Source organism: Elephas maximus, chromosome 2 (assembly GCF_024166365.1).
Source record: "Elephas maximus indicus isolate mEleMax1 chromosome 2, mEleMax1 primary haplotype, whole genome shotgun sequence".
Taxonomy (NCBI): domain Eukaryota; kingdom Metazoa; phylum Chordata; class Mammalia; order Proboscidea; family Elephantidae; genus Elephas; species Elephas maximus.
Genome location: NC_064820.1, coordinates 5,640,340 through 5,784,518, shown reverse-complemented (window position 1 = coordinate 5,784,518; position 144,179 = coordinate 5,640,340). Strand labels below are relative to the sequence as shown.

General features: G+C 47.8%; 2 protein-coding genes and 1 pseudogene across 2 annotated transcripts; 1 reads left to right on the top strand and 2 right to left on the bottom strand.

Moving 5' to 3' along the window:
* Positions 1-11,805: 11,805 nt before the first annotated feature.
* MED10 (mediator complex subunit 10) lies at positions 11,806-19,323 on the bottom strand. Its single transcript, XM_049860898.1, has 4 exons — positions 19,119-19,323; positions 18,006-18,089; positions 17,014-17,116; positions 11,806-12,435 (listed from the first exon to the last, which is right to left on the bottom strand). The coding sequence occupies exons 1-4, from the start codon at positions 19,238-19,240 to the stop codon at positions 12,337-12,339; spliced, it is 408 nt and encodes a 135-aa protein (XP_049716855.1). The 5' UTR covers positions 19,241-19,323; the 3' UTR covers positions 11,806-12,336.
* A 60,488-nt stretch (positions 19,324-79,811) lies between these two features.
* Positions 79,812-80,407, bottom strand: LOC126061880 (60S ribosomal protein L9-like; annotated as a pseudogene).
* A 10,845-nt stretch (positions 80,408-91,252) lies between these two features.
* On the top strand, positions 91,253-142,508 carry UBE2QL1 (ubiquitin conjugating enzyme E2 Q family like 1). Its single transcript, XM_049860885.1, has 2 exons — positions 91,253-92,170; positions 142,193-142,508. Exons 1-2 carry the CDS (start codon positions 91,409-91,411, stop codon positions 142,322-142,324), a joined length of 894 nt encoding a protein of 297 aa, XP_049716842.1. The 5' UTR covers positions 91,253-91,408; the 3' UTR covers positions 142,325-142,508.
* The last annotated feature ends 1,671 nt before the right edge of the window (positions 142,509-144,179 follow it).

Here is a 144,179-nt window from a genome sequence, read left to right as displayed (position 1 = left end):
GGGAAGTCAGCACAACTGGACCAAAGAAAAAGCACATAAGTTTCCTAGACACATCCACTTTGAGGGACCAAGTAGCTGGGTCTGGAGCCTTGGGACCATAGTCTCCGGGTAACATTTACATCAACTGGCATAACATGGGAAACACTGGTGGCATAGTGGTTGAGCTACGGCTGCTAACCAAAAGGTCGGCAGTTCAAATCCACTAGGTGCTCCTTGGAAACCATATGGAGCAGTTCTACTCTGTCCTATAGGGTCACTATGAGTTGGAATCAACTCGACAGCAATGGGTTTGTTTTTGTTTTTGTTGTTGTTTGGCATAACATGGTTCATAAAGAAAATGTTCTACATCCCACTTTGGTGAGTAGCGTCTGGGGTCTTAAAAGCTTGTGAGTGGCCATCAAAGATACACCTATTGGTCCCATCCCATCGGGAGCAAAGGAAAATGAAGAAAACCAAAGACACAAAGAAAATATTAGCCCAGAAGACTAAAGCACCACATGAACCAGACACTCCACCAGCCCGAGACCTGGAAAACTAGATGATGCCCAGCTACCACCAACGACACTCTGACAGGGATCCCAAGAGAGTCCCAGACAGATTGGGAGAAAGATGTAGAACAGAATTCAAATTCACGAAAAAAGACCAGACTTACTGGTCTCACAGAGACTGGAGGAACCTCTGAAACTATGGCGCCCAAATGCTGTGCTACCCGAGAACTGAAACCACTCCCGAAGCCCACTTTTCAGACAAAGATTAATTAGACAGGCCTATAAAACAAAAAAATAACACACATGAGGAATGTGCTTCTCAGTTCAATCAAATACAGATGACCAAGTGGGCAGCTCCTGTCCAAAAGCAGGAGGAGAAGGCAGAAAGCGACAGGAACTGGACAAATGAACACAGGGAGCCCGTAGTGGAAAGGGGGAGCATGCTGTCACATTGTGGGGATTGCAACCAATGTCACAAAACAATACGTGTATAAACTTTTGAATGAGAAATTAACTTGAGCTATAAACTTTCACCTAATGCACAATAAAAAAAAATAAAGAAATCAAATGACCATATTACCTTGGGCAAATCTACTGCAAAAGACCTCTTTAAAGTGTTAAAAAGCAAAAATGTCACTTCGGGACTAAGGTGCAGATGACCCAAGCTATGGTATTTTCAATCACCTTATATGCACTCAAAAGTTGGACAATGAACAAGGAAGATAGAAGAAGAATTGCTACTTTTGAATTATGGCATCAGTGAAAAATACCACATACTGCCAGAAGAATGAACAAATCTATCTCGGAAGAAGTACGACCAGAATGCTCCTTAGAAGGGAGGATGGTGAGACTTTATCTCACATACTTTGGATGTGTTATCAGGGGGAACCGGTGTCTGGAGAAAGATACCATGCTTGGTAAAGCAGAGGGTCAGAGAAAAAGAAGAAGACACTCAAGGAGATGGATTGACACAGTGGCTGCAACGATGGGCTGAAGCGTAGCAACAATTGTGAGGATGGCGCAGGACTGGGCAGCGTTTCGTTCTGTTGTACACAGGGTCACTATCAGTCAGAACTGACAACGCCTAACAACGACACTAAGAGATTGAGACGGTCTTCTAATGCTAAAGGCTCCACATGCTCACAAAATAAACTTGAAAAACTCACAATACGGCATTTGGGATTCAAATTAATTTACATGAAATTTAAAGTTCTAGCCTTAAGTCAGCCCTACGAAGTAAATTTCTACAGGAGGGATCAACACCAGTGCCCAGCATGTAGGAGTCCAGGTGGCCCTTCGCTCTAAGCGCCCAGAGCAGACCCTGTAGGTAGCCTGACCAATTCCCATGTCCAAATCCCCTCACTCTTGCCTGCCTCTGGTCTAAAGGCTGTCAAAGGTTCAGCCTAGATTGCCCGGCCCCCCACGCAATTGGATGTGGCTCTGAGACACTGTTCTTGCCAAGAGGTGTGGGCAGAAGTCCCTGAGGGAGACAGAATAAAACGGCAAAGTCTCAAAGGAAGAAACTGTTTTGCCCATCACCCTTGCGTTTCCCTTTTTAACGTCCTTCCTGCCTGGAATGCAGACGTGACGCGTGAAGGTGCAGCAGCCGTCTCGTGTCAGGAAGACAAAGCCACTTGCTAAGAATGGCACAGCAGAGAGGCGGATGAGCTTGGCTCCTGCTTGATGCCTTTGAGGAACTATACCCACTCTGGATGGACAACCTTTAACGGCTCGTTCCAGGAGAAAGACTAACTCCTGTCTTTTTAAGTAATTGTTAGCTGGACCTTCCCTAATTTGCAGCCAGCCTGACTGAATCGGAACTCACCAACAGTAGACAAATGAGAATAATTACTGAAATAAAATTATATGCAGATACATATACTTACATACACACGAAATTATTTTCAATGGATACTTAAATTATCAAGTAAGATAAGTTACATAAAATCACCTTTAAATTTTAAAGTACTTTTTTTTTTAGTGATAATAATATCCTACATAATATTGTTGTTGTTAGTTGCTACTGAGTTGCCTCCCACTCATGGGACCTTGTGTGAAACAGAACGAAAGGTTGCCCAGTCCTACGCCATCTTCACGGTCATTGGTGTGTTTGAGTTCATTGCTTCGGCTATATATACAAAGTGAAAGCCTTCAAAACCCCAAGGACTATGGAAATAAATTAATAAACACTCTGAATCCATCGTGAAATCCTAGCACAAGCCCAGTCAGGACTACAATCCCCCCAACAAAAATGAAAATACAGAAAAGCCCTCTTAAAAGAGAGATTCTATCAACCTGCCTGTCATAAACAGGATTCCCTTGATTTCTGGGCAGTAACACCCAGTGTAGGACGTGACTTGGTCACCAAACCCCAAGGAGCCCATTGCAGGGGCAGAGGGCTCACTGATAAAGTCCAGGGCAGGAGGAGGAGCGGACGTGGAGAGAGAACAGGGCTACTTGGCCAAAGCCAGAACACCCAGCACTGTGCACACAGGGGCCACAAGTCTCTCTTATCAGCACCCTATCTGTGCCACCCTCTGATTTCTGAGTCTGAGCCCAGCGATGCTATAAATAAAGTGGGAATAAATATTCCATCAGCGCACCCTTGGTTTTGCATGTCTGCTCAGAATTCCTCTGCATATTCGTCTGCAGAGAGGCTGCTCCCCCCCTGCGCCCACTATCACAGCAGCCCCGCTGTAAAAATGGCAAACACAACACTGTGACCCAAGTGGTCTGTGCCTGTGGCATGGCAATAGCCAATCTGTCTCCCTTCTGTCCTGGATTGTGTATTTGGACAGGAGAATTTGGAAGGAAAAATGGCTAAATGACCTGAACACTCACTGACCCAAGCATCTTGTTCCATTACACAGGGACTGATCAATATCACCATCCTCATCCTCACCCTCTCAGAGCCAGCGGGATGTGAGGAAGGCAAACAGTTGCTCTGGGAACCATGGCTAGCCATCAGGCTCCGTGAAAATGAGAGAGAAATAATAATAGAAGTGTGTGATTCTTTCTTGATTACTATTGATTGGTTGGTTGAGTGAGTGCCTGCCACATGCCAGACACCACAGAGAGTAAACACAGCTCTTTCCATCCTCCCCAGTCTAGAAGTGCCCAAGCTGAGGGCAGCCCAGGCTCTCAACTTCCAACCGAGGATGTGTGGGATCTGAGCTGACACCTACTGGTTCCTCACGCCCCCAGGGCCCCTGCTTCCTCTCTCTAGGTGGCCCGAGGTCTGTCTCTCCAGGAGTCACTTGAGCTGAAGTCTTGTCCAGCCTCAGGCACCAAGTAGAGCCAAGCCTGAGAGGTCTATGTGGGCAGCCCCCACATTAGAGCAGAGGTGTGGGAGAAGTGCAAGAATTCAGCAAGAAGACACAGGTGAGTCATACTCTACACACCCAGGGACTGGGCCTGGGTTCCTAGAGCTCTGGGGGCTCTCTCCAGGGCACTCACCCAGGCGGGAAGAGCAGTCATGTCTCAACCCAACGCTTTAGAGCACCTGCTGAAAACAATCAAGCCCAGGCTTCTCGGGGTGTAGCTCCCTGTGGTTTGACCCTTGTGTACAGGGCTCCCATCAACAAACCTACTTCCTCAACCAACCAAAACCAGTTGCCACCAACTGGACTCATGGCGACCCCATCTGTGTCAGAGTAGAACTGTGCTACATAGGGTTTTCAATGACTGATTTTTCAGAAGTAGATTACCAGGCCTTTCTTCTGAGGTGCCTCTGGGTGGATGAAACCTCCAACCTTTCAGTTAGCAGGCCAGTAGGTTAACTGTTTGTACAACCCAGGGTCTCCATTTCCTCAATACCAAAAACAAAACCCATTGCCGTAGAGTTGATTCCGACTCATGTTTTGTTGTTAGGTGCTATCAAGTCAGTTCCGACGCATAGCGACCCCTATGTACAAAAAAACAAAACACTGCCTAGTCCTGCACCATCCTCATGATCCTTGTTACGCTTGAGTCCATTGTTGCAGCCACTGTGTCAACCCATCTTCTCGAGGGTCTTCCTCTTTTTTGCTGACCCTCTACTTTACCAAGCATGATGTCTTTCTCCAGGGACTATTCCTTCCTGATAATACGTCCAAAGCACGTGAGATGAAGTCTTGCCATCCTTTGCTTCTAAGGAGCATTCTGGCTGTACTTCTTCCAAGACAGATTTGTTCGTTCTTCTGGTAGTCCATGGTACATTCAATATTCTTTGGAACACCACTCTTCAAAGGCGTCAATTCTTCTTCAGTCTTCCTTATTCATCATCCAGCTTTCACGGACCCTCCTTTACTCCTAACTCCAGGAGCCCCAGTGGCACAGTGGTGAGGCAAGCAACTGCTAAGTGAAAGACTGTCAGATTTGAATCCACCCAGAGGCTCTGCATGAGAAAGACCTGACGACCTGCTCCCATAAAGATTACAGCCCAGGAAACCCTAGGGGCAGCTCTAGTTGGTCATATAAGGTCACTGTGAGTCAGATTCAACTTGAAGGTGTGCAACAACACTCCTAACTTGTCCAAAAGATTGTACAAATTCCCTATCTATCAAGTGTCCATCTATCCATCCAATTATCTAATGTATATAACATTTCAATCTAACCATATGACTTAGGCTGGGTTCTCTAGAGAAGCAAAACCAGTAAAGCATATAGAGATTTATACCAAAGAAATGCCTCACACGATGTAGAGGCTGGAACACCCCAAGTCCATCGATTATGACAGAGGCTTCTCTCAATTCAAGTAGCCACAAACTCAAAATCTGCAGGTCGGAAAGCAGGGCTCTTGCTCACAGGCTGTGAATATCAACGAATCCCGTGATTGGCAGGCAAGACCACAAGGCTTCTCCTGATTCACATAGCTGAACAGGTTGGCAAACCCAAGATCAGCAAGTCGGAGAGCAGGGCTCCATTCATAGGCTGTGAAGATCTACGAATCCCAAAATCGGCAGATAAGCTGATAGCTCAAGTCCCAAGAACTGGAGGTCAGACAAACAGGAGGTAGACGTAGGACCCACAGTGAGCAAAAAGCCAGAACATCTACTTATATTCAGATGCAGGCCACACCCCCAAGGAAACTCTCTTTCAACTGATTGGTTACCCACAGCAGATCCCCTCATGGGAGTGATCACATATAAACACTGCAAATCATGACCCAGCCAAGCTGACACACAATCTTAACCATCACACCACATAAATACACATACGGATTTTTACAGTTATGTTGAAATGAATTTACAGTAATGTTACCTGGCTAGCTCTATTACTTAGAAATCCCACAAGCCCTGGAGCAGAGAACAGAAATGCAGTTCCTATCTATCTTCCAAGAGGGACACCTCTAGCCCTGCCTGGCTGCTCACACTCCTCCCAAGCCCCTCTCCTGATACATCCCACCTCCTCCCCACAGTCCCCTCCAAACCAGACTGAGAGCAGCACCTGCTCACCAGGGTGGCTTCAGTGTGTGAAGGGCTTGGAGCTCCTACAAACTGAAGGTGCTTAAGCACCTGAGACAGGAAGGTCCTCCCCTTGAATTCCTCAGCCTGGTGAGCTATCCTAACTCTCTGCTCCCACTCCAGCACGCTGGACTCAGAGGGGCTGAGCTGACTGCTCACCTAGGCACTGCGGATCTGTGGTGTCCCTCCTGGCGCATGGCCCTGGAGGTGTCCCTTCGCTCTTCTGAGCTCAGCTCCCCACCTGTGTGTGGAGAAAATAGGCACCTCAGAAAGTTGGCAGGATTCCACCAGGCCACACATGTAATCTGCTAGCCCAGCACCTGACACATACGTGGCCATCAACAGAGTAGACATCGTGGCTCTCACCCACACCTGGACGAGCTGGTTAAAAACGTCAGAGTTCCTTGTCTAGTCGGCAAGGCTCCCCTCTCAGGCTCCTGGACTCCCAGCAGCCAGGAACACCTCCTGCAGTGGTGACATCGAGGCTGCCATCTTCCAAAAGCCAAGCCGGGTGATGAGGCCAAACCGTAGACACAGTGGGGTCACTGGGACTCTGGGGGCAGGGTCCTGAGGCAGCAGGGGGGAGGGTCATCAGGGCAGGGGTGGGAGGGTCCTGGGGCAGCAGGGGGAGGGTCCTCATGGCTGGAGTGGGAGGGTCACTGGGGCAGCAGCAGGAATGTGCCGCAGACCTAGGCTTCCAGTGTCCCCGAGTGTGAAGGGGGTCTCAAGCTCCCCCATGTAGGCCGATGCCCCCAAATCTTTCATTTGTGACCCCAGCCTTCATTACCATTTTTTGACCTCTTGTTTTTTGACAGATCAGCATATTTTACAAGGACAATTCAGTGATACTGATTGGTTCACATGCTGTGCTCCCATCACCATTAGCAGATACTCACCGCTTCCTGAGCAAAGGCGCCTCCCCCTCCCTCCCTGTGTGGTAACCACTATGACCTTGGGTCTCCGTGCATTTTAGTCATCTTTAAGGAGTTCAAATCTCAGCTCAGGCACACAGTAGGGTTAGGCTCACTGCTGGTGGGGTGCACAGGAAGGAGATGGCCCCGCCCCACACAAGACAGAGCCCCGGGGCCCACTCTGCCAGCTGGCTGGGGTGGACCAGTCCCCTCTGAGGTGCACGGTGTCTGTGCTGGCGAGGGGGAAGGCTGCCATCATGGTCACTCACAAGAACGACGGCATCTCCCAAGAACACCCAGGCTGGAGGTCAGCCTCGTGGCGGGATCGCCTGCCGTTCAGTCTGCTGCAACCTGGGGTGTCCATTCCACAGAGACATCTTCCATGGCTACAACCGGTCAGGAACACCACAATCGGTGTTTGCGTATGGTGGTGACTTTGTCTCCTGGTGTACCATAACCAAGTGCCACGAGTGGGTGGCTTAGAGTGACAGGAACTTATGGTCTCAGCTCTGGAGACTGAAGTCTGAGTTCAAAGCCTCTGCAGGGCTAGGCTCTGTCTGCTGGAGGGGAAGATCCTGACTTGTCTCTCCAGATTCTGGTCACCCCAGGCATTCCTTGGCTTGCAAAGCCAAAACCTGTTGCCATCAGGTGGATTCCGGCTCACAGCAGCTGCAGCATAACTGTATCCTCACGTGGCTGTCTTTCTCCCTGTGTGGGTCTGTGTGTGTCTCTTCTCTTTTGTAAGACATCACCAGATGGAATTCAGACCCACCCTAAATGTAGAATGGAGCCCTGGAGGCACAGTGGTTAAGAGGTGGGCTGCTAACCATAAGGTTGGCAGTTCAAATACACCAGCCGTTCCTTGGAAGCCCTGTGGGTTCTACTCTGTTCTACAGGGTTGCTGTGAGTCAGAATTGACTCTATGACAGTGGGTTTGGGTTTTTTTTTTTTTAACGTAGAACAAAATTTAAACTCATAAAAAAAACCAGACTTATTGGTCTGACTGAAACTGGAGAAACCTGGAAGAGTATGGTCCCTGGGCACACTTTTAACTCAGTGCTGAAGTCACTCCTAAAGTTCACCTTTCAGCCGAGATTAGACAGGCCTGTAAGACAAACAATAACACATGTAGTTCAACCAAGTATACAAGACTAAATGGGCACACCAGCCCAAAAGCAAACGGGAGAAGGCAGGACGGAAGAGGATGAAAGGAAATGGGGAACCCAACGATAAGAAGGGGAGAGTGCTGACACTCGTGGGGTTGGCAACCAATGTCATAAAACGATTTGTGTACTGTCTAATGAGAACCTAATTTGCTCTGTAAACTTTCACCTAAAGCCCCCCCCAAAAAAAAAAACCCACCCTACTCCAATATGACCTCATGTGAACTTAACTGATAGTACCTTCCCAGACCTTTCCAAACAAGGTCACGTTCACAGGTACAGAGATTAGTACTTCCACATACCTTTTAGGGACACAATTCAATCCATAACAAGTAGCAAAGGATAAGGTCTGTGTAAAATAAATGTTGTTCGCTGCAGTCAAGTCAGCCCCCTACTCATGGTGACCCCATGCACACTGGAGCACCATCCCTATGATGGGTTGTGCATCAGACCATTGTGATCCACAGGGTTGTCACTGGCTGGATTTTGGAAATAGATCGCCAGGCCTTTCTTCCTAGTCCATCTTAGTCTGGAAGCTCTCCTGAAACCTGTTCAGCATCAGAGCAACAGGCGAACCTCTACTTGACGGACAGGTACTGGCTGCAGGTAAGGTGCATTGGCCAGGAATTGAGCTTAGGTATTCCTGCATGGAAGGCAACAATCCTACCACTGAGCCATCACCGCCCCCCTCCTCAATGACTACATTCCCCTTAGTTTCACTGAGCGAGCCCCATTCAGCAGCCTATAGAATTCAGCAGCCTACAGAACGGACACATTCACAGCTGTGGAGACTCCTCCCTCCTCGCCCAGGAACAAAATGAGGATCCGTGAGGCACCGTACATGTTAGCTCTGAGGACTGTCATGTCACACAACCAGGTACCCATTGCCGTCGACAGCACCTAGTCAGTGTGGCAGCATCATCAAATGCAATTTAAAGTTGTGTGTACATCCGAAGCCAGTCGTCTATACACTCAGACTCCTGCAAAGATCAGAGAACATTCCAGGATGATGTTACAGCCACACTGGTCCTCGGCCGGGGTCAGGAGCCCACCAGGGTCAGGAGCCCGCCAGGTCGAGGTGCGTCCAGCCTTTGTGTTATCACTGATTGCCAGAGAAGCCCCTCCAGTAACGGATGGTGTACCCCTCTTCTCAAGGCTCAGGAATCTACATGAAAATGGCCCAAGGCCCCCTAGGTGACAGCCAGCCCAGAACATGCCAAACAGCTCCCCTCTGCTAGCTTCATTCTTCATGTTTCAGAACCCAGAAGACAGCAGTTATGGATCCCTTTGGACCTGCCATCCCTGAGGGAATCAAATGGTTAATCTGCTCGGCCACTAACCGGAAGGTTGGAGGTTCATGTTGCCTGGAAATACAGTTCAAAAAAATTAGCCAGTGAAAACCCTACGGAGTACAGCTCTACTCTGACACGTATGGGGTCACCAGGAATCGGAATCAACTGACAGCAACTGGTTTGGTGTTTTGGCTGTTGGACCTGCCAAGCACCAAGGTACAAAAAAGACCCAGTGCGGTACAGCGATATGAAAATCGGCCTTCTGAGAGTTGGGGAGCGCAGAACCAACTCTGGGAGCCATGCCACCTATTTTAAGATCCACTGTAGATCCCTGCAGCAACTGGGCTACGTTGCGATTTTAAAATACTACTCTGCTTCTAGAGAGGCATACCACTTAGTGGTTCAGACATGCGCTCCAGAGGAAGTGGGCCTGAGTCAAATCCTAGCTCCACTGTATTAGTTGGACCCTGGGCCAGTTATTTAACCCTCCTGGGCCGCTGCCGGGGCCCTCGTGGCTCGGAGGTTAAGAGCTCAGCTGCTAACCAAAAGACTGGGGATTCAAATCCACCAACCGTTCCTTGGAAACCCCATGGGGCAGTTCTACCCTGCCTTACGGGGTCACTATGAGTCAGAGTCGACTCCACAGTAACGGGGTGTGTTTTTTCTCGGTGGGGGGGCTTTCCTGGATCTGTAAAATAAAGGCAGTTTCTGCGCTCAAAAGACTGCTGCGAAGATGGGCTAGGTTGAGGAATGGGAGCAGTGTTTGCACTCAGGAGAAAGCTCACCCTCCCCAAGGCCCTGTGCACCACCAGCCCCCAGGGCATTAAAGGCAGAAATCCAATGCAGCTGCGCAGGGACCAGGGCCCACAGGGAAGGGGCATGCCAAATCCAGAAGGAACCATGTCCCTGGATGGGACCGCTGTCCTGATAGAGTTCTGGAGAGAATGGGTCTGCTAATGAGGCAGCAGCTTCCTAAGGGGCTCGGCCCCCAACTGTGAGTAAGCAAGGCCACAAAGCCCCTGACTCAGGACCAAGTGGGGTCGATGGAGAAGTCAGAGCTGGAGGCATCCCTCACTTCACTAAGTCACTCAGTCCCGTGTGACACAGACCACTCCAGGCTGCCACACTCACACTGCTCTAAGCAAAATGCCACTGAGAAGGAAGACCTCAGAGGCAAGGGTCGAGCGGGCACAGCTCATGGGAAAGCAAACCCACAAGCCAGGGTTCCGGTCCACACCCCGCAGGTCTCAACTGCACCCCGCCTGTCTAATAAGCCCCTCTGTCACATCCCCACGCGGGGTATGCAGGCCTGAACTGCACCCCGCCTGCCTAATAAGCTCCCCTGTCATCGCCACGCGGGGTCTGCAGGCCCGAACTGCAGCCCACCCCTCTGATAAGCCCCTCTGTCATCCCCACGCGGGGTCTGCAGGTATGAACTGCACCCCGCCTGTCTAATAAGCTCCTCTGTCATCCCCACGCAGGGTCTGCAGGCCCGAACTGCAGCCCACCCCTCTGATAAGCTCCTCTGTCATCCCCACGCGGGGTCTGCAGGCCCGAACTGCAGCCCACCCCTCTGATAAGCCCCTCTGTCATCCCCACGCGGGGTCTGCAGGCCTGAACTGCACCCCGCCTGCCTAATAAGCCCCCCTGTCATCCCCACGCGGGGTCTGCAGGCCCGAACTGCAGCCCACCCCTCTGATAAGCCCCTCTGTCATCCCCGCGCGGGGTCTGCAGGTCTGAACTGCACCCCGCCTGTCTAATAAGCTCCTCTGTCATCCCCACGCGGGGTCTGCAGGTCTGAACTGCAGCCCACCCCTCTGATAAGCCCCTCCGTCACACCACATGGGGTCTGCTGGTCACCTCGGGAACAGAGCACCAGAGCCTGCTGCACAGTGGGTCCAAAGGCGGGCAGCGGCCTTGCCAGGGTTCACGAGGAACACAGGAATTCAAGCACCCCCAGACCGGCTGCATCAGGACCCGCAGTTTAACAGAACACCCATGTGGTTCCTGAGCAGATGCCAGCGTGGAAGACGGGACAGACGCTGCCCTAGAGGGCATTTTCAGTGTGGGTGAGCCTGCCTCCCACAGCATGCCAGACGTTCTCCACGAGCGAGGGTGCAGGCCAAACAGAACACTGTGACCTGCTGCGGCTTCTCCTGCCTAAGGGCCTGGAGAAGAATCTTTCTTATGAGCATTGCTAACACTTTGGGGGAGCAATGACGAACTGTTTAGGAGACACACAGTACTATGCTGTAAAAATGCTGCAATGAATGATTACATGAAATAACCCATATGGATATTTAAAGGCTTTACCACACGCACATGTCTAGTTAAAATCCACGTCAACAGTCATATTGAGCACATTACTGATGCACCACACTGGAAAATGTAAATACAATTTATTTAAGTACTTCCCACATTAAACTAATTCTCTTTTTCTTTTTAGCCTTCTTTGAAATGACAATAAAATGGGACAAGAAGAGTAATAAGAGCAAAAATACAAAACATAATTTTTAAAAAAACTTTAATTTATAAATCATATTTCCATAAGTATTTTCTGGGCCCTATTTCCCACAGAGCCCTGGTGGCGCAGTGGTTGAGCACTTGGCTGCTAACAGAAATGTTGGCAGTTTGAACCCACCAGCCGCTCCGCGGAAGATGTGGCAGTCTGCTTTCTTAAAGATTATAGCCTTGAAAACCCTATAGGGCAGTTCTACCCTGCCCTATAGGGTCTCCATGAGACAGAATCGACTCGATGACAATGGGAAATGGGTATTCCCCACGGACAGGAAGCCAAAACCGCACTCAGAGCTGTGTGGCCCCGGGCGTCTGAGGCTTGAAGAGGAGACAAACGCACTCAGGGTCAGACAGCACCGCCTTTACCTCTTCCAGCTGCCTCACTCGAGGTGGCTGAGGCTGAGGGCCGCCCCATCAGCATGAAGGCGATGTCGGCATGAGCTCACAGTCAGACCTGTGTCACAGTCATGGCCATCAATAAAGGCCCAGGTCAGCATCTTCAGACAGGAACAACAGGACAGTTAGGAAGGGGGGTGGTCCTCCCCTCGGATGCTCCGATACTTGGCCATGTCTTCTGGGAATACTTTAGAAAGTTCTTGAATCAACAGGTTTTTAAATTTCTATAAAGAAAAATGCACACTGTCACACATCTTTTAGACCCACTGCCCCAGTTAAAGACTACACACCCCACAGGCACCCTACACATACACACATATATAGTCCACACACTCTGCACACATATACATACACACACACCTCCCCACACACACATACACCACACACACTGCACACATATACACACACACCCCCCACACACACATATGCCACATATACTACACACATCACACATACACACCTCCCCACACACACATATCACACATACACACACACCTCCCACACATGTATCACGCATACACACACACCTCCCCACACACATATCACGCATACACACACACCTCCCCACACACATATACCACACACTGCACACATATACACACACACCTCCCCCACACATATGCCACATATACCACACATCACACATACACACACACCTCCCCACACACGTATCACACATACACACACACCTCCCCACACATGTATCACACATACACACACCTCCCCACACACACCACACACATATCACACACACACACACACACCACACACACATCACATACACTGCACACGTACACACACACATATCACACATATATGACACACACACAGCAGAGCCCCCCACCTGAGTAGGTTCATCCAGAGGAGCAGCCCCTGCAGTGTGGCTCACCCTGGGTGCAGGTTCCTGCCTGCTCACCCAGTGCCCACGAACAACACCGGGCGGGCCCATCACAAGCGAGGTTTTGCAGCCACAACGAGAGGTGCACAGACACCCATCCGGAAGAGGAGCACACATTCAAACACGACTTCTCCCCTCCTGCTTCAAATTTCAGACAAGCACCTCTTGTAGGCCGCCAGCCACGCAGGCGGAGGTAACTCTGCAGACGGCACGCGTCCGGCAGTCTGACGTGACACAGGATGAAGGCACGATTCACTCAGCCACGTGAGCCCGTCTGCAGACACGGGAAGCTCTCGGAGCACCTGACACCTGTCAGACGTCACCACGTCCTGACTGACTCACCCGAGCAACATCTGCTTCAGCCCCACCTTCAAAGCAGGTAAGTGCCTGCCAATCCCAAAACCTTTTCCTTCGCAGCTATACTAAAAAGAAAGGAGTCCTGGTGAGGTAGTGGTTAAGCACCCAGGTGCTAATGGACAGGTCGGCAGTCGGGACCCTCTAGCCACTCCTCGGGAAAAAGACATGGCAGTCTGCTTCCGTCAAAATTTCCAACCACGGAAACCCTGTGGGGCAGCTCTACTCTGTCCTACAGGGCAGCTAGGAGTTGGAATCAACTCAAAAATAACGGGGTTTAGCTTTTGGTTTTTTTTTTACTTTTATATAAAACGCAGAACAATGGACAGACACAAAATACACCTGAACCGTTTAAAATCAATTTCCACAGGAGACCTTGAGCTCACAACAATCATTAAAACCTGACTTTTGATGTCTAAGTGCAGGGCGCACCAGGAAAACAGAGCCCTCAAAGCTGTGACTTGCGACTTTGGCAGAACTCAGCTGGAAGAAAACGGCACCAAATGGCAACCAAACCAGAGGCAAGACTAACTGAGCGGCCACGCGGCCCTGCTGCCCTCGGTGGGCTTTCTGACGTGCCACAGGTGTGGGGTTTTTACCAGAAGCCCAGTGGAAACGGAGAGCACATCACACGTGTATCAGCAGCCACAATACAGAGAGGTAACTGCTCGACAACACTACCCAGTCCTCTTTTTCAAGCAGAACAAAACTGTCCCAACTGGCTACTGATAAGATGCCACCTGATACCAGAGCTGCAGGGGGGCTGCCTCAGGCCTGAAGGGGATGCTGAGCCCACGGCCGCTCACAACGATACACCAAGCCCACAACTGCTCAGACCCCCACCTCAACAAGACGCTGAGTCCACGGCCACTCAGACTCCTGCCTGAACGATACGCCGAGCCCACAACTGCTCAGACCCCCGCCTGAATGAGACGCTGAGCCCACGGCCGCTCAGACCCCCACCTGAATGAGACACTGAGCTCACGGCTGCTCAGACCCCCACCTGAACAAGACGCTGAATCCACGGCCACTCAGACCCCTGCCTGAATGAGACGCCGAGCCCACAACTGCTCAGACCCCCGCCTGAATGATACGCTGAGCCCACGGCCGCTCAGACCCCCACCTGAATGAGACACTGAGCCCACGGCTGCTCAGACCCCCACCTGAACAAGACGCTGAGTCCACGGCCACTCAGACCCCTGCCTGAATGAGACGCCGAGCCCACAACTGCTCAGACCCCCGCCTGAATGAGCCACTGAGTCCATGGCTGCTCAGACCCCCACCTGAACAAGACGCTGAGCCCACAGCTGCTCAGACCCCTGCCAGAACGATACACCAAGCCCTCAAATGCTCAGACCCCTGCCTGAACGAGAAGCCGAGCCCACAACTGCTCAGACCCACACCTGAACAAGATGCCGAGCCCACGACTGCTCAGACCCCTCAGACCCACACCTGAACGAGACACTGAGCCCATGACTGCTCAGACCCACACCTGAACGAGACGCCGAGCCCATGGCAGCTCAGACCCACACCTGAACGAGACACTGAGCCCATGACTGCTCAGACCCACACCTGAATGAGACGCCGAGCCCACAACTGCTCAGACCCCCGCCTGAATGAGACACTGAGTCCATGGCTGCTCAGACCCCCACCTGAACAAGACGCTGAGCCCACAGCTGCTCAGACCCCTGCCAGAACGATACACCAAGCCCTCAAATGCTCAGACCCCTGCCTGAACAAGAAGCCGAGCCCACAACTGCTCAGACCTACACCTGAACAAGATGCCGAGCCCACGACTGCTCAGACCCCTCAGACCCACACCTGAACGAGACACTGAGCCCATGACTGCTCAGACCCACACCTGAACGAGACGCCGAGCCCATGGCAGCTCAGACCCACACCTGAACGAGACACTGAGCCCATGACTGCTCAGACCCACACCTGAACGAGACGCTGAGCCCACGACTGCTCAGACCCACACCTGAACGAGACACTGAGCCCATGACTTCTCAGACCCACACCTGAACGAGACGTTGAGCCCATGGCCGCTCAGACCCACACCTGAACGAGACACTGAGCCCATGACTGCTCAGACCCACACCTGAACAAGACACTGAGCTCACAACCACTCAGACCCACACCTGAACGAGACACTGAGCTCACAACCCCTCAGACCCACACCTGAACCAGACACTGAGCCCACGACCGCTCAGACCCCTGCCTGAACCAGACGCTGGACCCACGACTGCTCAGACCCCCGCCTGAACAAGACACTGAGCCCACGACCGCTCAGGCCCGCACCTGATCAAGACGCTGAGCCCACAACTGCTCAGATCCCCACGTGAATGAGACGCTGAGCTCACAACTGCTCAGAACCCCGCCCTGAACAGACACTGAGCCCACGGCCGCTCAGACCCACGAGGCACTGGCAACACGGTGATGACCGTCTGGGCTCCGTCCTCTCAGCTAAGACATGGCAACACCTCTGGGGGCATTTCTCAGCAGGCACAAAATCTGCTGGGTGGGACGTTAGGACACGCTGCAGCTCCCACAGCAGTGTGGCCGTCAGGTGAAACCCATTCCACACCGCCTCTGCCCTGTGCCTCCCCTCGGCCAGGTGCCCTCTGAGCACCCAGAGGCTCACAGACACTGCCCAGCCACCAGGTGTCCGCCTGGCCCTGGGTGGACAATGGGCCTTCACAGGAACAGACATCCAGGTCCCCTGTGACCCTGTGGCCTAACCAGCTGGTGGAGGGGAGAGAACTGAGAAAAAGAGAGGAGGAGATCAGAGCAGAGGAGGCATCAAGAGAAAGAACCCGCAGAAACAGAGTCTGGAGTATTCCAGGAAAGAAAGGAGGCCTTGCGGAATGCAGGCCGGCGGGTGGGGTGGGTGGGGTGGGTGGGGAGGGCAGGGGCTCCACAGCTGCAGGCAAGGTGAGAAGGATTCCAGCAGAAATGGGGAGCTACCAAAGCGAGCTGGGCTGCCCAGCTAAAAAACACCTACCAACCTGAACCACATTTAAGTCGATTTAAGTAGGAAAAAAAATCACGTAGTTCGTGTTCAAAATGCACAGCGTTTTCTGAATCTCATCAAAGTAAAGAACACCAGAGAATAAGTTCTCTGTGGGAAACACGCTCAGGGGGACAGGGTACCAAAGAGTATGGCGGTCAGAAGCCAGAGACGATCATGGTGAGTGAAAATGTTCACAAATTCTCTATACCAGAGAACCCTGATCTCTAGAAAAATCCTCAACACAGGAGTCAGAAAGCATCAATAAAAGTGTGAACTGGAAAATGAACCTAAAATCTTTTTAAAAAATGGGAGCAGTTAACTGGAGACAACAAACAATCACAAAAATTAACCTGGACTTCTTCAAAGAAGACTACCACACAACTCACAGATATTCAGCATCACCACCTATCACAACTCATTACGAAAGAATCAATGTTCTGCAATTTTGGGGAAGAACGACAGGCTCTGTCAGGCAACCTGTGGCCTGCGAGGATCTTCTCACACGTGTCCCGACACCAATTTCTCCTCCTGCCTTACCTTCATCGTGTCAATCTTGCCTTTCACCTGCTCGTTTTTCGCGAGAGCCCTCTCCAGGCACTCTTTAGTGTAGAGCTGGGGGTTTCGACCTTGATCTATGTACCTGGAAATACAAAACACCTCAAATAACGTTCTCGTGGGCGATACCTATTTTTGGTTTTCAGAGAACCTGGAGGCGTAGTGGTTAACACCTACGGCTGCTAACCAAAAGGCTGGCAGTTGGAATCCACTAGGCGCTCCTTGGAAACCCTATAGGGCAATTCTCCTCTGTCCTACAGGGTCCCTATGAGTCAGAATTGACTCGACAGCAATGGGTGGGTTTTTACAGTAAAAAAAGTGAGTTATATAAAGTGGGACTACTTTATGGATGAAAGGATCTCCAGGAGCCAGCTGAACGAGGAACCCCTCACTTGTATCACCTCCCAGATACAGACAACTTGATCTCATATCACGTCTAGTAACAAAAATAACTCAGGAAACCCAGCAATACTCAATCAGGGATTCAGGGGAGTTCCACAGGCCCCGACACATCATGTTTGCCTGGCATTTGTATTTTTCAAAATGCTTTCATTATCTTCTTGATCCTCACAACACCCTGTAATACAGTAAGGTAGATTTTACACACTCTCAACAAAGGCAAAGCAGAACGGCCCAGAGTCTGGCCTCAGAGATGAGGACGAGAAGCAGGACATGGCCTGCACTCCAGGCCCAGTCCCATCCGGGGAAACCCTTTGTGGAGGGGCTTCAGGGACTGCCAGAGGGGAAACAAACAAGGGCAGAGCCACAACCAGAATCCCTCAGCCCCCTACTTCCACGAAATTATTTTATAGCTTCAAGAAGGCAGGATTTCTGTCTGTTTTGCTCACTGACCTGTTCCCAGCCCCTGGGCTGTGCTGACCACCCAGCAAGTACTTAGCCACCTGTGATCGAAGGCACCTGACACCACAAGCAAACAAGAATCTTACCCAATGAATACAGGAAAGGATACTTACTCAAAAACTTCTAGGGGTACCATAATATCATGAAGCTGCTGTCTGCACTTATCAATATCCTGCAAGCCAGTAACGATAAAATTCCTGGGCAAAGACAAAAAAAGGGACACCGGTGACTTCAGAGAGATGGCATAAACGCCACCCACAGAGCTGCCTGATGAGGCTGCCCAGAGCGCTCCTCCAACCTACATGGGTTTCCCTCAGCTTACACTCTGGTTATCTACAGAATCCCTGGGACAGCTGTGGGGTCCCAGAACACCCTCAAATAGGTGTTGATTTCCCTTCTAAACTAGAAATTGCCAGTGTGGGCAGGAGGGGAGACCAGCCACTTTGAGAATCTGATGAAAACTATAACCCCTCTCTCAAAAACAACCACGTTGATGTACGCAAGGTTTCTCCTGGGATTTCAGTGAACTACGGGGCGGTACTCTCCAGCTTAAGCATGCACAGTAAAAGTCTGGCCAGAGAAAGCTGTCCATGTCTCTGGCTCCTTTCTGAATCGCCTGGGTGCACCAAGCTCCGCTATCCCTACAGCAGTGGGTGGCACCCAGTCACTGGGCTGAGGCCGGGTGTCTGTATCCTCCCAAGGCCTAGCACTGTAGCCTGCATGATTAAATGTTCCCTCCCACCGCCACCCACCCCCAGCTCCCCACATTCAGGCCTGTGCAGCGGGAGGCTGCGGAGCCCCAGCCCTCCCGAGGCCCGCTCTGGGCGCTCGCTGTGAAGCCTGTCTCCCCTCTGGGGACAGGGACTGAACTCCCCAAAGGTCTCCGAAGAGCAGCTGGGAGGGAGCGACACCGGGGTTGGAAGAGGCTCGGATGCGAAGCACTGTTCCGTGTGACGGGCCCAGAAACGCAGACTGCACGTCCGGCCACGGCCACGTCTCCAGGCGGGCACGAGGGAAAGTCCAGCAAAGCAGGGAGGCGGGGCGGCAACGCGGACGCCCCCGAACGCAACACCGACTCGGCAGCAGATCCGGCGCGGCGGGCGTCGGCCCGGCCCCGGCGAACGCCCCGGCCCCGCAGCACCCCGCCCGGCCCGCGAGCGCCCCGGCCCCGCAGCACCCCGCCCGGCCCCGCAGCACCCCGTCCGGGGAGCCGGGCCGCCACTCACAGCTTCTGGTTGAGCCCGGCCTGGCTGCTGGGCTGGAAGTCGCTGACGATGATGCCGAGCTGCCGGATGTTCTCCACGAACTTCTCCAGGTGCTCCTCCAGGTGGTCGAACTTCTCCGCCATGGCCGCGCACTCGAACGCACCAGCGGCCCCAACAACCGCGGCCCGGCCCGCTGCGCGCTTCCGGCTTCCGCCCGGCCCGCCGCCACTTCCGCTTCCTCCGGGGGCGGGAGGAAGGGGGCGGGGCCTGGATGTCGACCGTCGGGCTGTCGGGGCGGGGCCTAGGCTCTGGGGCGGTGCATGGGGCGGGGCCTCGGGCGGGCTCAGGGTTGGCGAGTCGGAGGAGGGACCAGGGCGCTGGGGCGGGGCATGGGGCGGGGCCTAGGACGGGCGCGGGGTCGGAGAGTTGGCGGAGGGGCCTGAACGCTGGGGAGAGGAGCCTGGGTGCTGGGGTGGGCGTGACGTTAGGGGCCAGGGTGCTGGGACTAGTGGAATGTTGGGGTCAGAACCTGGGCGCTGGGGCGGGGCCTGGGTGCTGGGGGAGGTGTTCAGCACTGGGGGCGGGGTTTGGGCCGTGGGGCGGGGCCTGGGCGCTGGGGGCGGGGCGGCGGACTTCTGGGTCTCCTGCCTGGGCCAGATGCTCCGAAGGGACCCGCCGGGTCTTGATCCTTAGCACCCATCTGCTTGTTCCAGAGGGCTGCAAACGGCGTGGACCTGTGAGGCCCCACTCTGCCTCCACGGGCTCTGGACCTTGGACAAGTTCCCCAACCGCTGAGCCTCAGTTCTCCTCCATAAGAGGAGATTAGACCACCTGAGAGCGCCCTAAGGCTGGAGGACATGATGCTGGAGCAAGAGCAGTCCCCGGTAGAGCTTTCCCCCACGGGAAAATAACCAGGATGAAAATTAGTATGTTGTTGTTATGTGCTTTGGGGTGGCTTCCGACTCATAGCGACCCTGTGTATAACAGAACAAAACACTGCCCGGTCCTGTGCCATCCTCACAATCTTTGCTATGCTTGAGCCCATTGGTGCAGCCACTTGACAATCCATCTCTCTGCTTGAGGGTCTTCCTCTTTTTCATTGACCCTCTACTTTACCAAGCATGATGTCCTTCTCCAGGGGCCTCCTGATAACATGTCCAAAGTATGTGAGAGGAAGTCTCCCATTCTGGCTTCCAAGAAGCACTCAGGCTATACTTCTTCCAATAACATATATAATTCTGAATATGCGAATTACATATACACACTGTAAATGATTTAAAGGATACAGAAAACATATACAGTTGTCCCCCGGTAGCCACAAGAGACTGGTTCCAGAACCCCTGTGAATAACAAAATCAGTGGACGCTCAAGTCCTTTACATGAAATGGGGCAGTATTTGCATGTAACCCACACACATCCTCCGCTATACTGTAAATCATCTCTAGATTACTCACAAAACCTGATACAATGTAAATGCTATGTAAATAGCTGTTAATGTTTACACTTCACCCTTAGTGCTTTCTCAGCCTTTGCAAGCACTTTATCAGGAACCAGAGAGGCTTTTTTTTTTTTTTGCCATTGTAATGGCAGCAGTAACACTTGCACAAATTTCAGCTTCTTTCTGCTTTATTGTGCCAATGCTCGATTCTTTCTTACCAGCCCTACGGCCCACTTCAGCAAGCTACATGCCGCTTTTCAAAAAGCCTACCATTTTTATCTTTTCGTTGAGAAATAGCACTTTATGTTCCCTCCTATCCTCTGCGGGATTGCTTTGCCCATGTCATAGCTTTTTGGAGCCACCTTTTCACAGAAACAAAGGGTGCACAACACAAGTAGCGACGAATACAGGAGCGAACAGCGATCAGACACCGCTCGCGGGATGCTGAGGACCGTGAGATGGCGGGAGGCTACAGCAAGGGGTGCCCACACATCCTTTCGTTCACGTGGATCCTGCAGTGTGCTCATAATGCGGCAAAGTCAAGTTTTGCTTTTTGGAACTTCCTTTTTTTTCTGAATATTTTCGATCTGCAGTTGGTTGAATCCAGGCATGTGGAACCCGCGGATATGGAGGGGAGACTGTAATGAAGAAAAGGAAGATCACTGAAATCTCTCACCCTGACTTAAGCCATCTCTAAGATTGTGGAGGCACCCCTGCCTGCCCTCCTGTGTGTGTCGATAAAGGCGCTCCGGGGGTGAAGACCTGCTCGGATTCTCATCCCTGCTGCAGCACCTGTGCGGACCCAGCCTGGCCCATACCTCCTGGCAGGCTGTTCTCCCCTCAGCCAGGTCCTTCCTGGAGCCACAGCCCTGCCTGACCTGAAAGGTAGCCCAGGCCGGCTGCACACCTGCCTCTTCCTCAGCACCAACCTGACATCTCCAAATGAATAAAGTAGTGGCCAGGGCACCTCGTGGCGACTTGAGTGTCTAGTGTCACCATGGAAGCCAGCTGCACCAGACGGGGAAGAGCTTCTTCAAACAAGACCCAAAGCAAAGCAAACCCGTTTCTGTCGAGTCTATTCTGACTCACAGCAACCCTACAGAGCAGAGAAGAATTGCCCCATAGGATCTCCAAGGAGCAGCTGGTGGATTTGAACTGCTGACCTTTTGATTAGCAGCAGAGCTCCTAACCACTGCCTGAAACAACACCCACGTAGGTGAAAATCCTAAGTTTGCATGAAGGCACCAGTAAGGCAGCCTCCTTGGCCCTCAGGTGCAGTCCCTGAGGTCTGTGCTGGCCTCCCCTGTGTCCTCCTGATGTGACTGGCCACCAACCATATCCTGTAACCCTTTCCTCTATATACCGACCACACCAGTCTCCTTTCTCTGACTCCCACAGCCTACCTGGGCCAGGCCCTCACCCCTCATGCCAACTATGATAAAACAACATCCTATGGGGATCCCTGCTTCTGAACAATAACCTTTCCTACTAGACAAAGCTTTTAGTAAAACACTGTTCATGTATCATACTACAGTTCAATTCTGACCACATCACTCTTATGCTTAAGAAACTTTTCTGCCCATCTTCTAGGACTAGCAGGCATTCTCTCCTCCAGTTGTTGTTACCTGCCTTCCTGTCAACTCCAGCTTATGGTGACAGTATGCACAAGGGAGGGAAACGTTGCCCATCCTGTGTCACCTTCACTATCACCAGCATTCCAGTCTGTCGCCATGATAATTGTACAAATCCATCTCACTGAGGGTCTTCCTCATCCTTGAGGGCCCCCTACTTCCTCAAACGTGATGTCCTCCTCCAGCAACTGATCCCTCCGGATGACATGTTCAAAACAATCAAGTCTGACAGTGCTCTGCTGTGATCCATAACATTTTCATGGGCTAATTTTTGGATAACCCAGTGCTGTCAAGTTGATTCCGACTCATAGCGACCCTATAGGACAGACGAAGACCCTCAGCAAGGTGGATTGACACAGTGGCTGCAACAATGAGCTCAACCATAACAACGATTATAAGGATGGCTCAGGACCGGGCAGTGTTTTGTTCTGTTGTGCATAGGGTCATTATGAGTCGGAACGAACTCGAAGGCACCTAACAACAATAACAACAATTTTTGGAAGTAGATCACAAGGCCTTTCTTCCTAGTCTGTCTTAGACTGGAAACTCCACTAAAATCTGTCCACCACAGGTGACCCTGCTGGTCTTTGAAATATTGGTGGCTTTACTTCCAGCATCGCAGTAAGATGCAAGCCACCACAGGACAACACACCATACAGTACGACACACCACAGACGGGTGACGTTCTTCTCCAGTAGCCTGGTGGAGTTCCTGGAGCCACAGTGATCTCTTCTTCTACTACATGCTCCTAATCATCATTGTTTGGGCTTTTCATTTCCTGGAGCTTAAGCAAAACGAGGGCATTCCTTTTCTAGATGATCTCCAAAGCCGCTCCCAGCTGTGACCAGAAATAGAAACCCAGAGCAGGTCAGTGTTTTGTCAAACTTAATGGATCGGAGACTCCGCTCAATGTAGGTGACTGAACTGGTGTGGGCGGCCTCTCTTCTCACTCTGAATACACAAAAATGATAGATGAAATACTCTCCCCTGAATTAATAAAAATTAACTTCAGAGGAATTTGAAAACAAGGTGAAAATAAAATACAAGACAAAAAATAAAGATGATGAGGGGAAAGGATTAAAAGTTCTGTATTTCAGGAAAAAGGTAAAGATAGATATTGGTATAACCTAAGCTTTGTTAAGTTTTTTTTTTTTAATTTAATTTAAGAGTATCTCTTTATTAGAACATGTAATTTCCAAAAAGTAGAGAGAGGAAAGGGAACGACAAAGTCACAACCATTTCAGCAGAGGGCAAGAAAAAGAGAGGATAAAAGAAGTAAAAAAAGAAAAGAAAAAAGCACAAAAGAAGTTGAAAGAATTAAAAAGAGATATACTGGTGATCAATATAAATGCAAACAGATTTAACTACCTGTTTAAATGCAGGTGTCCTCAGATTGGAGGTGTTTAGCTAGCTTTGTCGTTTTTGGAAGCACATCTAAAACACAAAGGCACAGAAAGGCTGACGATAAAGAGATACGGCAGAACAAGGTGTACCAGGCAATTAAAAGAAAGTTATCAAAGCAATATTTATACCTGATAAAATATTTTAGATGAAATTAAAAAAAATTAAAAGAGACTTGTTTTAATTATAATGGAAACCCTCAAGCAATAACTTAACGTTATAACCAATAAGGTTAATCTGTACGTAAGTAACAATATAGGCTTACGATATCTATCACAAGAAGGGACAAACTACTAAGACAAATTAACAACCCATAACCATAGCAGGAGATTTGGGCAACCTAAATCATAAAATGATAAATCAAGTGGACCAAAAAATATACATTAAGAATATGGAAGATTTGAAAAATATTATTAGTAAGCTTGAGCTGAGCAAAATAGTGAACCATGAAAAACAAGTTTCCAAGCACACACCGAATATTTATAAAAAATTGACCATGCACTAGATCATAAAGTCTCAGTGAATTCCGGATCAGAAACAACTCAGGATATAGTTCTTCGGTCAGGACAGCTTCTTTTCAGCCATGTCTGCAGGCAGGCCTCTCCCTAGCCCTTGGCCTCTCAGCCTCTAGGCCTGTAGGACTCTCGGCCTTGCCTCCGCCCTTCTCGGGGAAATGTTACAAAGCTCTTATCTCTGTGAGTCAGCAAACCCCAACATAGCCATCTCTTGCCAGTCTCCTGGTTCCTGGTGTCTTGCGTACCTATTGCTACTGCTGCTCCATCATCTCTCGCTGTCTTTCATGTCACAGCTCCTCCCCCTCTCTCCCCCCTTCCCAGGTCTCCTTTTAAGTTTGGCAAAATCAACCAATCCCCTCAATAGGGCTCCATATACCTTATCTGCATGCTCCCACCCCACAAGGCCCCTGGTGTCTCTCGGTTTTATTGTGGGGCCTTGCTGTGATGCTGGAAGCTATGCTAGCAGTATTCAGATACCAGCAGGGTCACCCATGGAGGACAGGTTTCAGCTGAGCTTCCAGACTAAGACTGACTAGGAAGAAGGACCCGGCAGTCTAGTTCTGAAAAGAATTAGCCAGTGAAAACCTTATCAATAACAGCAGAACATTGTCTGTTATGGTACTGGAGGATGAGCCCCTCAGGTTGGAAGGCACTCAAAAGACAAATAGGGAAGAGCTGTCCCTGGAATGACATCAAGGACATCATACATGAAGAAAGCAAGAGGTCATTAAAAAGACAGGAAAGAAAGAAAAGACCAAAATGGATGTCAGAAGTGACTCTGAAACTTGCTCTTGAACAGCGAGTAGCTAAAGGAAGAAATGCTGAAGTAAAAGAGTTGAACAGAAGATTTAAAAGGGCAGCTTGAGAAAAAAATATCATGATGACATGTACAAAGACCTGGAAATGAAAAACCAAAAGGGAAGAACACTCTCTGCATTTCTCAGGCTGAAAGAACTGAAGTAAAAATTCAAACCTCAAGTTGCAATACTGAAGGATTGATTCCATGGGGAAAATATTAAACGATGCAGGAAGCATCAAAAGAAGATGGAAGGAATACACAGAGTCCCTATACCAAAAAGATTGGGTCCATGTACATCCCTTTCAGGAGGTATCATCTGAGCAGGAACCAATGGTACTGAAGGAAGAAGTCCAAGCTGCACTGAAGGCATTGGGGGAAAACAAGGCTCCAGGAATTGACAGAATATCAACTGAGATGTTTCAACAAATGGCTACAGCACTGGAGGTGCTCACTCCTCTATGCCAAGATATTTGGAAGATAGCTACCTGGCCAACTGACTGGAAGAGATGCATATTTACGCCTATTCCCAAGACAGGTGATCCCACCGAATGAGGAAACTATTGAACAATATCATTAATATCACATGAAAGTAAAATTTTGCTGAAGATCATCCAAAAGTGGCTGCAGCAGTATATCGACAGGGAACTGCCAGAAATTCAGGCTGGTTTCAGAAGAGGACGTGGAGCCAGGGATATCATTGCTGATGTCAGATGAATCCTGACTGAAAGCAGAGACTACCACAAAGATATTCACCTGTGTTTTATTCACTATGCAAAGGCATCCAACTGTGTGAATCATAAGAAATTATGCATAACATTGCGAAGAATGGGAATTCCAGAACACTTAATTGTGCTCATGATGAACCTGTACATAGACAGATCAAAAGGCAGTTATTCAAACAGAACAAGGGGATACTGCATGGTTTAAGTAAGGAAAGATGTGTGTCAGGGTTTTATCCTTTCACCACACCTATTCAACCTGTATGCTGAGAAAATAATTCGAGAAGCTGAACTACATGAAGAAGAATGGGGCATCAGGTTGGAGGAAGACTCATTAACAACCCACGTTATGCAGATAACACAACCCCCGCTTGCTGAAAGTGAAGAGAACCTGAAGCACTTACTGGTGAAGGTCAAAGACCACAGCCTTCAGTATGGATTACACCTCAACATAAAGAAAACAAAAGCCCTCGCAACTAGACCAATAAGCAACATCATGACAAACAGAGAAAAGACTGAAGCTGTCAAGGATTTCATTTTACTTGGATCCACAATCAACACTCATGGAATCAGCAGTCAAGAAATCAAAAGATGCATTGCATTGGGCAAATCTGCTGCAAAAGTCCTCTTTCAAGTGTTGAAAAGCAAAAATGTCACCTTGAAGACCAAGGTGTGCCTGACCCAAGCCATGGTGTTTTCAGTTGTCTTCTATGCATGTGAAAGCTAGATGATGAATAAGGAAGACCGAAGAAGAATTGACACCTTTGAATTGTGGTGTTGGAGAAGAATATTGAATATACCATGGACTTCCAAAAGAACAAACAAATCTGTCTTGGAAGAAGTACAACCAGAATGCTCCTTAGAAGCAAGCATGGTGAGACTTTCTCTCACATATTTTGGACATGTTGTCAGGGGGGGACCAGTCCCTGGAGAAGGACATCATGCTTGGCAAAGTACAGGGTCAGTGGAAAAGAGGAAGACCCTCAACAAGGTGGATTGACACAGTGGCTGCAACAATGGGCTCAAGCATAACAAGGATTGTAAGGATGGCTCAGGACCGGGCAGCATTTCGTTCTGTTGTTCATAGCATTGCTGTGAGTGAGAACCAACTCAACAGCACCTAACAACGGCAACAACAACTGCACAAGGGTAGCATGCACCTTATTTGCATGAGCAGCAAGCTGTCCAACCCACTTGGTTGGCTACAAGCACCTTATTTGCACAGTACCACTCAATCATTGTATGGGAGTCATAAAGACTATGGCTAGAAGGGCCATACAGGTATGGGTCACTTGACGATCAGGATACATTCTGTGAAATAAGATGTTATGTGATTTGGACACTGTGCGAACACTATGTCATACTCAGGAGATAGGCGCGCAGGAGGTCACCAGGCAGGCCCAGGACTCATGCTACCACTGCTACGCTGAGGGACCGTATGAAAACCTTGGCTCTGCTGGTCCTGCATGGTTGCCACCTGGTCTCCAAGAACCACGCTTGGCCCCCACCCACCTACCACAGCAGCGTACTCATCATCCAGCCAGCTGCTTCCCAGCCCACCACCGCCAGCACCCTTCCCTTCCTTCCTCTCTGCCTGCCTTCCCCACCCCCCAATGGGCTTTCAACTCTTCCAGCCCCACCCACACTTCCTCTGACTCTGGCTCTTCCCCTGGTCACCTTTCCTGCTTCTCCTTCCACCACCACCACAGCCCAGACTACCCAGCGGCAGCCACCTTGGAAGGAGTGGATGCCTCAGGGCCACGCGTCACACAGTAGGGCACCTGGACCAAGTGGGGCACCATCCTTGGCAGGGCATCCCCCTCAGCAGCTCCAGCAGCGTCTGCATGGTCCCTGCCTGAGGCCAGTGCAGTGGAACTGGCAGCTGTGGATGGGCACTAGGATCTCCTCCTCATGACCCCCCAGAGCTGGGGCAGACACAAAACCCAGAGAGCTAGTGAGAGACAGATGGGATCTCTGTACTTAGCGAAGTGCATCTGCTGTGTTCCATTCTCTGATCAGGACCTTGGAGCCCTGGTGGCACAGTGGTTGAGAGCTTGGCTGTGAACTGAAAGGTTGGCAGTTGGAGTCCACCAGCTGCTCCTTGAAACTCTATGAGGCAATTCTACTCTGCCCTGTAGGGTCACTATGAGTCAGAATCTACTGAATGGCAATGGGTTTTTATTATTATTATTATTATTATTATTATTATTATTATTATTATTATTATAACCTTATGGGACCACAGACATATATGCAGTTGCACGTTGTCTGAATAGATGTTAAACAACTGTCTTAGTTGCCTAGTGTTGATATAACAGAAACACCACAAGTATTCTCTCACAGTTTGGGAGGCTAGGAGTCTGAATTCAGAACACCAGCTCTAGGGGAAGGCTTTCTCTCTCTGTTGGCTGGGGCGGGGGGGTGGGGGGAGTCCTTGTCATCAATCTTCCCCTAGTCTAGGAGTTTCTCAATGCAGGGACCCCAGGTCCAAAGGACAAACACCACTCCTAGCTTTTCTTTCTTGGTGGTAGGAGGTCCCTCTATCTCTGCTCTCTTGTTTAATCTCTTTTATATCTCAAAATAGATTGACTCAAATTACAACCTAATCCTGCAGGTTGTGTCCTGCCTCATTAACATAACTGCCTCTAATCCTGCCTCATGAACATCATAGAGGTGAGGATTCACAACAGGTAGGGCAATTAACATCAGATCACAAAAAGGCGCACAGATACTACGTAATACTGAGGATCGTGGCCTAGCCGAGTTGACACATATTTTGGGGGGCACCATTCAATCCATGACAGTGGCATATACATTTATTAAGTAATTTGCTGCACCATACTGTTTCACGGTCAAAGGTGTCCAGTTTGGTTAATAAATTATATGATCATGCTAGTTAAAGGGAAATAATTATGGAAATTGTACAATATTTGCGATAGAGTGAAAAGCACTTCATCAAAATTTGTTTTGCTATTAAAGTGGTATTTAAAAGGAAATGAGTCTATAATATGGTAGGCTTTCAATTAAAAAGGTACAAAACAGAAAAATCACATTAAAAAAATGATTGTTGTTGTCGGTTGCTGTGCAGTGGATTCTGAGTCATGGCGGCCCCAGCTGTGCAGAGCAGAGCTGTGCTCAGTAGAGTTTAAAAGGCTGTGATCGTTTGGAGGTAGGTCACCAGGCCTGACCTCTGAGGCACCTCCGGGTTTGAACAGCCGGCATTTCTGCTAGTCGTCGAGCACTTAACTGTTTGTGCCACCCAGGGACTCCATACAAAAAATGTAGAAGGGAATTGCAAAGTAAAGAAATATACTAATGAAATAATTTTCTATTAGTTTCTAGTTTCCTTAGAAACAAGAAAGAAAAAAAATCAAAAGATTATTGTTTAAAAAGATGAATAAAATAGATATACTCCAGCAAGTCTGATGGAGGAGAAGGGGAAGACCCCGTTGCCATTGAGTCAGTTCCGACTTACAGTGACCCTATAGGACAGAGCAGAACTGCTCCATAGGGTTTCCAAGGAGCAGGTGGTGGATTCGAACTGCTGACCTTCTGGTTAACAGTTGTAGCTCTTAACCACTATGCCACCAGGGCTCTGAGAGGGAAAGAGAGAAAACAAATAAATAGTCTTAGCAATTAATGCAGGAAATATAAATTAGTTACAGTGGAAATGTCCACAATTTTGATAGCTTGGAGAATGTGAACAATTTTCTGGGCATCTACCAAAAATTAAGAAATAATAAGAAATCTGCATAAGTCCTAACCTTTGAATTGACTGGCCCAGTAAACAAACATCTCTTTCCAAGAGAAAGTAAGACGTCAAGCCCTGACAGATTTTTACACAAGTTTTTTTTTTTTTTTTTAATCACACATTAAAAACCAAACCAGTTGCTGTTGAATTCATTTTGACTCACGGCGGCCCCATGTGTGTCAGCGTAGAACTGTGCTCCACAGGGTTTTCAATGGCTGGTTTTCCAGAAGTAGGTGACCACCGGGCCTTCCTTCTGAGGTAGGTCTGGGCGGACTCAAACCTCCAACCTCCCTGTTAGCAGCAAGCGAATTGACCATTAGCTCTGCTCAGGGACTCCACTGATGGCATCACTCCCTACGTTTTTGGTATACTCCTGCTTTTAGTTAATCACCAGTTCCAGTTTCTGTTTCCATAAACTTTGTCCCTTCCGCCCTCCTGTTGACATTGGTTAGGAGTGAGAGCCACTGGGTGGCTTTAATGTCCCACTTGTAAAACCATCCCAGATGGAGCTATGGAGGCCCACTGAGTATGCAGGGATTTAAAAGCATTTCTGCATTACTCACCTTCCCACTCCATTGTCATTGAGTTGATTCTGACTTACAGCAACCCTATAGGACAGAGGAGAACTGCCCCACAGAGTTTTCAAGGGGCGCCTCGTGGATCTGAACTGCCTACCTTTTGATTAGTAGCCGAACTCTTAACCATTGCGCCACCAGTTGTCCACAATTATTGCTCCATTAACTACTGTTCTCCGCTGAAACCAAAGGCATTTCAGACCCCCGAAACCAACACTGAAATGCTCTCTTTTATTTCTTAAGTAGCTAAGTAGTTGCTGTTTTCGCTTTATTTAACATCCAAAATACAGATGATTTGCTTGTGAGAAACATTTTCCTATTTAAACATCCAGGCTCCAAATGTAATCAAATTAGGCAAGGCCTGGAAAAACGCAGCAGGTCAAAAGGTGTACCTGCAAAGACCTGAGCTTTGGAAACCTGCACAGCTTTGCCAGCTAAGGGCTCGGTCCCTTGTTCCCCTGAGATCGGCGTTATTTCTGCCACCGGAAACTTCCAATTCTGTACTTTGTGACCTTGGAATCTGGAGGTTGTATTTTTTGTTTTCTTTTTGGTTTTCATTCACGTTATTTTTGCTCCATCAGCACTCGTGGCCCTTAATGATGCCATTTGGAACATTTTTTTGCCATTCATTCTAATTTATAATGAGAACCAGGGGTGGGGTAGCTTCAGTTAAAAAAAAAAAAAAAAGTGGCTTTCCTACCAAGAGGGCTAAACAGCTGGTTTCTGGTTTTCACTTCCTGGAATTTCAGCTCATGGAGAAGACTGGCAGCTGTGTGACTTGAATGATGATGGTGGTGATGATGATGATGGTGAAGATGATGAGGACAATATCTAACATTTTATTGAGCATTTCATACAGATGGTCTCATTTATTCACAGCTCTAAGAGGAAGCTACAGTAATTTGCACCATACATGGCCAAATGTAAACCAAAAAAGTTGCCCTAAATAGAGAATTAGAGAGGCAGGGTGATTCCAGCTGGTGGAGGATACTAACATCCTTTCTCCCCCAGTGCTGCACTGAAGCATGGATGTTCAAATGCATTGTTTCCCATTCACTCTACTGGGTTCAGGCAGCAACCATAAAATGCATGAGTCATGAAAGGAAAATGGTACGTTGTTACACCGTGCCATGTCTTTACACTAACAGGCACTGAGAAACAGCACTTTTTTTCTCTTCTCTCCCGTCCTCTCCTATTTTCTTTCTTTTATATGCAACATCTGTGGCTCTACCTGGAATCCTGTGTAATGTACCTATGACCAATATTTAAAAAGCAATAAGAAGACCTTACGCACGTACAGCCTCCAGATGACATGAGAGTCAATGTGCCGTGAAAGTCTGTAGTGGACTTTCACTGTCAAGTTTTGATTCAAAATATATTGCAAATTTAAAACAGAACAGGGCAGCATTATAGGAGTGGGAATAAGGGGAGACATCTGATTCCTACAAATTATACAGATGTGCACACAAGTGCAGAAATATAAACCCTGGTCACGTCTCTTGCCGACTGTGTACAGGAAAGCGGTGCTCCTTCAGCGCACGGCGTAAGCCCTGACATCTTGTAGTCCCGTTACCACCCAGTCCATTCTGACCCACGGAGACCCCATGTGTTTCAGGGTAGAGCTGTGCTCCACAGGGTTTTCGATGGCTGCTTTTTAGGAAATAGATTGCCAGGCCTTTTTTCCGAGGCACCTCTGAGTGGACTTGAACCTCCAGCCTTTCCGTTGGCAGCTGAGCATGTTAACCCTTTGCACCACCCAGGGGCTCCTTGACATCTCATGGCCCTGTATAAAAATTGATGGCAGTCGGCTGACGTCTAAATTGCCTTAAACACTCAGAAGAGAAATGAGCTGTGCTCAGGTGTGCTCTTCCTGTTGTGATGACACAGGAAACAGAGCCTTACCTTGCAGACAGGCATGGTGCACGTGAGCTGGAACACCTGCTGGGGTTCTGATCCAGAAAGACAGATAACTGGGAAACTCTCCAGCGAAGCACATCTGAAACAAGCAAATATGAGGCAGCTTGTGTAGGAAAACTACGAAAACTCTTCAGTATGGAAGATGGAGGCTACGAGGGGGCATGGCCAAGGTCTGCACAATTCTGAGCAAGACGTGTTATTAATACTCAAGACACTAGAACTGGGCCCATCTCTTTAAGCCTCTAGAAAGGGGGTTTTGGTTGTGTTTCTCCAGGTTCTCTGAGAAGCATATCCCAACATGGGATTAAACATGCAGAATGTGTATTAGGGGAAATGTCTGTGAGACAAAATGGGGAGGGAACCAGAAGAAGCTGGAAGAGCTCAGACCATCAGACAAAGATGAAGGTCTGCCCCCAACAGAGGAAGGAGAGGGTGGTGGAGGGAGGAAGGAAAGGGAGGGAGGGAAGGAGGAAGGGAGGGAGGGGAGAGATGGAGGAAGGGAGGAAGGAAGGAAAGGAGGGAGGGGAGGAAGGGAGGAGGGAGGGAGAGATGGAAGGAGAGAGGGAGGGAGGGAGGGAGGGAGGGAGGGAGGGAGGGAGGGAGGGAGGGAGAAAGGAAAGGAGGGAGGGAGGGAGAGATGGAGGAAAAGAGGGAGAGAGGAAAAGAAGGGAGGAGGAAGGGAGGCAAAAAGGAACGAAAGAGGAGAGAGAAAAGAAAGGAAGAAGGGAAGGAGGGAGAGAGGAAGGGAGAGGGAAGAAAGGAAGGGTAGAAGGAAGATTCTAAGGAGAGTTTGGTAAGACCATTGAGTGAGCTCTCAAACCACAGTCCTTCATCAGCAGAGCCCCTTGTCTTCCAGGAAAGGATATGAGTTGGTGCACCTGCCTCACTCAGGCATTGCCTGGGAGCACCCAAGGGAAGTGTGGCCTCAGTGTAAACACTGCAGTGCAGCACCGGACCACTGGTCAATTAGACGTAGATTTAGGTATAGACATAATGAAAGATAGAGAGAGAGAGTTACAGATATAGATATAGGTGTAGGTATAGTTATATATGGAAACCCTGGTGGCATAGTGGTTAGATGCTATGGCTGCTAACCAAAGGGACGGCCGTTCGAATCCGCCAGGCACTGCTTTGAAACTCTATGGGGGCAGTTGTACTCTGTCCTATAGGGTAGCTGTGAGTCGGAATCAACTTGACGGCACTGGGTTTGGTTTTGGTTTTTTTGTAATTATATATATAGAAACAGAGATAGTTATAGGTATAGAAAAAGGTATAAAACTCAAACCCACTGCCACCTACTCCGTTCCAACTCATATTGATCCCATAGTGTTCCCAAGGCTGTAAATCTCTACAGACGCAGACTGCCCCATCTTTCTCCCTTGGAGACACTGGTGGTTTCGAACTGCCAGCCTTTCAGTTAGCAGTCGATTGCTTTAACCACTGCACCACCAGGGTTTCTAGATATAGGTATAGTTATATATATATATAGACAGAAAGAGAGATAGTTCTAGACAGAGAGAGAGAGAGAGATAGGTGGAAACCCTGGTGGCATAATGGTTAAGAGCTATGGCTGCTAACCAAAAGATCAGGAGTTCAGATCCACCAGGTGCCCCTTGGAAACCATATGGGGCAGTTCTACTCTGTCCTATAAGGTCACTATGAGTTGGAATCGACTCAACGGCAATGGGTGTGTTTGTTTTTATAGATATAGGTGTAGACACAGACAAAGATATGGATACATCTCACTGGTTCTGTTTCTCTACAGAACACTGACTAAGGCAGGATTAAAACCTCCCTGTCCAGCACTCCTGGCACGCCTGGGCTCAGTTCCTGCCTGGACCTAGTCCTAGTCCCAGTCCGTCTTTATCTGGAAGCTCCACTGAAACCTGTTCAGCATCACAACAACACGCAAGCCTCCACCAACGGACAGGTCCTGGCTGCGCATGAGGTGCACTGGCTGGGAATTGAACCTGGGTCTCCCGTGTGGAAGGTGAGCATTCTACCACCGAACTTCCACTGCCCTCCTCTACTATTAGTTTACCTGGAAGCCCAACACTTCAGCTGTTGCAATTCTGCATCTGAGACAGCCCTCAAAGGTCAACCCCTGCAGGATGCCCACAGCAAGCCCAAATGAGGGCATTCCGTCCCTTCTGCCAAGACCCTCCGGAGGACCGGCAGCTCTTCCATCGCTCACAGAGGAGCTACTGTGCAGCCTGGCCCGGCACAGAGACGGCCGGGATGACACATCACAGCGGGTCTCTGGAAGAGGACACCATCAGGACCACGCTTGTCAATTACTGCTTATTGTGTGTCCCTGACAGATGCCAGGAGCACGTGGTGACATGCAGCTGGGCTTTACAGGCTTGGCAGACCCAGCATTTTACCTGGACTCCCACAAATAACTTGCCTTCCCAGGCCGCATCCTGGCAGGAGAACCTTGGCCACGCCCCTGCTGGGAGAGTTCATTAATCTTTGTTGAGTCAATTCTGACTCTTAGGTATCCTACAGAATAGAGTAGAACTGTCCCATGGGATTTCCAAGGCTGTAATCTTTATGGAAGCAGACTGCCACATCTTTCTTCCACTGAGCGGCTGGTGGGTTCAAACTGCCTACCTTCCAGTTAGCAACATAAGGCCTGGAATTTCACCTGTGGCCAGGCTATGATGAAACCTGCCAAAGTGCAGTGAGGAAGAGATTTGGTTGCTATGCAACGTGTGTGCTGCCCTTGTTTTCCAAGTGGGAGATTAAGTTTCTAGCAGGGCTTCGACCCGTAGTTTTTCCCATTCTGGTTATAGTTCCTGTTCACCCAAATTTTAAAAATTTGCATCTGTTCCAGTTTCGCTTCCTGGGCCAAGATTGACCTGGGAAGAACCGGTTTGAAGCCCTGACTGTGGGAAAAAAAAGAAGGTGCATCTGTGAGGCTCATGAGGAGGCTGGAGAGGGAGTAACCAGTGGGCTGCGAGAGAAGACAGGTTTAAGCAGCAGGATTTGGCTCACACCAAGCTGACACAGAGGTGGGTGGGCCCCAGAGAAGTAAAAGGATGGAAGGACGTGTTCATGGCTCCTACAGGATGTAGGAGGAGTGGGTGGTCCAGTGGTAGGATTCTCACCTTCCATGCGGGAGATGAATTCTGCATTCCCAGTTTTGATTCCTGGTCAGTGCACCTCACGCGTGGCCACCGCCCATCTCTCAGTGGAGGGTTGTGTGGTGCTGTGATGCTGAACTGGAGGGTTGTGTGTTGCTGTGATGCTGAACAGGTTTCAGTGACGCTTCCAGACTAAGATGGATGAGGAAGAAAGGCCTGTTGATCTACGTCTGAAAAGCAGCCAGTGAAAACCCTACGGATCACAACTGTCTGATCCCATTGTGCATGAGTCAGGTGCCAACTTGATGACAGCAATGTCTGACTCGAGTTCACTTCCTGTTAATCCCAAGACCTGAACATCACTGAAATACATGACCACACCTGAAATCGTAGCGCATCGGGTCTCCAGGAAGTCTGTTAATATTCCACAAGCAGTAGGAATTCCAAACCAGAGCACACAACGTGGAATGTCTCCGTAGGAGTTTTGGTATTTGGACATCTGGTATCACACCAACAAAAAGCAGATTGTAACAAGCCAGGGCGAGATGGAGTTTTGCAATGGCTTACCTATAGGGCAGCTCTACTCTATCACAATGGGTCTCTATGAGTTGAAATCAACTCAAGGGCACCTAACAACAATAACCCTTTAACAGGAAGAATACGTCAGTGGCTCAGGGCAGGATTAGCCTTGGTTCAAATGTTTACTCTGAATTTTGTTTTTACTTTGTACAGCATTATCTCCCATCATCAAAATCCATTCTCATCACCTGAAGTGGGTTTTTACGGCACAGCAAGAGAAATGACAGATAACAAGTAGGACTTCAACGAGATGACTGGCCCAAACCATTCTGCTCAACTCCCCACCTCCCATGAGTGGGCTCAAAAGGTGCCCAAAACGCTGAAGCCAGGGCCATGATCTCCTCCCCTCATATGACACCACATTTCTGATGCCTTTAAAACATGTGGCAAGAGATAGGTCCAGTTGTTAAAAGAGCTTTTGTTGTTGTTGTTGTTAGGTGCTGTTGAGTCAATTCTGACTCATAGCAACCCTATGAACAACAGAAGGAAACACTGCTCGGTCCTGCACCATCCTCACGATCTTTGCTGTGTTTGAGCCCATTGTTGCAGCCACTGTGTCCATCTCTCTCATCACGGGTCTTCGTGTTTTTCGCTTACCCTTTATTTTACCAAGCATGATGTCCTTCTCCAGGGACTGGTCCTTCCTGATAACGTGCTTAAAATACGCGAGACAAAGTCTTGCCATCCTCGCTTCTAAGGAGCATCCTGGCTGTACTTCTTCCAAGACAAATTTGTTCGTTCTTCTTGCAACATTGTTCACCAACACCTTAATTCAAATGCATCAATTCTCCTTTGGTCTTCCTTATTAATCAGCCAGCTTTCGCATGCATATGAGGCAATTTTATTTCAATACCATCCTTTTTCCAAATCTCAGCTAGAAGATCTAATAATTCATTAACCATGTAAAATTGCTAAGAACCCATTGTGAAAATAGGGTGATGGGCACATTCGTGGCATCTGCTATGCTGAATTATACCTGTATAATAAATTTGTACATATTTAATGCATAATTGTATATAATATAATATAACACACACACACACATATATATATATATATATATATATATATATATATATATATATATATATATATATATATATATATATATACTCCCGGCCAGACCGTCCTTACCCCCAGAGCTGGGTTTTCTTAGCCTGTCCTCTTTACATTTCCATCTCCTACTGCTGATCTGAATGCAGTCGACCCCACAAGCAGAACCATCACAGACCTCAATATAAATGTTTTTGTGCATAATCATGACAGTATAGTGACCTAAGAAATGCTTGGCCACTGAACAGTCAAAGGGCTTTTGCCCTTCACACGTAAGCCACTCTGACCAACAATCTGTTCTAAGGTGTGTATTGTACCTCACTTCTGCAGTAACTGCTGAATTTTAGATTCCGTACCTTCCAGGCAGCACCTGAGTTCTCGTTCCTTCAGCGGGTGAAGGAACCCTTCTCAATGCTTTATCACTGTTGATAGGTGCTAAATCAGGCACAGAGAGTTTTTTTAGCTCACGAGTACTTAGGAGTCATTTGATTCGGCATTTGTCCCATAAGTGACTGTAATTAATTTTGGAAATCAGGTTTTCCTGTTGCTGGTACTCAGTGCAGCCCCCTAGCCTCACCTTCACGGTCTCTTTTCTCTGTGACTGGCTCTGTCTTTGTGGGATTCCTCTGGGTGGAAATGGCATCCTGACGGCCAGTGGTTTCCTCACACGGACTTGCCAGAACCTTCCTGAGTGCTGACGATGCAAAATGCACAGCTGATTCATGACTGCAGTGGGGGTGCCTGGGTGCCCCCTGCGCCCGGCTTACTCAGGCGTGTGACTCACCCAGCTCTGAGGATCCCGTCAGGACGTGTCCTGGAGGACCCCGGGGATGCCTGACGCTGCACTTCCCCAGCACCTGTGTGTGCGTGAATGTGTGTGTCTGTGAGAATGTGAGAGTATGTGTGAGAGTGTGTCTGTGAGTGTGTGAGAGTGTAAGTATGTGTGTGAGAGTGTGTATGTGAGTACGTGTGGATGTGTGTGAGTGTATGTGAATGCGTGTGTGTATTGATGGAGGTGTTCAGAGTAGGGAGAGCCAGGACACTCTGTGTAAGGAACAATCTTGGACTTTATAGAGATTTTTCTTCTTTCCATAGCAAGGGTTGAGACACCTGATTTCATAGGTCCCCTCAGGCATCAGGAATCAAAGCAAGATGAGGGTTTACCTGTCCGTGCTCCCCGAGAGAAACTGTGAGGAGCCCTGGTGATCATGTTCCTAGACCCAGGGGACCAATGGCTCCCTGCAAATCCATGTCCTCCCATGTCCTTGGGGCGGCTGGCCAGGCAAGGCAGGGACTTGCCAGCAGCCGGGAAGCATCAGGGGCTGGGACTCTTGACCCAGAACTAGAACCACAGCAGAAACTCTAGCACGGAACGGGCCCTCATCTGCCCCACGCAGCTGCGGGCAACCTGCTACAGGTCGGTTTGTTTTGTTTAGTTTTTAATGATTAATTTGATTGTACACACTTTTACATGTCCTCTTCGCTAATACACAACCCAATGGTAATAAAACAGTACAGGAGGACTTACATGAGGGGTGAGGACTGTTTGTGCTTCTTGTCGTGTGGTTGTTTTGCTAGGAAGTAAATTCTAAGAGACTGATATCATCCTTGGGGGTTGCAGGAGTGTCTGACCCCCAGAAAACTCAGCCTGTCCTACAACCTGTCACAGTCCATCACGGGAAGGAGCGAGGGGATTGAATCAGATATTTCTATGAGGCTGATGAAATCAGGGGAATTCAGCCCCAGACTGAATGCTTGTCTGGCTTCTTAGCTCACAATGGAGCTTAGATTTTTATGACACCTCTGACGAGTACAAAAACCACGCTGCTTGCCAGCGTGTGCAGATTTAAATCCAGTCGAAACAGAACTCTTCAATTACATCAAAGCCGGGATACAGTCTGTCCTCAAATGTGTGTTTCTGCTATTCCTGGCTTTCCCTTACTCCTTTATATCAACACTCCTCAAGTTACACAGGAAACCAGATGGCTTCACATGCCGATACGCAATCGTGAAGACAAAAAATGCCTTAAGAGTCACCTGTTTGAAGGATCTTATTTCAGAAATGAGGAAACTGACTCCCATAGAGTTGTTTAAAATGACTTGTCAGCAGTCACACAGCTAGGAGGAGATGATAGAAGAAGTAACATGGGACTCAGGTGAGAAGACCTGGGTGTGCACCTAGTTTTATTAGCTTGGGTTGTGTTGCAGATTGAATTATGTCCCCCAGAAATATGTATCAACTTGGCTAGGCCATGATTCCCAATACGGTGTGGTCGTCCAACATTTTGTGGATCATCCTACGCGTTGTAAACCCTAACCTCTATAATGTTAATGAGGCAGGGTTAGAGGCAGTTATATTAATGGAGAAGGATTCAATCTATAGGATTAGGTTGTATTTTGAGTCAATCTCTTTTCAGATATAAAACAGAATGGAACAGAGAGGAGGAGGATCTCATACCACCAAGAATGAAGTGTTAGGAGCAGAGCACGTCTTTTGGACCAAGGGTCCCTGCACTAAGAAGCTCCTAGACCAGGGGAAGATTGACGAGAAGGACTTTCTCCCAGAGCCAACAGAGAGAATAAGCTTTTCCCTGGGGCCGATGCCCTAAATTCAGACTTGTAGCCTCCTAAACTGCGAGAATGAATTTCTGTTTGTTGAAGCCATCTAGCTGTGGTATTTCTGTTATAGCAGCACTGGGTGACTAAGACAGGCGGTTTTCTCTGGGCAAGAGATTGGCTGGGATCTGTTTTTGGTATGCATTGATATAGGAACATGGGTCTGGTAGAACAATTTTGGATGTTATAGATCCCAACTGTCATAGTTGTCTGGTGCTACTATAACACAAATACCACATGTGGGTGGCTTTAAAGAACAGAAATTTCTTTTTTGGCTAAAAGTCCAAATTGGGGTCACAGCCCTGTCAATTCCTTTCTTGCGGATCCCTTGGCCCCTTGGTGAACCTCATGTAACATCTGTCTTCCCTCCTGTGTGTGTTTGTCTGTGTCTAACCTGCTTTGTGTATCACTGAAAAGTGTTAAGGTTTAGAATCCCACCCTACCCAGGTATGACTTCATCAACATAACAAAGAGAATCCTGTTTCTAAACAAGATCACATCTACATGTACATTGTGGTTTTTGTTGTTGTGTACCTTCGAACTGATTCCAACTCATAGCGACCACATGGGACAGAGTAAAACTTCCCCATAGGGTTTCCAAAGCTGTAATCTTTATGAAAGCAGGCTGCCACATCTTTCTCCCACAGAGCGGATGGTGGGTTCGAACCACCAATCTTTTAGTTAGCAGCCAGGTGCTTAACCGTTGTGCCACTGGGGCTCCTCATCCACATGTACAGGGGTTAGGGTTCCAACACGTATTTGAGGGGGGGCACAACTCAATCTGCAACACTAGCAAATCCTGCAAAATATCAAAATTATCTGAGAAAGTAGAGCTTAGCTTTCCCACCATTGTTGTCTGAATGTGCAGGTCAATTTTTTGAAGCCAAATGGCTGTACAACATCCTTCTTGGAGCTTTTAGAAGCCATCTAGAAGGATCTGAGGTGGGATCAGAGACCGAAGAATCACATAGTGTTTTAGGGAATTCCGAGAGGTCTCAGAGATTGGCCATTCTGTTACTTTCACCTTACAGATGAAGAACAGAACACATAAGTAACTTGATGAAGTTCACACAATGAATTAAATGACAGAAAACAGACCAGCCGTGGACTAGAGCTTTCCAGCCCAGTACTTTTCCATGGACCAGTCTTGGAAGCCCTGTGGGGCATTTCTACACTGTCTTATAAGGTAGATAGGAGTCAGAATCCACTTGACAGCAATGGGTTTAGTTTCTTGGTATATATCAAAAAAAAAAGAAAAAACACCATTGAAAATCCTATGGAGCAGTTCTATTTTGCCACACATGGGGTCACCATGAGTGGAGTCAACTTGACGGCAACTGGTGTATGTGCGTGTGTGTGTGTTTCTTCAGAGAACCCTGACTCAGAACACTTCCAGCTGCAGCCATAACTGCCCATCTGACCCTCAGCTGTCACCCTCGTTAGTAGTGACCTTGGTGGGTCACTTGCTCTTCTCTGAGCATCAAGTCTCTCACCTGTGGAATGAGGAACCAGAGTCCAGTGACCCCTCAGGTCCATTCTAGCACCAGCGTTCCATGTTTCCATGTCACAGATAGATTTTTTTCATGGAACACAGCTTCAGAAACAAGCCATTTGAGTGTCATCTCTGGCCTCAGCAGCTGCTTTTACCTGACACACACAGAACCCTGTCCTACCATGCTCAGCTGCTGCAGCACCTACCAAAGGGGCCAGTTCTCATGTCTTGGTGAGAAGTGCATTGGAAACCATTTACAAGCATTCGTATTCACTGTGGTCTTTCTAGCATCTGAGTCACATGTTATCTTGAGTGATGTTGACATTGAAGTATAAACAGCATAAAAGCAAACAGGAGTGCCCAGTTACATAATGCAAGTGGATAAAATTGTTTAAATACATTAAGTTTATAAAGAACATCAGGCATGATCTGTGGCCATGGTATCAGCACCTTGGGAATAGGGAGGGTGACTCACTTTTGTGGCATAGACATTGCTGAACGGGGATCTTTGTTACAAACCTGAGTCGCCTGGCAGGACCCAAGTCATAAAAACACCCCATTTCAAGTGCCTTCAATGTCAGAAACACCCAGATGTACTCCAAAGGGGATTTCGTTTGTATAGACAATGCCCAGCTCCCCAGGAGACTGGGCCCCCTTCATGCTGGCATAGCTGCGGTCACCCTGTTCTTTCCCAAGGATACTCCCAGAGAGGCATTTGGGCCCCTGGCCTCCTGCCCCCTCCAATTCCAGTGACACCAGGAATGTGGTTCTGAGCCAAAGGCTTCCCTGAAAAAACACAGGTTAAACCAAAACCAGCTGCTATGTGGCAGTGAGTCCAGCTGTCGTGTGGGCAGTGACTCCAACTGTTGTCTGGGCTGTGACTCCGGCTGCCATGTGGGCAGTGACTCCAGCTGTCGTGTGGGCAGTGACTCCCGCTGTCGTGTGGGCAGTGACTCCAGCTGTCATGTGGGCAATGACTCCCGCTGTCGTGTGGGCTGTGACTCCAGCTGTCATGTGGGCAGTGACTCCGGCTGTTGTGTGGGCTGTGACTCCAGCTGTCATGTGGGCAGTGACTCCGGCTGTTGTATGGGCAGTGACTCCGGCTGTCGTGTGGGCAGTGACCCGAGTCCACTTCATGAATGCAGGGTGGAGTGGGCAGGAGCTGGGGGGAGGAAGAACCAAGACCCCAGAGAGATGCCAAGCTTATGATCACCTTCAGGTGCTCTCTGCATCTTATGACTCTCTCCAGATCTAAATTGTTTTCTGTCAATGCAGGACTCAATTTTAAAGAAAGCCAAACCAAACCCATGGCCGTCACTTCGATCCCGACTCATAGCAACCCTACAGGACAGAGTAGAACTGCCCCATAGGATTTCCTAGGCTGTAAAATCTTGGCTGCTGTCCAAAACGTCAGCAGTTCGAATCCACTAGCTGCTCTTTGGAAACCCTATGGGGCAGTTCTACTCTGTCCTATAGAGTCGCTATGAGCTGGAATCAACTCAATGACAATGAATTTCTTTGTTTGTTTTTTGTAATTTTTACAGAAGCAAAATGCCACATCTTTGTCACGTGAAGCAGCTGGTGGGTTCGAACCTCCAACCTTTCAATTAGCAGTCAAGTGCTTAACCATTTTGCTACCAGGGCCCCCTCTGGTTTTAAAAAAGTGGGGAATAAAAAGGACAGCGTTTACTCACACTCAGCCCAGAATGCTCTTGGGACTGAATAGACCACCAGGCAGCAGGAGGTGCAGGCTTTGGGGTGAAGGAATCCCTCAAATTCAGGTACAGGCTTCCTGAGCCTCACATACTCTCCCTGTGTGAACAGCCAGGAGGCCGGCCCAGTCCCCACACTCTCTGCCCACATCAGCCTCAACAGACTCTGATTCTCAGCAGACTCAGAGCACAAAGCAACACTGTGATGGGGGGAGAGGACCAGTCCTGCTCCTTAAGAAACCTGGGGCAAAGAAGCAATAAGGAGGGCCTAGCAGGAAATGGGCCAGCCCCCAGACTCTGTCGCTTCAGACATGGGCACTTCTAACCCAGAAATTGGCTTCTTCTCTCCGCCTAGGGTGGCCCCTCAAGGATTTCACACGGCCGTGTTTAAAATAGATTCTTCTCCATAGCCCAATTCCAGAGGCTGATTTGTGAAAAAATATCAGAGCAGGTTGTTGTTGTTGTGTGCCACTGAGTCAACTCCAACTCAGTAACCTTACAGGACAGAGCAGAAATGGCCCATAGGGTTTCCTAGGCTGTGATCTTTATGGGAGCAGACGGCCAGGTCTTTCTCCCAAGAAGCAGCTGGTGGCACGTAACCACTGCATCACAAGGGCTCCCTCAGAGCGGATGGGCAGTACTGGTTAGTGTGGTGGCTTGAATTCGGAGCCTTAGCATTCATTTCCATGTGACTGTGATAAGATGATCCAAGGCCCACAATGTCACCAGCCCTGAGGCACAAATCCTGTTGCCCGTCACCTGGACTCCACGGATCCGTGCAGAGAAGAACCGGAAGAAGTGATGGCTCGGGCCTGCTGACCCTCCTGAGCTTGGGCCTTATTTCCTCTTTGCCTTTGAAAGATTCTGAGCACAGAAATATCACGTGGTTACACCGAGGGTCAACGTGCTTCCTCTGCTATGGGGAGAACCAGCAAGCACTAAATGCCACAAGGAAAAGCAATTGCATCCAGGGATTTTAAATCAGAGAAACAAAATCCTGGGCTACCTTGGTGAGATCAGTTTATGATTTCCAGACCCCATTCCTTTTTCTTTTTTTCAATCACACTGTTGACATTTCTATGCAAAAACCTAATAGGCAACAATGGACCTTAAAATATTGGTTTTAGGTGAAAATGTTCCCAGTGTGGTGGGTAGCTGGAATGATGGGTAAGGACATGGAGTGGACGGACCTTAAAACGTTGGCTTTAGGTGAAAACATTCCCAGTGTAGGCAGCTGGAATGATGGGTAAGGACATGGAGTGGACGGACCTTAAAACGTTGGCTTTAGGTGAAAACATTCCCAGTGTAGGCAGCTGGAATGATGGGTAAGGACATGGAGTGGACGGACCTTAAAATGCTGGTTTTAGATGAAAACATTCCCAGCGTGCGTAGCTGGAATGATGAAGTGGACTTGCTTTCTCTCACCTTCGCGAGCCCCCCCTCCCCCCGAAGATCTGGATCACCCTTGGAAGGCACAGGAGGTCCGTTAGGGAAAGTGTTTACGAGTTAAAGCAAAATAAATGATCCATGCAAGCAGACACTGGAAAGTGACCACAGAGACCTGAGGGGGTTTAACGATATGTTGGGACAGAGAAGTTGGCATAGGCAGGAGTGGAAAGATAACGTTTCTCAACTGCTCCTTTAATTACAGCTTGCGAATAGGAGGTTGTCAGTTCCGCCTTCCTTCAGGAAACCGTCTGGTGATGTCTCCGTTAATTATGACTCTCTGCCGATTGTCAGGGAGGCTCACCATCCCCGCCTCCACCCCGGCTGTGGCAGGGCTCAGGTTAGGGCAGGACCTTCTACCATGGGGTTGTCTGTACAGCTCTCCAAAAGATGACGGAGGTCTCTGGGCCATCCACTCGGACCCACGTGGCTTCTCCTCTTCCTTTGACCAGATGCCCCAGCAACACAGGTACCACTGCCATTTCCATGGCGCTGGCCGCCTGGCACCACACGCCACCATCTTCATTGGGTGAGGGCTGTTATGACTCTGTGGTGGTTGTGTCATCTAATGTTTGGAAAGGAGTGCATTCAGTGAACACTTGGACCCCCCTCTCAAAAAATCCCTGGTTGGGAAGTTTCCAAATAATATGTGTAAATACATACCTCTCCAGAAGGTGGAGCTTAACACGACCCTGCACCCTTGAGTGTGGCATGGTGTTAGTGACTTTCACCCAAAGATCAGAGTCTGGAAAAGGAAAAAGGTGACTTTACAGCAGAAAGACCTGCAAGCCCTACCTGGACCAGATAATCAAGGTCATCACCATTGGTCATGTGCGTACCATGTACGCCTGGTAGGATGCCATAAAATGGACCTTCACTTTGTGGTGTTCTTTCCAAAACCCCATAACACCGGTCTAAATGTGAGGGAAGCATCAGAGAAGCCAAATTGTGGGACTTTCTACAAAATACCTGACCAGCACACCTCAAAACCGTCAAGGTCATAAAAAAACAAAGATGAAGAAACAGATCAGAGGAGGTGAGGAGAGAAGGTGATGAAACTCAACATGCCACCTAGATGGGACTCTGGAACAGAGAAAGGACAGCAGTGAAGAAATCGGTGAAACCCAGAGTCTGAAGTTGAATTAATAGTAATCCGCCAGTGTTAATCTCTTAGTTTTGACAAATGTACCATGAGTCCCCGGGTGGCGCAAATGGTTAAGTGCTCAGCTGCTAACCAAAAGGTTGGATTTTATGTCTACCCAGAGGCACCTCAGAAGAAAGGCCTGGCAATCTACTTCTGAAAAATCAACACTGAAAACCCCATGGAGCACAGTTCAACCCTGACACACATGGAGTCGCCATGAGTCAGCATCAACTTGGTGGTGGGGAGCAACAGCTTAATATTATTTTGCCCCATGGTGGATTGGTGGCTCATTGGTAGAATTCTCACCTTCCATGTACAAGGCGAGGAAAGGCTGTCTACTCCTGCACCATCCCAACGATGGATCGCAGATTGAACAGCTGTGATCCAGAGGGTTTTCAATGGCCGATATTCAGAAGTAGAGCGCCAGGCATTTCCTCCTAGTCCATCTTATCTGGACGCTCTGCTGAAACCTGTTTGGCATCACAGCAACACTCAAGCCTCTCCTGACAGGCAGGTGGTGGTTGTACACGAGGTGTACTGGCCAAGAATTGAACCCAGGTCTCCCACATGGAAGGCGAGAATCCTACCACTGAACCACTGATGACCTCACACTGTAAACCCAAGCTCCTGTGCTCTGTTACCCATCTCGTCGAGAGTGGGGCTGCAGCTGGGAGGTGCTACTTCTCGGGGCCCCACTTCAGCCTGGGCTTATTAACTGTGATAAGGAACCACAGGATGCTGGGTTCTTCCTTCCTCTCCTGGAGATTCTTGTCTGCAGTCTCTCCAAGGCACTGGCTGTATCTTTAATAGACAGAGACCAGGCATGGGGCAGGATGGGGATGGGGAGGAAGGAGGAGAGGCAGGGAGAGAATGAGGAGGTTTAAGTTCTTCTGGGGGGAATAGTCGCCTTCTACTTGAAGACTAAAGACAGTGCCCCATTTGTGTGGTGGCATATCACTTCCGGGGTCATGCACCAAACACCACTGCGTGGAGCACACAAAGGTCTTCTCCCTCCTCCACAGCCCTTGGGGGCGTGCCCACCCTGGTCAGAGCCCAGGCTGATGTCCACGTGGATGTTACAATGAACACATAAGGGTTTTTAATTGACGGAGTGAGAAAACAATTAAGGATCTGCGTGCCTTCCCCGAGAAGTAGCCTGATGTCAGTGGGGAGAAAGAGGCTGAATAAGCCCAGGATCTGTTCTGCGGAAACCTCCCCAGTGCGTCCTCATCCCCCTCCACTGGGACGGCCAATTTTGAGTTTCTTGCTATTTCTATTTTCCTGAGAAATTATCATGTTTTATAAATAGCATTTTAAATGTCAGGCTGGCTGGTTGAGTACTTTATCTCCACTTCTTCTCCTGCGGTCTCTTTTTCCCTGCTCGTTTCCTGGGGTTTGTCTAAGGGGATGAGGGCAAGGAGTTCTCAGAAGTCAGTGTCCAGCATCCATCCTGTTTGTTAAAGGAAAGCCTTCCATTTCCTCTCCTCCCCCTCTCAGGCTGGGCTCCCTGTGGCTGGAAGGGGGTCATCGTTTTGAAGTTTCCACGTGGCTCCAGCCAGGTGAGCGAGGTCGATGACTGTAGGTTGGGACCCTGAAAGTGACTCCCCAGGGGCCACGCAAGCCCTTCCCTGCTGCCACCGCCCTGGACGTTCTCACCAGCCTGTGTAGGGCTCTGCAGAGGCATGTCCACCCTGCTGGGTGTGGACTGGTAGCCCCAGCTTCCAGTGAGGACATCTTCTGGCTCCTTGTCTGCACCAGCTGGCATCAGCAGAGGGGACCAGGAGGGTGCGCTTGGCCTGAGCATGGCTCTCGAGGGTGGTCCAGAGAACGCAGCATCAGCGTCCCCTGGACTGTTAGAGCTGCAAACCCTCCCCGGCCCAGCCCTGCTGAGTCAGAGCTCTGGGACGAGCCCTGTCTGTGGGTTAGCAGCTCCCCAAGCGACTGGGGCTGCTCAAGGACGAGAGCCCCGGGTCCAGAACACCAGTTCTCAGACGTGGCCCTGCATTTACAAACACCGATGTCTTCATCACCAGAGTATGAGTCAATCAGCATGGAGTGTGGCGTGGACACTGGGGTCTTCAAGTCTCCCAGGGGCCTTCCAATGTGTGGCAGAGTTGGGGAAGGAGCAGTGGTCAGAAACGAGCCCAGCACTCTAAGCCTCGGTCCTGCCCCTCTTCCAGGCACTCACGGTGCTGTTCCTCTCCGGGAGCAGCTTCGGTGCTGTGGCTGCACAGTAGGAGCACGGGAAGGCCGTGAAAGTACTGCCACCAACACCAGCTGCCGCCGAGTCGGCTCTGACTCACAGCGACCCCACTGTGTCAGAGCAGAACTGTGCTCCATGGGTTTTCATGGCTGATTTTTCAGACGTAGATCACTAGGTCTTTCTTCTGAGGCACCTCCGGGTGGACTCCAACCTCCAATTATTCAGTTAGTAGCTGAGCACGTTGACCTCTCCTGATGGAACTCTCAGGTGAGTCTGTGTTCCCACGGAGGGTCATCACAGTGAACAAGAAGGTCCTGGTGAGAAAGGCCTCCCCTGGCCTTAGCCCCCCAGCCCAGCCCCTTTAACCCACAGCATCCTCGATTCTCTACAGTAGAGAGGTATCAGTCTCTCTTTTCCTCTGGAATGCTCCCCGTTTGTATTCTGGGGCATCCATAATTCTGGGACATTTTTATGGAAACCCTTTAAATGAATAATCTCAAATTACATTTCACAGAGCAGATTTCAGGGTAATTAAAGGGCCCAGGTGGATAGAAGCACCTAGAGGAAACTAAGGCCTCTGTTTACAGCATTAAAACAGGAGTACAAATCCAAACTGAGAAGTACCTGAGCTCAGAGATCCTTCCTCCGGGAAGGCCTCTCTGACTTCCCCCTGGTCAAAGGCCTCTGAGCTCCAGGTCACTTCCCAGGACTGCAGCCGTCTCCCTGTGGATGATTCGGCTCCTCATTTCCCCAGCAGCCCTGCGAGGCCAGTGCCGGCTGTGAGGTTTCTTCTGTGTGCCCAGGGCCCAGCCAAGGGCTGGCACATACACTGTCCCATCTGGGCAGCCTTGTCAGAACAGTTGAGGTGAACAGGTGAGGTGAACAGGTGAGGGGAGTTTTATGGAACCCACCGGCTCCATGGGAAGTTCACGCTCTTTACACGGGAGTTTAAAGCCAGGTCTACAGACCAGAACAGGAGGCTGGCTGTCCTGTCATGGAGGCCAGCTGCACACCGCTTTTTTTATTTACTCAGGATGATCACACCAAAGTCTGTAAACTGCCTCCTTTGTGAAAGCCTCAGGTCGCTACCTGGAAGGCTGCCAGCCAAGCTCCCTGGAGTCCTAGTCACAGAGAGATTGGCCAGAAGGGGACCTGTCCCACATGCCTCCCCCGGGCGCACCCCAACAGAGCCACCTTCTCATCTCACTTCTGCAGAGAGCGCCATTTCCGCTTTGTCATTGTCCTCCAAGTCCCTGGAGGAGATGCAGAGGACAGAGGCCGAGCTCTGGGGCCTCCAGCACTCGCCTGTCTCCTGCTCAGATCCTGCTCCGACACCCAAACTATGAATAAAGACTCTTAAAATACAGCAAGAGGGATGAATGGGTGGAGCAAGGGCATTTTTTAGGGCAGTGAAATGATTGTGTGTAGATGAGGTATTCTTCCTCCCCTATAGCTCAACTACCAACTGAAAGGATGATGGTTCAAACCCACCCACGGGCATTTCGGAAGAAAGACCAAAAAATCAGCCATTGAAAACCCTATGGAGAACAAGCCTACCCTGACATACCGTGGGTCAGAGGTGACTTAACGGCAACAGGTTTGATTTTTTTTTTTAAAGGCTCTGAGAGTTATTGCTAAGACCAAGCCAAGTTCTCCGAATATGAATTTAGGACTTGTCTACCACACTGGAGCCCTGGACCTGGACTTGAGCCTAGATGTGGATGTTGGTGATTGTATGCATTTCCTGTGGTGGCCATAACTAATTACCACAAACTCAGTGACTTGGAACAGGGGAAATTTATTCTCTTAAAGTTCTGGGGGCTGGGAGTCTAATACCAAGGTGTCGACAGAGCCATGCTCTCTCTGAAAGCTTTAGGGGAGGATCATTCCCTGTCTCTTCCAGGTTCTGGTGGCCCCAGGCATTTTTTAGTTTGTGGCAGCTTCTCTCCAATCTCCGCCTTCATCTTTGCATGGTCTTCGCCTCTGTGTGAGTGTGTGTCCTTTTTTTCTCTTACAAGTACACTTTCATTGGATTGGTATTTTTGTTGTTAGTTGCCATCAAGTTGGTTCTGTCTAATGGTGACCTCATGTATAACAAGTGGCATCATTAGGGGTTGTGGGGGGTGCAGACCACACGGGGTGACTCTATCAAAGGGGATGACACCAAGATGACTGTCTATAAAATATCACTGAGGTCAGTTATAACAACAAAAACATTACTTGTAAGCCCAGTTTACATGTATCAATATATTTACAGAAATAAAATTCTGTGCTAATTTACTTTTGGAACGTCCTAATGCCTTCCGGTCGGAGCTGTGATTACTACCAAATTACAATGACACTTTGAATCCTGTGGTTTCATCTGCCCACGCTACAAGCTTGAACAGTTGTTTTCATCGCTGCCACCGTTTTTATAGACACTGATTTTGTCAAATCTCCTAGTGTTTTAGCTACAATATTCTGGTCATTAGTATTGGCAAACCTATATTGATAACTTTTTTGAGAATGAAGTAGTAATTAAAGGAAAAGAAGGAGCGATACACAGGAATTATGACTTACGAGTAACATTAGAACAAAAAAAATTACTAAGGATTCTGTCTACCACTTGTCTGTCAGTTCTTCATACTGTGGGGGCCTGCGTGTTGCTGTGACGCTGGAAACTATGCCACCAGTATTTCAAATACCAGCAGGGTCACCGATGGCGGACAGGTTTCAACAGAGCTTTCAGACTAAGACAGACTAGGAAGAAGGACACAGTGATATACTTCTAAAAGAAATTGGCCAGTGAAAGCCCTGTAATTCGCAACAGAACATTGTCTGATATAGTGCCAGAAATTGAGCCCCTTAGATTGGAAGGCACTCAAAAGACGACGGGGGAAGAGCTGCCTCCTCAAAGTAGAGTCGACCTTAATGACATGGATGGAGTAAGCTTTGGGGACCTTCTTCTGCTGATGTGGCATGACTCAAAATGAGAAGAAACAGCTGCAAACATCCATTTATAATTGGAACCTGGAATGTACAAAGTATGAAACTAGGAAAATTGGAAATCATCAAAAATGAAATGGAAACCCATACACATCGATATCCTAGGCATCGGTGAGCTGAAATGGACTGGTATTGACCATTTTGAATCAGACAATCATATTATCTACTATGCCTGCTGGGAATGACATCTTAATGAGAAATGGTATTGCTTTCATCATCAAAAAGAACATTTCAAGATCAATCCTAAAGTACAACACTGTCAGTGATAGGATAATGTCCATAGGCTTAGAAGGAAGACCTGTTAATATGACTATTATTCAAATTTATCCACCAAACACTAAGGCCAAAGATGAACAAATTAAAATTTTTTAGCAACTTCTGAAGTCCGAAATTGATCAAACATGCAAATCAAGATGCATTGATAATTACTAGTGATTGGAATTCAAAGGTTGGAAACAAAGAAGAAGGATGGGTAGTTGGAAAATATGGCCTTGGTGATAGAAACAATGTCAGAGATCTCATGATAGAATTTTGCAAGACCAACAACTTCTTCATTGCAAATACCTTTTTTCACCAACATAAATGGCAACGAGACACGTGGACCTTACCAGATGGAATACACAGGAATTAAATTGACTACATCTGTTGGACGAGACCAGGGAAAAGCTCAAGATCATCTGTTAGAACAAGGCCAGGGGCCAACTGTGGAACAGACCATCAATTGCTCATATGTAAGTTCAAGCTGAAGTTGAAGAAAATTAGAACAAATACACAAGAGCCAAATTACAACCTTCAGTATATCCCACCTAAATTTAGAGATCATCTCAAGAATAGATTTGACACAATGAACACTATTGACAGAAGACCAGAGAAGTTGTGAGATGACATCAAGGACATCACACATGAAGAAAGCAAGAGATCATTAAAAAGACAGGAAAGAAAGCAAAGACCAAAATGGATGTCAGAAGAGACTCTGAAACTTGCTCTTGAAAGTTGAGTAGCTAAAGTGGATGGAAGAAATGATGACATAAAAGACCTGAACAGAAGGTTTCAAAGGGCAGCTCGAGAAGATAAAGTGTTATAATGACATGTGCAAAGACCTGGAACTAGAAAACCCAAAGGGAAGGACATGTTCAGCATTTCTCAAGCTGAAAGAACTGGAGAAAAAATTCAAGCCTCTAGTTGAAATATTAAAGGATTCTGCAGGGAAGATATTAAATGATGCAGGAAGCATCAAAAGAAGATGGAAAGACTACACAGAGTCACTCTGCCAAAAAGAATTGCCACTGAGGGCAATGAACCACAAGACAGAGGGAATACCAGACAACACAAGGAGCTTGGGGATTTCTGCAGGGCCCTGATAATCTCTTCCTGTATCTTTGAGGGCGAGAGGAAAAAACAAGGGTTGGAGGATAAAGTGATTAGCAGAGTCCCAGTCTGCATCCTGGGAGGCCTGGATCAGCCTTAGGGCCTAGCCTCTTACCCCAGCCTCATCCCCCATCCCTGAGTCACCCCTTCTCACCAGTCATCTGTGATGAGTCCCCAATATTGCTCACTGCCAAGGCGACACAGGCTAATGATAATGACAAGCTGACTGATACAGGGCCCCAGTGTGCTGTCCTGAGGTTCCCGAGGTAGACTAGATGTAATGGAGAGCCCCAAATGGGATGCTGGTAAGGCTCCCAGGGGGCGGGTCACTAGAAAGGGAAGAAGTCATGTAAAGAAGATGGGCTTCGTTTTTCTGATTCCCTGGGCTGACTGCATCCTTGAAATTCTGGGCAGAATTCTAATCTTCTAGTTCCTTTCTGCTTGGTCAATAATTATATATTTGGTTCTATCATGCAAAACTGGGAAAAGAAACAGCACGTTTAACTCTAGAAATTGGGCCCATCCAGAGATAAAATGGGAACTTGAGTCTCTTGGGTCTCCAGACATCAAGTGGCTGATCTTTCAGAAGAAGATTGCCAGACCTTTCTTTCCAGGTGCCTCTGGGTGGGTTCAAACTGCCAACCTTCTGGTTAGTAGCTGAGCACAGGGACTCCTAATTTGACCTGAACCCTTCTATCTTTGCATAATCCTTTATCCTGTGCCTATAACCCAGTGGTTCTCAACTGGGGGAAACTTTGCCCACACCCAGAGGATACCTGGGGATGTCCAGAGGTGCCTTTGGTTGTCATGACTTGGGGTGAGGTACTACTCACACTAGAGGGTAGAAACCAGAGATGCTGCTTAACACCCCGTGATGCCAGGACAAGCCGCCACAACAGAGAATGGCCCAGCCACAAATGTCAATAGCACCAAGACTGTGTAACCCTGTTCTAACTCCCAAAGACATAGGTTCTAAGTTCTGACAGGTATTTCAAACCCAAGATTTGTTCAATTAAACCTAAAACAATTAAGTATTTAAATAATTATATTATAGTGACCCAAAGAGTCACTTCAAGAAAAAAAGTTCCTAGAAGAGGGTAGAAAAGAAGGCAATAACTAATGATTAACTTTCAGCCAGCATTCATGAAAATTGAACAATCTTATTACATCACAGTGTACAGAAAAATCAAGGACCAAACAGGTAGGTGAGTGTTCTTTTGATACTGGCTTTGTCCCCTGGGCTTACATTCAAACGTGTTTCAATTTAACAATGATCACAGGGACCCTATAAGCACAGCGTCAGCCATAGGAGAGATACAAGACAAGACCAGGCAGGAGACCGCGCTTTCCAAATTACATGTTTTTCCAGCTTCACACTTCACACTTTAATAATATCTCATATAATTATACATCGTTACAGCGTGTGATGTCACAGACATGCTCAGAATTCTTCTTTTTTTAGCCATTTTCAGTGGCCAAGCTGCACCAAAATGCTTTCCCAATCTTCAAGATGTTCTAGTCTTTTTATAGATCCAACTAATAAAAATAGAGAAAGAAATCGCAAGGCAGCTGCTGAAGGAGCGTCTCGACGCTGGATGCCTGGGCTTTCACTGGTGTTTGGGGGCCGTGGCATTTCCCAGAGGTGACACTAACATGCCCAGAGCTGTGTAGGTCATACAGTGGAAACAGTCCTCAGGCTGTGCGTTGTTGTTAGTTGCTGTCTAGGTGGACCCGATTCGTGGTGTCCCCATGTACAACAGAACAAAACCTTGCACCTCCTTGCACCATCTTTATGATCGTTGGTATGTTTGAGCCCATTGTTGTAGTTATTGTGTCAATCCATCTCATTGAGTGTCTTACTCATTTTCACTGACCTTCTACTTTACCAAGCATGAAGTCCTTTTGTGGTGATTGGTCCTTCTCATGACGTGTCCAAAGTACATGAGACGAAGTCTCGCCATCCCCGCTTCTAAGCAACATTCTGGCTGTGCTTCCTCAGACTCTGGGCCACTGGTTTCTGCCTTTGTGAGGCTGCAGTCTCTGCTCTGGGGGACTTCCTCCTCAACAGGTTTGCTTGCTGTACGGGAACTATCTGCTGACTGCCCACCAAGCACCAGGCATTGCACAAAGCCCTTCATAAGCCGCCTTGGGTTTAACCCCACCGCGCACCCCAGGCATAGGTCAAATCTACTCCCTCTGTCCTGAAGTGGCTGAGTGGGCATTTAAATGATTCCATCTGTTCACACAGCTGGGAAATGAAGGACTGCATTAAAAACTGGACCTCACCTAGGAGACCCTGAGTGGCAGAAACTGTTAACACGCACAGCTGCCAAACAAAAGATTGGCAGTTTGAGTCCACCCAGACATGGCTCAGAAGAAAACCCAGGAGATCTACTTCCAGAAAGTCAGCCATTGAAAAGCCGATGGAACAGTTTTACTCTGCACACGTGGGGTCGCCATAGGTCGGAGTCAACGTGACAGTGACTGGTTTGAATTAAAATTTGGGCCTGGCCAATTCTAAAGCTCCCACCCTTCTCCAGTACAACCTGCTGCTTCAAACTGCTTGCCTTTATTCTTGTAATTAAGGTGAATTGGTCTTAATTCACCTCTTATGCGTAGAGAGCCCCAGAGAAAGCTGGAAATATTTTGTGTCACAAATACATCACCAGGACACTTGAGTCTATAGTTTTACACTCTCAACTCGGGGCCCAAGGACAACTGTTCAGCTTTGTATTTATTTTCCTAAAACCAGTTCTTACTGCATTGTAGACCTGTACTGAGGGCAGTGGTGGTTTGGTGGGAGAATTCTCGCCTTCCCTGAGGGAGCCTTAGGTTGGATTCCCAGCCAATGCCCTCATGTGCAGCCACCACCATCTGTCAGCTGAGGCTTGTGTGTAGTTGTGATGCTGAACTAAGACAGACTAGGAAGAAAGGCCTGGTGATCTAGTTCCAAAAATCACCCAGTGAAAATCCTATGGGTCACAACAGTCCGATCCACCACCAATCTTGGGGTGATGTAGGACCAGGCAGCACTTCATCTGTTGTGCGTGTGGTCGCCGTGAGTCAGGGGTCAACTTGAAGACAGCTAACAACAAGGCCTGCATTTGCTTCTTTCTTTTGTTTTTCTTTTTTCATGCAGAGTGCTATGCCTTTGAGTTGGAACGGGGTTTGTTATGACCGCAGAGGGCAGCTTCCAGGGCAGCGGAGCTCAGTCCAGCTCTCAGGCAGACAGGCCCGGAGCAGCTGTGGGGGCCGCAGCCCTGCCTCTGCAGCCTGTGCTCAAGTCAGGCTCCAGATGAAGTCATCGCTTATTCCTTCATTGCTCCCACTCACCTTGACCCACTTGCTCTCCCCCGTCTAGCCAAAACCTGACTTGGAAGACAGGCTGTGTACTCTGCTCCACAAATCAGGGTGTTTAAGTACTGCCATTTAAACTATGTCAATGACATCATACCTTACTCACAGATGAAAAACTACTCTCAAGGGAACTGAAATATATTTCACGGGACAATGAGAAGGCAGGCGGCTGTATGGTCAGCACCTTGATATGGGCCCCTCCTGGCCTCTCCCATCTGTCAGTCTGTCATGCTGTGGTGGTCTGCATGTTGCTGTGATGCTGGAAGCTATGTAACCAGTATTTCAAATACCAGCAGGGTCACCTACGGTGGGCAGGTTTCAGCAGAGTTTCCAGACTAAGACAAACTAGGAAGAAAGGCCTGGCAATCTACTTCCAAAAACTAGCCGATAAAAACCTTACAGATCACAATAGAATATGGTCCTATGTAGTGCCGGAAGATGAACTCCCTAGGTTGGAAGGCACTCAAAATACACAGTGGACGAAACAACAACCTCGAGCACAGCAACAATTGTAAAGGTGGCACAGGATGGGGTAACGTTTTATCCTGTTGTCTGTGGGGCCACCATGAGCTAGAGCTGACTTCACAGCAACTAACAAAAAGAACAACCACCTGATCTCTCAGGGACACCTTCACTGTCTCCTCCCGACGACTCGCCCTCGCCACCCTCCACAAAGGCGTCCCGTCTTACTTCTCCTCCCCTTCCTCTACCCCATCACCTTCCCTGTTATGATTCAGCCAGGACCCATGGTAAGGCACAAACGCTGAACTAAAAACCATCCCAGAGAGAATTTTACAAGTGGTAAAAAGCTGAATTCTTCTTAGAAAACCTCTTCTGGAAATGGATTCTTCCCTCTGTTTAATGGGAAAACTCACAATGTCCCCACCACCGCTGTGGCCACCCTCTCTCGCCCAGGAACCAGGATGTAAAATGAACCTACCCGTCCAGGGGCGCCGAGGTCTCTGGAGGGAGTTTGAGACAAGAGTACAGACCTCAGGAGCCTCGCTGGGCCCGACTGGGGGACAGGTGGGGAGGTGGCTGGGACACAGATGGGTCCCTGGGCGTCTTTAACACCAGCTGGCCAGCAGCCTTGTCTCTCCTTCTCAGCCTCCCTGAATTACGGCCGATGTGAATGGTACCGAGCTTCTGCCTGGCTCAACCTCTACCATTAAAAAAAGAGTGCTCACGAGGGAGAGGTTATGTGGGCCATGGAAATGAACGTGGGCTCACTCACACTTTGAGAGCCAAAGAGGGGCTTAGAGAAGGCCAAATACAAAATGGAAAAAACCCTTAAAACCAGATGCAGAGTCATCTACAACGATGCTTCCCAACCCTGCTGGCCCCCTTTGGAGTGCTTCTGACCCTAGAGTGCGCTAAAGCCTTAGCTAGTGCTGCCGTAACTGAAATGCCACAGTGGGTGCTTTAAAAAGCAGACATTTGTACACATTCTCACAGTTCAGGGGGCTAGAAGTCCAAATTCAGGGTGGGCTTTGCCTGTTTCAGCTTCCAGTAGCCAGCAATCCTTGGCTCTTTGCCAGTCTTTGGGTGGCATCTATCTTCCCATTTGGTGTCATTGCTGCTCCTTCTTCTGGTTTAGGACACACCCTACACTGATATGGCCTCCATGACAAAGAAACGCTAATCCCAAATAGGATTACAGCCACCTGTGTAGGGGCTAGGATTCCAGCGCATATTTGAGGGGGAGACAATTCAATCTGTAACAGCTAGAAAGTGTTAGTGTTATGGAGCCAGTAAGTATCTGCCAGTACTCTTTATTAACAGTCATTAACTGCCCAAAGCTTTCAATCTAGAGGGAAAAATAGAGGCAGGAGGGGGTTTTGATTTATTCTGTCTCTAAGCAGGTTTCTGAGCAGGTAACTCTACAAGCTTCCAGGGAGTGAGATTTTGAGGTCCTCTTCCCCTTTGCACACCTGTCATCATGGGGTGGGGTAGCTGACTTATCGCCCTGTGGTAGCTTACTCTGAACCCTCTGGCTCCCCATCTTGAGGGTCCTGCCTCTTACCACTGAAGACTGAGAGTACAGACCTGGGAGTGACCCTTGGGTGACACCATGAAGGCCCACATGTTACAGGTGTTCTGGATTTAATTGTGTCCCCCAGAAAGATCTGTTCAAGTCTTAACCCCTGTACTGTTAATGTGGCCATGTATGGAAATAGGGTTTGCCTTCTGTTATCAGTTAAGTTAAACGAAGTTACACTGGAGTAGGGTGGGTCCTAGTCTAGCATGTGGTATCTTATAAAAGAGAAGGGCAAACGCAGAAAGTGAGGCACACTCAGATGCTTCTGCAAGCAGCAAGTGAACGCCCAGGATGGCGGCAGCCACCAGAAGCTGGAGAGAGGTCTGGAACAGTTCCTCTCTCGGACCCTCAGAAGGAATCGACATGGCAGACACCCTGGTTTGGACTTCCAGTCTCCAGAATTGCGGGACAGTAAATTCCTGTTCTCTAAAGACACCCACTTTGTCATATTTTGTGATGGCAGCCCTTGGAAACCAAGACCACAGGTTTGTTGTGCCAGCGGACCCAGGGCGTCTCTCTCTCTCTGAACCTCCCCGGTGCCCAGCGAGTGGCCTTTGAGTCAGTGATTGGAGGAGGGTGCCTTCTAAAAGGGGCCACGCATTGCTCCCACCACTCGCTCAGCCTCCCTGGATGTTGAAGACACTGTCCACAGGGCCACAGTTGGACAGTCTCGCCTACAGTCAGGACGCGCAGGGCAGCTTTTTGGAGAGAAGTCTTCCAGAAGGACCAATGACAGCCTCTGCCTTCCTGGCCTGCTGGTCCAGACACTCCCTGGAGCTGTCTTCTGTGCCTGCCAGGCAGAGCCAGGCTTCCTCCTCTGCTTCGCTGCACCGGGTTCCCTGTTACAGCACACTTCACTTCGGACAACTGGTTTACCCACTTGTCTGTGTAGAGAGCAATCCCAACCTTGGCTATCCATGATGCCTGGGGAGATTTTCAAATTACCCGTGTCTGAGCCTGACCCAAGAGGCTTCATTTAATTGGCCTTTAGGGAGCCAAGCATCAATTTTCTCAAGACACCTCCCCCCAACCCTCACACAGGTGAGTCAACAGGTTGCCAGGTTGGAAAAGGCTGAGGTAGACTCTGAGCCTCAGAAGCCCTGCTGCTGTGTTCTATTCTGTCCTTTTCTTTGTTTTATTTCATTTTAGTTATAAAAGCCTAGCATCATTGCTGTCACATTTAGCAAATGTTCGTTGAAGAATGAGTGAAAATTTTGTGTGGCTTCACCAGGCTAAGAAGAGTTTTAAATTTGATCTCTTATTATGCATATGTAAATATGAAGCTTACTCACCTGTCAACTTTGAATTCACTAGAATCAGTCAGTTGATAGCAAAGGAGAAATGTGGTGTGAAAGTGAAAAATACATGTTTCACACCTGCAAAATTGACTAACAGCAGATCGCCTCTGACTCAACTCAAGCAAAAGTAATTTGACTTTAAAATTAGATGAAATACAGAGAGCTGGACGCATAGGGGAAATGGGGGGTAAACGGGGGTCTCTAATGAAATATTGGCAAATGTAACAGGGCCACTGCCCGCTGCGGTTTGAGCTGAGTGCCCCCTATGGCAGACTGAAATGTCCTCAGTCTTTGTGCGGTGAAAACCCTGGCTAACACATCTGATCTGCCTTCAGACAAACAGCGTCTCGTCAGACTCAGCCAACTGGACTCCAACATGTACACCACAGAGGAAAAAAAACCCTTCAGAAGAGCAAGAGATTAAAAATAATTTTGAAAAGTGTATACGATGCAGGAAGTAGTATTAAATTAGGTGTTAGCAACCGATTTTTTAACCAATGGAGAAGTCTCGAATTCTTCACGGAATAAGATCTACTGAAAAGCTCAGATAATAGATAGAAGTAAAAACATTTTGCAAGTAAACCGAGGCTCAGCACATTTAAGTCACTGACTCAAAGAACATAGGAAGATGAGCATTTTCCTAAGAAAAATAACCATCTCCTGAATATCAGTCCATCTTTTCAGTTCACGAGAAAACCACGTAATAATTAATATAAAATTAATGTAGTAGGTCCGATAACGTTTTTATTTTCAGCTTCCTTTTTTCCTCATGCTACACTATGGTAACCCATCTGCTCTGTTCCATTGGATTAAAATGTCCTTAAGGGCTGAAGTTACGTCTTGCTTTTCCCTTCAAAAGCCCAGTCGCCTTAGAGTCTGCTCTGCCTCGTGGTGATCCCACGTGCGTCACAGCAGAACTGTGCTCCATGGGATTTTCTCTGGCCAATTTTTTAAATTTTTTCAGGTCATCAAGCCTTTCTTCTGAGGCACTTCTATGTGAACTCAAACTCCTAACCTTGTGGCTAATAGCTGAATACATTGACCATGCGCACTGCCCAGAGGCTCCGTACTTTTCCCCAAAATGTGCAAATTCTGTTCCTAAAGCCATTTAACTGTGGTATGTGTACCTGGAGTATCTTATTCTAATTATCTCATTTATACTAACACACACATGTATGTATATAATATATATTTTTATGTATAGATATATAGGTGTGCATATATACATATACGGAGCCCTGGCGGTACAGTGGTTAAGAGCTTGGCTGCTAACCAAAAGGTCAGTAGTTCAAATCCACCAGCTGCTCCTTGGAAACCCTATGGGGCAGTTCTACTCTGACCTGTAGGGTCGCTATGAGTCAGAATCAACTTGACAGCACCTAACAACAACAACAACAATATACATACATACATGTGTATGTTTATATATACGCATATATATATGTACTTAAAAAAACCAAACCAGTTGCCATCTAGCCAATTCCAACTCTATAGGACAGAGTAGAACTGCCCCATAGGGTTTCCAAGGAGCAGCTGGTGGATTTGAACAGCCAATATTTTGCTTAGCAGTCAAGCTCTTAATCACTACACCACCAGGACTCCTTATATATGTATAATCTTTAAAAATAGATAGATACCGATGGCCTTCAATTCTCTGTGCACTTGACTAGGACATCACTTTTTTGCCTTTTGAGATAAGAAGCCCTTAAAGGCCTCTGACGGATGAATAGATGAATGATAAATGGACTGTGGATATCTAGATGTGTCTTGAATCAAATGACATTTGTACTAGAGAAGCACCATAAAGGTTATCATGCTTGGTACAACCACAGTTTGTAAAATTATTCCAACATTTCTCCAGAAGCAGATTGTGATCAAATGACTAGAGGAATTAAGAACGCGGCAATTTCCCAGTGCCAATCACCTTGTGCAGGGGTAGTCGGCGCCGCCCCCAAATCACATCCTTCTACCCACATTTCTAACTTCATGCCCTTCAGTTGCAAAGTAGTTCTGGGCAGGCTCTCTCCCAGGATAAGCACCTATTCCTCTCTTGGCAAAGACAGACTAATGTAGAGACAAAGTAATGACCAGGGAATCCTCCTGAACTGCTCCTGGGCCTGACATCCCAGAACGAGAAATTCAGTCCTTTTTGGTTACATCAGTCCTGCCCCCAGAGGGCATTAGGCAATGCTGGGAGACATTTTTGGTTGTCACGACTGGAGGGTCTACTGGCGTCTAGTGGGTGGGGTCTAGGGGTACTCCTCAATACCCTACAATGCACAGGATAATCCCCACTGCAAAGAATTATTTGCCCAAAAATGTGAATAATGCCACAGTTGAGAAGCCCTGGGTTGGATCACTGAAACAGAAATAAAGTCAAATAGGAACATTACTGAGGTCTTTATGACCACCAGAATATGCCCTAAGCGAGGGTCCATGCATATTTAATGGACAACTAATAGATGCTCAAGGAGCCCTGGTGGCACAATGGTTAAGTGCTTGGCTGCTAACCAAAAGCTTGTCAGTCCAAACACATCCAGCAGCTCCTAGGGAGAATGACCTGGCAATCTGCTCCCATAAAGATTACAGTCTGGAAAACTCTATGGGGCAGTTCTACTCTGTCATTGTAATCTGTCATACAGAGTCACTGTGAGTTGGAATGGACTCCACAGTGCCTAACGACAACATGGGCTAGGATCTGTGCTAAGAGTTTTGGAAACGTTATTATATCTAACACCTATAGCAACCATTGTTGTTATTAGTCGCCATCAAGTCGGATCCGACTCGTGACCACCCTATGTTCAACAGAAAGAAACATTGCCTGATACTGTACCATCTTCACGGTCGTTGGTATGTTTGCATCCATGGTCATAGCTATTGTGTCAGTCCATCTCACTGAGGGTTTTCCTGATTTTTGCTGACCCTCTACTTTACCAAACGTGATGTCCTTTTCTAGAGATTGGTCTTTTCTGATGACGAATCCAAAGTAAGCAAGTTTTCAAAGCCTTGCCATCTTCTCTTCTAAGGAGCATTCTGGTTGTATCTCTTTTAAGTTTGATTTGTTTGTTCTTGTGGCAAAAAAAAAAAAAAAAAAAAAAAAATTGCCGTTGAGTTGGTTTCAACTCATAGCGACTCTATAAGACAGAGTGGAACTGCCCGCATTGGGTTTCCAAGGCTGTAACACTTACAGGGGCAGATTGCCACATCTTTCTCTCAGAGTGGCTAGCTGGTTTGACCCGCCAAATTTTTGGTTAGCAGCCGAGCACTTAACCACAGCGCCACCAGCGCCCCTATTCTTCTGGTAGTCCATGGTATATTCAATTTTCTTTGCCAACACCACAATGCAAACATATCCATTCTCTTTCTGTCTTCCTTTTTCTTCGTCCAGCTTTCACATGCATATGAGGCTATGGAAAGACCATGACTTGGGTCAGGCACACCTTGTTGTTAGGTGCATTTGAGTTGATTTTCAACTCGTAGCGTCCCCGTGTGACAGAGCGGAACAGCCCATAGGGTTTGATAGGCTATAATCTTTATAGGAGTGAGCTTATGACCAGGTCTTTCTCCCGTGGGGCCACTGGGTGAGTTCGAACCCCCAACATTTTTGTTAGTGACTAAGCGCTTAACCATTCGTTCCACCACCAGCTTAGTCATCAGGTTTTTTTTTAATTTAAAAGCGGTCTTTTGCAGCAGATTTGCTCAGTGCAATACATCGTTTGATTTCTTGACAGTTGCTTCCATAGAATAAAATCCTTGACAATTTCAATTTCTCCATTGTGTGATAGGTATTATTCTCGTTTTACTGAAGGGGAAACTTAGATTTCATAGAAGTTAAATAAATTGCCCAAATCAAATAGTTCTGATTGTGGTGCCCATATGATTCAGCCCCAAAGACTTATTCACCAAAATACCTCTACTTATCAAACGGAAAAACCTCACCAGAGTGTGGAAGATCCAAACTGAAGGCACATAGGAAGAAAAGAGAGCAAACTTAATAGAACTCAATACTCACAAAAGTTAGTTCAAGCTGAGAATAAATGTAACTTCACAAGATGCTGTCTACTCATGAGTGACGTTATAACACGGCATCATGACGGGAAAGTAGGCCATCTGGGGCACACGTTAAAATTTACACCAGGAAGCACAGCCATACCATTCCAGAAACCGCCTTGAAGCTAGGCCTCGTCTTGTGTCTCATGGTCAATATCAGTCCACAATGGCTTTTCACATTAGTCTGAATTTCTTGGTGTCCTGGTCAAAGATAAAATGGGGATGAGTGTGCTATGGATTTTTCCTAGGCTGGCCATTTCTACCTTCAGATGCTCTTCTTAGCTGAGGGCGGGAGGTGGAGAGAGTAAATTAAACTGAGGCTGGGTAAATTCAAATTAGAAAGTGACAGGTACTGGGTAGCCACACACAGGAATAAATAAGCCAGTCTCAACCGCCATTACAGTGAACCCTCCTTGGGGACAAGGCAGCAAGCACCCTAGGTGTATTTTCCAGACTTTCTCCACTTATTTTTAATTTAATACAATTTCCAAATCTGGGTATTTTCATGCTAGTCCCAAATCTGAATAGTAAAATTTTGCTATTTCATAAAATCCAGCGAGTCCTGGACCATTAAAAACAGTATTTCTCACCAAAATGTGATAAGATATGCAAAAGATTTACTGTGGAGGCCATCTGGGAGGGAAAAGGAGGAGGGAACTGGAGATATTGAGGAGTTCTTCAGACCACGATGTATTTTTAAAAAAATCTTTTTTTTTTAAACCCCACGAATTTAGCATCTCTTGTTCTGTAGGTCAGGAGTCCAACACGGTCTCAACGCGTTAAAGTCAAGGTGTGTCCAGGGCTGCATTCTTTTCTGGGGGCTCTAGGGAGAACCCCTTTCCCATTCATTTGAGTGGTCGCAGGACTCGGTTCTTTGTGGCTGTCAGACTGAGGACCTACAGTCATTTGTGGGTGAAGACTGTCTTCTTGCTGGCTGTCACCTGGCCGCTCATAGCTCCTGGAGTCCCACACTCCTTGGCTCAGCTCACAGACCGTCCCTCCATCTCTGTAGCCAGCAGCAGGCTGCATTCCGCTCAGGCCCCGCCTCAGCCCCACTCTTCCTTAACAAACAAACTCTGAGTCCCGTGTGTGTCTGAGTGACGTCAGGCTTGGTGACGTTTGGATATCGTCATGAAACGGGTCACAATTTCTCCTTGCGGCAGACTAGCCTATGTCACAGGCCGGGCTTTTGTGCAGACTGTTTAAAAATAGCCGTTTGGGGCCCGAGCCTGGCAAGCTCACTGTTCTGTCTGCGTTCTCTTGGAGAGGTTCCCAGGCTGCGGTCTGGCGGAGGCTTGCAGAGAGGGGAACACCACTAGCCTGGCTCCAGAGAGGCTCAGGGAACCCGGAGTAACCAGAAGCCTCAGGGCTGCTTTTTGCTTCAAGATGTGCCTTTAAGCCTTCCCAAGAAGGCGCTGCCATTCATGAATCTGGGTTTTCAGACAAGGACCAGACTTGAGCTTCTCCCCTGTTTCCTGTCCCTGAAACCAGGACATTGGACCCCACGTGTTTCCAGGGCTTCTCCAGCTGTGAGATAGGGTGCAGTCAGCCCCTGGCCCACAAAGCTGACTCCCTGTGCCCCTAGGTAGCCAGGCTTGGCTCAGCATGGCAGTTCCCTAGAATTGCTCTCCCCCATCCTTCCCTCTTTTTTCATTTAATGTGATTTAATTTTAATTAATTTAACTGGTCATTAAAAAAAAAAAAAGCTACATCTTAATGTCTAATACATAGCCATCAGCCATGTGAAATGTAGCTCGTGCGTCTCAAGAACAGAATTTTCAATGTTATTTAATTTTAATTGACTTACTAGTCACTAAACCCATTGCCGTCAAGTCAAATTCCAACTCATATAGACCCTATAGGACAGAGTAGAACGGCCCCATAGGTTTCCAAGGCTGTAATCTTCAGGGAAGCAGACAGCCACATCTTCCACCCAAGGAGCAGCCGGTGGGTTCAAACCATTGACCTTTCTGTTAGCAGCCGAGTGCTTAATCACTGTGCCACTAGGGCTCCTTTGTCCTCCCTCTTACAGATGCCTAGGACCATCTTTAAACACCAAAGAGGATCACGTCCCCAAGTTCAGAAGTTAGGATGCCGACATAGCTTTTTGGAGGACATAATTCCTAGCAGAGGGATCGCTTTCCCTGGAGACAGGTGTGTGGGGTTCCATGCAACCCGAGTGTACATCAGTGTCATCGCTAGGGGGGTGTGCGGGTACGGACCGCACCAGGTAACACTGTCCGAGGGGTGACACCAAAATGAAGTGCCTTCAAAATTTTTTGCAGTGTTTCAGCAGAAATTTATTATTTTTTATAAAAATATCCAGTAATTATCACAACAGCAAAAATATTTTTCCCAGCTTACATGTATCAATATACCTACAAGGGTAAAACTCTATGCTAATTTACTTTTAGAACCTTCTAATGCGCTCAGGTCAGAGCTGTCATTATTACCCAGTTGCAGTGACACTTGGAATCACATGGTTTCATCTGCACATGCTACATGCAGGCGCTATTGTTTACATTGCTGCTGGTGTTCTTACAACCACTGACTCGTCAAATTTCCTGGTGTTTTAGCTACCATATTGCGGTAATTGGTATTTGTGAACCTATATTAATGACTTTGAGAATGAAGTAGTAATTAAAGGAAAAGAAGGAGTAATATACAGGAATTACGATTTACGGGTAACTGTAAAAAAAATTACTAAGGATTCTGTAAGGTCTGGTACAGGAGGAGGTCCATGGGGAGGGGGTGATACCATGAGTTACTGCACTGGGTGACACCAAACCCAGTGACGCCACTGGTGCACAGGGAGGCCTTGCACAGAAAGGGCACAGGGACCCAGAGAGGAAATGACACTAGAGTCCTCTGCTCCATTGAGCCTGGCAGGACTGGCCCTGGGGCTGGGGAGCAGCAGGCAGTTCATCAGACAGGTTGGATGTGAGTAAAAACATTGGTATTGATCAAAAAGGATCTCTCTCTCAACTCTCTCGTTTCTCCAGCCCTCAGAACCCTTACCAAAAGTACAAATAGATTCACAAAAGCCACATCCTGCAAGACAACATTCTGCATTCCTCGCTCTGAAAACCACACCACTGTGCAGATACTGAGTTGGGAAATATTAGAAAACGGTCCTCATGAGTTCTGACAAGGACATTATTCTGCTCAGGGTCATCTTAATTATAAAACTACACAATGAACCTCAGTTTCAACAGTTATTCTTCTCCATCAGGCAGATAATAATTGCTTTTTAAAAATATATGTACGTGTGTATACAACTTCTCTTATCTAAGTTATCTGTTTTGAGGAAGTAATATCTATCTTTTTTAATTACCTGATTTTTTTTTTTTATTCTGCAAAGGCTAACTTTGAATAAAATCTGTTTTCAAGAAAAATATTGCTGTCCAGATGAGAAAGCAGCACTAATAAAAACAAAAGAAAAAGGATATTTTCTCAGAAAAGATTAGATTGGAAAGTGATGAAATTCAGAAGGAAGTATTATAAGTATTTGCACCCCCACCCAAAAACCAAACCCACTGCCATTAAGTCGATTCTGATTCATAGAGACCCTATAGGATTGGGTAGAACCAGAGGTTTCCAAGGCTGTAAATTTTTACGGAAGCAGACTGCCACATCTTTCTTTCGTGGAGCAGCTGGTGGATTTCAACCACTGACCTTTCGGTTAGCAGCCAAGCACTTTAACCACTGTACCAGCAAGTTCCCTTAATTTGCTCCCCCAGATACTTATAAGTGCAAAAAATCAGGAATAAAATTGGGACTGTTCTACCCACACCTGTGCCCTGGTCAGGTTGTGGTGTTCCTAGTCTTGGTCAACCCCCAGGGCTAGGAGATGGGAGGAGGATGAGTTTGGGTCATCTTAGGAGTAGCTTAGTGTTGATTACACAAAAGCGTATCAGGACCAATTCCTTTCTCTAAAAAATGCCTTCATTTCCAGTGTTCCAGCCTATGATTGCATAAAGCAATTTGACCTTTGTTCTTCTTTCCTGAGAGCCAGAACACAGATGAGGCTAATGCATGGGGGACGGCTAGGCCAAGAGGGACAAGTTGGTGGCCCAGTGTTGACTAGCCTCAGGAGGCATGATGTAATCGATCATGAACATGTGATGAGGCCAATAAAGATGCTGAGCACTAAGGCTTGGAGAGCTTCCTGGTTGGCAAAACCATCTGCTCTCAGGAGGTAAGGGAACACGGAAGCTCTGTACTAGGAGCCATCCCAGACCTCACCCTATTCATCTCTTCGTTTGTATTCTTTTTTGGCTATAATAAATCTGTAGGGATGCCTTAACAAAAACACTAAAAGTGGGTGGCTTTAAAGAACAGAAATTTATTCCCTCGTGGTTCTAGAGGCTAAAAGTCCAAATCAGGGTGTCAGCCGTGTTGGTTCCTTCTGAGGGCTCTGAGAGAAGAACTGTCCAGTGCTTCTTTCCTAGTTTCTGATGGCGGCTGGCAAACCTTGGCATTCCTTTGCTGCTTGTAGATGCATCTGCCTTCTTCATCATATAGTGTCTGTCTTCTCCCCCGTGTGTGTGACTCTCCCTATTATCAGACACTACTCAGAAGGGATTAGGACCTACCCAACTCTGGTATTATATCACTAACGTAACTGATAATTTCAGCAAAGAAAACCCCTATTTTCCCAAACGAGGTCACATTTGTAGGTACAGAGGTTAGGATTCCAACATCTTGTTTTGGGGAACACTTGGAGCCCTGGTGGCACAGTAGTAAAGAGGTTGGCTGCTAATCAAAAGATCGGCAGTTCAAAACCACCAGCCACTCCTTGGAAACCTTATGGGGCAGTTCTACTGTGTCCTATAGGGTTGCTATGAATCGGCAATGGGTTTTTTCTTCACCCATAGCAAGAGAATTACATTCTACTAGTGGAGGATGAAGTAGGGTAGAATTTTAAATCAGCATGTCAAGGCCCATTAGTAAGGAGATAAATTAACCTAGCATTTTCTTCAAAAAGCAAAATAGAATACACTAGGCAGTAGTGTATACTCACCTTCTATGTGGAAGACCTGGGATCAGCTCTCAGCTAATGCACCTCATTATTCTCACCTTCTCTGTGGGTAACCTGGCTTCGATTCCCAGCTAATGCGCCTCATATGCGGCCACCACCCACTTGTTAGTGGAGGCTCGTATCACGCTATGATGCTTAGCAGGTTTAAGCACAGCTTTCAGACTAAGACAGACCAGGAAGGCCTGGTGGTCTACCTTCAAAAACCAGCCAATGAAAACCCCATGGATCACAATCTGCAACTGATCCTGGGGATGGAGCAAGACTGGGCAGTGGTCCACTCCATTGTGCATGGGGTTGCCGTGAGTCAAGCTGACCATGCAGCAGCTAACAACGACAACAGGCAAGTCTACGAAAGGACAAATAAAAATATACTCCAGTGCCTTGCCCATCAGAAGAGTAAGTGTCCTTTCACAAAACTTTAACCCTTTCGGGGCTAAATAACAGTTTACTCTGGGTCTTCACTCACCAATCACCTACCTTCTGGACAAAAAGAGCTAATGCTGCCTCTGATGCCATTTTGTGTAGGACAGAAGGCATTGGAAAGGTCTGGAGGGTGGCTTAGCCCAGTAACTGCCACACCCAGCAAGCACTGGAAGTCAACCCATCTCATCGAGGGTCTTCCTCTTTTTCACTCTTTACCAAACATGATGTCCCTCTCCAGGGATTGGTCCCTCCTGATAACATGTCCAAAGTACATGAGATGAAGTCTCACCATTCTCGCTTCTAAGGAGCATTCTGGCTGCACTTCTTCCAAGACAGATCTGTTTGTTCTTCTGGCCATCCATGGTATATTCAGTATTGTTTGCCAGCACCACAATCCAAATGCATTGATTCTTCTTCAATCTTCCTTATTTGTTGTTCAGCTTTCCTGTGCATATGAGGCAATTGAAAGGCCCGTGGCTCGGGTCAGGTGTACCTTATGGATCAGGCACACCTACACTAATATAGCCTCATTAACAATGAAAACTGTATTCCCAAATAGGATCACATGCACAGGTATAGGGGTTAGGATTCCAACACATATTTGGGGGGTACACAATTCAATCTATAACACTCTGTGCCAGGGATTCTGAGAAAATATAGGAACTCAGAGCCCTGTGGCATTGGCAGGATCCTCGCAGCCAAAGAGCAGTGACAACTTGTTCCGTGATAAGGTCACCAGGGTGATTTCTCTTCACAAAGTGCCTGAGTATTTGTGCCCTCACATCCCTCAGAGTAGTATGGGACTTAGCAGGGCAGATGTACTGAGCTGAGCTGCAGTGATAATCCCCTGCTTAAAAAGCAAATGTCACAGCAGTTTGGACCGTACATAACTGAAACCACAAAATCAAAACCATGACTCAGGTGAGAACAGCTGACCCTCAATAGCTGCAGTCCCTGGATCTCTACACAAGAAAACTGCACAAACGTATTTCTGGAGCGGCAATATCACTGATGTGTAATTGCTTTGATTAGGACACAGCCTTTTCTATTTACTCATTCCCTGATTGGAGTTCGTGGGGGTGCAAATGGTTAAGCGCTTGCAAGATTTTGAAAGTTTCTTATAAAGTTAAATATATACCTATCCTTCAACCCAGTCATTTCATTTATCACCATTTACTCAAGAGAAATGAAAGCATGTACCCAAAAAGACTTTTGCACATAAATGTACATAGGAGCTATATGGCCAACACTCAAAACCAAAAGCAAACCAAATGTCCTTCAATCGGAAAATGGATAAACAAATTATCGTATATTATTATAATAAATCTTAATCCACAATGAAAATAAACTTCCAAAACATTGGACTGATAAACAACATCATAAGTGAAGAAGAAATTGATGTTGTCAATGATTTCATTCTACTTGGATCCACAATCAACACCCACAGAAGCAGCAGTCAAGAAATCGAACAACGTATTGCATTGGGAAAGCCTGCTGCAAAAGATCTCTATAAAGTGTTAAAAAGCAAAGATATTATTTTGAGGACTAAGAGGCGCTTGATCCAAGCTATGGTATTTTTAATCACCTCATACGCATGCAAAAGCTGGAAAATAAATAAGGAAAACAAGAAGAATTGATGCATTCGAATTGTGGTGTTGGCAAGGAATGTTGAATGTATCATGGACTGCTAGAAGAATGAACAGATTATTCTTAAAAGAAATACAACCAGAATGCTCCTTAGAAGAAAGGGTGGTGAGACTTCAGCTTGCTTACTTTGGACCAGGGCTTCAAACAAATTCTGTCGTGGTCTACAAAGCATAAAAGGAACAGACCCAAAGTTTTACAATTTCGGTAATTCTTCAAGGTAACCAGAAGGGGAAAAATAACCGATTGAAGCCCTAGAATAGGAGACTCAGAAGAGGCATAGTGAGCCCTTTCAAGAGCCTGATGCACACAATTGGATTATTGGCAGGATTGTGGAGAGCCACACACATTCAAAGCTGTGTGGTCAGCTGCCATCTTTGAGCAGGGCACAGCTGTTTCTGACTCTGCTCAAAATCTGATGGTCAAGAGATTTGGTTGCTATGCAATGCGTACTTTCTGGAGTGATGAAAATATTCCACATTTTGATTGAGTTATAAGTTACACAGGTTATACATTTTTTCAAAATCCGCTGAGCTTTAAGATCAGTGCACTTCACTGTAGGTAAATTAATCTTCTGTTTAAAGTAGTTTTAAAAATAAGATACTATTTTCTAGTGCCAAATTTGCAAGGTATATTTTCAATTATATTTTTCAAAGCTGACATGGAGACTAAGACATTTACTGTCATCCACCACTGCTAATATAAATAACAAAAAAGCTCAAAAGACTTCATTGTATTCTAAAGCTTTGGAAATGTATAATATAAACATAATACATACTCTCAGCTTTGACTAATACTATTTCACTCACTACCCCTCAGCTGTGCCAGGAAGTGGAGTTGACTTTCCTTTCTCAGAATACTATATTTGGGCCTATATTTAGACCTTTCACAAAAGGAGATAATATTTAAAGTAGCATTGACTAGAGACACTACCTTGCCACGTAATATCAGCTGTCAGTTCACACTTCCACATAACCAGAAAGTAACTGTCTTTGCCTCAAACAAAGACGAAAAGGACAGGGAAAATGAGGATATTCTCTCTGGAAATATCTTTAGGACCAAGCAGTTTCTCCCTCAGAATTAAAGGCATGACTCATCTTCTCACTCAAGAATGCCTTCAGCTGCCAGAGAAAATCTATACTCCATAATGACACAAGCCATCACAGGTACCTTCTCTGCTCAAAAAAGTTAAGTACAGCCACAAGGACCACTTCAGGGATTGCCACGGTGACTGTTTAAACAGCTCCTCCTCCAGGGAGTCCGTGGCTGTGCTTGATGTCTCAACTTCTGGAGGTCATAAATTACACAATTTATGATGTGACTACCATCTCTTTCCCCTACGTGTCTGTCAGTTTGTCATACTAGGGGGGCTTGCATGTTGCTGTGATGCTGGAAACTATGCCACTGGTATTCAAATACCTGCAGGGTTACCCATGGTAGACAGGTTTCAGTGGAGCTTCCAGACTAAGACTAGGAAGAAGGACACGGCAGTCTACTTCTGAAAATAATTAGCCAGTGAAAACCTTATGAAAAGCAGTGGAACATTGTCTGTTATAGTGCTGGAAGATAAGCCCCTCAGGTTGGAAAGCACTCAAAACATGACTGGGGAAGAGCTGCCTCCTCAAAGTACAGTTGACCTTAATGATGTGGATGGAGACAAGCTTTCGGGACCTTCATTTGCTGATGTGGCACAACTCAAAATTGAGAAGAAACAGCTGGAAACATCCATTAGTAATCGGAACATGGAATGTATAATTTATGAATCTAGGAAAACTGGAACTCATCAAAAATGAAATGGAACTCATAAACACTGATATCCTGGGCATTAGCCAGCTGAAATGGACTGGTACTGGCCATTTGGAATTGGACAATCGTATGGTCTACTATGCCTAGAATGACAACTTGAAGAGGAATGGCATTGCAATCATAGTCAAAAAGAACATTTCAAGATCTATCATAAAGTAAAATACTGCCAGTAATAAGATAATATCCATATGCCTACAAGGAAGACCAATTAACATGAATATTATTCAAATTTATGCACCAACCACCAAGGCCAAAGATGAAGCAATTGAAGATTTTTACAAAATTCTGTAGTCTGAAATTGACTGCAATCAGGATGCATTGATAATTACTGGTGATTGAAATGCAAAAGTAGGAAGCAAAGAAGAAGGATCAGTGGTTGGAAAATATGGTGATAGAAATGGTGCCAGAGATCGCATGATAGAATTTTGCAAGACCCGTGACTAATTCATTGCAAATACCTTTTTTACCAACATAAAAGGCAACTATACACCTGGACCTCACTGGGTGGAATACACAGGACTCAAAATGACTACATCTGTGGAAACAGACAATGGAAAAGTTCAATATCATCGGTCAGAACAAGGCCAAGGGCTGACCGTGGAACAGACCGTCAATTGCTCATATGCAAGTTCAAGTTGAAATTGAAGAAAATTAGAAGAAACCCACAGGAGCCAAAGTACGACCTTGAGTACATTCTACCTGAATTTAGAGACCATCTCAAGAATAGATTTGACGTGTTGAACACTAATGATCAAAGACCAGACGAGTTGTGGAATGCTATCAAGGACATCATACATGAAGAAAGCAAGAGGTCATTAAAAAGACTACAAAGAAAGAAAAGATCAAAATGGATGTCAGAAGAGACTCTGAAACTTGCTGTTGAACATCATGTAGTTAAAGCAAAAAGAAGGAATGATGAAGTAAAAGAGCTGAACAAGAGATTTCAAAGGGAGCCTCAAGAAGACAAGGTAAAGTATTGTAATGACATGTGCAAAGATCTGGAGATAGAAAACCAAAAGGGAAGAACACACTCAGCATTTCTCAAGTTGAAAGAACTGAAGAAAAATTCAAGCCTCAAGTTGCAATAGTGAAGGATTCTACCGGGAAAATATTAAATGACGCAGGAAGCATCAAAAGAGGATGGAAGGAATACACAGAGAAACTATACCAAAAACAACTGACCAGCGTTTAACCATTTTAGGAAGTAGCATACGATCAGGAACCAACGGTACTAAAGGAAGAAGTTCAAGCTGCACTGAAGGCATTGGGGAAAAACAAGATTCTCAGAATTGATGGAATACAAATTGGGATGTTTCAGCAAACAGATGAAGCTCTGGAGATGCTCACTCATCTATGCCAAGAAATTTGGAAGACAGCTACCTGGCCAACCGACTAGAAGAGATCCACATTTATGCCTATTCCCAAGAAAGGTGATCCAACAGAATGTGGAAATTATTGAACAATAACATTCATATCACACGCAAGCAAAATTCCTTTAGGTGGTACAAACAGTTAAGACACTCACCTGCTAATTGGAAGGTTGAAGGCGTGAGTCCACCCAGCAGCACCTCAGAGAAAGCCCTGACAATCTACTTCCAAAAAATCAGCCATTGAAAATCCCATGGAACACAGTTCTACTTTGACTCCTATGGGATCACCAGGAGTCAAGATTGCCATGGGTCGGACTTGACTTGAGGGCATCTGATAACTTATTGAAATACCTCCCCTGTTTCTGTGTTCCTGATTGTATCAAGAGTGGGCTCAGAGAGTGGGATGACCATCTAATTGGCTTTGACCTTGAACACAGTGATAGTGCCAATGCCAGTGGAAAATGGGAATACTGGCAGTTAATGGCAAGCAGCAGCATCACAGTTTTGTAATTATCACCACCTGTGGCTGCCTGAGATGAAAAACATGCTGGAAGGAAAGCTTTGGGAGAGCAAGTAGCTGCTGCTGCACTGGACTACTAAGCAGGAACGATGAGGACAATGGCAGAGTGGTGGACTGGGCTGACTCTGACTGCGGTGGAGAGCTTGCAGAAGGAACAAGATAAGCTCAGACATTTTGAAAACCCCAATCAATACCCCTTCCCCCTCCCCCTTTTCTTTGTCTTGTTAACCATAAGCTTGTTTTGAGCAACATTTTTCAGGAAGTCACAGCAGGTAGTGGCTCCAGCCACTGAACTACCCCAAGCTACACCTTGAAGGATGCACAGATGGAAGAGATCATGTCCTTCAACCCACCCGGGACCCGATTGTCACCGGAAAGAACGATACTTCCCAGTCCATGATTTCACCCGATTCCATTTTGAAGCAAGGGGTCCCACTACACGTACATCTGACTGAAGATGATTCAATATACGGACCTCCAAGTATGGGCATGGGAGGGCTAAGAGTGGAGAGTTCTGGGTACCAAACCCAACCCCCAATGCCACTGGAAACAAAAAGCTCCCCAGCCCCCTTAGACGGTGGCCTTATGGTTGCTAGACCCCACGTTGCTCCTTGTCTGCACAGACAATAAATTTCCATTTTCTGTTTCCCTTGCAACTAATGGTGTGGTGTCCATCTTATTTTGATCAGCTAATTGGACAGGACAAGAACCCTTGTTCGGTTACAGATTTTGGCAACTCTGGCCAGGACCTGTGGACTCTGAAACCTGGGCAGTGAGCATCTTGACCCCTGCAACCCCTTAAGGTGTGCCTCGATCCCGTTTGGTCGGTAAGGAGTTTCGGGTGGCCACTGTGATCCCTGCCCCAGGATGAGGTCCACTGGGTCCCCACCTCAGCTCGAAAACAGAAACTGGAAACTGGATGGGAAAGGCCTCAGAATTAAGGTAAGCACATGTGGGACCAGGCTGTTCCACTGGTCACCTGAGGGGGGTTACATTCCACCCTGAAGGGGGTTACAGTCTCCCCAGGGAGCTAGCCAAAGAAGAGAGTGGCAACTGTGCAGTCCTAAGACCCGACCCCAAAGGTTGTAAAATGAGGACAGTGGGGTCATGGCCCCTGGGACCCATCCTCAGCCTAGCTGGGGTCCCTCACCCCATCTGAAACCAAGGGTATCAGGTCACTCTGCCATCGGCGATGATCTTTGTCCATCTGTGATCACCCAAGGTTAATTGGTAGTTGATAAAGGGCATTTAAGTCCCTCAGAGGTTGCCCCACCATCACAACAATCTTTCTTTGGGAACACTCTTTTCCTCTTTCCCTTTCTTTCTCTCTCTCTCCGCTCTCCGACAGCAGAAAATGGGTAATTTAATTTATGGTCATTGATTTCTGGTTAATTCCTGGTTTGGGTTTTGGTTTTTGGTTTAGGGGACATCCTTTTTGCATTGGTATTCTTAGTCTGATGGGCGCTCCTCTAGGTTGGGGGGGCGTCCTTCTGACTGAATGCATTTAAAAATGGTGTTCTTTGTTGGTCTGTGTGTGTGTCTCTTTGTGAGTGTGTAGGTGTAGGAACAGGGATAATCCTAAAAACATTCCAAAGCATTCACCCTTAAGGGTGTACTTCAGAGAACTGAGATTAATTCGGCTGTAATTGTGGGAAAAAGAGAAAGTCCACCATGCCACCGCCAGGGTTGGTGATGAACAGCCTTTACAACTCCAACAGCATGCGCAGCTCCCTCCTGGACCTGTGCCGGGTGGGTAGAAAGGGTGGAGAATTAACCAGGGAAGGCAGTTCAAATGTCCTGAGAATTTGCCCTTGCCATCGCCCCATATGAGGGGTGGACACCCTACAGAGGGACAAATGTGGCCCTGGGTGCCGCAAAGCCAGAACGGAGCCAACAGGGAGGGCTAGTCCCCGGCCAATGTCCCCTCCCTCCACCAAAAACCTCCAGAGGCAAATAGGGGCCAGTTCCCTTTAGTACGGCAGACCTGATTAACTGCAAAAATAACATCTCAGGATGTCTAGAACACCGTCCACCATGACTGTGTCTGAATGGTGGGCCTGGTCCATGCCAGCTGTCCAGACCCACAAAATCAACCTCTAAGAGATGCCAGTTTAGAGATCTTCAGAAGTGGGAGTAGCTTTGTTGAGGGTGGCCAAAGGAGAGTGGGCTATGCAGTTGTCAGCCACACCAAGGTCCTAGCGGCAAACGCTCTCCCAAATAAAACCTCAGCCCAAAAATCTGAGCTGGTTGTGGTGATCCAGGTCTTGTGGCTGGCCAGGTCCAAGTGAGTGACCATTTATATAGATTCGGAGTACGTGTTGTCAGTGTTACATGTATATGAGACTTTGTAGGAGCAAAGAGAGCTTTTAAATTGGGTCAGTAAAGAAATCAAACATGGCCAACAGATTTTACAACTCCTTGACGGGGTGTCACTCCCCGCTATTCTGGCTGTAGTACACTGCAAAGGACATCAACAAGAAGATACAGTAGTGGCCCAAGGCCACCAAAGGGCCAACTTATAGGCCAAGTGAGCAGCGAGAATGGTGACCCCATTAATAGTAACTGATTCTAGCTTGCCATAAGCTACAAAAGACCTTTATAGTTGCAAAAATAGGGGCTGGACAGGAAAGAAACAACTGATGAGGCTTGGAAGAGTAAAAGGGTAGAGAGCAAGACGAATAAAGAGAAAACAAAAATGTGAGAAGGAAGTAGAAAGGTAGAGAAGAAAGGGAGGGATGGCTCCAGACCAGACTGTCCTGGGTTTCCCAGAAAAACCTAAGTGTAAATATATTGATTTATTCTGCTACTAGATCAGGTTTTAGAGTCTTGTAAACAGCTGGCTCTGCACCACTTGTCATTCTGTATGGTTCCTCTCAATATTAAAGACCACTACTGAAAAAAAAAAAAAAGAGAGAGAACAAGATCTTCTCAGGAGAGTAAGAAGAGACTAAGCACCAGGAATAAGTTCCGGAAAAAGATTACAAGAAAAAGGGAAACTGGACTATTGAAACCCATTTGGCCAAACCTTACCAAAAAAAGAGAAAAAAAAAACCAATTAGCATGGGCTAAGACCCTTCCCTTGGCTCTGTCCAGGACTAGGGTTGTACCTCAAACCAAACTTAAGGTAAGCCTTTTTGAGCTTATGTATAGGCGTCCCCTCCTTGGTAACTTATGGGAAAGCTTCATTACTCTGGGTCCTGAGGATACCTTAGAGGCTAGAGACATGCACAAAGCTAACTCACTATTAAACAATATTTGTATTCTGTGGCAGGGCTGCTTGAGTCTGTTTATAGATACACGACATGACAGACTCTTCCACAACCTGAAGTCTCTCTCTCTGTGTCAAGACCTAGAGCACTACAGACCCGACAGGAGAACAAACCCCCGGCACTGCAATCAAGATTGCCAGAAAGGGAGCGTGGATCCACAACTCTTGCATCGAGCCGGCTGCTACTCACGATACCAGCCAACAAACCCTGCAGAGCAGTAAGAGTTGACAAGACAGTGATAACTGAAAAAGTCAGGCTTCAGAGGATTTAAAGTGATAGCTGTGCCAGCTGACTGTCATCCCCCGGCAACTGTGCAGGTTGTTATTCATGACTCTGTTCACGTTTACCACCTCTATACGGCCTTATATCCTGCTTGTTTATTTCTTGTGTCTCTCTGGACTAAAAACAGGGCCCCCAGAATGGCAGGATAATTATCTCATAAGCACCTCAAATGCTCCCCACTTAAAAGACCACTGGGTCTGCTTCACGACCCCTACCAGAACTAAAGACAATGCAAAGGCAGTCCAGGTCCAAGTGCCCCCACCTACCAAAAACACCACTAGATTCCCCATGTGATGGGTATCCCCCCGGGCCCATCTTTCCTTAATTACAATAAGGACTTTGCAACAGACAATCGAGAGCCTCACTGACTCGGCTACTAAAGCCCCAGATACGTAGAATGAGACAACTTCTCTCCAGACTAATCTGACCAACCAAGTCTGTTACATAGAGATACCTACAGAGAAAAAATATCCAAGAATTTCCCAAGAGCTTTTTATTTACTCCTTGACTACACCCCGGACACACTCATTTACCTCCGAAACATATTTACAATGTCTCACACACACACAGAAACCAAAGCCCCAAGGGCCACGAGTACCAGCCTGGGCTTTGTGGTCCCCTGGCCCCGAACGTGTGGAGTGGCACTTGGCTCGAATGAGCTGGTGCCGCCCTCGGTGGTTGTGCCATCACTGAATCTCTGTGTGCCCCCCGTGGGTGTGTCTGAGTGTGCGGGTCTGGCTGGTGCCTGTGTGACTGCAGCCCGGCTTGTCGTTGTCCTGGCTGTGAATGGACAACTTCTTACACTGGCCCTGTCACAACCACCAGTCAGTGTTCCCTAGGACTTTTGTTTCTCTCAGGCACCAGTGTCTGCAGGTACTGGGCGTCCAGGTGAGCCTCAGGTTGTAGACTAAAGAGTGCACTGGGTTTAATCCTAACTGGGGCAGGAGCAGTAATAGGGCTCCTGCCCCCTTGCTGAGAACTTGAGCCCCTCTGTAATAAATGACTATACAAGTTCAACCAAAGCCCAAATTCACAAGATATCTAAGATACAGTAAAGGCAACAATCCCGAATTTAACATGATGTCTTCCCCTTCTAAGATCCTTGGCCATGGTCATCCTGCTGCTTATATTCAGGCCTTGTTTAACCTTTTTTAGTAAAGTTTTTGTCTTCCAGGCTTCAGAAGTTACACCTACAAATGATGCTGTGACAGGGATATCACCCCATCTTCCCCGAGCAGGTTCCAGCTAGAGCCCAGTTCTATGCCAGCACCCCTAGCCAGCAGGAAGAAGCTACAGAAGATGAGACCTTCGGCCCTAAACCCCTCCTAAGATTAAAAGGAACCTGTTAGAAGGGGGATTGAAAACCCTAATCAACACCCCTTCCCCTGCCCTTTGTCTCACTAACCACAAGCTTGTTTTGAGCAACATTTTTCAGGAAGTCACAGCAGCTATTGGCTCTATCCACTGAACTACCCCAAGCTACACCTTGAAGCACGCACAGGTTGAAGAGATCACATCCTTCAACCCACCCCGGACCCGACTGTCACCGGAAGGAACGATATTTCCCAGCCCATGATTTCACCCGATTCCATTTTAGAAAAGAGGGGTCCCACTACATGTACATCTGACAGAAGACCATTTAATAATCAGACCTCCAAGTACGGACATGGGAGAGCTAAGGGCGGAGAGTTCTGGGTACCAAACCCAACCCCCGATGCCATTGGAAACAAAAAGCTCCCCAGCCCCCTAGATGGTGAGAATGTGGCCTTACGGTCGCTAGACCCCACATTGCTCCTTGTCTGCACAGACAATAAATATCCATTTTCTGTTTCCCTTGCAACTGGCAGTGTGGCGTCTGTCTTATTTAGATGGGCTAATAGGACGGGACAAGAACCCTCGTTCAGTTACAATTTCAATTTTGGCTCAAGAACTGTCAGAACCCCAGAAGCATTCTGTGGTAGCCCTAAAAGTTCAGCATAACTCTTGTAGCTTCAGGACTGGTACAGCTGAAAATCAGTCTCAAAATCTGATTCTTGCAGTTGCAAAATATAAGGACACTGAATTCACAGCTTTGTTGAAGCTCTTATGTGAGGGTTAGAGTATCAATTGTGAATGGGGTGGGAGCCTGAAGATTGAAATGAGGACATTTGGGTTGACTTTGAGGCCTGCAGCCCCCAAACCCCTTGAGCTTCCCTTGCCAGCAGAAGTAGTTTTTCCTCACCTGACTGAGAATGCTAGCCTTCCTGTGACGTACTCACAGGTTGTCCCAGATTCCTAAATTGCCAAAAGGGCACCAGTCACCAATAGTGGTCCCTCCATGAATATCACGTCCTCCTGCTCAGAGCCTGAATTCACAAGATGTCCCAGAGCATTAACGCATGGGAAGTAGCTTTCAGTACTTACAGTATACAACAGAAAAAGTTCTAGGACCAGCAGTCCCCTCTGACTCCAAGCTGTCCGGGTGGAGATGGAAAACTCTTCCACACATGCCAGGCAATGCACTGTAGCTGAGGGACTCAGAGGTAAGGGTTTCACAGAGTTGGTCACCCCTAGCTTCTAGAAGCTGTCCTGGTAGAAATGAAGACTCCTTTATGCATGCCTCCACCTGGCACTATAGGAAAGGGGCTCAAAAGGGGGCTTACCTTCAGCTGAACACTGCTGGCTAGGTAGACTTAGGTGGGCTGAAAAACTCTGCTATGCATGCCTCTTCCTGGCATGGTAGCCAAGAGACCTGGAAAGTTCCTCCCTCAGCCACTTTTATATTCCAAAGCCTTTGTGATTCCCTACGTAGGGTGCAAGTGTAGGTTTTCCCACCTAACTACCCAAGGAGGGGGTGGTGGTTTGTTTTGATACCTGTTGCCAGGTGATGCTTTGGGGACTCCCAACTAACTCACTTGCACATGTTTAAGTGTTGTCTGGCTGGGTTTTTGCCCCTTTGTTTTGTTTTGTTTTTAAAGGTACATTGATTGTTCAGGAATTTAAAGGGCTATTTTCAGAAACCAGAGACAAAAGGCCAAACTTAGTTCTTTCTCCTACTTCTCCTTTGCCCTAAGACCCCAAACTGTTCTTCTTTTTTTTTTTTTAATAGATGAATTTTATTGCATCTTTAAAATATCACCCATTGGTCTTAGGAATCATCTGGTCTCATTTCCATAGCTGGACAACTCTTAGATCTTAGTCATCAGCCTATTGAACAGTTCCTTTTTCAGAGATACTGATACCATCCAAAAATTTTCAGATAGCCTTGTTTTTAACTGTCTTGGCTTGCTGAATTAAAGCAGATGAATTTGATACAAGTTCAACGTTATTTCCTTCAAGAATTAACTCATCTTTCTTGGCTTGAGATACTGAAGAAGCTACACGTGGCCTCGTCTGAACCCTACAGATATATTTTTCACCCAAGAAGCTTCAGATTTCAACAAAAGACCCACTCTCCTGAATGACAACATTGATGAGGAAGTGAGCATAAGCAGACCTTATCTTGTAACGGAAGCCTGGTGTGACGCCCTCGATCATGTTCTGTACATGACTGCAGATAGTACGAACTGTAGACAGTTCCTATTTCCCCACCAGTTTTCAATGCGAAGACTCTTCTTTTTCTTTCTAAGGAGATTGAGTTCTACACTGATGTGATTGAAGTCCCTCCACAAGGTACCTCTGGGGCCCTTCACAATAACTGTGAGTCCCTTCAGAATGATGTCGACATTTTCTGGAATGTCAACAGTCTGGTTGCTGAGGGTGGTCTTCGTTCTTGCAGTAGATGTGGCCACGAGCAACCCCATACTGTTCTTGCCCAAGGAGGTTGCCCTTTGTCATGGATTGAATCGTGTCCCAAAAAAATATCTGTCACCTTGGCTGGGCCGTGATTCCCAGTATTGTGTCATCGCCCACCATTTTGTCATCTGATGTGATTTTCCTACGTGTTGTAAATCCTGTCTCTATGATGTTGATGAGAGGAGATTAGTGGCAGTTATGTTAATGAGGCAGGACTCAATCTACAAGACTGGATTGTATCTCGAGCCAATCTTGTTTAAGATATAAAAGAAAGAACTGAGTAGAAAGATGCGGAGGATCCCATACCACCAAGAAACAAGAGCCAGGAGAATACCGTGTCCTTTGGACCCAGGATCCCTGTGCTAAGGTCAACCAGTGAAAAACTGATGACAAGGACCTTCTTCCAGAACCAATAGAAAGAGAAAGGCTTCCCCTGGAGCTGAAGCCCTGAATTTGGACTTCTAGCCTCCTTATCTGTGATAGACTAAATTTCTCTTTGTTAAAGCTATCCACTTGCGGTATTTCTGTTACAACAGCACTAGATGATTAAGAAACCCTTCAAGGGAATTCCTGTTCTCCTCATGCCCTACCCACCCCTCTCCACTGCCATCAAACCCATAATCAGAACCAGAGTCCAGCATGCTCCAAGGGGACAAATGCTATGTCTTACCCAAGAGGAGATAACTTATACCTCAAGAGAATTGCCAGATGTCATTACTTTATACTTGCAAAAACCTGTGTCCTGATCCGACACGGGCATAGACAAGAGAAAAAGCCTCATAAAGATCTCATACATGCATGACTTGAATCCTTCACCTTACACTTTTACTCTCTGAAATTGAGTTATTAATGATCCATTTAAGAAAGTATATGTAGCAAAAACTTCTAATTGACCCCCAGTGTCCATGCCTCCCTGCTTTCTTTCTCCTGGGTTTAAACTGACCACATGCTATGGAGCCGAAGGCTACATTGCCCAGGCTCCTTTGGAGCTAAGTGTGGCCGTGTAATTAAGACAGTGGGATATAAACAAAGGCGGTGTACGCAACTTCCAGATCATTGAATTACAGACATTTCCAGAGACAAGGAAAGGTGGCAATTGGAGCCACCCTGGATCCCTGGGTGACGTCATGGGACAGAGTCCATCTAACTGCCCTGCCCTATTACGTGTTGTTATTTTTGTTAGCTGCCATCAAGTTAGCCCCCTACTTACGGCCCCCCATGCACAACAGGATTGGATTATTGTGATTCGTCTTTCTTGCAGTCCATCTTAGTCTGGAAGCTCCGCTTGGAACTGGTTCAGCATCATAGCAATGCACAAGCCTCTCCTGACAGACAGGAGGTAGCAGTGCACGAGGTACACTTGCCAGGAATCGAACCAGGGTCTCCCACATGAAAGTCAAGAATTCTACCACTGAGCCACCAGTGCCCTCACCCTGTAATGTAGGAGAGAAGGAAGCTTCTTATTTGAAGCTCTGAAGGGTTCCTTGTTAAAGCAACTAATACAACATGACATGTTATCTTAAAATATCAAAACTCCCAGGGAGCTATGGGTTATCTTAAGTCTCATAAAAATTTGTTGCTGCTGCTGCTGTTGTTGTTAGTTGTCTTTGAGTCAATTTTGTCTCATGGTGACCCCATGTGTGCAGAGTAGAACTGCTCCATAGGGTTTTTCAAGGCTGCAACCTTTCGGAAGCAGATCTGGGTGCCTCTGGGTGAGTTTGAACCTCCAATCTTTCAGCTAGTAGTCAAGCGCTTAACAGCTTGGGTACACCTGGTGGATTCAAACTGCCAACCCTTTGGTTAACATCCGTAGCACTTAACCACTATGCCACCAGGATTTCTAGAAAATACTTAGTTTAACTAAATTGTTTTCTTTCAGACTGTGTTAGTCATCTAGTGCTGCTATAACAGAAATACCACACAAGGATGGCTTTAACAAACAGATGTTTATTCTTTCATAGTCCAGAAGACTACAAGTCCAAATTCAGGGTGCCAGCTCCATGGAAGGCTTCATCTCTCTGTCAGCTCTGCAAAAAGGTCCTCGTCATCAATCTTCCCGTGATCTAGGAGCTGCTCTGCGCAGGAACCTCGAGTCCAAAGGATACACTCTGCTCCAGGTGCTGTTTTCACGATGGTACGAGGCCCCTATGTCTCAATTCTCTCTTTTATATCTCAAAAGAAATTGGCTTAAGATACTATCTAATCTTGTAGATCTGATCAACATAACTGCCGGTAATCCATCTCCTTAACATCATAGTGATAGGATTTACAACGCGTAGAGAAATAATATCACGTGACAAAATGGTAGACAATCATACAACACTGGGAAACATGACCTAGCCAAGTTGACAGATATTTTGCGGGGACACAACTCAATCCATGACACAGGCTCCTTGAAGTTAAGTCACTCCCCAACACTTACAGCAGACATCCTCAGTTGATTGCGATATTTTCCTGCTAAGCCCAGCACCAAGCCTTCTCAACACGGTACTGCTAGCAGCTTCTGATAATTGCTCCAAGTTAACGGGGAGATGAAACCCATTTGCCAAATCTAATGAGTTAGATTTTGATGTAAAATAGCACATTGGAGTGGTCAGCTTAAGTGAAGTCCTTGAGAAAGTAAAAGACTGCATGAGGGCTCCCGAGTTAGGGAGGAATGTACAGTCAATAACCACAAACTCCAGTGGAACATTTACTCTGTGCCAGGCACTGTTCCAAGCAAAAAATCAAAACCAGACCCATTGTCATCGAGTCGATTCTGACTCATAACGACCCTATAGGACAGAATAGAACTGCTGCATAAGGCTTCGAAGGAGGAGCTGGTAGATTCAAACTGCCAACATTTTGGTTATCAGCTGAGCTCTTTAACCACTGCACCACCAGGGCTCCTGTTCCAAGCAAGGGCAGTCTGAGTTGGACAGAGGTTGTATAAGTCAGAGTTCTTGGTTATAAACAACAGAGTTCGTTCTAGCTATTGCAACCAAAAAGGGAATTTGTAGATGTCATGCAAAGAATCTCCTGGAGGGCCAGAAATTTTATTTGGAGGCTACGCAGTCTGGAACGACACCTAGACTATTCCTCTACACATCCTACAAGAGAACCTCCGCCTCCAGCTGGGCACAAGCTCCAGACATGGAATCATCAACATGGAGCCCCAAAACCCTATGAGGACTTAGGCAGCTGCTGCCTCTAATGGCTGAACAGCACTCCATCCACTGCTCGGATGCACCATATTGGCTTAGACCCAGTCACGTGCCTGTTCGCAGCTGCAAGAAAATCTGGGAAAGGGGGTTTCTGGCTTCAGTGAGGAGAGAATCATAAAGAGCTATTCTGGTTACCTATTGTAGCACAACAAATTGCCCCCAAAAGTAATAGCTGAAAACAATAATAGTCTTTTATTATTATCATTATTCCTCTTTCACAGTTTTTATGGATAAAGAATTCAGACAGGGCACAGTCAGTGTTATGGATTAAATTGTGTCCCTCAGAAATAAGTGTTGTAAATCCTAACCCGTACACCTATGGATGTAATCCCACTTGGGAATAGGGTTTTCTTGGTTACGTTAATGAGGTCATATATTAGTGTAGAACGTGTCTTAAGGTAATCACTTTTGAGATATAAAAAGAGCAGATTAGATGCAGAAGCAAGCAAGCACAGATGGCGGAAGAGAGACACCACACCATACGAAGATTGTTAACGAACTAAGGAATAGAAGCTGAAAAGAAGTGAGGCTCTTCCCCAGAGCCTACAGAGAGAGACAGCCTTCCCTCAGAGCCAGTGCCCTGAATTTTGGACTTCTAGCCTCTTAAACTGTGAGAAAATAAATTTCCATTTGTTAAAGCCACCCATTGTGGTATTTCTATTACAGCAGCGCTAAGACAGTGGGGATGGCTTGTTTCAGCTCTACAATGTCTGGGGACTCAGCTAGAAGCCTTGAGGGCTGGCAGCTGGGATCAGCTCAGGACTCATCCACACACATGTATGGTGGATGCTGCTGGGGCTGACAGATGAGACCTTAGTTAGGGCTGATGTCTGGAACACCCATGGCCTCTCAATGAGGCTGGGGCTTCCTCACAACATGGCAGCAAGGTTCCTGACAAAAAGCCAGTCAGAAGCCTTGTATGTCTCATGGACTCATTGCATGTTCCATTGTTCAGAGCATCCATGAGCCCCTCCCAGTTTCCACAAGAGGGAACTTAGACCACCACTTCTCAGTGTGTGTGTGTTGGGGGGGAGGTTATGGGGTGTGATCATCAAACTGTAAGAAGAAAATGTAGGATGGGCTCAATTCTTCAGTGTGGCCATCTATGGAAAATACAGTCTGCTACAGGAGAGTGAAGAGTCAGGCTCCTGGGTACAAACCCAGGTGTGATCTTTCAGGCTTGACCACAGGCGGTCAAAGAGGCTTCACTTGGCAGCCTTAAGGGAAGCTGTCCCCGCACCAGACCTGGAGCAGGGCCCACGCACTGAAGTCTCTGAGAGGAGTTACACACAAGGACTTAGGCCCCTCATCCAGCCACGCTTTTTCCCACATCTGCATTCCTAGCCCAGACCCTCCACAAGGAGGCCTCCTTATCATGGGGGAGAAGGGGGAACTTGAAGATACTTGTCCCCACTCTGACTCAGTGCTTGGTGCTTTTCCACAACTAGCCCTTCCCCTTCACCCTCCTCCAGCCTCAGAGTCCATAAAAATGCAGGAGGAGCCTTTTGTTCATGGCTCCCTCAGCTGTGAGACAGCCCCAGGTCTGCTGACCCACCTGCCCCTACCTGAGTGCCATTCCTGGGGAAGTGTGGGACAGAAGTCGATGCCTTCTTTCCAGTTTCTCTTGCTTGTACCAATGTAGTAAGCGATGAAAGGCTTTTGGCTCCTTGTCTTAATTGGCTACTCAGTCACTCTCTCCAGCTCAGCTCTCTGACAGCGAACATTCTCCAAAGTTAGGAAGAGTATGCCAAAGGTGCCAGTGGACAAATGCATGATAAAGTCCTCTACCACCTAATTCACACTCACAGGGCTGGCCTCACACCCCGTCCTTCCTTTCATCTTTCCCAGCCCTCCTCACCTTCCTTTCCTCCTTCCCCTCTGCTTTTCCCTCCTACGCAGGCTTGAGAGCCTGTTGAATGAGGCCTGGGAAGAACAGCTTTGTGGAGGCATGAGGATTGGGCTTCCAGGCTCCTTCTCCATGACCTCCCGTGTGACTTTGGGCAAGACACTGACTGCTGCGGCCTCAGATGTTTGTAGTGAAAAATGAAAGATTAGTTTCAATTCAATTAAAAAAAATTTCATGTGTGTGTCTGTCCTGTGTCCTGGTCAAATGAAGAGGTATGACACCCTCCTTGACTTCCCCCAAGCTCTTTCCTTTATCATCTGCTAGAGAAATTTCTCTGGTGTTATTGGAAGATGATAAGGCCATCCTCCCTAGATGCTTGGCTCCAGGAGGGCAGGGACTCTTCCACTGCTCTCTCCACAATGGCTGTATGCAGTAGGCGCTCATGCAGCTCTGGTTACAAATACTACCTGAGGCCAAAGCTGCTTAGCTAAATTCTGGCTGAGATTTCTACAGGGTGCATTTGGCATGTGGAGTGGTATTGAGTATATCTCATACCTTTGGCATCAGAGGTACGTGATCCCAGCCCCCCAGACTGGTTTGATACAATTGGGAAAGCGAGCAGGGTTAACTAAAGAGCATCCTGATAATGCAAGGACCAACTAAAAACTTGGAGTGCAGTCCTTTGAAGCAAAAAATAAATGGGTAAACCCCAGTTCTGCAGGTCTTTATAAAAATGGCAGCTGGAGACAGCTCGCACCCAATACCACTGGTTCAAATGTGCACAGAAGTAGTCATTGGCTGGTAAGGCTCGGTTCCCAGATGCCCAACGATGTTTGTGATTACTGGCTTTCCTCCTTCCCTCCCTCCCTCCCTCTTGTGGTAGACTGGCTCAGGCTCTCTGCAGAGATTCCCTAACCACTTGCCTCCCCCACCCCACCCCTACATAGGAAGGCAGGAAGAGCTAGAGCCACACCTGTTCTCAGATCGCTTTACATAACTAAATGCTCTCAGTCAACTCTCCCAGTGTGGTAAGCTTCATTCACTAAACTGATTGTTTTTTAATTTTGTTAATTTTTTTTTCATTATAACTATGGTATACACCTTTTGGGAATATTTGAAAATCAAATGAAAGAAAATAACTACAGCAACGAAAATGTAATCTCTACACACTGCTGGATTCTCAGGGCTGGGTGGGCTCATTCCCTGGGTGAGGTGGAGTTTCGTGGAGTCTCCAGAGACGATGGAACGAGGGAGTTTTAAAAACCACACAGGCCCCTCTCCTCACCTGCACCCCCATCATCCTACGGCTGAAGAAAGTTTTGGATCCGTGAGCTGGAGGGCAGCGAGGGCGCGGTGCACTGAGAATACCCAGCCCTAGGAGCATAAAGCTGATGTATTTTTTTTTTAACAGCTGTTACCATTTAAATGTATCTCCTTCTAGTCCCTTTTCCTAGGCAGGGCTACAGTGTCGTCACAACTTTGCACTCTGCTTTCTCACTTAAAATTACTAGGTATGTCATAAATGTTTCCATTTTGCAACACAGTCTTCATAACTGTATGTCATTGCTGCATAACACACCCTCAAGTGAATAATACTTCCTCTCTTGTTGTAAATTTAGGTCGTTCACAGTTTTTTAACTAACATTTGGCTTTAGCATTTGAAAGAGTTGATCGGAGATTCCGTAAGTGTGTGGTTGTGGTTAGGTGCTGTCAAGTCGGTCCTGTCTCATAGTGACGCTAAATACAACAGAACGAAACACTGCCCGGTCCTGCACCATCCTCACAATCGGTGCTGTGTTTCAGCCCATTGTTGCAGCTACTGTGTCAATCTACCTCATTGAGGGTCTTCCTCCTTTTCGCTGACCCTCTACCTTAACAAGTATGATGTCCTTCTCCAGGACTAGTTCCTCTTGATAACATGTCTGAACTACGTGAGACAAAGTCTCGTCATTCTTGCTTCTAAGGAGCATTCTGGCTGCATTTCTTCCAAGAGAGACTTGTTCGTTCTTCTGGCAGTCTACCATATATTCAATATTCAGGCAGGAAACAAGTAAGATGATCACTGTCTCCATTTGCTAGCTGGTCTCAGTTTGGCCTCTTGTCCCAGCATGCTTCTCTTGCTTTCAAATAATATCTGCCTTGTATTATATCTGCATATGGTAAATTTTATGATCACACTAATAGTAATCCCAATCTGCCAGACTACTCCCAAACCACACCTGATGACACCCCTGCTTCCAGGAGGCCTGGTCACCTTCAGTGCTGCAAACTTCTCCAAGGTGTCGTCCAAGGTCAGCTCTGGGATGATGAACGTCACACCCAGAGGCTTTCTCACCCTCTGGACCCTGCCTGAGACCTGGCTGTGCATCTGCTATCAGGGCTGCTGGGAAACCAGCGGACATAGAGCTTGGAGGCAGAGGGACCAGGGTGTGGGAGCCTCTGTGCCTCCCAACATGTGGCTGAGTCTGTGCAGCTGCTGAGCCTCTTTGAAACTTGGTTTCTTCACCGATAAAATGAGTCTGGTAAAACCTGAGAAGGCTTCTGTGGAAGTAAAAGGACAAAACATGTAACCCCTGTCTATCCTTCATCAATGCCAGTCTTCGTCCATTTATACCTCCTTCCTCCCTTGTGTTAAATTAACTCACAGTACTTTATAGACAGGCTTTGTCATTTTCCTTCCCATCCTACCTTTAAAAAAAAAACAGAGCTGGCTACTGTTTACAATAGCAAAAAGATGGAAGCAACCAAGGTGCCCATCAACGGATGGATGGATAGATTATTGTATATTCACACAATGGGAACTATGCATTGATAAAGAACAATGATGAATCCATGGAACATCTCATAACATGGAGGAATCTGGAAGGCATTATGCTGAATGAAATTAGTCAGTTGCAAAAGGACAAATATTGTATGAAACCAATATTATAAGAACTCAAGAAATAGTTTAAACACAGAAGAAAATATTCTTTGATGGTTACAAGGGTGGGGAGGGCAGGAGGGAGAGGTTCATTCAGTAATTAGATAGTAGACAGAACTATTTTAGGTGAAGGGAAAGACAACACACAATACAGGGGAGGCCAGCACAACTAGACTAAACCAAAAGCAAAGAAGTTTCCTGAATAAATCGAATGCTTTTTTTTTTTTTTTGAAGGTCAGAGTAGCAGGGGCAGGTGTCTGGGGACCATGGTTTCAGGGGACAACTAGGTCAATTGGCATAATAAAATCTATTAAGAAAACATTCTGCGTTCCACTTTGGTGAGTGGCGTCTGGGGTCTTAAACACTAGCAAGCAGCCATCTAAGATGCATTAATTGGTCTCAACCCACCTGGATTAAAGGAGAATGAAGAACACCAAAGACACAAGGTAATTATGAGCCCAAGAGACAGGAAGGGCCACATAAACCAGAGACTACATTAGGCCGAGACCTGAAGAGCTTAATGGTGCCCAGCTACAACCAATGACTGCCCTCACAGGGAACACAACAGAGAATCCCTGAGGGAGCAGGAGAGCAGTGGAATGCAGACCTCAAATTCTCGTAAAAGACCAGACTTAACGGTCTGCCTGAGACTAGAAGGAGCCAGGTGGTCATAGCCCCCAGACCTTCTGTTAGCCCAAGATAGGAACCATTCCCAAAGCCAACTCTTCAGACAGGGATTGGCCTGGACTATAAGATACAAAACGATACTGGCGAGGAGTGAGCTTCTTGGCTCAAGTAGACACATGAGAATATGTGTGCAGCTCCTGTCTGGAGGGAAGATGAGACGGTAAAGGGGGTCAGAAGCTGGCTGAATGGACACAGGGAATACAGGGTGGAGAGGACTGTGCTGACTCACTAGGGGGAGAGCAACTAGGAGTATACAGCAAGGTGTATATAAATTTTTGTATGAGAGACTGACTTGATTTGTAAACTTTCACTTAAAGCACAATAAAAATAAAATAAAAAACCAGAGCTGTCTAGAACAGTCACACACGCAAGCATGAGAGGCCAGGACAAAAATGCTGAGTTCCTTGCAGTGAGAAGCTTCACCTGTCACTGGCCTTGCCTGGGCGGCTGTTCTCCCCTCGGCTCCACCCACTTCAAACAAAAGGGCAGGACGCAGGGCCCTCGGGAGATCCCTTTTACAGACGGCCAGCTCTCCAGGGGAGGGGCACTAGGAGCGAAGGCATCCCCTGGTCATTTGCCCAAGGAGCAAGGCTGGTGCTGACACCTCCCACACCTCTCCACCCAGGGAAAACCACCCCCAGACCCGCTTGACCTGTGCCTGCCTCCACAGGGCCCAAAGAGTCATTTTCCACAGTGAGCTTTCTCTTCTTAGTAATTTGGGGAGGGAAAATGATAAAGATTTTCTCTTTTAAATCATCATGGTGGCTCTCAAGAAATGAACACGCTAAGCGTGTTCTGATGGAGTCCAGATGAACTTGAGGCACGCCAAGCTGAAAGCAGACTGCGACTAGCAATGAAGTTCAGAGACCTTCGCGGTTCAGGTTTGGGGGGTGAAGGGGTCGTTTTCCGGTATTTCGGGGACCCTTCCGGCGTTTCCCACTGCGCAGCGCGGCCCCACAGTGCAACATGCGTGCCGACCGCTTCCTGCAAACACCGCTGCGCCTTCAGCAGTCCCAGGTTCGCCCAGCTTCTGGGGACCCCAACTGAAATCTCACCAGCTAAACCTAAGAGTTTCAATCGGTTAAAGGAAGAAGGGGGAGGGGATGGGAGCCTGCAGGTTCACCGGCCGCCCTCACCTTTCGTGGGCGCTCCCAAGGGTCAGCGGTGGCCCCAAGGACTCTAGGGATCTCAAACGGGGCTGCCCCGCGCCCTGAACACTGCCGACGCTGGCGTGGGGCTGACTTTCCCCGCAGCCTTTCGGAATCAAGTCACAAGCCAGTGCTCGGCGGTCCCTTCCGCTGGGGACCTCACCCCGGAGCACAGGGCCCCTCGGCGAGCCGGCGGGGGGTAGCGGGGCCGGCGTGGGGCGGTGCATTCGCGTGGTGTTAGACCTTTCGTAAGAGGTGCTGCGAAACCGCTCCTCTTTAGGAGGCGGACAAGCGTCCCGCATCTTCACCTCCAGCCCCTAGCTCCCGATCCTTCGATCAGGCCTCATGAAAATGTCCCCCGCCACTTGTCCCCGGCCCCCACCAACGCGGGACTGCTGGCGGGATACGGCTGCGTATGATCCCGGGAATCAATCACAGTTTGCTTTCCACCTGTCCCGGCTCCTGTCCCCTCCGGAGGGTCTAACGGGGTTAAGTGGGGTCGCAGGCTGAGGGCCGCGGCCAGCCCGGACCCGGGGACGGAGACCCGTGCCTCTGAACCCGGTCCGCGCGCCCCTTGGCCGCCTGCGCCCTTGGCGGCTCCCAGCTGCACCGCCCGCGCCCCTACCCGGCCCCGCGCCGCGGCCGCGCGCTGTCTCCCCCCAGCGGTCGCGCGCGTCGTCGCGGGAGCCGGGTGGCGGGCGAGCGAGCGGGCGGGGCGCGCAGGCAGCCGGCTGCTCCGCCCCGGCCCCCGCCGCCGGTGCCGCCCCCTCCGCCGCGCTCGGCTCAGACTGAGCAGCGCCTCTGCAATGTCAGCAGCCGCAGCAGCGGCGACGCGAGCGCCAGCGGCCGGGGCTCCGCGGTAGCCGCCAGTGCTCACGGCCCGGCGGGCGCGCACGGCGCCGGCCCGGGGCCACCTCGCTGCTCCGGGCGCTGCGGGCGGCTCGGCGGCCACTCGGACACGGACTCGCCGGCAGCCGCGCACAAAGGGCCGGCGACCCGGCTGCGCGCCGCGTTCCCCGCCTCGCTGCCCGCCCGGGCGCCGGCGCCGGAGCGGCCCGTCCTATGACAGCGGGCTGAGCGCGCGTGCTGCCCGCTGCGCTGCGCCACGGCCGCCGGCCCCGGGGTGGCCCCGCCGCGCCCAGCTGACCTGCCTCGCCGGCGGGGCAGGAGCCCAGAGAGCCTGCCGGCTCCGGGCCGAGCTTAAGATGGCCACGCTGCTCCGTAAGATCGGGCTCATTCGCCTGCACAACCGGGACACCGAGGACCCCAAACACCACCACAACCACCGCGGCGGCGGCGGCGGCCAGCAGAGCGCGTCGCTGCGCGGCAAGGGCGGCGCCAAGAGCGGCGGCCACAAGCAGCCCCCGCCGCACCCCGGCGGCGCCGGCGACGCTAGCCCGGGGCCCGGCAAGGGCCGGCGAGCGAACGAGCTGGCCCAGCGTGACAGGCCCGCGGTGGGGGCGGCAGGCGCAGCGGGGGCGGCGGGCGCCGGGGGCCCCCGCGAGCGGGCGGCGGGCGCCAGGGCGGGGCCGGGGCCGGCAGTGGCGGCGGGCAGCAGCCTGGTGCCCGCGGCGCGACAGCAGCACTGCACGCAGGTGCGCAGCCGGCGGCTCATGAAAGAGCTTCAGGACATCGCGCGCCTCAGCGACCGCTTCATCTCCGTGGAGCTGGTGGACGAGAGCCTCTTCGACTGGAATGTGAAGCTGCACCAGGTGGACAAGGACTCGGTGCTGTGGCAGGACATGAAGGAGACCAACACCGAGTTCATCCTGCTCAACCTCACCTTCCCTGACAACTTCCCCTTCTCGCCGCCCTTCATGCGGGTGCTTAGCCCGCGCCTGGAGAATGGCTACGTGCTGGACGGCGGCGCCATCTGCATGGAGCTGCTCACGCCGCGCGGCTGGTCCAGCGCCTACACCGTGGAGGCCGTCATGCGCCAGTTCGCCGCCAGCCTGGTCAAGGGGCAGGTAAGGCCGCAGGCCGGGATCCGAGGGCGCTGGGGGCGGGCCGGGGCGACCGCCGAGAGCAAGGGCCCGCGGGGGCACAGGGGGCGCGGGGGTCGGGCGCGAGCCGGAGGGCAGCCGAGCTCAGCGGCCGGTGGTCGCAGGATCCCCTGGATCTTTTTCCCTGCCCGCGGGCAGCCGGGGGCGCAGCGGCTGGCGGGCGCAGGGTCCCTGGGGTCTCCCTCTTGTCGCGGTCTGAGCGCGCAGCTCGGTTCCTTCTGGCATGCCTCCGACGCGAAGAAGCTCCTTGTGCCCCCGTGTCTGTCACCTACGCTGTATCCCCTTCCTGGCTCTCCAGTCCCTCTCTGGGGCTTGCTCCCCATTTCTTTGAAATTCGCTATTTCTCTTCCTCCCTGGCTCTCGCTTTCTCCTTCTCCTCGCTCCCCTATCCTCTTCTCCTGTCTTTCTCCCCTGGCTCCACTCTCCGATCTCACAAGCCCTCCAGCCTCTCCCTTCCCCTCCCCGTCTGCCCCTGTCCCCTCCAGGTCTTCTGTCTCCATAATCTCCGTGAAGACGGGAACTTTCTGTGTACCTGATGATCTAAGTGTCCGGCCCAGCCTATCGCCCCTACACACACACAGGCACACGCGCACATACCACATACGCACGCAGGTTTCTCCGGAGATGTCCGAGGAAGGTGCTCTGCAGACGGCCACATGCCCGCTGGGGAACCCGCTCCCTGCTCCCTCCTCCTGAGCAGAATCTAGTCCAAAGGTGACAGTTTCGCTCTTGAGAAACATCTTTACGGAGGCGGAGGTGTGGTTTAAGCACTCCCTAAGTGACAAAGGCAGACTCCCTCAAAGAAAGGCCAGTTCCTTCTGGGGAGCCTCCTCTCCCTGCTGCTGCCTGGTCTGGGACCCTCACGTTCCCAGTCTTGGTCTTTCACATACCTTGTTTCTTCCTTTTGTTTCCTGCTGCCCCCAGGAATTAAATCTTTTATTTTATATGTGTGTTATTTTAACTGAATACTGAAATAAGGGATAAGCTGTGGCACTGAGTCGTCTCACCTAGGGCACCAGGAGGCAGCTCTACCTAAAGAAACCCCTGAGAACTTGAGGGCCGTGAATGAATGACTCTTCAGAGATATGTCCTCACCTGGCTGTAGGCCGGGGCATAATGGCCTTAGCTTCCCACATTCTATGCTCTTTACCGTGTTCAAATGAGTGTTTCCCTGAATCACTATTACACACTCCGTGGTTAGATTGTGTTTCATTCGGACATCTATGAGATCTGTGAAGAATCACTGCTTTGTTGGCAGACCCTTGGTGGCTCCTTTGATCTTTCCACAGCTAGCAAAGAAAGAGCCTTGAGTCCTGTCCCATCACCTGCCTCTGTCACTGCTACTGTGGGACCTTTCACTTAAATCGAGTAACACTGCTTCTGCCAGTTCACTAGCAGCGGAGACCCTTGGATTCTAAACACATGGCATCCTAGCTCAAATGTGGGAGGGCACGTAACTCATGACTGGCCGGAGGGCCTCAATAGCTCTTCTGCCGGTCCATCTCTTCTGGGGCACAGGCGCCACACATTTCCTCAGTTAGGAATAGGAAGGATGTAACATCTCTCAGAAGACGTCCTTACCCGGGAGAGGATGGCAGAGCTTCATTTTTCGTCCTGTGGTTAAGTGTTGACTGATGCAAGGAGCTTGTGATTGATTCAATACAAGCCACGGGGGCAGGGAGTGTCTCTAGTTTTCACATGGGACTGAGACAAATGATCAAATGATGCAGGAGAACATTCCACAAAAAGGACTGGGTTAATTCGTTTGGTATATCCTGGCTGATCAGAACTCTCTGGAACAGTCTGTTACTTTCGTTTGTTCATTCTTCACAGTTTGAAGATGACTTTGGGAACCAGAGGAAGAAGAGATGTGTAATTCTGAATTACAGAATCACGGCATCATAACATTTTAGATTCTGGAGGTCACCTGGCACAGCTTTTACTCCAGAAGGCGCAGGAAGATAAAGATTGCCAATGAGAAAGGAGCAGGTTTTATTTTTTAAGGGATTATTTCTTAGTAATTTAAATGCTTTTAACTTTTACATTAATGCTATTAATAGTTCTAAATTGGTGCCCAGATACTTCTCTTAAATTAGACAAGGCCTTAAAAAAAAAAAATCCGTATGAGACCAAATAGCCAACAATTCCTTTAAAACAAAGATACGAATGTAAGGGGACAGAGGAACTGGACGAATGGAAATGAAACAACCAGAACAGAAAAAATAAGAATGTTCACACATTGTGGAGAATGTAACCAATGTCACTGAATACTTAGTGGAGGAATTGTCGAATGGGAACCTAAATTGCCGTGTAAACCCTGAACAAAAGCACAGTAAACCTTCTCTTTATAATCACTTAAGGCACAGTTTCCAAGTTAAACAGACTTCACTATTGAAAATAACTATCTACACGTTTATTTATAATCTGATTAAATCTTAACTGACATCAGTGCCCTCCACCCAGCATTTTATTATCCATTTTGAATTCTATTGCATAAAATTTCTGAATGAAGGTGAAAACTCAGCAATTTTTTTAAACACAAATTCAATTTCTTTGCATGGCCCATGCCAATTTTAGCCTACGGCTTTCCGAAAGAGACTAATGTACGGTGTATGTAGAAAACTCGAGTTGCACTTTAAGAATTGAAAAAAGAATAGTAGTTAATGTTTTGGGATTTTGTGTGTGAAAAGAGTCTGATAGTGTCTCAGATAGCTTGACCGTTACTGTGACTGGGGATCTTGAGTGAATTCACTTACAGGTTGTTCACTGCATATACTGTAGTTAACAAATTGTTGTTGTTGTTGTTGTTGTTAGGTGCGTCAAGTTGGTTCTGACTCATAGTGACCCTACATACAATAGAACAAAACACTGCCCGGCCCTGCACCATCCTCACGATAATTGCTGTGTTCGAGCCCATTGTTGCAACCACTGTGTCAATCCACCTCATTGAGGGGCTTCCTCTTTTTCGCTGGCCCACTGCTTTACCAAGCGTGATGTCCTTCTCCAGGGACTGATCTTCCCGATAACATGTCTAAAGTAAGCGAGATGAAGTCTCACCAGCCTCACTTTTAAGGAGCATTCTGGCTGTACTTCTTCCAAGACAGTTTGTTCGTTCTTCTAGCAGTCCGTGGTATATGCGGTGTTCTTCACCCACACCATAACTGACAAGCATCAGTTGTTCTTTGGTCTTCCTTATTCTCTGTCCAGCGTTGGCATGCGTCTGAGGTGATGGAACGTACCATGGCTTGGGTCAGGTGCGCTTTAGACCTCAAGGTGACATCTTTGCTTTTTAACACTTTAAAGAGTTCTTTCTTTCGCAGTAGATTTATCCAAAGCAATGCATCTTTTGATTTCTTTCTGCTGCTTCCATCAGTGTCAATTGTAGATTCAAGTAAAACAAAATCCTTGACAACTTCAACATTCTCTCCATTTATCATGATGTCGCTTATTGGTCTAGTAGTGAGGATTTTTGTTTTCTTTATGTTGAGGTGTAATCCACACTGAAAGATATAAGGCTTTGCCCTTCCTCAGTCAGTGCTCCAAGGCCTCCTCACTTTCAGCAGGCAGTTACCAAATTACCCCCACAGTTAAAGGTAATACTCTTTAGGAAAGCAATCAAGATACCCGATTAGGTATTCAAAGAGAATCGGCACTACTACCAAACCAATAATTAAGAAAGAATTCTTACATCCCAGTTATGTTCCTCTGTTTGATGTGAGTTACTTTTTAGGAGTCATTCTTCTTAATCTACGAAGTTAGAAGAGGCTGGTTTTCCCCTTGGTAACTGCTCAGCTTCACTTCCTGACCTGGGGTTATGCTAAATTCATTTTGTTTCTGTATCTTCAGAGGAATGAAGCTATTTTAAAGGTTTCATTTATAATATTATGAATATATCTGGTTAAACATTTTTGTGTACAAAATAAGGTTATCTTTATCACATGATGCAATAAATTCAATCATTTAACAAGCCTTTCACCTGACTGAAAATTTGGCCCATGTGATCAAAATCTTACCCATGATGCGTTTTGGATTGTGGCTGTTCTGCATTAAATTAACATATAAATTACTTACATAGTATAGTTTATATATAAATACTGATATATGTACCTAGCCTATTTATCTATTACTAAACCCTCTTTTGACTATACAGAAACATTTCAGATAACCATTTTGGTTCTCTGCAATCGGATGAAAATTTCCTGTACTTTTAACATAAACCGGTGAAAATGCTGGACATTTGCATCCTTTATCATTTACTAGACCAAAAGATCCCAGTCTGCAGCTCCTGTGTTGGATGTTTGACACTCAGAAGGTGTGAGATTCTGGTTTGGAAACTAAGCTAACTTGCTGTGTACCTGGACGGAGACCCCGTGTTGCAGTGACGTGAACAGGAAGGACGGTTCACAGACTCAGAGTCCTAGGGTCAGATCAGCTCCCTTCCGCGGTGTCCTTGTTAAGACTGTGATGTTGCCAGGGGCAGAGAACCAGACGGAAGTCAGATGACAGTTCCTTATGCCTCCTCTGTCCCCTCTGAGTGGCGGTGATGATGATGATGATGGCAGCAGCACTCGGCTCACCTTCACTGCTTACACTGGACCACACTCTGGGCCAGCTAGCTCTGAGGAGTCTACCCTAACTTGATTCTACCCCTACCCTGGCCATTGTGTGGGTTAGGAAAGGTGGCTAGGCAGAGCTGGGGCAAATTAATAGGGCTCTCAGTTCTAATAATAGCTGAGGAGTGGCCGGCTGCACACCAGCTGGCATCGGTGGGTGGGGATGTCAGCCCCGTGGGCGAGTAAGCGCCTTGATGTTTCCAGGGAAGTCATTTATTAACGCAACCCGCGTGATGACCGCCTGTGTCTGCAGAGAGCAGATAGCCAGCCGGCCATCAGCGGAGGAGTCTGAGAGCTATGAGACTAAGGGAGCCTCAGACCCTAGCGTCTGAGTTAAAAGTGTGTGAGCCACTCCAGGACAGCACGTCTGCTGACAGTGCCGGGTCCTGGGATTTCTGAACACAGGAAGTGGGCAGGCAACCCCAGTTGTCTGAATGGGGTGAGAGGGGAAGGAGCTTGTGTAGCTCGGTTTTGTTTAACCTGCATCATGAGTCGACATTAGGGCTTAAAGAAGACTCTCCCATGTGTGTAACCGGAAAGCAAACACACGCACAGAGTACATACACGTGAGGGCAGTGGCGGGTCAGTGGTAGATTTCTCACCTTACACGTGAGAGACCCGGGTTCCATTCCCAGCCAACGCATCTGATGCGCAGCCACCACCTGTCAGTGGGAGCTTGCATGTTGCTGTGATGCTGAACGGGTCTCAGCGGAGCTCTCAAACTAAGACAGACCAGGAAGAAAGGCCTGGTGATCTACCTCTGAAAATTAGCCAGTGAAAACCCCATGGATCACAACAGTTTGATACCATTGAGCATGGGGCCACCATGAGTCAGGGGCTGACTCAACAGCAGCTAACAACTATATATACACGTGTGTGTGTGTGTGTGTCACACCACACACAAAACCTATCTTCAGAACTTTTTCCAAATTACTAGACCTAGAAACAGCATTTTACTCCTGACTCCCAAATCACTGGGTGTCCTCCAAAGAAAAGTGACGAAGATGGACAGCCCCTTGGGTTCCTAAAATCCACAGACTTCTCTGTTGCCTTCTACGCTAACGCTGAGTGAGTGAAACCAGACCGAGGGAATCGGATTCCCAGAATGGGCCTCCCTGCTAAGGACCAATAAATATCCTTTGCTCCTGACCTAATCTCAGTGGGCCATGGTGAATTGGAGCCACTTAAATTCTTGGTCACATATTATGTTTCAAGGCCCCAAAATGCCTAATTTATCTATACTCACCTACTCATTGCTGTTGAGTGGATTCCAACTCACAGGGACCCTATAGGATAGAGTAGAACTGCCCCGTAGAGTTTCCAAAGCTCTGCTCCTTACGGAAGCAGATGACCACATCTTTCTCCTGAGGAGGAGCTGGTGGGTTCAAAGCACCGACCTTCCAGTTAGCAGCTGAGCACTTAACCACTGTGCCACCAGGGCTCCCTAATTTCTCTATTGAAAAAACAAGACATTGCCATCAAGTTGATCCCGACTCATAACGACCCTATAGGGCAGAGTAGAACTACCCCATAGAGTTTCCAAGGAGCGGCTGGTGGATTCAAACTGTCAACCTTTTGGTTAGCAGCCAAACGCTTAACCGCTGCACCACCAGGGCTCCAATTTACCTGTAGAACTGTTAATTTCCTTAATCTAAAATCTCTAAGACCCCCACGTCAGTGGAGTTGAATTAGACTAGTGACCTCCCTGTATTCTGCACTCCTTTTGCAGAGCCGAATCATTCCTTTTGAACTAAAATTTCACGCCAGAAATTTAGTTCTTGGCATAAAAGAATGGCCATAGTAAATGTTTTATGTGGCAGAGGAAAAAAAAAAAAAATCTGTGAGCTTCTCACCTATTTCAGCTGACACAAAACTTTAAAAACCCAAACGGGAATTGATGAACCTCATCATCACCTCGTTTCCCTGGAGGTTGTTGCTGGTTTGGAAGGTAACGTGGTGGAGCCCATTTGGCTGTCCCAGGGCCACATAGCAGAGGGCGCAGGATCTGGTGGGGACCTTGGGCACAGCTTTGAGAAGAGAAACAGCAGGTGTGTAGAGGAAGCTGGATGAGCTGAAGGGTACCTAGGATTGTCAAAGGGCGGGATGGCGCCCCCTGACTCATCCGGTTTCCAGTGTTCTTTGAGTCACTGTGTTTTTCTGTCCTGTACTGTGTGTCAGGGACAGAGAGAATCACCAGTGACTGTTGACTGTGCAGCCTGAGGTATCCATAGGCTTCGCGGTTCAAGAAAAAAATAGCTTCTTGTTCTGCTATCAAGTAGGGCAGGCAGGAGGGCTCCACGGGACTCTGTGTCCTAAAAATAGTGCTGGTTCCCTGGTGAGGGTTCTTATCCCGCAGTGAGCCCAGCAGTTAATAAAATAACCACTTACTTTACCCTGAGCTGTGGCCTTTGCAGGACGAGCTGCATTTGTAAGACCAGAGTGTAAATGCATTTGTGTTTCCTTTTCTGAGTTATATTAAGGGACAGTAGAGATCTGCTTTTCTTGGTAAGGTGCAGCATAGTTTTTGTTTGTTTTTAATGGAAGGGGCCAACGAGCACAGCAAGATGAAGTTCATATTAAAGCCTGACACCTGTGATTCTGTACCCCCTTTTTCATCCCGAGGAACAGGCACACCTGGATCCAGGTTTGGAATTAAGGAAGTCTCCCCAAAACCATGTTGGGGATGACTGAGGAACCAGCCGAAAGGGCTTTCATATTTAAAAAAAAAAAAAAAAAAAAAGAGCTACCAGTCATACTAGATTCTTTGAGCCTCTTTTCAGATCTCCTTGAATCATGGTTTTACAGCGATAAACATGATGATAAGGTGGGGTGTGGGGAGAGAAGGAGGATGGTGAACTGAAGGGTAACTGAAAAGCCCTCTCTGCCTGCCCTTCTCCACCTGGCCCTAAGTCAGATTCCCTGGGGAGCACTTGGAGTCCCTGGGGGTGCAAACGGTTAACACGCTCAGCTGCTAACCAAATGGAGGTTTGAGTCCACCCAGAAGCACCTCAGAAGAAAGGCCTGGGGATCTACTTCTGAAAAATCAGCCACTGGAAACCCCATGGAGCGCAGTTCTACTCTGACTCACGTGGGGTGGCCATGACTGAGAGTCAGCTCCATGGCAATGGTTGGTTGCTTGCTTGCTTGGCTGGGGAGCTCTTAAATTATTCTGGCCCAGACCTGCACCCAAGATTCCCATTTCTTGGGTCCAGGATGGGGCCCTGGAAGAGACTTGTGAAAAATCTCCTGGGTGAATTCTTATGAACAGCCAGGGTTGAAACCTGCTGCCTGCATACCAATAACTGTCCGTCTTTTTCCACCTCTATCTGGGCATATCACCTCTCCCATCAGCAACCACAGCAGTGAGTTTCTGGTGGTGGAGGGTATAATTTGAACCCTCTGCCCCCACCTTGCTTGGAGTCACTGGGTCTGTCAACCCTGACTCAGTCCTCTTGAAGCCCCGCTTTTGTAGAGAAGGCCATCGTAAAACCAAGTCCCTCTGCCATGAACAGCTTGCATTGACCATGAGAAGCTGTGAACTCTAAAAAATAATGTGGTCAAGAAAATTCACTCACAGTTGAGGAGGTCAGACTTCCCAGAACATCAATCAATCAATCGATCAATTCGGATGACATAGGTATAGAGTACCTACCATGTACCAGATAACCCCCTGCTGTCGGGCGGATTTTGACTCACGGCAACTCCATGTGTTCCAGAGTAGAGCTGCTTCATGGGGTTTTCTTGGCTCTAATAGTTACAGAAGCTGATTGCCAGGCCTTTCTTCTGCACTGCTGTTGGTTGGGTACCAACTGCCAACCTTTAGGTTAGTAGGCAAGCACAAACTGTTTGCACCGCCCCAGGACTTCAAGTGCCGGATACTTACTAAATTTCAGGCATATATGTAAGGTCCTGCCTCGAGAGAACATCTGTCTAATGGGGATAATTCAGAACCACTCACGTTTGCCTCTGAAGCTCATCAGGACCTACCGAGTGCCTTCACAATGATATTTGGCTTCATATTTGGGTTAAGTGCACATTCCTTGAATATAAACGGACCGGACAATTGTCCTTGGCCTGGGTGTGCCCTGGAGATGTGGGAGAGGTGGGGTCCTGGGGCTGGGAAGGTCTAACAATCCTGTGTGGCATCCGCAGAGGGAACACTTCCCCTAAGAGGTCAAGGTCTTGACTTTAACAATGAGCATTGCTCCCTTGTTGCAAAGTGTCATCTACACTTCCCTACTGGGTCAGTCAGCAAACCAAGATAAGGCTTATTGTCCAGTGATGTCCTCCCCTAACCTATGTCATTCATTCACTCACCACCATTTGCCGGGCCTGACCCTTGGTGTTCCCATGGTGAGGCTTCCCTTTTCTGTGTGTCGTCCTCACTGCCTCTCCTTGGCTGGATAATCTGGTGAGAGCAGGAGGGAGCAGGCTGAAAGGGGGTGTCTTCATTCCCTAGTGCTGCTGTATGCATCAGGAATACCATGAGTGGGTGGCTGTAAAGAACAGAAATTTATTTTCTTACAGTTCAGGGGGCTGTAAGTCCAAATTCAGGGTGTGGGTCGAGGGGAAGACTCAGCGTTAGCTCCTCTCTCACCTTCTCCAGCCCGGTGTGCCTCAGCTTCTTGGCGAGGTCCATGTGGCACCTGCCTTCCCCTCACCTGTGCCTGCTTGTCTCTGTCTCATCTGCTCTTCTTTTATTTCACAGGTGATGAGGTTAAGACACACCCTACACTGATAAGGCCGCATCAACATAACAGAAAAGCCAATTCCCAAGTGGGGTCACATCAACTTGTATTAAAAAAAAAAAAAGCAAACCCATTGCCACTGAGTAGATTCTGACTCATAGCGACCCTACAGGACAGAGTAGAACTGCCCCATAGGGTTTCCAAGGAGCAGCTGGTGGATTCAAAGTGTTGAACTTTTCCTTGGCAGCCAAACCCTTAATCTCTGTGCCGCCAGGGCTCCTCCACTTGTGTAGAGGTCAGGATTCCAAAACACAGGGCCGGATTACCCAATAAGCAAGGTCCGCACGGGATCAGTTGTGCCTTCCCGCCAATCTGCAGTGCACAATTTTACCTGTCCCCCACCGCGTCAACACTGTGGTGAAACCCATGTGAAATTGCTCACCACAGATTAGCAAGTAAATGCAATGGAGCCCATGCGCCGTGCTTACTGGTTAACCCGCCCCTGTCCAGGAAGCTATTCAGTCCATAACAGGGGACCTAGGACAGCAGAGTGGGAAGGCTGGGACACGAAGATGTTGGGACTAATCTGGCGGCAAAGATTGGAAAAGGCTGCAGGTGTGGCTGCAGAGACAGGCAGGGGGTGCCTGAGGTGCCCTTCCCAGCTGGCAGGTCCAGGAGCCTTCAGGGAGCAGGTGTGGACCTGTGTGAGGGCCAAGGCCAACTCATGTTTCATAGCTTTTGAGCCCATCCTTCCACTCATCTGCTTGGAGTTCTTCAGCCCCCATGTGGATCTCTTGTCTCCCTCCGTCCTCCCTGCTGCCACCTGAGGGGTTCCTCTAAAATGCACACTGGCCTTCTTGCACGGTGACCCCCTTTCAGAATAGCGCCGGAGCCCCTAGCCTACCCAGCAGACCACTCCCACCGGCCTGGCCCAGCCACAGTGCCCACTGGGCTGGCTTTCTCTGTGCCAGTGCTTCAAACTCGTTCCTTCAAATTTGAATGCCTGCTGAGAATTTGAATTTCTAACAAGTTCCCGGAAACCTTGGTGGTGTAGTGGTTAAGTGCAAGGGCTGCTAACCAAAGGGCCGGCAGTTCAAATCCACCAGGCGCTCCTTGGAAACTCTATGGGGCAGTTCTACTCTGTCCTACAGGGTTGCTATAGGGTCGCTATGAGTCGGAATTGACTCGACGGCACTGGGTTTGGCTTGGTGGTTTGAACAAGTTCCCAAACCAAACAGAAACCAAACCCATGGCCATCCAGTCGATTCCGACTCACAGAAACCTCATAGGACAGAGTAGAACTGCCCCATAGTTTCCAAGCAGTGGCTGGTGGATTCAAAGTGCCAGCTGTTTGGTAACAGACCGAACCCTTAACCACTGCACCACCAGGGCCCTGACAAGCCCCCAGGCAGTGCCAATGCTGCTGGTTAGGGATCACTTCCGAGAACCGCTAGCAGAGCAGTGGTTCTCAAAATTTTTTGTACTTAAGAACCATCTGTGGATCTTGTTAAAACGTAAATTCGCAGCAGAGGGTTGAACCGGAACAAATGGGTTTAAAGCCCTGCTGTGCACCTCCTAAGCCTGGAAAGTCCTCTCCCTGTCCTCAGGGCAGCCTGGGTGCAGGATACAAACCCTGCTGGGTGCCCTGTCCTCTGCAGAGCCTGTGACCACGCCGCCAATGAAAACCATGCCTTCCTCCTTGGAACTGCTCTGCTCAGTCTGCAAAGGGCAGGTTTCTGTGCTAGACTGCGTTCACATATTTACAAGGATGTTTTCCCTTCTCCTTCACGGTGGTGACATGTTGTCTGTGCCAAATAACCATGTTTGTCACACTACTTGCTTATCTGGGCAGACACACCCTCCCCTCTTGCAACCCAACATCATAATTGCAAACGTGTGTCAGGTGCTTCTAGGCAACAGCTGCTGTACCGAGTGCTTCATAGAAGCCCTTTGATTAATTCCTTACAATCCCTGCGAGGTGGGTTCTATTGTTATTTCATTTTTTTGGGACAAGGAAACTGAGTCCTGATGAACTGCCTATTGGCGAGCAGAAGCCACAGTGACCAGGTGCCACTTGCAGAAATGTGCACAAATCCTGGTGACCCCACGTGTGCAGAGTAGAACTAACTGCCCCATAGGGTTTTCCAGGCTGTGACTTTTCAGAAGCAGATCTCTAGGCCCACCTTTGAGGCGCCACTGGGTGGATTTGAACCGCCAACCTTTAGATTAGTAGTCGAGCACAACAGTTTATGCCACCCATCAGAATCGATGCGATGGCAGCAGGTTTATGGGGTTTTTTTGTACCTAGATGGGTGGCTGCGCTTCTGTGTGGTTTAGCAACAACTCTTAGAAACCATCAACAAGGGCAGAGATAGTGGCTCCATCCAGTCTGGAGTGTGGTGCTGAGCGGCTGGCAAAGGTGGACGAGCACATTGGTCAAGTCCGCTCTGAGCACATTGCCGCCTTTGTGCACACAGGAGAGTATTTTCCTTCTCCAGCTGCAGGAGGAAGGTACTTGTTGCTGCTCTGCTTCCTCTTCACCCAAAAAGGAAAGGCATTTTAAAGATTCTGAAAATAACCCCAGAAGAAAGAACACTGTTTAAAACGTAATTGTTAATGTTGGTAAAGCTCGCTCAGATTGAAGAAATTATTACTTTAAAATTAAATTCTCATCAAGTGATTACTAACTCCCCATCATGGTATTTGGTGGGCTTCTGGAGATTTTTTGAGTTCTTTGACGAGAGACAGTAAGGAAGGGCTATCTTATGAGCAAAATAACTAACATAATGCACCAGACCGCTCTTACCGCTGAAATGTTTCCAGCTCACTTGGGAATTGAAGGAAAAAAATTTCAGAAAAATATCGTAAGGGTGCTATCTCAGTTTCCTAGTGCTGCTGTAACAAGAATACCACAAGGGGGTGGCTTTAAAGGACAGGATTTTATTTGCACACAGTTCTGGACACGAAAAGTCCAAACCTGGGTCTCAGGCACGTAGAATCCTTCCTTGTGGGTAGTCCCGGGCATTCCTTGGGTCCCTGGCTTGTAAACGACCCTCTCTGGATCCTGCAGCTGCCTCTTGTTTGTCTGACCTCCAGTTCTTGGGACCAGGTGGGCTTCTCTGTCTATCCTGGTCTTTTTATAATTCAGGAGTTGATTAGGTTTAGAACCCACCTTTGTTATGGTAATTAGGTCACACATTAGTATGGCCCATTAACATAACAAAGAAACCCTTATTTCCAAACAGGATCACATTTATGGGTACAGGGGCCAGAACTGGAGCCCTGATGGCATGGTGGTTAAGAGCTTGGTTGCTAACCAAAATGTCAGCAGTTCGAATCCACCAGCTGCTCTTTGGAAACACTACAGGCAGTTCTAATCTGTCCTATAGGGTCACTATGAGTCCAGATTAACTGGACAGCAGTGGGTTTGGTTTATTTGGTAGGGCCAGGACTACAACACAGGTTTTAGAGAGACACAATTCAGTCCTTAAGAGGCACTTTCCATGTTTTTAATCTTGAAAATCAGACATTTCAAAAATCAAAATATGGAGTTACAGAATTTATTATTGTGCTGGTTATGGTAAAAAGCAGTTTTTAATATTTTATACATTTGGCCATGTTGTGCACATAATTATTAAAACAATTATTTTTGCCTTCTTTTGCCTTTTTATCAAAAAAAAGAGCCCTGGTGGTACACTGGTTAAGTGCTATGACTGCTAACCAAAAGGTCAGCAGTTCGAATCCACCAGCTGATCTTTGGAAACCCTATGGAGCAGTTCTACTCTGTCTGTAGGGTCGCTATGAGTCAGAATCGACTCAACAGCAACGGGTTTTGGTTTTGGTTTCAAAAGATACCAATACGTATGTATTGGTGTCTTCAGCTGTGTTATCTAGAGAAGCAAAACCAGTAAAGCATATAAATAGGTATGTAGAGATTTATTTCAAGGAAACAGCACACATGATTGTAGAGGTGGGAACATCCCAAGTCAGTGGATCAGGATAGAGGCTTCTCCTGATTCATGTAGCCGCAGAGGCTGGCGAACCCAAGATTGGCATGTCAGAGATCAGGGCTCTTGCTCACAGGCTGTGAAGGCCAACTAATCCCAAGACTGGCAGGTAAGACCGCAAGGCTTCTCCTGATTCACAAAGCTGCAGGGGCTGGCGAACCCAAGATCAGCAGGTTGGAGAACAGGACTCTTGCTCACAGGCTGTGAAGATTGACGAATCCCAAGGTAGGTAGGTAAGCTGCTAGCTCAAGTCCCAAGAACTGGAGGTCAGACAAACAAGAGGCAGCGGCAGGATCCAGAGAGGGCAAAAGCCAAAACGCCCACTTATATTTGGATTCAGGCTACATGCCCAAGGAAACTCCTATCCAACTGATCGGCTACTCACAGCAGAGTCCATCATGGGGGTGATCACATACAAACACTGAGAACCGTGGCTCAGCCAAGCTGACACACCATCTCAACCATCACAATTAGGGTGATTTTTAAATGTCACGTGGGGTGCCGTGTTGCTTCCCATGAGATGTCAGTGGGAATTGGGTAGAATTGTACAAAATAACTATTAATTGCTGTGACTTTTCATCTGAGCTGGAGCCCTCTCATGAATGACATACCCCACTCAACTCTGCTTCCCAGGCAGGGGAATGTTATGGAGGAAGCTAGCTGGAATTGAACTTGTTGCCAGCTTGATCCACTTGTCACTAGTTGGCTGTCATGAGCCTTTAAAGTACAGCTTTTTAAAAGTCATCAAAACAATAAGCCAGTAATAAGATCTGTACCTTTCCTCTGTGTGATGGGATGGTTGTTCATCTTCATGGAAGCCGTCCCCTGCTGCTCACGGGTGTATCTGGGGGCATCCCCTTCCCCTGGGGTCGGAGCCCTCCTCCTGGCTGGCCTGGGGAAAGGGAAAGAAACAGTTGCCGTTCAGCTCTGATTCATACTGACCCCCCGTGTGCGAGAGTAGAACTGTGCTCCGTAGGGTTTTCCATGGATGATTCTTCACAAGTAGATCACTGGCCCTTTTTTCCTAGGCACCTCTGGGTGGACTCAAATCCCCAACTTTTCCATTAGCAGCTGAGCACATTAACCTTTCACAACAAACCTGTTGCCATTGAGTCAATTCTGAATCATGGTGACCTTGTGTGCTCCAGAGTAGAAATGAGCTCCATGAGGTTTTCTTGGCTGTAATCTTTATGGAAGTGGGTTGCCAGGCCTTTCTTCCCAGGTGCTGCTGAGTGGGTTCCAACCTGTTGTTAGGTGCTGTTGAGTCAATTCCAACTCATAGTGACTCCATGCGACAGAGTAGAACCGCGTCAGAGGGGTTTCTAGGCTGTAACGCCAGGTCTTTTCTCCCACAGAGCCACTGGGTAGGTTCAAACCACCAACCCTTTGGGTAGCTGCCAAGCACTCACCCGTTGTGCCACCAGGGCTTCTTTAGATGAGCACAAGCTGTTCAAGCTGGAAGAAGCCCCATGCACAGTAGCAGGTTAGGATGTCCCAGCAGAAGTGCTTTCATCCAAAGTGAGGCATTCCTGAAACCCTCGAAGGTGAGCTGCGGGGCGTGGCTGCTGCCGACCCCACCACCCAGAGACCCTCGGCTTGCTTTCTCTTTGGTCATTTTTATAGTTTACATTATGAAACATCGTAATCTTAGAAATCTCCTAGAAGACGTTTGCGCTAACCATAGAGGTCAACCAGTAAAATTGCATAAAGCTTAAATGGCATTATTATAACTCATAAATAATGCCAACCTAATAAAAAGTGAGTATGAATTCTCTGGAATTGAATTATGGTGATTGTTTTCTAAATAATCTTATTTAAAAGGGGATCCTGGCATCTGCCTTTTTATAAACAAGAAAGAGGGAAGTTTCTTGTCGGTTATTCTCATAAATCAGTCAGAACGGAACAGGAGACCCCGGGAGCCACCCCCTGCCCCCTCTTACCCTGACGAGGCCATCTGGAGGACTGCCACAGGCTCCTTGGCGTGTGGGGACACCTGTGGACCCCTCCCCAAAACAGTGTTTTTAAATTCATGAAATAAAATGCATAGGACTCCAAGGGAAGCCAATTATACTGAAATCTGATTATCAAATTAAAAAATGTGATTAAAATGAAAATATGAAATTTTGAAAACACTTGATGTTTAACCCATTCAATATCAAGATCTAGAGGCAGGTCTAATAACTACCATAATTTGATGTAGCAATAAGCATAAAATGCTATTTCAAGGCATCTGCAAACTGTAATTTTGTGATTTCTGTTGTTGTCAGATGCCATCCAGTGATCTCCAACTCATAGCAACCCTTTGTACAACAGAACAAAACACTGCCCGTTCCTGTGCCGTCCTCCTGATGGTCGTTGCGCATGAGCCCATTGCTGCAGCCACTGTGTCAGTCCATCTCATCGAGGGTCCTCCTCTTTTTCATTGACCCTCTACTTTACTATACATGATGGCCTTCTCCAGGGACTGATCCCTCCTGACAACGTGTCCAAAGTATGTGAGACGAAGTCTCACCATCCTTGCTTCTAATGAGCATTCTGGCTGTACATCTTTCAAGACAGGTTTGTTCATTCTTCTGGCAGTCTACGGTATATTCAATAGTCTTCGCCAACACCATAATTCAAAGGCATCAGTTCTTCCATCTCCCTTACTCTACTGGGGACAAAATCAAGGCATTGGTAATACTGCTGTGGTTTTTTCTCCTTCAACCATAATTAAAAGCAGTGCTGAATTTCATTAGACATTAGTGAAAAAAAAGACATTTTCCCATCCAAGTTTACATCCCTTGGGGTAGGTGGGCCCCAGGTTAGGAGCCCCAGATCATGCATAGCACTAAATGTTGAAAGCTGTCCCAGGAAAGATTTCAGAACTTATGTGCAGCTGGGGGCCAGAAGCATCAGGAGCGAGGTCTGGGAGCCCCATGTGTTGTGTCAGTTCCTCCCAGGCTTTGACCTGGTTCATTCCATTTTGAACCCCTGCTGAGAATCTGCATTTCCACTCCAAATATACTGAACCAGGTGATTCTTATGTGTAATACATTTTGAGAACCACTGCTCTACTAGTGGTTCTCAGATCTAGCCCATAACCAGCAGCATTAGCATCGCCTGGGAACTTAGAAATGCAAATTCTCAGCAGTGGTTAAAATCGCCACAAAGTGGTTCCAAGCCGTGGCTCCTCCATTTTGTTATGTGGGATTGGGATAAATCCTGGAGGTAGAGGCAGAGACGGCTCCAGTCCTATTGCCTTCTCTTGCACACAGATCACTGCTGGGCAAGTGGCTCCCTTCTGAGCCTCAGGTGCCTCACCTAAAGAGAAGGAACAAGAACCCGCACTTCGCAGAGAATCCTGGTGCTCAAAGGGCCTTGCATACAAGCGGTGATCAATAGATGTTGCTTTTTTAAAATAATTTTATTTGTTGTTGGTGTTGAGAACATGCACAGCAGAATCTCTACATGTACAATTCAGTGACATTGGTTACATCCTTAAAGTTGTACAGCCATTCTCACCCTCCTTTTCCAAATTGTTTCTCCTGCATTAACTCACTGCCCCCTAATTTTCTGTCTAATCTTTTGAGTTGTTGTCAGTTCGGTCCCATATAGATAGTTCTTAAAAGCACACGTGCTCAAGACAGACATTCTTTGCTAATTAAGCTAAACTGCTGTTTGGTTTAAAGAAGACTTCAGGAGATATTTTTGATTTAAGGTATAATGTTTAAAGAGTATCTCAGGGCAATAGTTTCAGGGGTTCATCTAGCCTCAATGGCTCAAGAAAGTCTGGATTCCATGAGAAATTGAAATTCTGTTTCACATTTCACTCCCTTTTGACCAAGATTCTTCTATAGAATCTTTGATCAAAACTTTCAGTAATCGTAGCTGGGCAACATCCATTTCTTCTGATCTTACGGCAAAGGAGGCAGTTGTTCATGGAGGCAAACAGCTATGCATTTCATTGTTCCTTTTTTTAAAAGAAGTAGAATATTTGTTGAAATTAATATACAAGAAAAGTGTGGCCCAAAACCCAGAACTGGGTTGCATTCGACACCCATTACACAAAGGGATCTTTCTTAGCTCTTTGTATTTCACAGTGATAGTGACATCCAGTTGACTCAGATTTTTCCATTCTTGACGATAATTTTACAGATGTTCACAAGTCAGGTTAACCTTGTTACCTTCTTGAAACCAGTGCCTCTCATTGTAGACTCTTTTCATTACCTCTGTGACTTTCCATCATCAAATCATTTCGCACAGTCAGGAGCTGATTTCTGATAATGACCATAATCAAGTTATTGTCCAACCACAGATTTGGCATCTATTTCCTTTCACCGGCGGCACAGTGTTTAAGTGCTTGGCTGCTAACCAAAAGGTCAGTAGTTTGAACCCACCAGCCACTCTGCAGGAGAAAGATATGGCAGTGTGTTTCTGTAAACATTATAGTCTTAGAAACCCTATGGGGCAGTTCTGCTCTATCCTATAGGATTGCTGTGAGTTAGAATTGACTCTATGGCAACAGATAATATGGGAGATTAATGTTATTTAAAACATTTAACCAAATGCTCCTGATATTCATTAAATATTTTTGGAATATTTTCTTCACTACAGAATACAATCCACATGAAAACTTTCTGGTATCATTTAGTTTCAAGATGAAAAACGAGTTCATAGATCAAATTTAAATTAAAAAAAAGAAAAAGAACTCTGGAGGCCTTTGACAATGATCACAGCTAGAACAGAATGAACACACATTATTTCAGTACAATTGAAAGAGAATTTCACTGTCGTCAATTATGCCTTTCTTATACCTTGAGGAAAGGCCCTCTTTCAGTGGCATCCAGAGAAACCTAGCTGAAATATTTGACCTGCAGGAATTGTTGAATTTTCTCGTAGACATCTGGGATATTGTGTATGATACTGTGACAGCTGGTGGCTAATCAGCAGTGGATACCCAATGCCCAGTCTCACATAGTCTCAACTGCTCAGTCTGTTGGAGCTCTGAGCACTGATCCAGAAGGTAGGCGAAGACTTCCCGCATTGGGTGGAGGTTGCCTAGATGTCTCCAGGTCTCGTCCCACCTCTTAAGACTCTGGTGGGTGGAACTGGAATTTTCACCAGAAGAAGGAATGACATATGGTCAGTGGATGCTCCAAGAAATTTATACTTTTTTGTGGCATTCTCAACGATTTCCCCCCAGCTGAGCAATATTGAAATGTCACCATCTGAGATCATTCCAGACATGAACATTCTTCTGTCTCCAGTGTTCCTCAGCCCACTGTCGTTTTAAGAAAGGACATTATTATTTCACATGGAAACGGTGTTTATAACAATATCTGTCAGTTTGGGAGCCAGGGTGGTGTTGCCATAACGACTGCTCTAGGTTTGTAATTTTTTCAGTATCAGAGTCAGCAAATAGGAACAGTTCTACCTAGCATTGCTCAGACTGTTTTCTTCACGTTTATTTCTGGCTTACTCCCTTTCTCTCTCTTTCTTTCCCTGATAAACCAATTATTTAACTATCATTTAATCTTTTGGTTGAGATAGTTTTAGTTGCTCTCATTTCCAATAAAAATCTTGTTGTTGTTAGGTGCCATCAAGTCAATTCCAACTCATATGACCCTATAGGACAGAGTAGAACTGCCCCATAGGGTTTCCTAGGAGTAAATCTCCAAGTCAAGCCACTGGGTTAGGAGCCTAGCACTCAACCATTGAGCCATTAGGGCTCTGATTCCCGTGTTGCTCCAAACACATCATATAAAGGTCTCAGAAGTCTTGCTGGTTTTCTCCCAGGTATCCCGGTCATATAACCCCTGCTGCTTTCCAGCCCTCACGCCCTCCTGGCTTTGATGGAAAGGGCAGCTGAACCCAGAAGCAGTGATGTCACGATGGGGGTACAGAGGGTGCCGGACTATACCAGGCGACACTGTCAGAGGGGGTGACACCAAAATGACTGTCTATAAAAATTTTGTGCAGTGTTTCAGCAGAAATTTATTATTATTTATAAAAATATCCCTGTAGTTAGTTATAACAACAAAAACATTTTTCCTAAGCCCAGCTTACACGTATCAATATACTTACAAGGTATACTGTAATTTGCTTTTTGAACTTTCTAATGCGCTCTGGTCAGAGCTGTCATTACCCAATTTCAGGGAGGCTTCAAATCACGCTACAAACACACGCTCTTGTTTTCGTTGCTGCCGGCGTTTTGCCAAATTTTCTGGTATTTTTGCTACAGTATTGTGGTAACTAGTATTTGTGAACCTATATCAATAACTTTTTGAGAATGAAGTGGTAATTAAAGGAAAAGAAGGAGTGATATATGGGAATTACGACTTATGAGTAACGTTAGTACAAAAACATTACTAAGAATTCTGTATGGGAGGAGGTCGGGGGGGTGACACCATGAGGTACCATGCTAGGTGACACCAATCCTAGTGGCCCCACTGGCCAGAAGGCTGGACAAAAATGAGTGGCCATTGTTTAACCCTTTGAGGCCTGTCGAAAAAAGGGACAGATGGTCCCAAGCCATCTTTGTGGCTTGTCAGCTGAACATGGTTGGAAGACTCTCAAGGACATCAGAACTGGGTCTCAGTCAGCATGCACCCAGGAAGGTCATCAGCAGTCCCAGACCCCAAAACTGAATGTGAGAGGAGTTTGTGAATTCTGAAGCCAACAGGCAGGCTTTGGAGACAACAGTGTGGCCTCGACAAAGGAGTGGGGACCCTCCAGCAGGTGTTGGGGGCCCTGTAATTGAAAAGAGGTGGTAAGAGCAAGTTGTTAGTTGCCATCGAGTGAGCTTCAACTCATGGTGAGCCCACGCACAGCAGAAGCACTGCCCAATCCTGTGTCGTCTTCCTGACCGTTGGTGTACATGTCGTCTTCCTGACCGTTGGTGTACTTGAGTCCATAGCTGTGGCCACTGTGTACGTTGAGTGCATTCCAAGCTAGGGCCTCAGCTTCCAGCGCCATATTTTTGTGACGTATGTTGTGATCCACAGAGTTTGTATTGGGTGATTTCTGGAGGTAGGTCACCAGGCCTTTCTACCTGGCTGTCTTAGTCTGGAAGCACTGCTGAAACCTGTCCACCATGGGTATTTGTAATGCTGGTGGCAAGCTTCCAGCCTCACAGCAACACGCAAGTCCCCACAGTACAACAAGCTGGCAGACGCGTGGTAGGCAAGAGGAAGACAGACGATAAATCCCAGGGTGACATTTGCATTCAGCTTTGCAGTTTACAGAGCCTGTCCATATGCCCATATGCACAATTTCCTTGGGGGTGCAAGACAGGGAGGTGCTTGGGCACGAGCACAAGACGGGCCTGCAGACATGAGGAGTGAGCAATTAAGTCCCCTCTTTTCTGGAACTTCTCAGGGCAACATGATTGTACCACACCATTACTTCCCAAGTAGGAACAAGGGGCCTTGCTCGTTCTTCTTTCCACCCAGTCGGAATTTCCAAGAGGCGTCTTCTTCCCTTCACGTCATCTCATTTTGAAGCCTCATCAGTTGCAGTTGTCAAGCATCCAAGTTTGAGAGGCCACTACTTTGAGAGACAACAGTCCACCACGAAGGGCTGGACAGATGGGATTGTTAAAGACTCAAGCAAGTAGAAGGCTACCCCTAACTTAGTGCATCTCCAGGGCAGAGCAAGCTCATCCAGAAATTCCTGTGGGGCATAGTTAAGCTCTTGGCTGTTAACCGAAGGATCGGTGGTTTGAGCCCACCAGTTACTCCATGGGAGAAGGGTGTGGCAGTCTGTTCCCGTAAAGATCACAGCCTTGCAAATCCTATGGGACAGTTCTACTCTGTCTTATATGGTCACTATGAGTTGGAATCAACTCAACGGTAATACGTTTCGTTTGGTTTTTTGGACCCACGCTTAACTCTGTTTTATCACCCACCAGTCAGTCTCATTTATGTCACTAGTTTCTGCTATTTTTTTAAGCTGGTAATTCACAATATTTACAGATGAGTAGTGTTATAGAAAATACTTTAGAATATTCTGGGGGGTTTCACTTTGCTGTTGGGTGGCTAAACCCTTTCAAAATTATTTCTTGCAAACCTTAAAACCAAACACACTCTTTTAAATTTATAGTAGTGGTTCTACAGAAAGTCTAAGGAAATAGTAAAAGTTTGGGGAGAAGCTGGGAGTGGAAAGGAACGCTTGAACAGGTGAAGAAGAACACACTGTCCTCAGTGTAGGGTCTCTGTATGGGGAAGGCGTTGAAGAACGGGCTTGATGCCCTCCATTTCCCTGCAGCGTTGTAGACTGCGAAAGGTATTGGTTTGTGGTATGGCCACTGCTCCCGGCACATTCCAGGAGCTTCAGGCCATGGGCAACAGGAGCTAAGCCTCCATCTAAGGTTCTCCCGAGGCCCAGCTTGGCTTAGTATTTGTGCTGTGATTTTATGCCGAATTTTTGTTCCAGAATATTCTAAGGTTTTAAATATATATATATATATACACGTAAAAAAAAAAAAAGTAGAATCTTATAATTAAGCTGAGTCGGAGAAACTTGTCATGGTGAACACAGTCTGTAAATCAAGATTTTAGTGACGTTTACCACACTGTGATAACATTTGTTCATTATCATTTAAAATTCTAACAGAAAAAGGAGCCTGGTGGCGCAAGGGTTCAGCACTCAGCTGCTAACTGAAAGGTTGGTGGTTCGAACCCATCCAGTGGCTCTGTGAAAGGAAGACCTAGCAATCTGTTCCCATAGAGACTCCAGCCTAGAAACCCTATGGGGCAGTTCTACTCTGCCACATGGGGCGCTGTGAGTCCAAATCGACTCGACGGCACCCAACAGCAACAACAGAAACAACAAAGCTACAAAATCCCAAAGTCAAGATGGTGAGATGCTGTCTCCAAGGGAAAAGAAATGGAAAACAGCTTATAGTCCATCCTAATAGAAATATTCAGTATATGTAGTCTCATTTGGTTTCTTATTTTTAAGGTCCTGAAGGTCTCTACCAGAGAGAGCTGGTTCCACTGTCACGCATTTGGGGATTCTTGGCCACTTCTGGCTCCTTCTCAGGTAGAGAGGGATGGGGTAGTTATGGTGAGGGTTGGGAGAGCACAGAGAGGAAGCCGCCTCCCGGGGGGCTTCCTGCAGCACAGAGCTGGGGACAGCCAGACAGCCAGCGCCTCTGGGAGGCTGGGCTTGCTCCATCTACCGATTACACTAAAAAAAAAAAAAAAAAAAACTAACAGCGCTAATTAGACACAGCGTGCCTCGGGTAACCCCTGGATAGTTTTAAATGCCTTAATGACCTCTCGAAAATAGAAAATAGAGAGTCATTTGGACTTTGGGTGCAGCTATTTTCTGCTCTGGATATTTAATCAGCAGCAGACAGAGACACTGGTGAGTCTGAAGGTGCCTCAGTAGATCCTTGAGCCTCAAGAGCTCAAACATTGATGGGTTAATAATGTCACCGGTATGCCTGACTCTGAGGAGCAGCAGGCACAATTAGGGTGCTTTTAAAGCATTTCTTGTTTTGTTAGATTCTTTCTTGATGGATGTGCCTATTGAAATTCAGAGCACAGTGAATGGCGGGCAATAATGAGATGGTGTCCAAATAAGAGCCGATATTTCAATTTTGTAACAAAAAACGGGAGACCAGCAAACACTTTTCTCCAAGTCTATTCTCACAATCAAGGGTGCCCCACCTCCCTTTCAAGAGACCTGTGGGGCGCTCCGTAATTCCAATGGCAAGGACTCTGCGTGGGGCCCCCTCCCTTCCCCACAACCCAGGAGAGATGCTCAGTGTCACCCAGGGATGGGGAAGGAGACACTGGGTTTCTGGTCTCCCGCCAGCTTACTTCCTGTTTGGGAATCCCTGTGGGGAAAGTGGACCTGCTCACCTGGGTTTCCAAGCACCAGATCCCAGAGCACAGCATGATTTCCAATTAAGTCTGCGCTTGGCTTGGATGAAAATGGAACTTTGACTCGCATCATCTCCCAGTTTTGAAATCTTTCTTTTGTCCCCTCTGGGGAGCACTTATTTCATGCACTTTTTATTTTCCCTGTATTTGTTTATCCCCTCTGCTCCACCACCATCTGCCTCCCTCTCTGGTTCTGGACTCTAAGATGGCCTTCCCCCTATGGCGTCCCTCCTCCCCTCAGCCTCTCCCCCCTTCCCTCAGCCTCTCCCAACTTTCCTGAGCCCCTCCCACCCTCCCCTCAGCCCCTCCCACCCTCCCCTCAGCCCCTCCCACCCTCCCCTCAGCCCCTCCCACTCTCCCCATAGCGCCTCCCACCCTCCCCATAGCCCCTCCCACTCTTCTCTAGGCCCCTTCCATCTCCCTTTCCTTCTCCCTCTCCCTTGCCTTGGGGCCCCAGAGGAGCCTGGCGGCGGGATGGTGGTGAGGACTCAGGATTGACCTGGGACCCAGGAGACCCTGCTCTGGAAGTCCCAGTGTGGCTTGGCCTGGTCCCTCCACTGTTTCTTCTGAAAGTGGAGCAAGTGCCCACCTTGCCCGACATAAGGACTCTGAGCTCCTGGTGCAGGGCTCAGCCCAGCCCTGGGTCAGTGCAAGGGCCTACTCAGCTCCCCCAGGCAGGTCGCCCACTGAGATCCCCCCACCTATCCAGGCCTACCCCATGACTGACTCATGCAATGTGTGATGGGTCCTCCCACACAGGCCTGGGTGAGCACGCTACCCTTCTGGAACCCCAGAGCCCTGTGTGGCGGCCCGGGATGCAGGGACTTCTCCCTGGGAACTGTGCCTGGTCCCTACCACTGGGCTGAACACAGCCCCCATGAGCAGCACAGTGTGACCCAGGACAGGCAGTGACCTGCAGAGCCAGCCCAGTCTACCCACCCAGCGGGTCCTCCACAATGAAGAGTGCCACTCGGCTGGTGACCTTCAGGCTCTGAGACCTTGAGTCAGCAAAGAAGGTCTAGGGGTGTGGAGGGCGCTGGAATTGCAGTGCCAGTCAATGGGACACTGCTTTCCATGGAGGGACCCTCAGTCAAGAGGCAATTTGTGGTTGGTCCTGAACACCGAAGCGACACGTAATTAGTATTCCTGTGTTTCCCTAAATATGCCCTAGACTTGGTAAGCGAGAGTTGGTTTTGCGGGTTTTTATTTCTAATCATGTGCTCTTGAAATGCTGTCATACCATCTACCAGAAAAATACACCAGCCGGGACATTGGATAGAGGTTTGTATTAGAGTCCAGGAGATAAACGAAAGGACCTGCTCACTGTCCTCAGGTGATCAGTCAGCAGGTTTTCTGTATTTCTCTGTTGAGTAATTTCATGTGAAGGGTGCTATTTGGGGACACTGTGAGTCCAGTGGACTCAAGGGCAACCAACAACCAACAACAACCTTGTAAACATCTGTTTTTGGGTGGTCTTGACCTGGTTTGAGATTTCTATACTATGTTGTAAGGTCATTCCTCTTCCTCCTCTTTCTGCTTCTTCCCTCTTCCAACTCCTGTTCCTCTTCTTTCTTCTTCCCTCCTCCATCTCCTCTTCCTCTTCTTTCTTCTTCCCTCCTCCATCTCCTCTTCCTCTTCTTTCTTCTTTTTCCCTCCTCCAACTCCTCTTCCTCTTCTTCCCTCCTCCAACTCCTCTTCCTCTTCTTTCTTCTTCCCTCCTCCTCACCCTCTTCCTCCTCTTCTTCTTGGTGATCTGCTCGCATAAAGATTACAGCAGAATGAGCCCGTCCAAAAATTCTTGTGGGTCATTCCTGTAGATTTCCATGGAAATTTCATACTGTAAGTTTAAACTAAGTTGCCCACTAAGGCTGAGGGGAATGTTAAGATGTTTGTCACAGGGAAGTCCCTCTGCCATTTCCCGCTCCCGAACCCACTGCGAAAGCTGGCTCTTCTTGTACTTGTTGTGGTTCTTCTCTTCCTCCTTCTCATTCTGTTCCTTCTTCCTCTCTTTCTCTCTCCCCCTTTCCCTCCGTCGACTCAGCTGTGGTTATTATTGGTGCCTTTCTTTCAAAACACACAGTAGTCTTGGCTGTATTTTCTTTTTTTGACTTTCATCTTACAGTTGCAGTCCCCGCCCCCTCCCGCCCTGGCTTCCCTGCCCACAGGGACCCGCCCAGCCTCCCCTGGCGCCATTGCCCCTTGCTGTCCTCTGGGTCTCCGGTGTTCGCCGTTGCACTTCCTCCCTTTCACCCACTCCTGCTCCTTCTGCCTGCTCACACATTCCTCTTGGTGAGGGATTTTTATTTTAATTCAGGTTTTTATTTTCCTTAGCTTTGCCAGAACTGTCTTCTTTTCTATTTCTCTCATCATTTTAATTGCCTTTATGTTTTCATGCTTCACTTTTCCTTTTCGCTTCAAGGATTCCTTCTTTCTGTGTTTGCTGTGAGCGTCTCTTCTTGGCTTTGTCAAAATTAATGAACAGGGGCTCTGCCTATCCTCCCTGGCACTTTTCCTGTCCCCTCCTCCTTTATTCCTGTGCAGCTCATTATTTGTTGTCCCAGTTTACCACCCCCCACGCCTGCTCCCCTGAGCTCCTCTGAATCATGGGAGGTTAACAAGAGTATTCTTTTCTGTCCTTTTTTCCAGCCATTACTGTCTTAAGAATTCCTTTTTTTCTCTGGACAGTCACCTGCCCAGTTTCTTCAGTCTGGGTCAGTGTATTTCCCCTAGTGGCACAATGGTTAAGTACCCAGCTGGTAACCAAAAGGTTGGCAGTTTGAGCCCACCAGCTGCTCCATAGAAGAAAGATGTGACGGTCTCTCCTGCAAAGAATACAGCCTTGGAAACCCTGTGGGGCAGTTCTACTCTGCCCAGTAGGGTCGCTATGAGTCAGAATCTCGGCGGCAAAAGGTTTGGTTTTTGGCTACTTTTCTCAGGATTCTGTGTCTGCACTTTTATCCATCAGGGAAGCCCTGCCATCCCAGCCTGGGGACCGTGTGGGCTGCACCTGAGAGAACAGAGGGGACTTTGGACAAAGTGAGAGTGTGGAGGGAAAAGAGTAGGGCAAGCAGTGTAGACCTTCTGGGTGGAGCACTCGTCAGCTGCAGCCAAAGATAAACGGTGTTCGTTGGTTGATGATTCTTTCACACAACTAGTGTGAGAGTTGGTGATGTTGGAAGGCCGCACTAGTGGACCAATAGGTACTGAAAATTATCACGGTGAATATATTTTCAATCTACTTAGTTTTTATGCTGGTGTACCCAGTTTGGTGCATTTTTTTAATCAGAAGTTATTTTTATCATTTTCGATGTCCTTAGTGAATTTGGATGTAGAATGCTTTCAGAAAGTCCTCAATTCCATTTTTTATGGTAGTTTCTGAATGGGGAAATTATAGAACAATATCATTAATATCACACACAAGCAAAATTTTGCTAGAGATCATTCAAAAGCGGCTGCAGCAGTATATCGACAGGGAACTGCCAGAATTTGAGGCCAGATTCAGAAGAGGTTGTAGAACTAGGGATATCATTGCTGATGTCAGGTGGATCCTGGCTGAAAGCAGAGAATACCAAAAAGATGTTTACCTGTGTTTTATTAACTATGCAAAGGCATTTGACTGTGTGGATCATAACAAATTATGGATAACATTGCAAAGAATGGGAATTCCAGAACAGTAGTGCTCATGAGGAACCTGTACATAGATCAAGAGGCAGTTATTTGGACAGAACAAGGGGATACTGATTGGTTTAAAGTCAGGAAAGGTATGCATCAGGGTTGTATCTTTTCACCATACCTATTCATTCTGTATGCTGAGCAAATAATCTGAGAAGCTGGACTATATGAAGAAGAATGGGGCATCAGGATTGGAGGAAGACTCATCAACAACCTGCGTTATGCAGATGACACAACCTTGCTTGCTGAAAGTGAAAAAGACTTGAAGCACTTACTGATGAAGATCAAAGACCACAGCCTTCAGTATGGATTACACCTCAACATAAAGAAAACAAAAATCCTCACAAGTGGACCAATAAGCAACATCATGATAAACGGAGAAAAGATTGATGTTGTTAAAGATTTCATTTTACCTGGATCCACAATCAACACCCATGGAAGCAGCAGTCAAGAAATCAAAAGACACATTGCATTGGGCAAATCTGCTGCAAAGGACCTTTTTAAAGAGTTGAAGAACAAAGATGTCACCTTGAAGACTAAGGTGTGCCTGACCCAAGCCATGGTATTTTCAATCCCATCATATGCATGTGAAAGCTGGACAATGAATAAGGAAGACCAAAAAAGAATTGACGAATTTGAATTGTGGTGTTGGCGAAGAATATTGAGTATACCATGGACTGCCAAAAGAACAAACAAATCTGCCTTGGAAGAAGTACAACCAGAATGCTCCTTGCAAGCAAGGATGGAGAGACAGTGTCTTACATACTTTGGACATGTTGTCAGGAGGGATCAGTCCCTGGAGAGGGATATCATGCTTGGCAAAGTACAGGGTCAGCGGAAAAGAGGAAGACCCTCAAAGACATGGATTTACACAGTGGCTGCAAGAATGAGCTCAAGCATAACAAGGATTGTAAGGATGACACAGGACCAGGCAGTGTTTCGTTCTATTGTACGTAGGGTCGCTGAGTCAGAACTGACTCGATGGCACGTAACAACAACATGTAAGGTTTTGTATGACAGACTGACTTGATTTGTAAACTTTCACTTAAAGCACAATAAAAATATATTTTTTTAAAATCCCCAAATATCTCTGCCAGTCCACCACCAAGATGTGAAGCAGGGCAGGGGAGCTGTTCCTTATAACCCTGGCAGAGGCTAACATAATTTCTATGTACAACTATCCCACCTGCCTCTTCCCTTTCGTCTTTTTTAAGTTCTTCACGTTTAGCTCTAAACAACCCTGGAGCAACCCCGTATCTCTTGCTGCCTTGAAACTTTGAACTCTGCAAGAGCAAGAAAGACTTAATTTCATCTACCAACAATTACAGAAGGATCACAAAGCTGTTTGAGCCCTCATTGTGTTGCCTTGTTAATACGTCCCTTCTGTGTATCCAGATGCTCCGCTTGATAGATGACACTAAGCATCTTTTCCAGGCCTGATAGCCGACACTGACCCCCCCCCAGATGTTTCGTGAGCAGAGGAATTTCCCGTAAGCTTCATAAGGATAAAATTCTATCAAACTGTTGTAAGACTGGGCCCATCTATACATAAGACAAGGCTTTTTGTAAAATCAGTTATGCATGTTTATTTGTATAAATGTTTTTACTCAAATAGTATGCACTAAGATGCTTACATTTTCATTTCAGGACAACATCCCTGACTTTTACAGTATCATAGTTAAAATGATCTATAGTCTTTTTCTTCCACTCAATGTGTTTAACACACACACAGAGAAAAAATTAAAAGAAAAATAATATAAATGGATTTTCTCCATTGACATTGACTTTTATCTGCCCTTATGATGATAACGATTTATTGGAGAAGTAAATTGCTCTAATTCATTTTAATTGAACAAATATTATAGAATTGGAATCAAATGCCTATCTGTGAGACGTTTTCTGATGGAGACACAAGGAGGACCACGGGTTGGTTGGTGGCGATCGCAGACCGAGAGTGCAAACGATGAGTGAGCTGCAGCAGTCAGGGCAGAGGTGCTCTTCTCCTTGTGTGGACTGGCACTGGGTGCAGAACTCCATACAGGACGAGAGCTCACATCGACAGCAGGGTGTGGTGCCAGGACTGAGACCTTTAAGTGAAAGGTGGACCCTTGCAGAGACCCCCTTCTGTGTGTGCTGGGGGCCGTACTGCAAAGGTGCCTGTTATGGACTGGATGTCCTGAAGTCCTGACCCCTGTACCTGTGAACAGGGCCTTGTTTGGAGAAATAGGGTTTTTCTTTGCAGATGTTATGAGTTAATGAAGTCATTCCAGAATAGGGTGGGTCCAAGTCCTAATCCCTTCTGAGTGGTGTCGTATAAAACAAAAGGACAGACCCAGGAGACAGAGTCACACTCGGGGAAAACCCCACGTGAAGATCCACCTACAAGCCAAGGCACGCCGAGAGACACCCAGGGCTGCAGAAGCTAAAGGAGGAAAGGGTCTTCCTCTAGTGTGCACAGAGAGACGATGAACCTGCTGACACCCTGCTTTTAGACTCTCAGTCTCTAGAACCGTGAGAAAATAAATCCCTGTTCTTGGAAACTGCCCAGTTTGTGATATTGGTCATGGCAGTCCTAGGACACTAAGGCAGTACCTTTGTCCCCTCTGGCTGGTCCACCCACGTCAGGGCCTCCAGAGAGGCAGGAGAGGCCCAGTCTGCATGAGGCCTCACTGGCTCTACCGGCTGGGACCTGAAATGGTAGCGGCGTGGCCTGCAGGGGGGCAGTCCCCCTTCCCCCCCGAGAGCCACGGGTGGAGCAAAGCAGCTTGACGTGAGAAGCAGCCCTGCCCGTCCATGGATCATTATTATTCTCTGTTCTTGCCACGACTGTCAGTGTTTCAGTGTCCCGTGAGGGGGCCAGTCAAAGCACAGATTCAATGATAACGCACAAAAATTTAATGTTACTTGTGTTCTGCCTAGCTTTTAAAACTCTTACGAGTTTTTCTGATTGTAGAAAGTTATATATGCTTTTACAGAATTGAAGCAGTATCAGCATGTACGAAGTGGAGAATGAAAAGTTCCCATAAAAAAGTTTCACAAAAGTTTATTGTCTTACAGTTCTGGAAGCTAGGAGGCTGAATTCAGTGTGTCTTTCCCCATCTCCGCTTGCTTGCTTCGTGCCAAATCTCTTTTTGTAACTCAAAAGTGATTAGGTTTAGGAGATATCTTACACTGATGTGGCCTCATTAACATAACAAAGAAAGAGCTATTCCCAAATGGGATCACGTCCTCTGGTACAGGGATTTAGGAATTACAGCACACGTTTTGGGGGACACAATTCAATCCATACGAAGTGCATGCTGGGTTTTATTGACATGGGAACCCTCACCTGTGTAACACCTACAGATGTGGAAAGGTGCAGTGCCCTGGGAGCCCTGAGCTGGCATCAGTCCTGTTTCGGTATCCAGTCCTCCATCACGCCCTGCCTGGTGGAGCCTCCTGTGCTCAGATGAACAAGAAACCAGTGTAAGGGTCCACCCTCCTTAGGAGGGAAGGAAGGGAAGGTGTGGGTAATGGGGGTAGGGAGGCATGAGAGAGAGAGCTAGAGGCGGCAGGGGCACGGTAAAGGAGCGGTTCAGTGGGACAATCCTCACTCTGTATGCAGGAGACCAGCTTTTATTCCCGGCCAGTGCACCTCATGCACCCACCACCCATCTGTCAGTGGGGGCTTGTGTGCTGCTCTGATGTCGAGAAGGTTTCAGCAGAGCTTCCAGACTAAGAGAGGCTAGGAAGAAAGGCCTGATGATCTATTTCTGAACATTGTTGTTGTTGTTAGGTGCTGTCGAGTCAGTTCCGACTCATAGTGACCCTATGCACAACAGAATGAAACACTGCCCGGTCCTGCGCCATCCTTACAATCGTTGTTACGCTTGAGCTCATTCTTGCAGCCACTGTGTCAATCCACCTCCTTGAGGGTCTTCCCCTTTTCCGCTGACCCTGTACTTTGCCAAGCATGGTGTCCTTCTCCAGGGACTGATCCCTCCTGACAACATGTCCAAAATATGTAAGATGCAGTCTCGCCATGCTTGCCTCTAAGGAGCATTCTGGCCACACTTCTTCCGAGACAGATTTGTTCATTCTTCTGGCAGTCCATGGTATATTCAATATTCTTCGCCAACGCCACGATTCAAAGGCGTCAATTCTTCTTCGGTCTTCCTTATTCATTGTCCAGCTTTCACGTGCATATGATGGGATTGAAAATACCACGGCTTGGGTCAGGCGCAACTTAGTCTTCAGGGTGACATCTTTGCTCTTCAACACTTTAAAGAGGTCTTTTGCAGCAGATTTGCCCAATGCAATGCATCTTTTGATTTCTTGATTGCTGCTTCCATGGGTGTTGATTGTGGATCCAAGTAAAATGAAATCCTTGATAACTTCAATCTTTTCCCCGTTTATCATGATGTTGCTCATTGGTCCAGTTGTGAGGATTTTTGTTTTCTGAACATTAGCCAGTGAAAACCCTATGGATCACAGCAGTCGGATCCAAACTGATCATGGTGATGGCACAGAACAGGCTGCATTTCATTCCGTTGTGCACGGGGTCGTCATGAGTTGAGGCTGATTCAGTGACTGCTAACAAACAACAGCAGCCATGGATGTGAAAGGCTCTGCCTGCTGCTGGTTTGGGCACTGGAACTCCTGTCCTGGCAGGAAATGTGCTCCCGCTGGTGTGGAGAGAGCCAGCCAAAGGGGCCTGTGCCATGCTCACAGTGACAGACACGCAGGCTGTCCAGAGCTGGCTCTGTTCATGGGGTAGTCGATTTCACTGCAGGGCCCGTCAGTAAAAATGCAGTGTTGGCATTGATTGTTGATGGTTACTGGTTGTTGTTGGTCGTGGTTGGTTGGTTGGTTGGTTGGTTGTTTGGTTGGTTGGCTGGCTGGCTGGCTGGCTGGCTGGCTGGCTGGCTGGCTGGCTGGCTGGCTGGCTGGCTGGCTGGCTGGTTGGGGCGGTGGTTGGTTGGTTGGTTGGTTGGTTGGTTGGTTGGTTGGTTGGTTGGTTGGTTGGTTGGTTGGTTGGTTGGTTGGTTGGTTGGTTGGTTGGTTGGTTGGTTGGTTGGTTGGTTGGTTGGTTGGTTGGTTGGTTGGTTGGTTGGTTGGTTGGTTGGTTGGTTGGTTGGTTGGTTGGTTGGTTGGTTGGGGCGGTGGTTGGTTGGTTGGTTGGTTGGTTGGTTGGTTGGTTGGTTGGTTGGTTGGTTGGTTGGTTGGTTGGTTGGTTGGCTGGGGTGGTGGTTGGTTGATTAGTGTTGGTGTTGTTGCTGGTTAACGTTGGTTGTTGTTGTTAGTTGCTGTTGAGTTGATTCTGACTCATGGTGACCCCTGTATGAAGAGTAGAACTGCTCCACAGGGTTTTTAGGAGCACTGGTGGTGCATTGGTTAAGAGCTCAGGCTGCTAACCAAAAGGTCAGAAGTTTGAATCCACCAGCCACTCCTTGGGAACCCTATGGGGCAGTTCTACTCTGTTCCTGTAGGGTCACTATTAGTCGTAATCAACTAGACAGTAACAGATTTGGTTTGTTTGTTTTTTTTAAATAGGGTTTTCAAGGCTACGACCTTTCAGAAGCAGATCACCAGGCCTGTCTTCCAGGACGGTGCCTCTGGGTGGGTTCGAACCACTGACCTTTTAGCTAGTAGTCGAGCACTTATCTGTTTGCACCACCCAGGACTCATAACAAAAATATACTTATTCCTTGAAGTAAGGTACACTTTATTGTGGTAAGTTTGTCACATCCATTGAAATCACTAAAAATGGGGTCCTCCATAATCAGGCCTGGGAACGCCCCGCTCAGTTACGGGATCCTGAGGTTGGCAACCTCCGCTCTGCACCTCTTCCTTGTAACAGCCAGGCCCCACGGCGCAGAGGTGCAGAGTCATCATGTCTGTGCTGAGTGGGTGCCTCCTCCTGCCCCACAACGCTGGCACCTCATTAGCACCTCATTAGCAGCCACTGCATGAAGCAGTCAAAACTGTGTTCTCAGGGCAAAGTACCGCTCGCTCATTATAAGGTGTTGGGTTGTTAAAGTTTTTAAGTACACAAAGGCTAATTTGCCCACAGGGGAACATCCCATGTCGCGGATCTGTGTTGGGTTGTCCATGGATCAATGGAGTTGTGGTGTCGGTGCTGCCCTGGGAAGCTTGCTTCAGGGCAGTGCCGGGTTCACCCACCCCAGGAGGGGCCCGATGATGGGAGTACTCAGGCTGGTCAAAGCGCCTCCTGCCACACTCCAAGCTGCACCTCACCGTGGGAGATGACGCTTATGGATATGTCACAGAGAGCAAAAAGGCTCTGTGAATCCTAGAACGTGTTGAAGATAATACCTCGATGGTGCCTTTGATTACCTGGTGTAACCTTCAGGCATACTGCATTAGTGATGCCCATTTGCTAGTTAATTTGTTTCCTCAGCAGGAGAAAGCATTCTGATAAAAGCAGACTGCAATTGTCTTCAACAGGCGCAAGTTGCCACCAGCAGTGATTTCCCATTTACAAGGGCAGCACTGACCCACTCAGTCCTATCCCCGTCCATTCCTAGGAATGGTCGATATGATGGCCAGTGCCTTACTCTTGGTTCTCTAAAGGAGCAATACCAGTGGGAGGGATGGATGGACAGATAGATGATAGATAGATAGATGATAGATAGCTAGATAGATGATAAATAACAAAACTACAAAACACAAATTCATGGAAATTAATGCACTATTAAATATCTGTTCTGTCAAAGAAGAAATCAAGAGTGAACTATATGTATACATATACGTGTACAGAGAGAGGGAGAGATTTACTTTAAGGAAATGGCTCATGCAATTGAGGAGCTGGCAAGTCCCAAAACTGTAAGTCAATCAGCAGGCTGGAGGCCTCTGCTGGTTAACAGGATTGTGGGTGCTGGTGAATCCAAAATAGGCAGGTCAGGCGGCAGGCCCGAGACTTCTGCAGGCTTATGTCCCAAGAACCAGAAGACAAGTGGCAAGAAGAGTGCAGGTTCAAGAGGGAACAAGCTTTGGCAGAACATCCATTTATATTCTGGAAGCAGACTACACCCCCAAGGGAACTCCCCTTTCAACTAATTGGCTGATCACAACATGGAAGGTGATTATATTATATTACATTATGGGAGAGCAGTGTCTGCCAAACCACTGAGAACCACAGCCTAGCCAAGGTGACACATACCATTAACCATCACAGCCAACTAGACAATGCCGATAGCATAATCAAGGTAGCAAAAGGAAAGGGCTATGGTTGACATCTAGTGTCCAAATTGAAGAACTAGAAAGAAGAGTTACAGACCCCAGTTAGCTGAGACATGGCCCATACAGACATACATGCACACACACACACACACACACACACACACACACACACACACACACGACCTAATAACATTTGTACTTCAATGGTACACATAAGGATCCAGGGCTACTCATTGCTTAATGATGGGTATTGAATGTGAACAGCTATTTTGCTTCTGTCTTCTCTCTGGACTATTTAGGATAAAACAAATATTGGTAAGAGGGCCAGAAGATCCTTATGAGAAAAAAAAATGATAACCCTAATTCACTAACAAAAATGCATTTAAGCTTTTGGCCCAGGGGAACAATAGTCCAAGGTTAAAAACAATAAAAACCTTGGAATTGAGATTTCTGTCCTGTGAACAGACATGGTACTAGACAACTTCTTGTGGTCAGGTGCCATCAAGTGACTTTAACTCATAGTGACCCCACGTGCAACAGATCAAAACACTCCTCAGCCCTGCACCATCCTCACAATCGTTAGGCTTGAGCCCATTGTTGCAGCCACTGTGTCAGTCCATCTCCTTGAGGGTCTTCCTCTTTTTCACTGACCCTCTACTTTACAAGGCATGATGTCCTTCTCCAGGGACTGATTCCTCCTGATAACATGTCCAAAGTGTGCGAGACGTAGTCTCGCCATACTTGCTTCCAAGGAGCATTCTGGTTGTACTTCTTCCAAGACAGATTTGTTCACTTTTCTCGCAAAACCAAAAACCAAACCCAGTGCCGTCGAGTCAAGTCCAACTCATAGCGACTCTATAGGACAGAGTAGAACTGCCCCATAGAGTTTCCGAGGAACGCGTGGCAGATTTGAACTGCCGACCCCTTGGTTAGCAGCCATAGCGCTTAACCGCTATGCCACCAGGGTTTCTGCTCTTCTGGCAGTCCCTGCTATATTCAATATTCTTCACCTAAAACCATAATTCAAAGGCATCAATTCTCCTTCGGTCTTCCTTATTCATTGCTTAGCTTTCACACACCTAGGAGGTGATTGAAAACTCCATGGCTTAGCACAAGGTGACATCTTTGCTTTTCAAAAGAGGTCTTTTGCAGCCAATTTGCCTGATGCAATACGTCTTGTGATTTCTTTACTGCTGCTGCCATGGGTGTTGATTATGGATTCAAACAAAATGAAATCCTTGACAACTTCAATCTTTTTTCTGTTTATCATGATGTTGCTCATTGGTCCAGTTGTGAGGATTTTTGTTTTCTTTATGTTGAGGTGCAATCCATACTGAAGGCTGCTGTAGTCTTTGATCTTCATCAGTAAGTGCTTCAAGTCCTCTTCACTTTCAGCAAGCAATGTTGTGTCATCTGCAAAACGCAGGTTGTTAATGAGTCTTCCTCCAATCCTGATGCCCCATTCTTCTTCATACAGTCCAGCTTCTCAGATTATTTGCTCAGCATACGGATTGAATAGGTATGGTGAAAGGATACAACCCTGACACACACCTTCCCTGACTTAAAACCATGCAGTATCCCCTGGTTCTGTTGAAACAACTGCCTCTTGATCTATGTAAAGGTTCCTCATGAGCACGATGAAGTGTTCTGGAATTCCCACCTTCGCAGTGTTATCCATAGTTTGTTATGATCCACACAGTCGAACGCCTTTGCATAGTTAATAAAACACAGGTAAACATCCTTCCGGTATTCTCTGCTTTCAGCCAGGATCCATCTGACATCAGCAATGATAGCCCTGGTTCCACGTCCTCTTCTGAATCCAGCCTGAATTTCTGGCAGTTCCCTGTCGATATACTGCTGCAGCTGCCTTTGAATGATCTTCAGCAAAATTTTGCTTGTGGTGATATTAATGATATTGTTCGATAATTTCCGCATTTAGTTGGATCATCTTTCTTGGGAATAGGTATAAATATGGATCTCTTCCAATCAGTTGGCCAGGAAGCTGTTTTCCCTATTTCTTGGCATAGATGAGTGAACACTTCCAGCGCTGCACCTGTTTGCTGAAACATCTCAATTGATATTCTGTCAATTCCTGGAGCCTTGTTTTTCACCGATGCCTTCAGTGCAGCTTGGACTTCTTCCTTCAGTACCATTGGTTCCTGACTATACGTTACCTCCTGAAATGGTTGAACTTCAACCAATCCTTTTTGGTATAGTGACTCTGTGTATTCCTTCCGTCTTCTTTTGATGCTTCCTGTGTCGTTTAACATTTATTTTCCCCATAGAATCCTTCACTATTGTAACTCGAGGCTTGAATTTTTTCTTCAGTTCTTTTAGCTTGAGAAACACCGAGCGTGTTCTTCCCTTTTGGTTTTCCATTTCCAGGTCTTTGCACATGTCATTATAATACTTTACTTTGTCTTCTCAAGCCGCCCTTTGAAATCTTCTGTTCAGTTCTTTTACTTCATCATTTCTTCCTTTCGCTTTAGCTACTTGAAGTTCAAGGGCAAGTTTCAGAGTCTCTTCTGACATCATTTAGGTCTTTTCTTTCTCTCCTGTATTTTTAATAAACTCTTGCTTTCTTCATGTATGCTGTCCTTGATCTCATTCCGCAACTCGTCTGGCCTTCGGTCATTAGTGTTTAATGTGTCAAATCTATTCTTGAGTTGGTCTCTAAATTCAGGTGGGATATACTCAACGTGTTACTTTGGCTCTCATGGACTTGTAATTTTCTTCAGTTTCAACTTGAAACTGCATATGAGTAATTGATGGTCTGTCTATATCAATGTTCAGCTGTTATTCATAAGGTTTTTGCTGGCTAATTCTTTTTAGAAGTAGACTGCCAGGTCCTTCTTCCTAGTCTGTCTTAGTCTGGAAGCTAAGCTGAAACCTGTCCACCGTGGGTAACCCTACTGGTATTTGAATACCAGTGGCATAGCTTCCAGCATCACAGCAACGCACAAGCCCCCATGATATGACAAACTGACAGACGCGTGAGGATAAGATACTAATGACATTGTTCAATAATTTCTGCATTCTGTTGGATCACCTTTCTTTAGAAAGGGTACAAATATGGATCTCTTCTAGTTGGTTGGCCAGATAGCTGTCTTCCAAATTTTACATGTATCTTCACCATTTATGTCAGTGAAAAAAAAGGGCTTTTCCATGATTAAGTCTGGTATTGCAAAAACTCTGTCTTGCAATCTCTGGCATCGTTTCTGTCACTAAGGCCATATTTTCCAACTACCAATCCTTCTTCGTTTCCAACTTTTGTATTCCAATCACCAGTAATTATCAGTGCATCTTGATTGTATGTTTAATCAGCTTCAGACTGTAAAACCCTTCAGTTTCTTCATCTTTGGCCTTAGTGTTTGGTGTGTAAATTTGAATTATAGTTGTATTAACTGGTCTTCCTTGTAAGTACACCCTAGTCAGGTACTTTGTGTAAATGCTGTAGACTTCAAGTATGAGGAGCGCAGCAAGCATCAGACCTGGTCTTCCCCAACATGCTCATGAACAAGGTAGGGATACCTGGAGTGGACAAAGGACTAGTAGTTGTTGTTAGTTGCAGTTGAGTCAGCTCCGACTCGTGGTGACACCCCTGCCTACAGAATGAAATGTCGCCTGGTGCTGTGCCACCCTTGGTATCATTGGTATGCTTGAGTCCATTGCTGCGGTTATTTCGTCAGTCCATTGCATGGAGAGTTTCCTTCCTTTTCACTGGCCCTCTGCTTTACTTGTGATCCACAGGGCTTTCACTGGTTGATTTTCAGAAGTAGATCACCAGGCCCTTCTTCCTAGTCCATCTCAGTCTTGATGCCCCACTGAAACTTGTCTGCCATGGGCGACCCTACTGATACTTGAAATACTGGTGGCATAGCTTCCAGCATCACAACAACACATGAGCCGCCACAGTATGACAGACTGACAGACGGGGGGTGGACAAGGACTGCAGTCTTCTCCTTTGGTGCCATGGCACAGCCGGCAGTGCCCACTCTTTCTGTCAACCTCGAAGGAAGCTGTAATTCACGCCATAGGACCTGTCCTCTGCTCTGTCCTGCTCACTGTTTGATCAGGGACGTTTGTGCTGGGCAGCTTCTCATATCTGCAGATGAAAGATTGTGAAAAGACACCAAATATGATGAATGGCAAGCCAAGAGTCCAAAAAGATCATGACAGGTGACAGGAAGCAGGTGAATCGAACCAGGTAATAGGTCAGAACTTAATGCAGAATTCTTTACTTGAGTCCAAATCTCTGCTATAGGACAGCCCAAGGGACCCAGCTGGCTCAGCAGCACCTGTGAGCAAGGCTCACCGTCAGCCCTTAGCACCCACCCCAACCTGCACTTACCCAGCCTGCTGTCTTCACTGGAACGAATCTTTCCTCCCTGTAAAGTCGCCCCTGGACAGCAGGGTGGGGCCTCGCCTTCACTGTACTGTACTGCCTGGCAGCGGGGACCCCGCTTGGGGCTCACCAAGTGCTAGGGAGCGAGTCATGTCTCCTTCTCAAATGTTGACCCCCACCACCACCCGCTGCTGTCGGGTCGACTCCAACTCATGCAACCACATGTGTGTCAGAGAAGAACTGTGCTCCACAGGGTTTTCAGTGCCTGATTTTTCAGAGGTAGGTTGCCAGGCCTTTCTTCTAAGGCACCTCTAGGTAGACTTGAACCTCCAACCTTTCAGGTAGCAGCTGAGCGCTTTAACCGTTTGCACCCTCAGGGACTCCACCCTGCGCGTAGGCAGCTGGAGTGATTTCTTAGGCAGAAGGCATGGGAGGAGCCACTGTTTTGTGTTCAATGTGTTTTCGCTTGAAAATGGAACCCAGCGTTTTTGGCTTGGCCTGATCAAAGGCATCTTCCTTTGGCATTCTGTGAGGAGTAAGACTGGAGGAGCCAGGTTGCTGGTTATTTCAGGAAGCGGGCCTGTGTGGGAGCGCAGTTTTAGCTGGGGAGCATCCCTGTCCATCCATGGTGGACTCGGGATGGGGTCAGGAGGGGGCTCACACAGGTCAGAGTCCCAGTCCCAGCACGAAGGTGTGCCAGCGTGCTGACACGCTGTGGACAGTGACGTCATAGGCAGTCCAGGAGCTCCGTTCTGCAAACAGAGTGCAGGTCATGGGGGTCGTGGCCCACGTGGTCCTGTGTGCTTTTGGAGCAAGGCCAGGGCAGGAGTTTGTGGCCCCCAGAACACAGCATCCACACCTCAGCAAAGGGGAGCAGCAGTTCACACATAAACGGTCACTGCCTCACTTGCAGTGTGTCCTCTCACCGTATTCCTGAGATCCAGCCTGAAGTTGGGGCTCAGAGCGTGGTCTCCAAAGCCAGAGTCCCGAGATCAAATTCTGGTCTCAGCCACTTACTAGCTGTGTGACTTCGAGCACGTTATTGATCTTTTTTATCTGTTTCCTCATCTGTAAAGCAGGGTTGATGGTAGCAGAACTCACCCGATGGGGCTGTGGGGAGGGCTTAGTGGGTGTGTTTAAGAACGTGGTAGGAACAGTGCCTGGGACATGGCAAGCCCGCCCTGTCTACCTTTAATGAGAATGTCTAGTTGCCACTTGAGGGCAGTGCTGGATCAGCGGTAGAACACTTGCTTCCATGCAGGAGACCTGGGTTCGATTTCCAGCCAAAGCGCCTCATGCACAGCCCCCACCTGCCTGTTGGTGGAGGCTTGTGTGTTGCTATGATGTTGAACAGGTGTCAGCAGAACTTGCAGGCTAAGACAGACTAGGAAGAAGGTCCTGGCAATCCACAACCCGTGGATTCACAGCCGATCGCGGGGATGGCACAGGACCCAAGAGCGCTTTGTTCCGCTCTGCGTGGGGTCACCCCACTGCAGCTAACCACAGCAGTTGTCATTTACTGCATTAAATTAATGAAGCTCAGGGGGGCCAGGCTGCTTAAGCACACGTATTAACAGAATCTCCAGAAAATAATTTTGAAATGGTTATCTGAGTTAATTTTTTTAGCAAAAAAAAATTTTTTTAATGACTTTTCAAGGAATCAAAGCTGACAGATTTATGTTTTAAAGGAGGGGTTTCCTGTTTCTGGAATTCCTTTTTCCATGCTTGCTTCCTCCAAGAAAATGCACTGTTTCAAAACAGAATCAACGACTGCTAGAACTTCCTTTAGAAATGTAGAGGGTAGAGATACTAATATTTAACGAACATCAAAATATCCATGAGTTGTGCCTTTGGTCCTGCTTGCCCTCAGAAGTAGATTGCCAGGCCTTTCTTCCAAAGTACCTCTGGGCAGACTCCTGAACCCCTCTTCCAGGAGGTCCCCCTGACTGTCCTGCTCCCCATGCCAGGTTAGGTGCCCCCTTCTGCCCTCACACAGCACCCACCCTGCATACTCTAGAGCAGGGTTCTCCACCAGGTGATTCCGTCCTCCAGGGGGCGCTTGGCCATGTCTAGAGATGTCTGTCATTGTCACAGCTGCAGGGGAGGGTGCTACTGGCATCTAGTAGGTAGAAATCAGGGATGTTCTTAAACACCCTACGATGCACAGGACAGCAGCCCCCACAACAAGGAATCACCTGGCCCCACACATCAACAGTGCCAGGGTTCCTCAAGTCTGAATGAGAGCCGTTAGGTATTCACGTGCTGGCCACCTGCTCCCTGTGCGGACAAACAATGCCACCCACCACAGGGCCCCTGCCCAGCCCCTGGCACCCAGTGCCTCTTCTCTAGATAATTAGGAAACAGGTCAAACATTTCGTATAGCATCACACAGTCTTGTCAGTATCCAAGGAAAAGAATACGTGTTTGACCTTTTCTATAGCCCTTTCCACATCAATGACTTCTACAGACCACGCTTGTCTTCAAGGCGGGGTAGCCCCCAGACGTAAGGCTGACAGTGCGTGTTGAGTGAAAGGTCACATTCCACGTGGGGGAGAGTCACGGCTTCCTTCTCTGGGTCACCATCACCTGGCTGTGTCTCTGAAAAGCGCCTCGCCACAGGTGCCCACTCCCCTCACCTGGGTGCACAGCCCCTTGATACGCTCTGAGGGCTGAGCACATTCCTGCTGGGGATGAAACATCAGTGCTTGGCAATGCTCTTCTTAGGGAAACATTTTAATGTTTAGAAGCTGACCCAAGAGTACACTGCATCCCAGGTCTCTGAATGGGAAAGCAGCCTTCCTACCTAAAACCAGCCGAGGGGCAGCTCCAGGTGCTCCGCTAGCCCTGTGGCCCCTGGTGCCCCACCCTAGTGCACACACAGATGCCTCTGCTCTCGTGGAATGTTCCAGTCATCCACCTTGGAACTTGCTTCTCTGATAGATAGCCTTTATGTGTTTGGCTGAGGCATGAACGAGGGGCTTTCTCAGAGGTATCCTCAAAGGGTGTTACTTCAAGAAAGACCCACTTAGTTTACTGCGTCTGTGGTGACTGTTTTGAGTTGACGGTGGAGTCCCTGGAAACCCTAGTGGTGTTGTGATGAAGCACTATGTCTACTAACCAAAAGGTCAGCAGTTCAAATCTACCAGGTGCTCCTTGGAAACTGTGTAGGGCAGTTCTACTCTGTCCTATAGGGTTGCTATAAGTCAGAAATTGACTCGATGGCAGAGGGTTTTTATGGAGTCCCGGGAGCCCTGGTGGCACAGTGGTTAAGAGCTCAGCTGCTAACCAAAGGGTTGACAGTTTGAATCCACCAGCCACTCCTTGGAAACCCTATGGGGCAGTTCTACTCTGTCCTATAGGGTCGCTATGAGTTGGAATTGACTCGATGGCAACATGTTTTCTTTTTTTTTTTTCTTTTATGGAATCTTTGGATAGTGCAAATGGTCAATGCACTTGGCCACTAACCAAAAGGTTGGTGCCTCTAGTCCACCCAGAGGCACCCCGGGAGAAAGGCCCGGCAATCTACTTCTGAAAACTCAGCCTTTGAAAACCCTAAGGAGTAGTTCCACTCTGACACGCATGAGGTTGCCATGAGTCAGAATCAACTGGATTGAAAATGGTTATTTTCAGAATCCATCTGACAATTTTTTTAGCAATAAGATAGCTGGGGGCAGAGGGTGGGGTATGAATGTGTGTGTTATATTGTTGTTCTGTGCCAGAGAGTCGAGTCCAACTCATGGCAATCCCATGTGTTACAGAGTAGAATTGCCCTATAGAGTTTTCTAGGCTGTAGTCTTTACGGAAGCAGATCCCCGGGGTCTTTCCCCCATGGAGTGGCTGGTGGGTTTGAACCATTGACTTTTCTGTTAGCAGCTGAGCGCTTACCCACTTTGCCACCAGGGCTTCTTGTATAAATAATGGCAGTGAACCAAAGCCATGCTGGGTGCTAGCTTCTGTTTAAAACCTAACTGAAAACAAGGAGACCTGGAAGCCCAGCACAGAGAGGGCAGAAAGCAGGGAAGCTGTTAATGGAAGATCCTGGCCACCTGGAGGGTAGCCCTTCTATGGAAACCTGGAGTGCCTGCCCTCAGCACCTCACCCTTGAGCCTGACAGTCCCTCGCAGCCCCATGGGTCAGCACACGGAGGCTCAGGGGCACACTTGGTTCCTGAGACCTGGTTCATATCCCAATGCTTCCTGTAGCCATTGGCAAGTCATTTAATGGAGGCTCAGTGTCCTGACAAGCCCTGACAATCATGGCTGTGTGAAGGTTTAGTGAGCTGGCGTGTGGATACAGCCACACTCAGCCTCTGATCAGAAGCACCAGCTGAACTTGGAGCAATTCCCATTGTGCCTGCTGTGGGCGGAGGCCTGGGGGGACTTTCACAAAACTCTGATGCCAGCTTGTATCCCTCCTGCATCCCTGGCATCTGGTTCATCTGCCTTATTTGCCTGCAGTAGGCTCCTACCCCGTCATTTCACCCTGACCCCTTCCTGTACCTCTGGCCTCCTCGGCGTCCCCCTTCCCTGCATTGGTTGGTGCTTGTTGAGGGGGGGTCCCTCTCAGGCCTGGAGCCGGCCAGGCTGAAGCCCCTGTGCAAATTGACCACTGCCCTTCTAACCAGTCCACATGACTTGGGGCACCCTGGGTTCTGCCACAAGGCTTCCTGGGAGTGACTTTTGGTATCCAGAAAATCATCATGTCACTGCAGGGACCCTCAAATGTCCTCCAGCAGTGGGAACATCACCACACGCACACACATGCACGTGCATGCATGTACACACATGTACACACGCCCATGTCCTCCTGCAGTGGGAACATCGCCACACGCACACACATGCACATGCATGCATGCACACGCAGGTACACACACCCGTGTCCTCCTGCAATGGGAACATCACCACACACACACGCATGCACATGCATGCATGTACACACACCCGTGTCCTCCTGCAATGGGAACATCACCGCAGCCACACACACATGCACACACACATCTGCACACATAGGCACATGCCTTTGTGCACACACAGGCACACGCACATGCTTATCCTCCTGCAATGTGAACATCACCACCAGCCACACACACATACGTGTACACATGCAGACGTACACACATGCACATGTGCACCCATGTACCACTACACACATGTACGTAGATTCATGCACATGTGTGTATGTGCTCACATGCATGTGCACACATGCACCCCATCGCACAATCTGCACACGCGCACAGATATGCACACGAACTCAGACCCTGGTATCAGCTGCAGATCCAGCCAGTGCCCCACTCCCCGGGCTCCTCCTGTCCGATGGTTAATTGCACCAGATTCAGCTAAGGCCCCTCACTTCTCAGTGGCTTACATGGCACTATTTTATTTTGGGAATTTGTTTCTTTGAAGCAGGGGCTTTTCTGATGTGGCACTTTATCTGTCCTCTAGAAACTTCCAAATAGATCTTTTCTGGGGTTTGCTTTGAATGCCAGCCTTTAAACAACAGGTGAAATCACTGCTATCTTCCCAGAGTGGACCTTCTTTCAAAGATGGTCACGAGCGTCTGTGTTCTTCAAGCTGAAAGCTTGGCTGACTGAATCCCCAGGCAAACGGCAGTGCCATGCAGAAAGTCGACACTTGGCTAGTCCCCAGGCAAACGGCAGTGCCACGCAGGAAGTCTACACTTGGCTAGTCCCCAGGCAAACGGCAGTGCCACGCAGGAAGTCTACACTTGGCTAGTCCCCAGGCAAACGGCAGTGCCACGCAGGAAGTCTACACTTGGCTAGTCCCCAGGCAAACGGCAGTGCCACGCAGGAAGTCTACACTTGGCTAGTCCCCAGGCAAACGGCAGTGCCACGCAGGAAGTCTACACTTGGCTAAGTCCCAGGCAAACGGCAGTGCCACGCAGGAAGTCTACACTTGGCTAAGTCCCAGGCAAACGGCAGTGCCACGCAGGAAGTCTACACTTGGCTAAGTCCCAGGCAAACGGCAGTGCCACGCAGGAAGTCTACACTTGGCTAAGTCCCAGGCAAATGGCAGTGCCACGCAGAAAGTCTACACTTGGCTAGCTAGGTCGCCAGGCAAACGGCAGTGTCACGCAGAAAGCCTACACTTGGCTAAGTTCCCAGGCAAACGGCAGTGCCACGCAGGAAGTCTACACGGAAGCCCTAGGTAGGGCCTGACAGTCATGAGCGCATTTGGACTGACAGTTACAGTTCCAAGTCTTTGAAACCAGCAGCAGCTCTGTAATTCGGGCTCAGGAAATGATCTCGGTAACCTCAGAACTTGACGTTTTCTCTGTGTTTCAGGGAGCATAAGGCTGTAATTCACAGTCAGTGAGACACAGAACACCGAGGAAGTATGTTTGCAAGCAAATGCAAAAATGAAGGTGAAGAGCTAATTGGGTGAGGAATATAGGCTTAAAGTCCACCTGTAACAGTAGACAGAGTTGAAAGGGGTGAAAAATGAGTCATACAAATCCAGTATATTGGTTCTGTCTGAAGACACTTCTGTGACCTAATAAACCAAGTCATAATACCCACATGAAAGACAGCACTTTTGTATGATTTTGTAAGGACAGAATGAACCAAAGCACAAGACCCACCATGAATGGTTAGAAGCGCCCAGCACCGTGGAGGCACCTTATATATTTTACCACCTTACATCCTTAGAAAACACCAGTGTCATATAACACCACTGCTAAGCTTATTTTACAGATGAGGAAATTGGGAGTCACAGAGGTTAAGTAGCTTGCCCAGGTCACAGAGCCAAGAAGTGCTGGAGCAGGCATTTGAAGCCAGGTCTGTTGAATTCTGCACCCCTCCCTCAACACACACACACCCTGAACACGCCATGCCCCAGCCCTGCCCAGCATCTGCCCACGATTGTCTGAATGAGCAGGCTCTTTCAAGTCTCTGTCCTTGGAACCCCTTATTCTCAGCCCACCATAGCCTGGTAAACACCTGTTGTCGTTGTTATGTGCTGTCCAGTCAGTTCTGACTCATAGCAACCCTGTGTACAACAGAACGAAACACTGCCCAATCCTGCGCCATCCTCACAATCGTTGTTGGGCTTGAGCCCATTGTTGCAGCCACTGTATCAACCCATCTCATTGAGGGTCTTCCTCTTTCTTGCTGACCCTCTACTTTACCAAACATGATGTCCTTCTCCAGGGACTGATCCCTCCTGATAACATGTCCAAAGTATCTAAGACGCAGTCTTGCCATCCTTGTTTCTAAGGAACATTCTGGTTGTGCTTCTTCCAAGGCAGATTTGTTTGTTCTTCAGGAAATCCGTGATATATTCAATATTCTTCGTCAACACCACAATTCAAAGGCGTCAGTTCTTCCTCGGTCTTCCTTATTCACTGTCCAGCTTTCACATGCATATGATGCGACTGAAAATACCATGGCTTGGGTCAGGCACACCTTAGTCTTCAGGGTGACATCTTTGCTCTTCATCCCTTTAAAGAGGTCTTTTGCAGTAAATTTACCCAAGGCAGTGTGTCTTTTGATTTCTTGACTGCTGCTTCCATGGCTGTTGATTGTGGATCCAAGTAAAATGAAATCCTTGACAACTTCAATCTTTTCTCCATTTATCATGATGTTGCTCATTGGTCCAGTTGTGAGGATTTTTGTTTTCTTTATGTTGAGGTGTAATCCATACTGAAGGCTGTGGTCTTTGATCTTCATTAGTAAGTGCTTCAAGCCCTCTTCAATTTCAGCAAGCAAGGCTGTGTCATCTGCATAACGCAGGTTGTTAATGAGTCTTCCTCCAATCCTGATGACCCGTTCTTCTTCACATAGTCTAGCTTCTCAGATTATGTGCTCAGCATAGATTGAATAAGTATGGTGATTGTATACCCTTCAAAATTCTCAGTGTTTTCAGATTCAAAGACATGTTTTATGTTCATGGTGCTGTGAAGTGGGTGTTGGTGTCCCCATTTTACAGACGAGGACACAGAAGGTCAGAGGAGTTAGGTGTAAGCACCCCCGAAAGGCCAGATCCCAGGAGACTATATTCTGTAAGGAAGGACAAGGGAAGCCCCAAACATCGAAAGCAGCCAGGGAACATCAGGGACCCGGGATAGAGACAGAGTGAGCATTTCAAGGGTCCATTGCATTTCAGCAAAAATAGCTCAGCAGGCCTGGCAGAGCCTAGAAATAGAAGTTGTGGTTTTCCAGGCCAGCATTTCAGTGGATAACATTCAAAGAGCCAATCAGAAGAGGACAGGCAGTCAATGAAAAGATGTTTGTTAACTGTAGCACTGGGTGTAAGATACAGGAGACGAGGCCGGCCTTGTTTATTACAGACGGCTGAGTGTCGTGGCGGTGTGGAGACCTCCGACCAGCTCATCACAGACTCGGCCTGCTGGTCGTTGAAGTGCCTGAAGCTGGGGCTCTGGGGCTCTGTGTTCATCATTCCTCCAGGGAAGAATGGGCGACAAAGGAGGCCTGTCCACTTGGGCCTTTGTCTGTTGTTCTTTGGAACAATCAGGACTTTCACAGTGAATCTGCAGAGTGTATGTTTACGCCAAAAGCGACAGAATATTCCCAAGGCTATTGTGAGCTTGTGTTTGTCTGGATGCTTTTCGTTCAGAATTCTCAAATCGTCCCACAGATTTTCAGCATTATAGAGAAGAATAGTAGAGATGGTTAAGATGTGCTTTTTGTACAAAAGAGCTGCTCCCGTTTGATGTATAAATTGATGCCAGCATTGCTGGGAAGATGCATTAGTGTTTGTTGAATGAAGTAAGTCTGGACTTAGACCTCAGCCCGTGATGAGGATGACTGTGCAGGTGTTAGCTTCTTGCGGTCCCTGTTTACCAGGTGCAGTGATGCTACATAAGCAAATTATGAAGTTACAAAATCAAAACAGGAGCCATATCCTCATGAGAAGTGGGGAAGTCTCCAGCTGCCAACACACGGCTGTTTCCTTTCCTCTCTTCATCTGCCTTTGTCCTTCTAACAGCTCATTTGATGGCGGGTAGGAAAACCAGTTGCCTTCGAGTCGATTCTGACTCATGGCAGCCCCATGTGTGTCTGAATAGAACTGTGCTCCACAGGGTTTTCAGTGGCTGGCTTTTCAGAAGTAGATTGCCAGGCCTTTCACCTGAGGCACCTCTGGGTGGACCCAAACCTGCAAGCTTTCAGTCAGCAGCCAAGCACCCAGGGCCATTTGATGAAAACCAAGCCGCAAAGGAGAACAGGTGGCACGGCCCTCGTTTGGCAGACAGGGAGCTAACCCAGAGAAATGACCGGCAGAGCAGAGCTCAACTCTAACCCTGGGCCTCTGACTTCTCTGCTAGGGCTTCCTCTGAGCATCCACGGTTGAAAAGACAAATGCTGAAAAGGAACCGCAAGCTCTGAATTCAGAGCGGCAAAGGGGCTTCCCTTCCCAGTTTCTAGGGTTCGGGTGCCATCGACCTCGCGGACTTAGAGCCGACACAGCTCTTTTACCACAGCAGCAATCAGGGCCTTACTAGAAAGGGTAGGTGGTGAGCCTTGCTCACCTGTGGCCACACACACCTGGGTGGATTCTCCCTCCCATGACTGTCCGGGAGAACGTGTCTGCCATTGGGCATAGCGAGGCCGGCAGGTGGTGAGGCCCGGGGCCCATTCGAGTCACATGAGGACGGCACGTGCCCACCCAGGACTGCGCTGCATGGAACATCCGTACCGGTAATGCGGAGAGAAGTACTGCCAGTAAAAGTTCATTGCCAGCAGGAGGCAGTTGGTAATAGCGTGTGCGTGCTCATTAATAGATGAAATTCAGCCAGGCCTTCCCCGGGTGCTCCCACCCCATCTGAGAAAGCCGTGCGTGAGACAGACACTGAGAAAGACAGTGGATCGTCCAGGAGAGGTGAAGGGAAGTTAAGTTTAAGTGTGCCCGGGATGCTAAGGGGGAGCTAAGCGGATTGACTATCGAGGGGTTGAACGAAGAATCACTGAGGCTGGAATCAAGGAAGAAACAAGACCTTCATCCAACCAAGGCCCCAGCATCGCCCCGACTCCTGAGTACCTTCAGTCTGCTTCCGTCCTTCGATAGACCACATCGCACAGGCATCGCTGGAAGCGTGCCGATGTCCTCAGACGTGGCCACATCCGTAGCTGTCTCGTGGCTGCTTCTCTCTCGTGGTCTTCAACCTTTTTGGCTTCTTCTTGCCGGGGGTCTAGAACCTAAATCTGTCTTGGAAGAAGTACATCCAGAATGCTCATTAGAAGCAAGGATGGTGAGACTTTGTCTCATGTACTTTGGACATGTTATCAGGAGGGATCAATCTCTAGAGAAGGACATCATGTTTGGTAGAGGGTCAGCAAAAAAGAGAAGACCCTCAGCGACATGGAATGACACAGTGGCTGCAACAATGGGCTCAAGCCTAACAAGGGTTGTAAGGATGGCGTAGGACTCAACAGTGTTTCACTCTGTTGTATGTAGGGTTGCTATGAGTCAGAATCGACTCAACAGCACCTAACAACAACATAACCTTCCAGTGCCACCTTAGGTGAACCAAACCTTCTTGTCCACTGCACAGCCAACTGCTCCGTCCTTTGGACCAGATGCACCTGGTCACTGTGAGGTCCATCTCCCAGGAGAGCGTAACAAAGGTCCCTGACATTTACCACCTCGAGGTGACTCAGGCCAGCCTTCTTCCTCCATGGAGATGGCTACAGGGTCTTCTCCTGAAATGGCTCATGAACTCAAAGATATTCACTATCCGCTCCTGAACTTGAATTTAAAAGCTAGAGGCTTTGTGTTTGTGTGTGTGAATATATAAATATGTACATCTACATATAAATAGATATATTTACTGTTATCAGAGAGGAATTATAAGTTATCATTAAAAGCATCCTTCTGAGGGAGAGAAAGGAAGTGAGGACAATATCTTGCCTTTGGGAGAACATGCTGGGTTCTGAATTGACGCTCTGGATAACCCTGCTTCCCGGATGCTGTACTGGGAACTGGGTGGGGTTGCATCCCAGCATCATGGAATGAGCGGATAAGTCAATGCCGTGGGCTTGGAAGGCAGCACCCAGCTTACAGTTTTGCTGAGCAGTGGTGGTTCAGTGGTAGGATTCTCACCTTCCATGTGGGAGACCTGGATTCGCTTCTGGCCAGCTCACCTCATGCACACTCACCGCCCGTCTGTCGCTGGAGGCTTGCGTGTTGCCATGACGCTGAACAGGTCTCAGCAGAGCTTCCAGACTAAGACAAAGTAGGAAGAAAAGCCTGGCAATCTACTTCTGAAAATCCAACAACAAAAACTGTATGGCTCAAACCGTCCAGTCCACAACTCATCATGGGGACGGCACAGGACTGGGCAGTATTTCGTTCTGTTGTGCATGAGGGTCACCATGAGTCAGGGTCCAGCTCAGCGGCGGCTAACAACAGTTTTGCCACCCTGAGTCCTGTCTGTCTTGTGCCAGGCTAACTCCATAGGGCTGTCATGCTCCTTATCTGCTCAGCCAGGACCACTCCCTTGCTTCGGGTCGCCAGTGCACCACAGGGATTCAGATATCAGAAACCCCCAGCTTCTGGGCCTTTCTAACCAAGATGGCAGGAGACAGGATGGGTGCAGGAGGTCTAACCTGGTTTCTCTCTCTGTTTCACGCAGGGGCGGATCTGTAGAAAAGCCGGCAAATCAAAAAAGTCCTTCAGCCGCAAGGAAGCCGAAGCGACCTTTAAGAGTTTGGTGAAGACGCATGAGAAGTATGGCTGGGTCACCCCACCCGTCTCGGATGGCTGATGTCTGCCGTGGGCCTGAGCCGCTCAGCCACCACCACACACCACCCTGCCCGACACCCTCCTCCACGCCGCACCACCCACCCTTTTCTACGCCAGCCAGGACTGCATCAGGAATGCCGAGGCGACCTTTAAGTTATTTATGAACAGATGTGTTTGCAGACAGGAAGAAGGCGCAAGCGCTGCTTGGGATTCTGTCTCAGTTCTGAATGAACGAGCATCCGTGAGCCACTTTAGAACAAATGCTGAGATGGGGACATCTCCCAGCCCCCACCCCCCCCCCCACCCTGCTCCGGCCACATGTCCTTCGCTTCTTTCCATGGCAGCAGCTCCCGGGAGCCGCAGGCATCCCACCGCCCCGCTCGGTCTGCGTCCCCGGCAGGCGCCCTGCGTATCTCACAGGACACTGCATGGCCGGTGCCTGTCTGCTGTGCTCCACGTCTTTGTTCCTGTCCCTGGCAGGTCAGCATAACTTGAAGACATGTCCTTCTGCGGCCCCGTAGTCTTCTGTGACGACATTTACACCTCATTCGTGCTATGATCTTCGGCTCATGAAAACAAAAATTTAATATTGCCAGGTTCTAGTGATTAAAAAAAAAAAAAAAAACTGCCCATTTGGTTGAAACGCGCTCCCTATGCTGATGTGGCGTGCTGTGCTCCAGAGATGCCGCTAGATGCAGGCAGGGGCACCCAGGAGCAGAGGCCGGGTGGCACCGGGCACACCTTCCCGGGGGTGCAGGCCGCCGAGGCCAGGTGCGAACAGGCTCTCCGGCTGTGGAGAATTCTCCTCTGACAGTGCTCCTGTCTCCTCTCCGAGGGCCAGACAGCCACCCAAAGCAAAGACAGTTCCCCGTTCACTGATGCCATCTGACCCACGTGATCATAGGTGACAGTGAATGCCTGAACTCCCAACAGAGGCCAAGTGACGTCTGACAACTTGCATGACCGGATCTCCCTCACCCAGTAGTCACTTGTGTGTGCCCGAGGCTGGGACATGTGAGTGTCCTCGCTGTGGTATGATATAAACTCCCTATTATTTAATCGTCAGCGTTTCATTTTTCTCTTCTGTTAAGTTACTTAGAACTTCCTGAGAAACTCCATGGACTGAGGAAATGCTGTCTATGATAAATATGCAGAAAGAGGTTTAAAATGTTCATTCCAGGTGGGAGATCTTATTGGACACATTTTAAATAAAATCATGCACACCTGATCTACCGCCTCAGGGATCCAGTCATTGTCGGCTAGCCCGCCACTTAAAATAATTCATCTACTTAAATCTTTTAATGTTTCAAGGGAGTCCTTGGGTAGCCCAAACGGTTAACGCTCGCGGCTGCTAACCAAAAGGTTGGCCGTTGGACTCCACGCAGAGGCTCCTCGGAAGAAAGCCCTGGCAATCTCCTGAAAAATCAGCCTTTGGAAACCCCGTGGAGCACAGTTCTGCTCTAATACACACGGGGTCACCGCGAGTTGGAGTCAACATGACAACACCGTAGTGGTTCTATCTCAAGTCTTACAAATACCATGCTATTCACACTGCATAAGTAGTATTCTTTCCATCAAAAGGTCCAGGAAATGAGTCTTAGAAACCCACACCAAACACCAGACACCCCGCTACTGTCCAGCTGATTCTAACTCATAGCAACCCTGTACGACTGAGCACAGCTGCCCCATGCGGTTTCCAAGGAGCGACTGATTTAACCGCCGACCTCTTGGTTAGCAGCCATAGCTGTGAACCACTGCGCCCCCAGGGCTCCTAGAAACCATAAAAAAAAAAAAAAAAAAAAATTTGCAAAATAAGCCAAATCAGTTGTCATCGAGTTGACCCCGCCTCCTGGCAACCTTATGTGTGTCAGAGTAGA

What these genes read in the sequence shown, in the direction of transcription:
- MED10 (XM_049860898.1), bottom strand. Translation starts at nt 19,240, where the DNA reads ATGGCGGAGAAGTTCGACCACCTGGAGGAGCACCTGGAGAAGTTCGTG. An exon ending in GCCGGGCTCAACCAGAAGCT is followed by an intron (nt 18,090 to 19,118) that starts GTGAGTGGCGGC and finishes GTCTTTGCCCAG; the next exon opens with GAATTTTATCGTTACTGGCT. An exon ending in GCAAGATTGACACGATGAAG is followed by an intron (nt 12,436 to 17,013) that starts GTAAGGCAGGAG and finishes TTTTCTTTATAG; the next exon opens with AAATTTAAAAACCTGTTGAT.
- UBE2QL1 (XM_049860885.1), top strand. Translation starts at nt 91,409, where the DNA reads ATGGCCACGCTGCTCCGTAAGATCGGGCTCATTCGCCTGCACAACCGG. An exon ending in CCAGCCTGGTCAAGGGGCAG is followed by an intron (nt 92,171 to 142,192) that starts GTAAGGCCGCAG and finishes TGTTTCACGCAG; the next exon opens with GGGCGGATCTGTAGAAAAGC.